This window comes from Callospermophilus lateralis, chromosome 1, assembly GCF_048772815.1.
Source record: "Callospermophilus lateralis isolate mCalLat2 chromosome 1, mCalLat2.hap1, whole genome shotgun sequence".
NCBI classification, from domain to species: domain Eukaryota; kingdom Metazoa; phylum Chordata; class Mammalia; order Rodentia; family Sciuridae; genus Callospermophilus; species Callospermophilus lateralis.
In genome coordinates this window covers 188505576-188643756 of record NC_135305.1, presented here as the reverse complement: position 1 = coordinate 188643756, position 138181 = coordinate 188505576, and the positions used below count along the sequence as shown (strand labels likewise).

The 138181-nt window shown below is 39.0% G+C and overlaps 3 protein-coding genes and 1 pseudogene across 5 annotated transcripts; 2 read left to right on the top strand and 2 right to left on the bottom strand.

Annotated features, from left to right (window-relative positions):
- The first annotated feature begins 5551 nt into the window (after positions 1–5551).
- On the top strand, positions 5552–15494 carry LOC143399588 (adenylosuccinate lyase pseudogene; annotated as a pseudogene).
- A 24445-nt stretch (positions 15495–39939) lies between these two features.
- Rpl15 (ribosomal protein L15) lies at positions 39940–42431 on the bottom strand. The gene is made up of 4 exons (XM_076842874.1): positions 42371–42431; positions 41509–41690; positions 41069–41205; positions 39940–40298 (listed from the first exon to the last, which is right to left on the bottom strand). Exons 2-4 carry the CDS (start codon positions 41678–41680, stop codon positions 39993–39995), a joined length of 615 nt encoding a protein of 204 aa, XP_076698989.1. The 5' UTR covers positions 41681–41690; positions 42371–42431; the 3' UTR covers positions 39940–39992.
- A 146-nt stretch (positions 42432–42577) lies between these two features.
- Positions 42578–55024, top strand: Nkiras1 (NFKB inhibitor interacting Ras like 1). Of its 2 annotated transcripts, XM_076868582.1 has the most exons (4): positions 42578–42768; positions 49236–49346; positions 53746–53987; positions 54581–55024. In XM_076868582.1, exons 2-4 carry the CDS (start codon positions 49253–49255, stop codon positions 54821–54823), a joined length of 579 nt encoding a protein of 192 aa, XP_076724697.1. In that variant the 5' UTR covers positions 42578–42768; positions 49236–49252; the 3' UTR covers positions 54824–55024. The 2 variants fall into 2 exon arrangements, with proteins under 2 accessions (XP_076724697.1, XP_076724702.1); XM_076868587.1 differs by lacking the exons at positions 42578–42768; positions 49236–49346 and adding an exon at positions 50431–50517.
- A 1549-nt stretch (positions 55025–56573) lies between these two features.
- Ube2e1 (ubiquitin conjugating enzyme E2 E1) lies at positions 56574–125330 on the bottom strand. 2 transcript variants are annotated; one of them, XM_076868569.1, is made up of 6 exons: positions 125167–125330; positions 123875–124059; positions 119540–119590; positions 59149–59281; positions 57880–58027; positions 56574–57336 (listed from the first exon to the last, which is right to left on the bottom strand). In XM_076868569.1, the coding sequence occupies exons 2-6, from the start codon at positions 124024–124026 to the stop codon at positions 57239–57241; spliced, it is 582 nt and encodes a 193-aa protein (XP_076724684.1). In that variant the 5' UTR covers positions 124027–124059; positions 125167–125330; the 3' UTR covers positions 56574–57238. The 2 variants fall into 2 exon arrangements, with proteins under 2 accessions (XP_076724684.1, XP_076724686.1); XM_076868571.1 differs by lacking the exon at positions 119540–119590.
- Positions 125331–138181: the final 12851 nt, after the last annotated feature.

Sequence of the window (138181 nt, the reverse complement as noted above, 5' to 3'; positions counted from 1 at the left end):
TTCTGTATTTTGTTTCTGCTACCCTATTTTTAATGTCTATGAACCAGTTTATGGTCTGATACTTCTTTGTTCCACAGATATAACATATTTGGTTATTTTCTTAAGGATATTAATGATATTTGTATATTTAAAGAATTATCACTATATTTTTATTATGTCCTATATACTTTTTTATTTGTTTCTATTTCTAAAAAATAAATTTTCCTCTTATGTCTAGTCACTATTGATTATCTGTTTATATTTCAAGTTGACAGAATAAAAAAGTGATTGGAATATGTGTGTGTGTGTGTGTGTGTGTAGTTATCACCAGATAAATTTGAAAAGAACTTCTATAATAATGTCTGTAAAATAAAATGTGTCTATGAGTCTCAGGATCTTTAAAAACTGCCTTCTTGTCAGGCTTTTCAAATAATCATCAGAGGATATAGAGCTATGACCCAGGTCAGTGGCCAGTCACACCACTGGCCCCTGGAAACTGGTGGGCTCTTCAATACCAGAGGAGAAGGCTGAGTGACAACCAGATTGGATTGGCCCCAGAGTGCTGCAGTGGAAATTGCCTTTTGCTGTTGTCATTCCAAGGAGCGTCATTTATTAATTCTGCATTGTCTCAGGGTTACTCTGTTGAGATTTTCAAACTATGCATGGAGGGCTCCTACTCCATCCATCTTCCTCATTCCTCAGACCAAAATAACTGTGGAATGAAGTGACTATGTCTTCAAACATTAATCTGTTTTAAAAATGCAAATTATTTCCTTGAAAACTGTCTCCATTGGCCTTTACATGCAACTAACAAGGTCCTGTAAAGTGCAACTCAAGACAGGACAATCTGAACGTGGATAAAGGAGGGAAAACCCTAATTAGAGTCTTCTAGCTCCAAACTCAAGTACAATGGGTCAGTACAATAAGAGGACCTTGATGAAGGAAGGATATTAGGGGAGAAAAGAAAGTAAAAAAGGGAGATGGGATTTCCTTAAACATGAGGCCAGTTTCTCATTTTAAAAGTCCTTATTTTTTAAACGTTCCAGTGAATCCCACTAGTTCATAATGCCACAACAACATTCCACTTAAACTTTACCTTTTCTATGCCCTAGATTAGCAGTTCTCAAACATTTTGACCTCAGAACTCCTCTACACTGTTAGAATTATTGAAGAGCATAAAGTGTTTTTCTTTTGTGTGTGTGTGTGTGTGTGTGTGTGTGTGTGTTTAAGAGCAACATGAATCAATAACTACTGAAAAGAAAAACAGAAATGTTTAATACACAAGAATTCACAACCCCCGGGTACAGTGGCACATGCCTGTATCCCAGCAGTTTAGGAGGCTAAGGCAAGAGGATCAAGAGTTCAAAGCCAGCTTCAGCAACTTAGCCAAGCAACTCAGTGAGACTCTATCTCTAAATAAAATACAAAATAGGGCTCAGGATGTGGCTCAATGGTCAAGTGCCCCTAAGATCAATCCCCTGTTACCCCCGCCCCTCAAAAAGAAGAATTCACAACCATAAATCTCAGAGCACTAACAACATCACATGTTGACAAACAACTTTGGCCATTTCCTCTGCCATCTGAAATTATAGTTGCTATTCCTGGTGACATTTGTGGCTTATCTTCTTCAGGTTTCCTTTTTCTTTACTGTTCTGATCATTATAGCAGCTTCTATATAGCACCCAAATTCTTCATCAATCATATGCCTTTATTTTAAATTCAAAATTTTATCTATTCTTATTTTTTAATTAGAAAAACTGTCATAACTAAGTAATAAATGTTTCAATTTAATTACCAGTTATGAGTTACAAACGAATTACTATGTAAATCTTGCCTTCTTGTTTTATGTCTTCATAAAATATTCAAATAAACACATTCCAATATTACATCTGCTCATAGAAAAAAAATCCATTCAGTCTGAATCAATCCATTAACACCAACAAGATCCGTGAAATATTTATGGAGAATACTACAAACTTTACACCCCCCGACACACACACACACACACACACACACCGCCATGCACAGATGATATCTTCTGAGATGCAGTGGTTAGAGTGAAGTAGAGTCCTATCAGAACAGCGTGTTTAATGGAAAAGTAGTCTACAAGTTATCAGTTTCAAATTTAATTTTAAGTTATTCACAAATAAAAAGTAAACTTTTGTCCCTCAGTTATGGTAGCCCTGTTTCAAGCATCAGTAGCCACATGTAGCTGGTTTCAGCTGTTTCAGATTTACAGACTTATTTTCTCTTCCTCTCTTCAGTTCCTCTTTTTTTTTTTTTTTTTTTAACTGGAGACTGACCCCACATATGCTTTACCTCTGAGCCACATCCCCGGCCTTTTTAAATTTTGAGACAGGGTCTCTCTGAGGTCCTTGCTGAGTTGCTAAGGCTGGCTTTGAACTCTCAATCCTCCTGCCTCAGCCTCCCCAGCTGCTGGAATTACAGGCATGGGCCACCTCTCCCTCTTCTAAATTTGTCAGCTTACCATATAAATCTGCTTCGTTAGTCAGAGTCAGTTTCTCCTATGTGTAACTAAGGAAACTTCACTGATACAATTGCTTTCACTCATTCTCACTTATTTTAGGAAATGTTCCAGTAGCTACAGCAGTACCACAAATCACTGGATAAACTTAGTGGTTTAAAGTAACAACCATCAGGGCTGGGGATGTAGCTCAGTAGTGAAGCACCTGCCTAGCATGCACAGGAGGCTTTGGATTTGATCCCCAGCATTAGGGGTGTTGGGGGAAAGAGGAGGAAATAGTAGTAATTGCTTTACTATCCAGTGATTTTTGTGCGTCAGGAACCTTGAGAGTTCCTGACTGGACATTTCTGACTCAGGGTCTCCCAGCAATCAGTAGGTGGAGCTGGAGCAGCAGGGGCGGAAGCAGCTAGGTACCCACGGGGCATTTCTCTCTTTGGCAACTTGCAGGGCTTCTCCACAAGGACTCTAAATTGGGGGCTACTTTGGGCTTCCTCTCAAATCCTTCAGAGCAGTCAGAATGCTTTCAGAGCAGCTCAGGGCTCCAGTGCAAGTAGCCAGGGGACCAGGCAGAAGTTTCATCACCTTTTCTAATCAAGCCTCCAAAGTGACGCAGTATCCATTTGTCACATTATTGGTTAAACGGAATTCACAAGCACTCCCGGATTTAAAGCATAAGGATTATAGTCCTCTTCCATAAAAGGAATACCAAGGTTATATTTTGACTACCATGTGAGACAGAATATATTCTTGCAGCTGTCACTGTTCCAACAGAAGACAATTTTGAAGATTTATACAAAGATGCAGTCCACCTTGACGTGAGGACCACACTTCAGTGTTAAAGCTTTAAGAGGTTGTACTTCTCTGGGGCTGGGATTGTGGCTCAGTGGTAGCATGCTCGCCTAGCACAGGCGGGACATGGGTTTGATCCTCAGCACTGCATAAAAATAAAGGCATTGTGTTGTGTCCATCTACACCTAAAAAATAAATATTAAGAAAAAGAGTTTTTTTTTTTTTAAAAAAAAAAAAAAGGAGGCTGTACTTCTCAAGGTAAGCACTTTCACTCCCTCCATCTGGCAATATTCCCTAAGAATATAAGGAGGAAGGATGCTACAGAGAAAGGAACAAGAGTCAGAGAAGAAGTGGATACCTAGAAAGGCCTCCACTCCCCACTCCACAAGAGGGTTCCATTACATTTTTTATCTACTTATTTTTGCAGTGTTGGGGATCAAACCCACAGTCTCATGCATGCTAGGCAAGCACACTCTAGTACTGAGCCACATCCCCAGCCCCTCCATTCTATTTTTGAGATACTCCTTCTTTCTGAGGAACTAAAGGCCAGCAGTGACATTTCAGATACAGACTCAGTCTTTTGTCGATTTGGAGTCATTTATTATCCAATCTCAATATCTTATGATTTTAAATGGGACTATTTATTCAGATAAGAATCTAGTAAGAAAAAGTGTTCTGTCCACATGTAATGAGTGCAATCTGTACAACATTGCATAAAAATCCAAGACAACAGAAACCATTTGGGTGAGATGCCTCATTAAATACAGTAGAAAAATATCTACTGCCATTCAGAAACTGGCTGAATTGTTTAAGTGCTCTGTTGATTTAATAACATCCCAAACAGGAATTTGAAAAACTAATAAAGAAGAAATGTTACATGAGAGTTCATTAAATAAACATACTACAAGGAATGCATGATCATCTTTATTACTCTCCATCACAGTTAAAAAAAAAAAAAAAAATCTGCAATTCCTTCCACCACCACCCCCGCCCCACCGGGAGTGATGAACAAAACAAAAATTAACACCAAACACAAAACTAGCTCTAACAACAGGGCATACTGCTGAGCTAAAAGAACTGTACACATTGCTGACTTTCTCAACTCCTAATTTTCCCATGTTCCTATTTATTATTTTGAAAACCTCTCTAATTGAGAATCCATCCTATGAGTATAACTTATCCTGATATAGTGTAATCAACTGATTCTCTTTTTTTAATTTTTTTTTTTTTTAGTTGTCAATGGACCTTTATTTTATTTATTTATATGTGGTGCTGAGAATGGAACCCAGTGTCTCACACATGCTAAGCAAGCTCTCTACCATTGAGCCACCACCACCTCACCCCTCTGATTATTCTCAATTTTTTTTTCTGTGTTTTGGGTACTGGAAATTTAACTTGGAATGAGGTTTAACACCAAGCTCTATTCCCAGTCCTTTTTTCCATTTTTATTTTGAGACAGGGTCTCACTAAGTTGCTGAGGGGGCTTGTTAAATGGCTAAGGCCGGCCTCAAACTTGCAATTCTTCTGCCTTAGCCTCTCCACTCTCAGGGAGTACAGGAGAGTGCCACCATGCCCTGTTGTCTTAAGTCTTGTTTTTCTTTTTAATTTGTTCTAATTAGTTATACGGGTCAGCAGAATGCATTGTGACACATTGTACACAAATGGAGCACAACTCTCCCTCCTCTGGCTATACATGGTGCAGAGTCACACCAGTACATGTATTTAGGGTAATAATGTCTGTCTCATTCTACCGTCTTTCCCATCCCCACCGCCCCACCCCTCCCCTCACTCCCCTCTGCACAATCCAAAGTTCCTTCATTCTTCTCTACCCCCATCCCCACTGTGGATCAGTTTATCAGAGAAAACATTTGGCTTTTGGTTTCTTGGGATTGGCTTATTTCACTTAGCATGATATTCTCTAGTTCCATCCATTTGCTTGCAAATGCCATAATTTCATTCTTCTTTAAAGCTGAGTAATATTCCATGGTCTATATATATCACATTTACTTTATCCATTCATCTATTGAAGGACATCTAGGTTGGTTCCATAGTTTAGCTATTGTGAACTGAGCTGCTATAAACATTGACGTGCCTATGTTACTATATGCTGATTTTAAGTCCTTTGGGTATATACCGAGGAGTGGGATAGCTGGGTCAAATGGTAGTTCCATTCCAAGTTTTCTAAAGTATCTCCATACTGCTTTCCAGATTGGTTGCACCAATTTGCAGTCCCACCAGCAATATATGAATGTACCTTTTCTACCACATCCTCACCAACATTTGTTATTGCTTGTATTCATGATAATTGACATTAAGTTTTTTATCACAAATGATCACCAACATTCAGAAGGCGCTGAAGACCCAGGTGAGTTCCTTTTCAGCCATCAATTCCTCATTCCTCTACTTCAGCTTATCAGCAACTGTCATCAGCTGGTTAATTCTTCCCTGTGTCCTTTGTCCTTCCTCTGTTGGTAAGTTAACCTAGACCAATGGTCTCAAGTGTGGTTGCTGAATCAGCAGCATCTGGGAACTTGGTAGAAGTTCCACCTTGCGGCTCCACAGAAGATCTAATGAATCAGACAACTCTCTCGGGATGGGCCCAGCAATTTGTATTTCACAAGTCCTCCAAGGTAATTCTGATGCACCCAAGTTAGAGATTGCCAGCTTGGATATTGAACCGGCAATTTGGTCAGCCCCAAGAACCAGATAATAGATATTCCAGGAATATAGGCCCAGCGCAATTCAAGAAAAGATTAATGATTGCTTTCCTCCAGACTTTCCACATCATGTCTCCAAGTGACCAGGATTTCTGCCCTGTAACATAACAGAATAAAATTCTAGATACAAGCCTGGCATGGTAACACATGCCTGTAATTCCAACAACTCGGGGGGCTGAGACACGAAGATCAAAAGTTCGAGTCCAGCCTCAGCAAATTAGTGAGGCCCTCAGCAGTTTAGAAAGAACTTGTCTAAAAATTAAAATAAAAAGTTCTGAAGATGAAACTCAACAGTAAAGCACTCCTGTGTTCAATCCCTAGTACCACACATACAAAAAAAAAAAAAAAAAAGAATTCTAAATGCAAAAAGATAGAAAGCACATTGCCTGGGGTTCTGATTCTATTTCCTCCTCCAGGTCTGGATGCATTTCTACCCATAGACTCTAGGAGAAACGTGCTTATGCTCATAATAAACTCTTCTGCTGTGCTTATTACCAGTAAGCCTTTACTAATTATCTATAGATTTTTATATCTACACTCTAGAAGATGAATTTGTTTCCGATGCTTACACCCTTCTTTATGGATGTGCACAAAAAAAAAATAAATAAAACATTTTAATAGTAGTAAGAATAGGATAACCATTTAAATCTCAGTCAGGCCAGCCGGGTGGCACATGCCTGTACTCCAAGGAGGGAGGATTTCAAGTCTGAGGCCAGCATCAGCAATTTAGTGAGACCCTGTCTCAAAATAGAAAATTTTTAAAAATATTGGGGCTTGTAGCTCAGGGGTAGAGCACCCTTAGGTTAAATCCTCAGTTAAAAAAAAAAAAAAAACAAAAAAACAACTCAGTCAATATCCAAGACTATCTCTCTTAGCCTCTTAATTCATATAAAAGCTACTGCTTCTCTTTCATGATGCAGTTTTCTAAAAGAAAATTGGAAGAATTCTGGGTGCAGCATCACCTGGGTAACAGCAAAGATACAGATTGTCAGGCCCCATTCTGAACTTCATGAATCTGAACCTGCACATGATCCCAGATCATGGGTCCAGGTTGTGTGTGCACAATGGAGTGGAGAAGCACAGCTCTACTGTAGCAGAGACGCAGAAGCTCTCCAGGGGGAGTGCTCCCTGCAGGGGTGTAGCACTTGGCCCTCTCAGATGCGCTCCAATGATCCGTGACTCCCAGGATTCACCTTCTGAGAATAATCCCTGTGCTTAAATGTGACCTGGACCAAGTGAGGTGCTTCTAACAATAAAATAGGCAAAGGTGATGGGTATCACTTCCGAGATTATGTTGTAAAAGAATGAAACTCTAAACTTGCTCATACCTTCTCTTTCTGGTTCTTTTCATCTACTTGCCCATCAAAGCAAGTTGCAGTGTTGTGACCTTCCCTATGGAGAAACTCAAGTGGTAAAGGATTGAGGGTGGCCTCCAGCCAACAGCCAACCAGGAGCTGGATCCTGCCAAGAGAGGACTTGGAAGCAGATCTTTCCCCAGTTGAGCCTTGAGATAACATTAGCCACAGCCAACGGCCTCTTGATTGCAGCCCGTGAGAAATCCTGAAGCAGAGACCCAGCTGAACTGAGCCACATGGAGCTTCTGATCCACAAAACTACGTGATAATAAATGCTGTTGTTTTAAGTCATTACATTTTGGGTAATAGATAAGTAAGTGATAGATGACTAATACAAAGGGCAATCAACAGACCAAAGATACTGGAATCTCTGGAAGCATCCAGGCTCCCCTGAAGTCACTGGGCCCTTAGGAGATAGATGGGAGAAAGAAACATCACTTATCAAAGTCAACTCCTGGGAAAAAGTAGGCTTTCTTTGAATCCAGGGTGATTCATGAGGCTGAGAACAGTAAGGATGACTGAACGTTTTGCATAAGAATCTCCTCTGGATAAAAAAAAAAAAAGATTCTGCCTGTGCTCCCCTCACTGAAGTTTATCTCCTGAAGAAATTCCATCTTTGAAACCGCAGCTCCTGGGACAACAGGCACTGTGGAAGACAGGATAATAGGTTAGAAGGTCTACCTATTCAATTATGAAACCCTCAGTCTACTTTCCTTCAAGCAAAAGAGGGGAGGATTTCCCACCTGGAGCACATGGGTAGCCTCAGACATGAGACTTACAGATGACAACCTTTGAGAATCTGCAGTGATGTGGCAGGTCCCACCTCTTGCCAGTCAACAGGGCTCCTTAGAGCCCCCCAACACACACACATGCAGGCACACGCACACATACAGTGGCCAGGCCACTTCTCAAGGTTTCTCTCAAACATAAACAGATAATAACAGATTCCTCCACTATTGAAAGAAGATTCCACCATGACAGAAAGAAACTCAGAAGCATACAAGGAACAAGAGAGACTCTTTATCCCTTGAAGGAGGTAAGAGATGATGACAGCCATCCTTGAAACCAGGATGCTACAAAAAAAGGAACCCAGAACAAGTAAGAGTTCTTGAAAATTAAAGATAAAATCTAAAATAAATATATTAGAAAAGTTGGAAGATAAAGCCAAGATAAAGAGATCATTATCAAGCAGAACAAAAAGACAGATGAACATTACAAGAAATTTTTTTAACAGACCTAAAGATTAATCCAGGAGGGCTGGGGGGATATAGCTCAGTTGGTGAAGTGCTTGCCTTGCATGCACAAGGCCCTGGGTTCCATCCCCAGCATTATTTAAAAAAAAAAAAAAAAAGATTAATCCAGGAAATATAAAAGGAGTTCCTGGGGCTAAAGTTGTGGCTCAGTGGTAGAGCTGTGTCATCTCTTACCTCTTACCTAGCATGTGTGAGGCACTGGGTTCGATTCTCAGCACCACATATAACTAAAAGTACATTCAGTATTTTATTAATATATATATGTGTGTGTTTATTGTTCCAGGAAAAAAATGATCAAAAATATGATTCAAGATAATTTTCTTGAAATTAAATGAAATGAGTTTTCAGGGCCTGGGGTTGTGGCTCAGTGGTAAAGCACACACCTAGCATGCATGAGGCACTGGGTTTGATTCTCAGCACCACATATAAATAAATAAAATAATGATCCATTGACAACTAAAAAAAATTAGGAAAAAAAATTGATTTTCAGATTTAAATACTCATAGATTCTTACACAATTAATTTTTTAAAAGGTATCTTCAGATGAAAGTTTGGGTCATTTCCAACCCTTGGCTAGTACAAATAAAGCTGCAATGAACATTTTTTTTAAAGTATCTTTGAAATTTCAAAACATTAAGGGACAAAGAGAAGATCATAAAAACATCCATAAAGAAAGATCAGATCACATATGCTATGGTTTGTTTTATTTTTTTAATTTTTTATTTGTTCTTTTTAGTTATACATGATAGTAGAATATATTTTGACATAAAATATATACATGGAATATAACTTACCATTTTTGTGGTTGTACATGATGTGGAATTACATTAGTTGTATATTCATATATGAACATAGGAAAGTTATGTCTGATGAATCCTACTGTCTTTTTTATTCCCTTCCCCCACTATCTCCTGTCCAATCCAGTGAACCTCCACTTCCCACCTCCCCCACAACATGAGTCAGCATTCACATATCAGAGAGAACATTTGGCCTTTGGTTTTTTGGAATTTAATTTGATAATCTCCAGATCCATTAATTTAAATGCCATAATTTCATTCTTTTTATGGCTGAGTAATATTCCTGTGTGTGTGTGTGTGTGTATCACATTTTCTTTATCCATTCATCTGTTGAAGAGCACCTAGTTTGGTTCCATAGTTTAGCTATTGTGAATAGAGCTGCTATAAACATTGATGTGGCCGAGTCACTACTGTATGCTGATTTTCAGTCCTTTGGGAATATGCCAAGGAGTGGGATACATGCTATGGTTTCAGTGTATCTCCCAAAGGCTTTTTTAGAAACTGAATCCTCAGTGCAACATTATTGAGAGGTGGAGCTTCATGGGAGGTGTTTAGGTTATGGGGCTCCACCTTCATGAATTAATTACAATTTTAAAAGGCTTGGAGGCTTTCTCACATATGTGCAAGCCCTTTGGCTTTCCACATTCTACCACAGAATGACCTAGTAAGAAGACCCTTACCAGATGTTAAGCAGTTGCCAACACTACGCCCTTGGACTTGCCAGTTTCTAGAACTGTGAGTCAAATAAATGTCTTTACTTTAAACTACCTGGTCTGTGCAGTTCTGTCATAGCAAGACAAAACAGACTAAAACAGAATATCATTCAACTTCCCAAAAGCAACTTTGAATACTTGAAGAATGCCTTCAAAATTCTAAGAATAAGATTTTGGGGCTGGGCTGTAGCTCAATGGCAGAGCACTTGCCTAGCATGTGTGAGGCACTGGGTTTGATCCTTAGCACTACGTAAAAAATAAACAAATAAAATAAAGCCATGCTGTCCAAAAAAAAGAAAAAGATGACCTTATTTCAAATATCAAATTTCAGCCAAACTATCAGTCAAGTATAAGAGTGGACTAAAGATATTTTGAGACAGGTAAACTTTCCAGAATCTCACCTTCTAGGGCTGGGGTTGTGGCTCAGTGGAAGAGCACTTGCCTAGCATGTGCAAGGCACTGGGTTTGATTCTCAACACCACCTAGAAATATAAAATAAATAAAATAAAGGTCCATTGACAACTAAAAAAAATATTAAAAAATAAAAATGCATTAAAAAAAATAAAGAAACTCACCTCTAGACACCCCTGCTAGGAACTGGAGAATATGTCCCACCAAAGAAAAATTGATGTGAGATACATTAAGTGGAAAAAGAGAAGTATGTGTGCATTCACATACATGTGACTGTGTGCCAATATGCCCACATCTATGAGAGGAGGAATGTAACATTAAAATTCTCATTTAGGGCTGGGTATGTGGTCCAGGGGCAGAGCAGTTGCCTTGTATGCATAATGCCCTGGATTCTATTTCCAGCACTATGAAAAAAAATTCTTATTTTCTTTTAGTCAAAGGATATAAAATTTCAGACAGGAAGAATAAGTTCAAAACATCTATTTTGAGCTGGTTTGCAAGGTCAAGGTCAGCCTCAGCAACTTAACAAGTCCCAAAGCAATTTTGTAAGACCCTGTCTCAAAATAAAAAATGAAAAAAGGGCTGGGGATGTGGCTCATCAAAAAAAGATCTATTGTACAATATAGTGACTACATTAATAACTGTGTTATATGTATTATATATTTGGAAATTGATAAAAAAATAGCTTTTTTTAAAAAAGAATAACTTTTATGTGTTCTGACCGCACACCAAAAAAAGTATGTGAAGTAATGTGTATGCTTTAACTTAATTTAGCCATTCTGGATTTAATTTTTATGGGAACATAAAAATTAACCACTGAGGCACTTAACCACTGAGCCACATCCCCAGCTCCCTCTTTTTTTAATATATATTTTTAGTTGTAGATGGACACAATACCTTTATTTTATTTTTTTATGTGGTACTGATTATGTCTCACACATGCCAGGTGAATGCTCCATCAATGAGTCACAGCAACAGCCTCCCCCCAACTCAACTCTTTGTATTTTATTTAGAGACAGGGTCTCACTAAGTTGCTTAGGGCCTCACTAACTTGCAGAGGCTGGCTTTGAACTTGCTATCCTCTTGCCCTAGCCTCCCAAGCCACTGGGATTACAGGTGTGCATTTCTATTCATTCTAAATGTAGGTATATTCCAAAACACCAGGTTATCCAACATAAAGTATTTTTATTTGTCAACTAAAAAAATTAATTATTTAAAAATGTTCATCTTCCATAATAGAAAGCCTAAAAATTACTTTAAAACCCAAACTCTTTGATCCTCCTCAAATACCGCAAACTTCCAATCAAAGAGGGAATATGTAAATGAATTACAGAGAGTCTGTCATTAATTATTCGAGTTGCTTTTTTATTTGTCTCATTTATGGTCAGGATTCTTCTGATGAGGCTCAATCTGTTTCTCTCTTCCTTATTTAAGGGGGAAAAAAAAGGTCTTTGATTCTGTATCATTTCTGAGAACCTGTCGTAATAAAATAATTCTAAATATAGGAAAATCTTTGTGTGAAATGATATATAGCATTATTTCTATAGACTACAAAACTGGGCAAATCCCTATATGCCCAGCCAAAAGGAAACAGGAGTAAATTCTCCTCAGCTTTTGAAAAGAATACTTGCAAAAATAAGGGAATAAAGTGATAATGCTAAAAACCTAAAGTTAATTTTTCTTAAATCAATATGAATATTACATATGAAGTATTATCACAATTATGTCTAAAATTCCATACACCAAAAAGAAAAGTAAAATGTTATACCAAAGGGTTTAACAGAGGTTTTATTTCAATGGTGATATTATAGATGATTATTTTCTTCATTTAACTTTTTTGTTATTTTTACAATAAAGATACTTTCAAATACAAGTTAAAATAATTTTTTTAATATTTATTTTTTAGTTCTTGGCGGACACAACATCTTTGTTTTTGTATGTGGTGCTGAGGATCGAACCCAGGCCACACGCATGCCAGGCAAGCGCGCTACCGCTTGAGCCACATCCCCAGCCCGTTAAAATAATTTTTATGTTAAAAACTTTGTATTGGGAATTGAACCCAGGCATACTCTAGCACTAAGCTACATCTGCAGCACTTATTTTTAATTGCTAATTTTTTTTTTTTTTGGTACTAAAGATTGAACTCAGGGGCACTCAACCACTGACCACATCCCCAGTCCTATTTTGTATTTTATTTAGATATGGTCTTGCTGAGCTGCTTAGTGCTTCACTTTTGCTGAGGCTGGCTTTGAACCTCCTGCCTCAGCCTCCTGAGTTGCTGGGATTACAGGTGTTCTCCACAGTGCCTGGCTTTAAATTTTTATTACTACTATTATTATTAATTTGGGGGGTATACCAGAGATTGAACCCAAGGGTGCTTAACTTCTGACCAAATCCCCATCCCTTTTCATATTTTTATTTTGAGGTAGGGTGTCACCAAGTTGCTTAGGGCCTCACTAAATTGCTGAGGCTGGCTTTGAACTTGTGATCCTCCTGCCTCAGTCTCCTGATTCACTGGGATTACAGACATGCAGCTGTAGAGACTTCTGATCCTACCATTTTAATTTTGGCAAGTTGGCCTTAATGTTTTCACCCAGTGGATCTTTTTTAATGAAAGTCATTTCAATCCCAGAAGTAATTGACTCTGAAAAGTTTATGAACACAAACATTTTAGTCAAAATTATCTCAACATTGATATATTTCCAGCAAGTAAGTATCAAAAGAAATTCAGTAGTCCAATTTGACTTAAATAAGAAGTTGTTGAGCAAATCCATAAATGGTCAATTTTGCATATGTTGAGGTCAAACTATTTCAAGTAGTTTTCATTTTTACTTTATTTTCCTGGAATCATTCCTATAAAAATCAAATTTTCCCCTCAAAAAAATTCTAAAGAAAGAACTCATTTCTCTATCAGGATTTTGTTTATTTCTGTTTTTTAGCTAATCAGAGCTGCCAGCATGAGCAACTTTCTCTCATAGACTTATTTCTGAGTCCATCTGCCTTAAAGAATTTTGCAGATTTTCCTTCTGCCAATATTTAATTCTATCATTCTCAAGTCAGCAACAAAACTGACAATGTTTAGTTTTAGCTATTATCTGTTTTATTTTTACCATAATAGTCATTGTGTACTTGATTTAAAAAATAAAGACTGCCGGGCATGGTGGCGCATGCTAATAATCCCAGCAGCTTGGGAGGCTGAGGTAGGAGGATCGCAAGTTCAAAGTCAGCCTCAGCAAAAGCAGGGCACTAAGCAATTCAGTGAGACCCTGCCTCTAAATAAAGAATACAATAGAGCTGGGGATGTGGCTCAGTGGTCAAGTGCCCCCCAAGTTCAATTCCCAGTACCAAAAAAAAAAAAAGAAAGAAAGAAAATAAAGACTGGCTCGTGGTGTCGCTTGTTGGGGGTGGTGCCACGAGGCGACCATGGGGCACCTGACAGCTACCACTCACTGCTTGCTTCCCGCTACACCATCCTCGAGATGTGCTTCTTGTTTAGCAACAGGTACAAATTCCATGGCGGCAGCTCTGGCTGTGGCTGGCAGAGGCCGAGTAGACATTGGGTTTGCCTATAAGAAATGAACAAATCCAGGAGATGAAATCAAATTTGGACAACATCAACTTCAGGATGACAGTTGAAGAAGAGAAGCAGTTGCAACATGATGTTATGGCTCATGTACATACATTTGGCCACTGCTATCCAAAAGCTACAGGCATTATTCTCCTGGGTGCCACCTCCTGCTATGTTGGAGATTTGATTATTGTGTTTTTTTGTTTGTTTGAATTTTTTAGTATTTATTTTTGAGTTTTCAACGGACACAACATCTTTATTTGTATGTGGTGCTGAGGATCGAACCCAGCGCCGCGCGCATGCCGAGCAAGCACGCTACCGCTTGAGCCACATCCCCAGCCTGAGATTTGATTATTCTTAGAAATGCTTTTGACCTGCTTTTGCCAAGCTTGCCAGAATGATCTCTCGGCTTGCCGACTTTGCTAAGGAACATGCCCATCTGCCTACCTTAGGTTTTACACATTTCCAGCCTGCCCAACTGACCACAGTTGGAAAATGTTGTTGTCTTTGGATTCAAGCTCTTTGCATGGATCTCCAGAACTTGTGCTTCCGTGGAGTGAAAGGCACCACTGGGCACTCAGGCTAGCTTCTTGCAGCTCTTCGAGGGAGATCACCAAAAGGTGGAGCAGCTGGACAAGATGATGACAGAAAAGGCAGGGTTCAAGAGGTTTTTTATCATCACAGGACGGACATACTCACGACAAGTAGACATGGAGGTGTTGGCTAGCTTGGGAGCATCAGGGCACAAGATTTGCCCTGACATAGGCCTTCTGGCAAATCCCAAGGAGATGGAGGAGCCCTTTGAAAAACAGCAGATTGGCTCGAGTGCAAAGCCATACAAGAGGAACCCCATGCGCTCAGAACGTTGCTGCAGCCTTGCCCTTCACCTGATGACCCTTCTCATGGATCCACTGCAAACAACTTCTGTGCAGTGGTTTGACCGCACACTGGATGATAGTGCCAACCGACAGATCTGCTTGGCTGAGGCATTTCTTATGGCAGATACTATATTGAACACACTACAAAACATTTCTGAAGGACTGGTGGTGTACCCCAAAGTCATTGAACAGCACATTAGGCAGGAACTGCCTTTCATGGCTACAGAGAACATCATCATGGCCCTGGTCAAAGCTGGGGGTAGTCGCCAGGATTGCCATGAGAAAATTAGAGTGCTTTCCCAGCCAGCAGCTGATGTTGTGAAGCAGGAAGGGGATGACAATGACCTCATAGAACGAATCCAGTCTGATGCCTACTTCAGTCCCATTCACTCCCAGTTGCAGCATTTACTGGATCCTTCTTCTTCCATTGGCCGTGCCCCCCAGCAGGTTCAGAGATTCTTAGAAGAGGAGGTTTATCCCCTGTTAAAACCATATTATGTCTGTAGAGTTGGAAGAGAATTAAATGAAAAATCATTGCTGGTTTGTTAACTTTATTGCTGACACATGGAAGTAATGTTACTGTAGTGCCTTGTTTTACAACAAGAATTGTTACCTTAAATTGATACAGTCCTTTCTTCTTTCTAAGGTTTAACACTGCACAACAAAGTGAACTGTACTTAACTCTGTGTGGTTTTTTTGTTTTGTTTTGTTTTGTTTTGTTTTGTTTTGTTTTTCTGTTGTGGTTGTACTGGGATTGAACTCAGGGCTTTCTGCCACTGAGTTACAATCCCTGGCCTTTTTTTTCTTTTTTTTCCAAACCTGGTGTCATTAAGTTGCTGAGTCTGGCCTCAAACTTTTGACTTTCTGGCCTCTGCCTCCTGAGTTGTTGGGATTACAGGTGCGCCATGGTCCCTGGCTGAAAAAAAAAAAAAACTTGTTGTTTAGAAAATTTACATATGACCCAGAATTAGGAGAATAAGATTTCATCTAACAAGGATAAATTTAAATCAGCTTTTAACTCAGTATGAGCCAGGACTCAGAAGACAGTTCCTGATCTAAGGGTAACCCAGAGCACCAACATCCAAAGAAGATTTTGTTGTAAAGTAATAGAGGGCTCTTCTGTTCTAGACAGGAGAAAACACGTCAACAATACTGATTTTGTATGGAGGAAGAGTGGCTTGATTATCTTTTGTCATAAGAGTTTAAACCAAGATCAGCGGCTGGGGTTATGGCTCAGTGGTAGAGTGCTCACCTAGTACATGTGAGACCCTGGGTTTGATCCTCAGTACCACATAAAAATAAATAAAGGTATTGTGTCCAACTACATATATATATTAACCAACGAGAAAAAAAGAAAAAGACTGATGGTTTCTGTTCCTTTCTTCTTCTTTTTTTAATGTAAAAAATGAAAATGTGATAAATATCCCTTAGATCTACATGGATTAGTACAAAGTGCATGAGTGTGCTACCGCACATTGAGCCAGAAAAAAAAAAAAAAAAAGACCAAATATCTAGCCATGGCCAGGTTACATACATCATTCAGCCTTTCTGGTACCTGCTCCATGTCGGGCACTGTATTAAGCCCTAGGAATGAAGAGCTGTCAATCTCTGGCCTAGGGATTCAAGGTCTTGTAATAAGGGGAAGGACCATCATGTGGTAGTCTTCCCGCTGGGCTTGTTAGTGGTTGAGTTGGTTAATTTTCTCCCAAGGAAGACATCTAAGATTTTGCTTGTATAAAATTATTTTTCTCCATTCCAACAATGACAACAGCCTCTTCATTGGTCTCTGCTAGTACTCATGCCCCCCAACAATCTGTTGTAGGGGTCTTTCTGAAATTTAAATAAAATTATGTCACTTCTAGGCTTGAGACCCTCCAACAGCTCTTCATTTCACACAGCATGAAATCCCAGGTCTTTACTGCGGCTTAGAACATTCATGTGGCTGGTCCTTTGTCATCCCCAACATTGTCTCCTTTCACTCTCCTGATGACACTTCCACTGCTGCTTCACTTTCAGGATAGCTGATGCAAATATCCATGAGAGACACACCTCTAAATTCAAGCAAAGGTTTATTGACAGAATATCTGCAGGCTGCCCTTCTGCAAGTCGCAGCAGCCTGCTGGCGGGGCGGGCGGGGGGTGGGGGACTTCTTAACTATATAGTCACATAAAATGAAATAGTTAAAAAATAACCCATCTGGCCCTGTGATTGTTATTGGGGGTCTTTCCTACAGTTTCAGTACTTAGGGAGTCTTTGGGGGTGGGCCTAACAGGAAGGTCATGCCTGGGTGGGCAGATACTGATTCGACCTACTTTGGCCTAAGGACCTAACACTAACCTTAAAGAGATTATCCTGTATTAGCAAAGAGGGCCCCATGTAATCACAAACCTTCTCTAGTTGTAGAAGAGGGAAGCGGGTCAGAATCAGCATGAAGCATCCTGAGAAAGGCTAAATCAGCCATCACTGGCTTTCAAAAGGAAGGGGGCATGAGCCAAGGAATGTGGGCTCCTCTAGAAGCTGGAGAAGACAAGACAGAAATTCTCCCCTGTGGCCTCTCTTAGGGATGAAGCCCTGCCCACGTCATTTTAGCCCAGTGAGACCTCCTTCAGGACTTCTGTCCTCCAGGACTGTAAAATCATAAATTCGAGTTGCATGATGCCACTTACTTTTTGGTAACTTGTTATGGCAGCGATAGAGAACAAATAGACACCAAAGTCACTCAAGTAAAATGAGGAAAGGAAAAGCAAGACTCATAGCTAGATTATGGACTCACCTATGGAAAAGATCTGGTAATCGGTAGAAGGGCTAAATTCCAACCTCTTGGAATGCCAATTCCACAGAGGTCATGGTCATTATGTAACATGTTGGGGACAGCCTGAAGAACTGAGCAATCCTTAGATCATTTTCAAGGAACAAAGGGAAAGAGGGAATGAATGAGATTAGAGGGGGGTGGGTCCTGGTGATCCATCTCTACAGCTAAACCTTGTCATTCTTTTAGGATGTAAAAAAATAAGTTATTGCATGGATCCCTCGAACAATCGTCTACAAATTTTTAAAAATTGAATAAGAAGTCTTCTGATATTCTGTAAAAAGTATTTTTTTTTAATTTTTACAATAAACCAAGAATGGATTCTTTCATTTAGAGGAAGGGGAAAGTCCCTGAAGAAGGTTTTATTTTTCTCAGGAAGATGGGCAAGCTGTGAATAATCACCATTGTGGTGAACAATCATTCTTGCAGAGTTGGCGCTTGTAGGTCAACCAGATCCCTTTCTTTTGCTTTCTAAATTGAGCTGAAATAGTTCCTGCTGACCCAGGAGTGCTGGCTGCATGCCCAGAAGTGCCACCCCTGCAGGCACTGTATAATGAGGCAATCCACAGGGCTGAGCTCAGCATAAATAAAAGTTCAAGCTGGGACTTAAATTTTTAACACATTTGCAGTATAAAAGCAAAATAGCCAGAGGAACAGAGCAACAGAGTGACATCATTCAAATAGCCGAAGAATCATTTTAATCATTCAAAGACCCAGTATCACAAGGGACATGTCATTATGACAGCATGTCCCACAGCTGCCTAAAATGCATGCTTCTTTCTTCATACCTCTGACAAAACATAAGGAAACGATTTTTCTGAATGTTTGGCTTTGGTTTATTGGAAGGGTTTGTTTGAGGGTAAGGAAAGGTGAGATGTTCAAGTTTTCTTTGTGAGAAGAGAAAGAAATGTTCTGCATATGTGTGATGAAGGAAGGGAAGAACAAATCATAAACACATACCTTTATATTGTAGACTAATGTAAAGTTCAGTTTATAACCATGTCATTCTGTAATGAGCTACATTGAGAAAAATCTCCTAAGCATTGATAACATTTATTATATGCAATTTATAGTTTAGTACATTTGGGGGTTAGGCTTGAGGCTCAGTGGTACAATATGTGCTTTGTGTGTTCAAATCCCTGGGTTTGAGCCTCAGCACCATAAACAAATAATGTTAATTTTATTTATTGTTTTTATTTATTTTTAACAGTGCCAGAGCTTGAATCCAGAGCCTCACAATGCTGAGCAAATACTCTGCCACTGAGCTATAATCTCAGCAAATTCTCAAAGGCCCAAAAATTTCATTCTCAAAGAAATATTGATTAGGTTATTGATATGTACCAAGGTACTAGGATTGAACCCAGGGCATTTAACCACTAAGCCACATCTCCATTCCTTTTTTTTTTTTTTTTTTTTTGTTATTTGATTTAGAGAGACAGGGTCTTGTTGAGTTGCTTATGGCCTCCATAAATGGCTGAGGTTGGCTTTGAACTTGTGCTCCTCCTGCCTCAGCCTCCCGAGTTGTTGGGATTACAGGCATGTGCAATGGAGCCTGGCTACATAAACCTTTTATATGTATTGCTTAGCAGAAAAAGGAAGCATTATTTGAGTAAAACTAAAAGTGTTCTGTTAGAATTTCTAGCATTAGTGATTATATGTTCACGACTACAGCCTACTATTGGATCCCTTCTGACAAGAGCCATCTGTAGACTATATGTGGACCAATTCAGCATGGAAGCCCTTTGAATAGGAAAATCTGGTATTTGGAAACTTCCAGTGGCAATCCTGTTCGCAAGATCACCTAGATACATCAGTCCTTTTCAGCTCTGTCAGGTCCCACAGAGTGCCAGAGATAGGGTGACCTGCTGCAGCCACCTAGCCATACAACCTCTCAGAGATGGGTGTAGCCCGTCAAGATGCCAATCAACCTGGTGACTAAAAGACACCATGAAGCAAGACTCCACCCGGGAAACCTTATCCCTGCCTTTGATATATCCCCCTTAAATAAAACCACGGGAGCCATTTTCTAGTTGTTCAGCTCAGTTCCTGTGCGGGCTGCATCTATCAGGTGCTCTGCTTTAAAACCTACTTTGTGTACAACTAGAGATACAAAAACTTGTGCTCTGTATGTGTAATATGAATTGAAATGCATTCTGCTGTCATATGTAACAGATTAGAATAAATAAAAAATAAAATAAAATTATTTAATTAATCAATTTTTAAAAAAGGAAAACTGGGAGTGGAACCACCATTTGACCCAGCTATCCCACTCTTTGCTTTATACTCAAAGGACCTAAAAACAGCATACTACTGGGACACAGCCACATCAATGTTTATAACAGCACAATTCACAATAGCTAAATTGTGGAACCAACTTAAATGCCCCTCAACAGATGAATGGATAAAGAAACTGTGGTATATATTCACAATAGAATATTACTCAGCATTAAAAGAAAATAAAATCATGGTGTTTGCAGGTAAATGGATAGAGTTGGAGAATGTCATGCTAAGTAAAGTAAGCCAATACCAAAAAACCAAAGGCCGAATGTATTCTCTGATAGGTGATGCTGATCTATAATGGGAGTTGAGGGGAGTATGGGAGGAATGGAGGACCTTTATATAGGGTAAAGGGAAGGAAGGGGAAGTGAGGGAGCATGGGGGTAGGAAAGATGGTGCAATGAGATGGACGTCATTACCCTAGGTACATGTATGAAGACACGAATGGCGTGACTCTACTTTGTGTACAACCAGAGAAATGAAAAATTATGCTCCATTTGTGTACTATGAATTGAAATGCATTCTGCTGTCATGTATAACAAATTTGAACAAATGAATAAATTAATTTAAAAAAATAAAATCTATTCTTTGACTCTGTCTTTTATTTCTTCACTAATTACTTCAGACTCTATTTTCTCAGGTGACTTATCCCCTCCTGGGCAGAAGAAATTACCCCTGTGTGATGCTGGCCATCTCATGATACCCTTCTTCAAATTTATGACCTTCTTCAAATTTATGACTTAAGAAACGTGAAGGAAGAACTCAAAAAGCTAAACAACAAAAAAACAAATAACCCAATCAATAAATGGGCCAAGGACATGAACAGACACTTCTCAGAAGAGGACATTCAATCAATCAACAGATATATGAAAAAATGTTCATCATCTCTAGCAATTAGAGAAACGCAAATCAAAACCACTCTAAGATTTCATCCCACTCCAGTTTGTTGAAGACAAACAACAATAAGTGTTGGCGAGCATGTGGGGAAAAAGGCACACTCATACATTGCTGGTGGGACTGCAAATTGGTGCAGCCAATATGGAAAGCAGTATGGAGACTCCTTAGAAAATTTGGAATGGAACCACCATTTGACCCAGCTATCCCTCTCCTCGGTCTATACCCAAAAGACTTAAAAACAGCATACTACAGGGACACAGCCACATCAATGTTTATAGCAGCATAATTCGCAATAGCTAAACTGTGGAACCAACCTAAATGCCCTTCAGTAAATGAATGGATTAAAAAAACTGTGGTATATATACACAATGGAATATTACTCAGCAATAAAAGAGAATAAAATCATGGCATTTGCAAGTAAATGGATGCAGTTGGAGAAGATAATGCTAAGTGAAGTTAGCCAATCCCAATAAAACAAATGGCAAATATTTTCTTTGATATAAGGAGGCTGATTCATAGTGGGGTAGGGAGAGGGAACATGGGAGGAATTTACAAACTCTAAATAGGGCAGAGGGGTGGGAGGGGAAGGGAGGGGACAGGGGTTAGCAATGATGGAGGAATCCAAAGTACATATATGAAGACATGAATTGGTGTGAACATACTTTATATACAAACAGAGATATGAAAAATTGTGTTCTATATGTGTAATAAGAATTGTGATTCATTCTGCTGAAAAAAACTAAAATAAATGCATTCTGTATTTAAAAAATAAAAGCAATTAAAAATTTTTTAAAAATAAGAAACATGAAGGAAGAGTTAAAGACAGAACCAAATGTCTTCAACTAGATGTTAGCAGTTGAACAGCAATTTTGTACATCTGTCTTTATGTTCATTTTAAAAAATTCATAAGCATGCAAATTTAAAATGAATTTACACATTAATGCTCTTTGTTTGTCACTTAACTAAACAACACAAACATTCTTACAGATTCTAGGTAAATTCCCCTTAAAGAAAAAGTTCAGAAAGGGGCTGGGGATGTGGCTCAGCAATATAATGCTCGCCTAGCATGTGCAAGGCCCTGGGTTCAATCCTCAGCACCACATAAAAATAAATAAATAAAATAAAGGTATTGTGTCCAACTAAAAAATAAATATTAGAAAAAAAGAAAAAGGTCAGAAGAAAATAATCACCTTTGGAAGGGATTAATTTCACACTTTGGTGAAAGCAGTACTTCTTTTTTTTTTTTTTTTCTTTCTTAAAGAGAGAGTGTGAGAGAGAGAGAATTTTTTAAATATTTATTTTTTTTTTTTAAGTTTTCGGCGGACACAGCATCTTTGTTTGTATGTGGTGCTGAGGATCGAACCCGGGCCACACGCATGCCAGGCGAGCGCGCTACCGCTTGAGCCACATCCCCAGCCCAGCAGTACTTCTTAACCTTTTAAAAAATTGTCATTGTCATTCACCTAAGGAAAAAATAAATATAATATAAAGAAATTTAAAGGGAGAAATAATTAATACTGAGGAATAAGATTTCATCAGGGTGAGGAGCCAGGTGCAGTGGTGCATACCTGTAATCTCAGTGACTCAAGAGGCTGAGGCAGGAGGATCACAAGTTCAAAACCAGTCTCAGCAACTTAGCAAGGCCCTGTCTCAAAATAAAAAATAAAAAGGGGCTGTGGATGTGGCTAGTGGTTAAGGGCCCCTGAGTTCAATCCCCAGTAGTACTGGGAAGAAAAAAAAAAGAGTTCCTCAGGTGAAGATGAACTTTAGAGGGCCACAAACCATTGTAATATCTAAGTTTTTTACCCCTGCCTTGCTACGGAGTAAATTTTTGTGTCCCTCCCTAAAATGCATACATTCAAATCCTCATGCCCCCATATCACGGGTGGGGACTTTGGGGAGTAATGAGGTCATGACTTGAATGAGTGCTCTTAAAGGAGACTTAAGTATCTGTTCTCTGCCTTGTGAGGAAATAGCTAGAAGATGTTATCTGCAAAAGCAGGGATTGGGCTCTCACCAGACACTTAGATCTTGGACGTCCCAGCTGCAAGGGACTGTGAAAATAAACCTTCTTTAAGGTACCCAGTCTACGGTAAATTTTCACAGGAGCTGAACTAAGACACTCCCCAAGAACCAATTTTTGCCTCCTCAGGGGATATACTCCCTTCTGTTCTAGTCATCTTTTTTGCTGTTGTGACTAGAAGATCTAACCAGAACAATTTTAAAGGGAGCAAAAGTGTATTTGAGGGCTCACAGTTTCAGAGGTCTTAGTCCAAGACACAGCAGGCTCCATTCCTCAGGGCTCCAGGTGAGGCAGAACATCATGGCTGAAAAGTGTGGTAGAGGGAACCAGCTCACAGGAGGTTCAGGAAGGGGGAGGGGGAGGGGGACGGGGAGGGAGCAGGGAGAGGGAGAAAGACTCCACTCTCCAGATACAAATATATATCCCAAAGCCACGCCCCCAATTAACCACTTCTTCCAGACACATCCACCTGCCTCCAGTTACACTCAGTTAATCCCATCAGGGATTGATTCACTGGTTATGTTAAGGCTATCACCCAATCATTTCTCTTCCAAACCTTCTTGCATTGTCTCACCCCATGAGCTTTTGGGTGACACCACATCTAAACCATAACACCTCCTTTGAGAATTCATAGTAGGAAGAAAGCAGGACCAAAAAAAAAGCGAGGGTGGGGCAGAGGGAGCAGGTGCAGGAATTCCTTGCATACAGGCCCTCAACCTCTAACCCAGGTGTTACCTAAGCTGGTATTTGAGTAAATGGGGTTTCTCCATCACTGATGCTATTGCCATTTGGGGCTAGAAAATTCTTTGCTTTGGGGAGCTGACATGTACCTTGTAGAATGCTTATCAGCGTTCCCAGCCTCTACCCACCAGATGTCAACAGCAAACTCACACCTCCCAGTTATGACAAACAAAATTCTCCAGACCTGGCCAAAAATGTCCCCTAAGAGCCCAAACCCTCCCTCCCCCTGCATTGAGAACCACCAGCATAGAATGATTCAGAAGAAACTGGCCACAGGGAGAAGTTCTGGGGGTGTGGGGTGAAACGGAGAATAACTTCTCGGTGTCAGATGGTGACTAATGCAAACAGCAGAATGATATTGAATTTGTCTCCTATTGTTGTCTTAGCACACTTAGTGATTGATTGCAGTGTGGATTTATGACCTCAGAGTTGTGTAGGTCAGAAGTCCCACCCAGGTCTCCCTGGACAGGAATCCAGGTGTCAGCAGATGTGTTCCTTCCTGGAGACCGTGGGGAGAGCCTGTTTTCTCACCTTTGCCCACATTTATGGCTGGGCTGCGCATGCTCCTGGTCCCCTCCCTGCTTCAAAGCTAGCAATGTCAGGCTGAGGCCACCTCACCTTGCTGTCTCTCTGGCTCTCATGGTCTTCTGTTTTCTTTTCTATATTTAAAGGACATTGCAATTATGTTGGGCCCATGAGAAATCTCCCCATCTACAAGACAGCTGATAGCAACCTTAATGCCATTCCTTAATTTTTTCTTTTTTCTTTTTTTTTCTTTTTCTTTTTCCTTTTTTGTAGTTGTAGATGGACAGAATGCCTTCATTTGTTTATTTTTATGTGGTGCTAAGAATCAAACTCAGTGCCTCACACGTGCTAGGCAAGTGCTCTGCCACTGAGCTACAGCCCCATCCCCTTAACGCCATCTCTAACTTGTGTTTCCATTTGTTCTGTAACCTAGTAGTGGTTTCAGGTATTAACATATGGACGTAATTGGGGCTAATATCTGCCTACCACAGATATTCAGGGTGTGATGATACTAACATTCACATTACTGAATTCCAGCATAAATTTTGGAAGAAGAGGGCTGGGGATGTGGCTCAAGCGGTAGCACGCTTGCCTGGCATGCGTGCAGCCCGGGTTCGATCCTCAGCACCACATACAAAGATGTTGTGTCCGCCAAATACTAAAAAATAAATATTAAAATTCTCCCTCTCTCTCACTCTTTCTTTAAAAAAAAAAAAAAAAATTTTGGAAGAAGAGATCTTCTCCACTAGCTTTCTTTCTAAAACTATAAAAGTTGTTTGTGGCAGGTAATAATTTGCAGTCTTTATGTGGATTTTTTTTTTTTTTTAAGGAACTACACTTCAAGTCATGAAATTTTAGGTTAAGACAGGAACCGCTATACCTCATTTATGCAACTTATGCAAATGACTGGAATTTCATAGTGTATTATCTTGGTTGAATCTCCTTTTATTGAGCCCTATTTTCTAGGCACTGTTCCAATAACTATGGTTTAAAGGCTGCCTTCTGAAAAAAATAAAGACTGCCCTCTGTCGGGCACAGTAGCACATGACTGTAATCCCATGAGGATCACAGGTTTGAGGCCAGCCTCAGCAACTTAGAAAGACCCTGTCTCAAAAGAAAAATAAAAAGGGTTGGGGATGTAGCTTAGTGGTAGAGCACTCCTGGGTTCAATCCCTAGTACTGTAAAAAATAAAAATTAAATAAAGGCTACCTCCTGTGACTCACTCAAAACATTCCTGGCAGATTCCACCATGTCTATAATTGCTTCTGACCCTGACGTTCAGTTGCAATTTTCTAGGGTCATAAATGCATCTTATTAGAAAGAGAGTCCAGAGTTCTAAGCTCTGCTACTCTGTAGTCAATTGACTTTGGGGTAACATCGTTTACAGAGGTTCTTGCCTACCCTGCTTTTCAAAATTAACCTCTCCATTCATGAAGACTTCAAAAGCCATGGGCAGATCCTGGTACCATAAGCATCATCACCTGATTGAACACCCTGACCCTGCCCAGTAACCAGAAAGGAAAGGGGGACACTCTTTGGGGCAAAGAACTGACAATCAATGTGCAACCCATCAGATGGTTTAATGATGGAAGATGAATTTGGGTCTGAAGACCCTTTGCTACTTCCTGAAACCCTCCTTCCCCTTTCCTTTCTTCTGCTGAGATTTATGGAGCTTTGCAGTCAAGACAGGAAACCTTATCATATGACATCTGAAGCCTCTAGAGGTGGAGGTGGTTAGAAAAAATAAGTAAAACAGAGAATGTCAGATGTGATGCCAAGGAGAAAAATTAAGCCGGGAAGGGGGAGGAGGAAATGCCAATGAGGAATGTGAAATTTCAAATAAAGGGCCTGGGAAGTTCTCACCGAGGTGGCAATGTTTGAGCAAGGACCTGGAGGAGGTGAGGAGTGAACTGTAGCCACATGTGGGAGAAGAGCATTCAGGTGGAACAGCCGTGGCAGAGATCCTAAAGCAGGCTTGATCAGATCTGAGCAACCACGAGGGTGCACAGGCAAAAGCCAGGAGAAATGCAGCTGGAGATGAGATCCAGGAGGGAACAACTCCCTACATCCCCAAAGGAGTGATTCTCAAAGGCAGCGTGTGACTCCTCCATGTCAGGGGCACTTGGCAGATTGATGGGAGTGTGTTTTTTATTTTTTTGGCAGGGGGATGGTGGGTACTGGGAATTGAACTCAGGGACACTCAACCACTGAGCCACATCCCCAGCCCTATTTTGTATTTTATTTAGAGACAAGGTCTCACTGAGTTGCTTAGCGCCTCACTGTTGCTGAGGCTGGCCTTGAACTTGAGATCCTCCTGCCTCCTGCCTTGATCTCCTGAGCCGCTAGGTGTGCACCACCAAGCACCCGCTGATGGAAGTGTCTTTGATTGCCACAATGACACGAGGGAGAGTTATAGCATTTTGTGGGTAGGGCCCAGGGACACCAGAAGTACTACATGTATATGGGGTAGTCTCACTCGATGGGGAATTGTCCTGGGTTCAGCAAGACTTAAATGTCTTGCCAGAAAATTCTATTATCTGAGGCTCGAACATAGCTTCATTACACATAGAAATACAATGTGCTTGTTGCACAGTTATAATACAGCCTGTATTAATTATATAGAAGTGCAATTACCTTGATATTAAAGGAAAATTGTTTTGTTTGAAACCTTCCTAAGAGTTTTTAACCATATCAGATACCAGGTCACTGATGGGAACCCTGCTTATGGCAGCGAGTTACTGGTGGCACCCGCAGCTCTATTAGACTGGGTTCACAGCCGTTCTGCCTACAGGTATAAACACCATCTTATAACACATTACATGCTCTGATCTCATCTTTTTTTGGGGGGAGTACTGGGAATTGAACTCAGAGACACATCCCCAGCTTATATATATATATATATTAGAGACAGGAGATATACATATAATTTAGAGACATATAGATATACATATAATTTAGAATATATATATATATTCTTTCTAAATTGCTAGGGCCTTGCTAAATTGCTGAAGCTGGCTTTGCTTCTGCCTCAACCTCTCAGCTGCTGGGATTACAGACAGGCCCGATCTTTGATCTCATTGATCTCATTGTATCCAGAAATACATATTGTTTTATTACAGATTACTTTTCTTCTTCCTTAGATTAGTTTGAACATCACATTAGCTTTTCCACCATTTTATTTGTAGATTAGTTATTATCTATAAATTTCATTTTGCAATAAGGACATCATATATTTCTATTATGAAAAGGGGATGTTGGGATCGTTCACCCCCCTAAAAAAAAAAAAAATACTGATAGGACAGGAATTTTGTAAGCTGTCTTCTTTTTTCCCCCCTTACTTTATCTTTTACTATGAAGTTGAAAGTCACTGCAGGGTTTTGAGCAGGAGTACCTGGTCTGCCAATTTCAGAAAACTTCCTCTTGCTGCTTTACTAATAGATGGCAGGGGAGCTGACTCAAAGCACAGAGGGTCTGTCCCTGTGCACTGCTTGGTGACCTGCACTCTGTGTTTTACTCATTGAACCCTTGAGGCTGTCAGGGTTGCTCAGCCTTCTCAGCCTTTCAAAATCAGCAAACAACCGCCAGGATGAAGCAGCCCTGAAGGCACGCCCTGTCAAGATTCCCGTGTTCCTCCTGACGTGGCTTCTGCAAACCTTCACTGCTCATTAGCTCCCCCATGCCTTCAAGCCAACTTGACATACATGACATATGCACGTATCATTTGATCTCCTGTCTCGTTGTCTTCAGAGGGAATTTGTCAGATTACCTGTTTCACAAATTACTCATTCCACCATTATGAAAAATGAAAGGATCTTATACCTTTTTCTTTCTTTTTTTGGGGGGGTGGGAGTGATACTGGGGATTGAAGGATTGAACTCAGGGGTACTTGACCACTGAGCAACATCCCCAGCCCTATTTTGTATTTTATTTAGAGACAGAGTCTCACTGAGTTGCTTAGTGCCTCACTTTTATTGAGGCTAGCTTTGAACTTACGATCCTCCTGCCTCAACCTCCTGAGCCACTGGGATTACAGGCATGTGCCACCACACTGGCTCATCTCTACCTTTTATACTTAAAAATATCCGTGTGTATGTGTGTGTGTGGCCAGAAGTGGTGGCATGCACAACTCAGGAGTCTGAGGCTGAACGATCAAGTTTGAGGCCAGTCTCAGCAATTTAATGAGCCCTTGTCTTAGCATAAAATAAAATGGGTTGGGGAAGTAGTTTATTGGTAGGGAGACCCTTGGTTCAATTCCCAGTACAAGGAAAAAAAGAAAAGAGAGCAAGAAATAAAGAGAATGGAAGAAGGGCTGGGGATGTGGCTCAAGCAGTAGCGCGCTCGCCTGGCATGCGTGCGGCCCGGGTTCGATTCTCAGCACCACATACAAACAAAGATGTTGTGTCTGCCGAAAACTAAAAAATAAATATTAAAAAAATTCTCTGTCTCTCTCTTAAAAAAAAAAAAAAAGAGAGAGAGAGAGAATGGAAGAAGCTGAGATGGTGGCACACATCTGTAATCCCTGTAGTTGAAGCAGGAGGATCACGAGTTCAAAGTCAACCTCAGCAACTTAGTGAGCCCCTAAGCAACTTCGTGAGACCCTGTCTCAAAATAAAAAATAAAAAAGGCTGGGGATGTGGCTCAGTGATTAAGGGCCCTGGGTTTAACCTCCAGTATCACAAAAAAAAAGAAAGAAAAAAAAAAAGAAAGAAAGAAAAAAGAAAAATAAGTAAAAGAAAGAGAATGGAAGAAAATAAACCAAAATGAAAACATGGTTCTCTCCAAATGATGGAATTCAGATAACTTTTGATTCTCTGTATTTTCCAAATGTTTGGTAATTAAAAAAAAAAAAAACTTATATATTAGCATTATGTTTAAGATGTTTGAGAGTCGCACACATTGTTAGCACATTTAAATAAAAAATGATTTTACAGGTAATCTAAGACATAGCTTTAATTTTAATTTTTGTATTAAATATCCCTTAAATAATTTTATGAGAAATTCAAGTAACTGCCATGTGTGGAATCCCAGCCACTTGGGAGGCTTAGGCAAGAGGATTGAAAGATGAAGGGCAGCCTGGGCAACTTAGAGAGACTATCTCAAAATTAAAAAGAAAAAGGGCTGGTGACAAAACGGGCTCAGTGGGAAAGCACTCCTGGGTTCCATTCCCAGTGCCCAAAACAAACAAAACCATATTCGTTTATTTTAAGATAGGTGAGAAGACTATTTGTAACATCCATGGCCTAGAAATGATACTATTTAATTATTTAAAAATCATTGTATAGAAGAGAAAAATCACATGTAAAAAATTACGTCCCCACGGTAGTCCCAAATCTATTTTGAAACGTTACATTGTCTTATGATGTCACAATGAAACATTCAATTTAAATATTTACCCTGAAGCTGGCCCAGTTTTAAGAACAGGTCCCAAACACAGGAGACGAGATGGTGCAGTCGTTCACTGGTTTTATTGTGCTTCAAATGGTGACCCAAGAAAGTAGTGACAATGAAAATGCTTTCAAAAGAAAGTCCCAAGTAAGGAAGGACAATTCCATGACATTACATGGACCTTTTACTGCTCCTGTCTTGCCTTGTGTGCAATCTCTGTGTGTTTTTGTTCCTGATGGCCTGTGCTGGGGACAGTCCTTCAGCAACTGGAGTCTTTGCTCCTGGAGCAGGTGCATTATCCCAGGGCAGGCGTCACCCATGACCGAAGGACACAATGACATGAAAAACCAGTTTTCTTGCCATGATTTAGTACAAACTTGGAAGTGTCTCTTCGGCTCCAGTTTCCCTGTGGGATCAGGCAGAAACAGTTCTGTGCAGGACTTGGACTGAAATCACACTTAGACTTGGCCTCTTTCTTGTCCAGCCTGCGCCTTCCCTTGTTAGTTTCCCCTGAGAGTCCTAGGGTGACAAACCCCTACCTTGTAAATGCTTGACTGGGAGTTTGCTTCCATATATGGCATTAGTTCCAATTCTCACTTTTCTAGGGAAAAAATATCGGTATGAACATCTTTTTTGGAGTGATGTTCAAGATGAAACAGGTTTTATTGTTCTGTATAAGTCAAATATAACATATATCAGAATTAAATACAATTTCCATATTTAGAAACTTAATGCTATCAGTTAATTAGGGTCTGGGGTAGGGGCTGAGGGTAATGAGAGTTAATGGGAGTTAGATAAAGACTATTTTATGTCAACAGTATATAAACTGGGAGTCCAGACCGATGGTCTGCAGAAAAAGAGCTATTCCTGGTTCAGTTGGGAGATCAAATAATTAAGCGGTCACTTAGAGAAGCCCAGCATTAGAGTAAAGGGAATCGACAAGTGAAATTTCATTCATACCATCAAACAGATCCCATTTGTTCCACTATAGAAATATTTCTCTCAAAGAAGTCTGAGCGTGACATCCAGACTCTCGAGAGTATTTTCCCTCCCCAGGTAGGTCTGGAAAAATACTGACAAAACCTTGGTTCATTGTATTCATTTTACAAATGAGAGAATCTAGGGGCTGGGGATGTGGCTCAAGCGGTAGCGCGCTCGCCTGGCATGCGTACGGCCGGGGTTCGATCCTCAGCACCACATACATACAAAGATGTGACCGCCAAATACTAAAAAAATAAATAAATATTAAAAAAAAAAAAAAAAATGAGAGAATCTAAATTTAAAAACTGGAAGCCACTAGTCCAAGACAATTCCTGCTAGGAAATGGCAGTGCGGGAATTTGAACTCAGGTGGTCTGACTCCAGAATCCTTGCCTAGCATAGCATCCTGTCCTTTTAAGAGGGGAAACAGGTATAAACAGAGTAAGAAATTTGCCTAATGCCTTAGAGATTCCCCAGGAGCCTTTATCTTGTTATCTGTATGGAAGAATGACTAGTTTTATCTTTCCTGTTGTCCTCTAGATCCTAGCAGGATTCTACTAATCCCTTTCAAAGGATTTTTCCAGGTCCCAGCTTCAATACAGAGTCTTCAAGGAAGATTATGTGGTGGTGGTATCGACCACTAAAGGACCAGAAAGTCAGGAAAGTCCTGACTAGTTCAGCTGACACTTGGCAACTGTCTACCTCCACGGAACTTGAGATAAAATTTTTATTAAAAAAAAAAAAAAAAAAGCAATGACTAACCCATTCATAAATGACTAACACATTCATTAAGTGTAATGATAGGAAGAGTACCAGTCTGAAATAATTGTAATGTTGTTGCTCAAAATATTGAAAAGCGAGTGGCACACACCTATAATCTCAGTGGCTCAGGAGGCAGAGGCAGGAGGATCGCGAGTTCAAAGCCAGCCTCAGCAAAATCGAGGTGCTAAACAACTCAGTGAGACCATGTCTCTAAATAAAATACAAAATAGGGCTGGGGATGTGGCTCAGTGGTCATGTGCCCCTGAGTTTAATCCCTGGTACCAAAAAAAAAAAAAAAAAAAAAATTTTTTTTTAAAAACTTCAGAAGGATTTTATAAATCATATAAAAACAATCAATGATATCTTGAGGAGGGGTTATATTAGGAACATATAACCAGGGATTGAACACCAGGGACACTTAACCAATGGGTCACATCCCCAGCCCTTTTTATCTTTTATTTTGAGACAGTGTCTCACTAAGTCATTTAAGGGCCTCACTAAATTGCTGAGGCTGGCTTTGAACTTGCAATTCTCCTCCCTCAGCCTCCAGAGTCACTGGGATTACAGGCATGCACCATGGCACCCAGCTATTGGGAACATTTTTAAGTGGCAGTCAACATCTTCATTGGTGGTTTCTGTCTTTGGGATTGGCACTTCTTGGTCTTTTTCCTAGTTATTGATTTGCTTTAAGGGTGTGGGGTGGGGGTAAGGCTCCAATTCTCTTCTTACAAACTGACTTTAAGAAAGGGTAAGAAGGGCTGGGGGTGCAGTTCAGTGGTAGAGGGCTTTCCTAGCCTGGGCAAGGCCCTACTTGTTCAGTCCCTAGGAAAACACACACACACACACACACACACACACACACACACATACACACACACACACGGAAGAAAAAAGTTTGAATGAGGACTTAAAGGAGAAAATATACATAGTAAGTATATTTTTGCATGATGCAAAAACTAAGCATTAATAAATTAAAGAACTGCTACATTGAAAAGTGGAGGGGACATTGAAAAATTTTTCATTCTAATCACAGTATTAATACTGGATGTGTTGATTGCATTAGATTGTAACGACCCCACCCACAGAATCCAGCTCAGGGCCAATGAACAGAGTTCTTAATGTAAATCTTTTTTTTTTTTTTTTTTTTTTTTTTTTTTTTTTTGTATTTTCCTTTTGGATAAGTGAAATTTCCTAGTTTAGTTAGTCACCAATCTCTAGAACCTGAATACTATGTTTACATTCTAATATGAAGTTTAGTGACAAAGCCAGAGGCGTTCCAGCTACTAGGGAGGCTGAGGCAGGAGGATTGCAAGTTTGAGGCCAGACTGAACAGCTTAGGGAGAACCTGTCTCAAAATAAAAAGTCCTGGAGAGGTAAAAGTGCCCAGTGGTAAAGTACCCCAAGTTCAATTCCCAGTACCCAAAAAGCAAAAACAAACAAACAAACAAACAAACAAAAAAACTTAGTGATTAGATGACTGATAATTACATTACCCCTCCATTATTCCTTCTAAAACTAACCAGGACTGCCAAATAAATAATGAATCTCTCTCTAAATGACAATGAGATTTGCAAGCAAATGAGTTCAGGCACTCATGGCATGTAATTAAATGATTTAATCAATTTTGGAGGTTTAAGTTCCCATTTACCAGGATTTGGAAGTGAGTTGCAAAGTGTGTGTGCCAGTTACTTCATTCAAAAGTATGTTTTTGAATGCTTTATGAGGCAAAGACTAACTGTTATAACTTTGTAGCAGAATTTTTAAAAGAAACTTGATCAACGTTTCCACTGAAAATAGCCACTATTTTCAGTCTGTATTTCCTATGTAAGCATAGGTTGGTTAGCTGGGTGTGGTAGTGCATGCCTATATTCCCAGTGGCTTGGGAGGCTGAAGCAGGAGAATCAAGAGTTCAAAGTCAGCCTCAACAAAAGCGAGGCACTAAGCAACTCAGTGAGACCCTATATATAAATAAAATACAAAATAGGGCTGGGGATGTGGCTCAGTGGTTGAGCACCCCTGAGTTTAATCCCTGGCACAAAAAAAAAAAAAAAAAAAAAAGAATATGTTGGAAAGTGTATGTTCCCTGCAGCATAAATATAATTAAAATCTATGCTGGGCATAGTGGTGCACACCTGTAATCCCATTGACTCAGGAGGCCAAGGCAGCAGGTTTGAAAGTTCAAGGCCAGCCTTGACAATTTAGTGAGACCCTCTCTCAAAAAAATTTAAAAAGGACTGGGGATGTAGCTGTGTTAGAGCACCCCTGGGTTCAATACCAAGGACTGCCAAACAAACAAAAATAGCTAAAGCCTATGAACAAGAATCACGTTTAACAAACTTCCTGAAGCTGAACTTGAGGAAGGGCCTAGGGAGAGAGGGTTGCTGGGTATAAGTTGCCACTTAGGATCATTCTCTGTGGGGTAGCTGGTGGTCAGAGTAGAGCTTGTGACAGCATGTCACCTTACTACTGGTATGGCAGGCCAGCTTGGCTCTTTCAGGACAATTCTGAAGAACTGTTTCTTCTCTGAATAAGAAATATTTATAAAATTGATTTCAAGGATCCAACAATTTGGCAAAAGATGCAGGCCAAATTGGAGCCAATGGAAAACTAAAGTTGTTGTTGTTTTTTTTTTTTTTTAAGAAAACTAAAACCTTTGTTATTGGAAAGGTGTTATAGTGGTTCCTCCTCTTGTAATTTGTATTGTTTGTATAGTTTGTACTATTGTCAAAGACTTCTAGAAATCCAATTATCAACCAGAAAAAAAGGGGAAAAAATTTATAGCAAGAAATACAAATTTGATATGAAATCTACACATGGTAAAACCAGATTTCAGATGCTTCATCTCTATCTCCTGGCAAAATAAAGGAGAAAAAATTTCAAGGTTGTAAATCAACAATAGAACTTTCTGTAGTGGTCCAGAAGTTTTCTGTGCTGACCAATATGGTAGCCAATATAATCATTAAGCTCTTGAAATATAGTGTGACAGTACTGAAGTTGTAGCTCAGTGGTGGAGCGCTTGCCTAGCGTGTGTAAAACCCTGTTTTGAGACCTAAAACTGCTATTAAAAACAAAACAAAACAAAAAAACCCCTTGAGTTTACAATCCTCCTGCCTCAGCCTCCTGAGTTGCTGGAATTACAGGCATGCACCACCATGTCTGGCCTGACTCTCCTTATGTTAAAAAATGACTCAAAATTGGATAGAGTTAGGGGGGAAAAAAAAAAAAGCCTGTGTGCAATGGCACATCCCTATAATCCCAGTAGCTTGGGAGGCTGAGGCAAGAGAATTGCTAATTCCAAGCCAGCCTCACCAATTTAGGAGGCCCTAATGAGCCCCTAAGCAACTTAGTGAGATTCTGTCTCAAAATAAAAAATAAAAAAGAGCTAGGGATGTATCTCAGTGGTTAAGCACCCCTGGGTTTAATCCTTAGCACCCCCCCCCCAAAAAAAAGGAATGTATTTGTATCTGAAGAACTGACATTTCAATTCTAAATCATTACTAGTGGCTATCATACTGTGCAATGAGAATCTAAAGTATTTTTTAGTGAACATTTATGCAGTTCTCAGGAAAGGAACCAGGTCACATAAAAAAGTGTCACATGAATTTTTTACAGAGTCATGTGTAGATAGTGTGCAGATGACCGTATTTTGCCAAATGAAGCAATTAAATAAGGTGTTGAATGATCTTTAGAGAATTTAAGAACAACAAAAACCATCAATGTGTATTTGTTCTTACCACACCATAGCTAGCAAGTCTAAGCAATGTTAGTAATAAAATACTTCTTTCTTCTAATATGGAGTATACTAGCTCCTTCTGCACCTTCATGTACCAGCTGTTCTTCATAATTCCTCAAGTTTGTGCAAAATCAAAAAGAGCTGGGCGTGGTGGTGTACGCCTGTAACCCCAGCGGCTTGGTTTGTGAATTCAAAGTCAATTTCATCAATTTAGCAAGGCCCTAAGCAACTTAAACTTAGTGAGACCCTCTCTTTAAATAAAATATTAAAAGGGCTAGGAATGTAGCTCATAGACCCTGGATTCAATCCCTGGTACAAAAAAAAAAAAAAAAAAAAAAAGAAAGAAAAGAAAAGAAAAAGAAAATCAAATGGGTTACTTTGTGTCAGTTATTGGAGTCATTCACAAACATTTGATTGTCTTCTCCCAGGTACTTGGTAAAGATTTCACTTCTCCACCCTTAGGTATAACCATAGGACTTGCTTTAGACAATCTTCTAAAGTGAATTGCACCAGGCTTTCTTTGCCTTTTGCCCTAGACATCTGGCAATATCCCAGATGATAGCTTCCCAAAACAGCTTGGTTTCTGGAGTAAGGACAATGACCAACCCTCAATAAACATGTAATATGAACAAGAAACAAACCTTTATTAATTTAAGCCACTAAGATTTGAGAGTTGTAGCCAGATCTAGTCAGTCTGACTGATGCAATAGACCTACTAATTTGGTTTAGGAATTTCAAAGTTAGAGATAGAATCAGGGATTAGAATTAAAAAGATAACCTGAGATTGGGGATGTAGCTCAGAGACAGAGCACTTGCCTAGCCTATTCAAGGCCCTGGGTTCAATTTTCAGCACTGGGAGCAAAAAAAAAAGACTAACATGAACAGCTGAAATTTTGTTATTTTAAGAATCTTTTTTTTTCTTTTTTTTTCTAAGAATCTTTTAAGCAGAAAAATGATGACACATAGCAGAAATGAGCTAGCAGTTAGAATATAGCATGATGCTTAAGGGGAGAAGAATTCATTCACTGATGGAAAATAGAGATAACAAAAGGTCCCTGTAAACAGATTCATAAAAAAGACTAATAAATTCTTTTAAGATGTTAATTGATGCCCAACTTTATCAATCAGGATTGAGCTAGGCAATGCTGCCATATGAACAAACAGCTAACACAATAGCTTAGCACAGTCATATCTTCTCATTCGTGCATTTGATAGGGATTAAGTAGCTTTCTTCACCTATACTGTCTGGATCACTGGCCTCCTCCAAAGTTGTGGGAAGTGTGAAGATATACCAACTCTTGAGAGCTTTGGAGGGGAAGTAATATGCTACTTCGGCTCCCATTTTATTGGCAAGAATGTGATATGACCCCTATCTAAACGTATGAGACCTTGGAAAACAAAGCTGTTATGTCCAGGGGAAAAAAAAAAATCTATGCTATGCATATAGTTTTGTCTCTGCCACACTCAGAAGTGCAAAACAAAAGTAGGTATCATATCATTTTTCTCTAATAGACTGGCAGAGATTCAAAAATTTGATAATGTGTTGACAAGGATAGGAGTAAAAAAAAAAATCCTCTCCTACATTGCTCATGGGGATATAAATTAGTACAACCTCTATAGAAGACGATTTGGCAAGATCTATCAACATTTAAATACATCTGTCAGGTAAGGTGGCACATGCCTTATGTGGCTCAGAGGCTGAGACAGGAGGATTGCAAGTTCAAAGCCAGCCTCAATAACTTGGCAAGACCCTAAGTATCTTAAGGAAACCCTGTCTCAAAATAAAAATATTTTAAAAAATTTTTACATACACCTAAAATTTTTAACTCCTGGGGCTGGGATATAGCTCAGTTGGTAAAGTGCTTACCTTGAATGCATAAGACCCTGGGTTCAATCCCCAGCACAACCAAAAAAGAAAAAAGAAAAAAAAAGGAAAAATTTAAAACTCTTTTTTGTAATAACACGTTGGAAAAAAATCTTAAATGGTCATCAGTAGGAATCACATTAAATTGTTATATCCATATGATGGAATATCATGCAGTCATAGAAAGAAGTTCTTTATGAACTAATACAGAATAAGCTCAGAGATATCTAATTTTGTACATTTGTGAAAGTATCTCCAATTAAAAATCCAAGAAACTCACCCCATCAGTTGCCTTCAGGGAAAGTAACTGGGACTTTCTTCTATAGAGTCTATTGTATATTTTGAATTTTTAATTTAATGCATTATCTAATCGATTTCTTTTGGTTTTTGGAACTGGGGATTAAACTTAGGGGCACTCTGCCACTGACCTACATCTCCAGCCCTGTTTTTTTTTTTTTTTTTTTAAATCTTGAGACAGGTCTCCCTAAATTGCTTAGGATCTTGCTAATTTGCTGTGGCTGGCCTTGAAATTGTGATCCTTTCAGACTACCCAGTCATAGACTACAGGTGTATACCACTACACTGGGCTTTGTTTATAGAATTTGAATTCAGACTACTACTGTGTAACATTGAGCAAGTTGCTTAATATTTGTGTGCTTCCTCCTTGGTAAAAAAAATCAATCCCAGCTACGTGGGAGGCTGAGACAGGATTGCAAATTTGAAGCCAGCTTCTGCAATTTAGTGAAACCCTAAGCAACTTAGCAAGTCTCAAAAAAATAAAGAGTTGAGAATGTAGTTCAGTGGCAGTGCCGCTTGTTTCAATCCCTAGTACTGCAAGAAAAAAATTAGTACTTACATATTGTGGGGTTGTGAGAAACAAAAGTATTTATTATTTTTGATGGTTACCAGGGATTGAACCCAGGAGCACTTAATCACTGCACCACATGCCCAGCCCATTTTATTTTTTGAGACAGGGTCTTGCCAAGTTGCTAAGGCTGGCTCTGAACTCGAAATCCTCCGGCTGCTCCTGCTACCCAGAGAAGCACCAAGAACCGTTATTTTAAAATACCTGGAATTGTCAACTTTGCTTATATGCAAATATTAAAGCAAATCAGAAGAGCTCATGGGGCAATCAGGAAGTAATTAATAAAATAACATTTAATGTCTTTGAGTTTTCCCATCAAAGACATTATAGTGAATTTTAAGAAACAGGCTGGAATGACATCCAATGACAACAGGCTGTGATCATATAGAATGGTGTAAAGGACATGGGAGCCATTGAAAGGACTTGGTTTCCAGCACAGGTGTCATGATTAACAGGATTCATTTAACTACTGTGGAGATAAAATCATCAACAAGGCTAAGAGATTTTTGTAGACAGGGGACACTGACCTTTAACCTACCAGAACCCTTCTCCTTTCTAAATTAGCATAAAGAATAGTTTTTCATTTTTCTAATTTACAGTTAATTGAAGAATCAAGAGAACTCAAGCATCAAGCATTACATATTCTCCCTCAAAATGTTATTCCTACCATTATTCACCACTATTTTTGTAGGTTATTTGGTTTACCTTAAAGCACATTTGTACTAGATGACAAAAGATAACAGAAGGTCCACTTGTTTAATAGTCATTTATTCCTTTAGTTGAACAACTTCTACACACAATCAGAATGTATGGGCTTTTTGTTTTGTTGGGTAGAAAGGAATCTGATTCTCAAGGCTTTATGAGCCTGCTTCAGATTATTTCCTGGAAATCAATTGACTTGAAATTGCTGAAGAAAAATCAGTTCAAGAAGGGCATCAATTAGATTTTAAAATTGAAATACCTATAATGTCAGCAAACCCAGAATTTGAAGACTAAGGGGCAATTCCTCCTCCACATTCAATTTCACCCTAGGAAAGAGCAGCCTAATCTACAGGAAAAGATTAGCAGAAATGAAACAATATGGTAATATACTTAATTGATGGACCAACTCAAAGAAAGATTTGGGGGATTGCTTCACCAGGAATGAGAAAAATAGCCACAACATAAAGTCACGCAGGTAACAACTTTTTAAGTACCCTTGTGTGAGTTCCTGGTGACTTGACTGAGCAAATAAGTGCTTTTAAATAGCCAGACATATATTTGCACATATGGCTTGAGGATTCAATATGGTTTCAAACTGGCATTATGTACTTTAAAAGATCAGGACTTTTTTCTAATCTTGCAAATACTTAGCAAAAGCCACCGATTCATCAGCTACCCACCTAGCCTACAAATCTTAAGTTAAACAATGAATACTCAAACCTGTTTCAAAAATACACTGATGTCACAGAAAACTGCTGCAACAAGTTCTAAATTCTGTGTCCACCAAGCCACATTATTAAATCAGCTTTTACTCTTTATGTGAACTTATAGGACATGGTGAAGACTTTTGCAATTTTGTTTAGCCTAGATTTTTTTTAATTTCTAAGATTCTTTTAATTTTCTCACAATAGATTTATTCCTCTGAAAGTTTGACTGTATTTGGGAAGCTTTTCCCCTTTCAGAAGCAGCAATTACACAAATGAAACAGAGTTAAATTTTAAAATGTGGGCTTTAAAATTGAATGCACATAACCATGTTATAGGATTAGGATATCCTCTCCCATCTAATCAAAATCTAAAGTTTGAACTGCCACACTCCAAAAAGCCCAACCACTAGTGCAGCATTACATCATCCCAATGAAGTTGTAGGTTTTGTCACATGCACCAAAACAAATCTACAGGGCTAGTTCCAGCACCCCTCTTTTTAAAGAATTTGACACCTATTATACCACATAGCATATTTTAAACACTGACATATTAACTCCCTAATAAGATAAAGCAAGACAGAAAGTTTATCTTATTAGAAACAAGATACACCATCACTTATTGTCTTCAAACATTATTGCACTTTAACTTCCATAATTTGACAAAGCATTCATGAAATAATCTGCAGACTAGTTTTAACAGACAAATAACACCTTTAAGCAGACATGACTGTCCTAAATTGTTTATTAGGTATGAACTTTACAAACATCATACTTATATTAGCGATAACGGTGGAGCTGGAGAGTATTGCGCCTTCTCCAAGCTGCACGGCGAGAACCACCAATAGTGTGGTGGAACTTGTGGCCCTTTCCAAGGCCACGACTCTTCCGGCCTGCAGATGTTAGGCCGCGCATCTCCCTGTGCTTGTGGACTGGTTTAGTGATCCACTGGGTGTCAGGATTTCTTCTGATAGCTTTATGGAATGGATCAATGAGGATAACTTCAAAGAATTTGTATGTGGAATCTTCACCAACCCAATAAGAATTCAGGACTCTCAGAGCCCCACAGTGGCGTCCAGCTCTCTCCTATAATAGGAAAAAAGGCCCAAGGTAAGCCTCCTGCTTTGCTTAGGGTAGCAAGTTAGAATTCCAACTCTTACCTCTAGGTTACTAGACAAATGACTGAAGCTTTTTATGTAACTAATCAATTACTTACTAGGCATCTCCCCCCAAGAGGCTGGCACCATGAGCATGAAATAAAGTAGACTTGCTAAAACACAAATACACTTTTGCTATTACTCTCTGTTTAAGGCACTAACATTAATACTTAGATAACAAATATAAGTTTAGGATGTTTGAATCTTTTTTTTTTTTGCAGTGTTGGGGATCAAACTTACTTTTCACACATGCTGGACAAACTTTCTACCACTGAGCTATACCCACCAGCCTCAATTCAGCAATATTTCTACAAGTCTTGAATTTCTTCTGCATATTACCTCTTCTTTAAAAAAATTTAACCTTATGGAGAAAGGCTTACAATTTTCAAACCCCTACAAGAGTATAAATCTGAAGAAAAACAGTAACAGACCAGATGATTAGCAACATAAATGCAACCCCCTCAGTAAACAAAGTTTACTGACCTTTTGAAAGCTTAAGTTTCACAAATTCATTAATCATGTAAGCATAGATTATTAACAAAAACTGACAGTTTTTGACAGTAACTCCTAATTTCCAAGATTGGTAAAGACCTCATCTTATACACAATAGAATCCCTAGGTACAATCAGAAAAGTTGCTCAAATATTTCTTGCCTACCATCTCTAATAGAAAAAAAAGTGTCAACTCCAATCCATTTACCTCAGCAACAGACTGAAGGCTTCGCGCAAACTTTAGCTGGTTAACACCATGATGGACAGGCTTGCCATAGGTGGCACCCTTAGGAACTGGGCGTTTGCGGCCACCACGGCGCACACGAATCCTGTATATGACATAACCTATACACACAAAAAGAGCAGGTTATTAAAAAAAAAAAAAAAACCAACCCTCCAGTGTTATAAAACACTGTTAATTACACAAAAGATTTTTAATCCTATATACAGATTTGTCTTCTTCAGCACAGTTGCCACTCCATTCAAAGTGCGCCATAACTTAACCAGTTTAATTGCGGAAGGTGCTAGCAAATTGATTTCGCCAAAGCACTCCGAAGACAATGGGGCAACAGTATGTTCCTAACCACCGGTTTCTAACTGTTCCGAGTAGCAATTTTAACGAAGCTTTCAAGCCAAGAAAACACGCACCTTGCTTGGCCTTGTATCCCAGTCTGCGCGCTTTATCCGGCCGAGTGGGGCGGGGAGCCCTGTGGAGCGCCGAGAGCTGGCGGTACTGCCAGCAGCGGACCCGCAGAAGAAAGCGCATCACATCCGACTGCTTCTTCCTCCATAGCTCCTGGATATATTTGTACGCGCCCATCTTGGCTTACCTTCGAGATGGAACTGGGCATTAAAAGACAGCAGCCGCTCAAAGTACAATGACATCTCGCCCGTCCATCTTAGTTCCCCACCAACACAAGGGAACCCCTGGGAATGAAAATGGCTCTGCACCATCTGCAGGCGACAGCTAGCCTAAACCCCACCTCTAAGGCGGCGTTCAGTCACCTCTGCAAGCTCGGCACGAAAAGCGCGGGTGAGCACTCGGCTTTATTTTCGTTGGATGAATGGACAGACTTGGTTGGGCACCGAGGGGCAACTAGCTACTGCAGGCGGCGTGTCCCCAAGGGCCCAGCCCGCAATGTGATGTCGCTGACACCACAGTAAATAAAAGGTTCTACTGACGCCGAAAGTTAACTCTTAAGGAAAATGCACTTGCCCTCCCCAATCAGTCGGCCTCCCTCAAGAACGCTCGAGGCCGAGCCTCCCTCCCCTCAGCCCCACGCCTTCTTCAGGCTCCCGGCCCAGCTCGAATTTGCGCCGCCATCGCGTCTTCACCCATCTCGCTCAGGGGAACACCTCTCCATGCCCTCGCAGCCCAGCATCCTAATTGGACTCTCGCCGCACAAGAGGCAGGAGGAGCTCCGAGGGCGCAAGGTCTTCAAGCCCGGATGGCTGAGGCAGAGGGCGATTAGCCGCGGATAGAAAACCTAAGATCTCTCACCCAGCTTACCTGATGGCTGCCGCCAAACCGAAAGGAAGAAGCCTTTCTCCCACAATCCTTTTTAGGCTCCTCCCCCTCTTCTGAGAGCCCCTTTCCGGTGGAGCATTGAGGCCGCCTACAGCCTCATGGGATATGTAGTTCCGGTTTCGAGCCGGTGGGCGGAGTTCGGCCGCTATTGGGCACCGCCTCCTGTTGTCCCGCCCCCTGCTCTGAAGGATTCCAGCCTGCAGAGGCAGGGGCTGCGGGAGGCTGAGAGAATTGGAGTCTTGGGGGGACTGCTAGCGTCAGTCTCCATCAGCCGGCCCCGCTAGGCGGCTAGTTGGAGGCGGTGCTATAGAGCCGGTGGCTGCGAACAGCCGAGGAGCCGAGGAGCCTCGCTGCTGCCTTCAGGGTCTGCTGGAGGACAGGTTTGTTTCGCGCGCCGCGGGTTCTTGAGTTGCGGCCGATCCCCCCAAACGGCGCTGGCTCCCCGCCCCACTACCCAGAACGGGCGCAGAAATTTGGGCCCCGACTCTTCTCCACCCCAAAAAAAGGCCTTCCTAGAGCTGGATCTTCGCAGGTTGGGCCGCTACTACGTCCCTTCTTCTCAATTCTGCTGGAAGCTTCTGCAGGGGTGCGGAGGCAGTGGATGCTGGCGGCTTGACCCTTTTCATTTCCGTGCTTTTCCTGGATTAGATCCCAGGTTTGCTAACGTCAGAACCCCAGTTTTTTAGAAAAGCAAAATATTTATTTGCCAAGACTTGTTTAGCAGGTGCGAGTGTTTTGGGAAGAAATGTCTAGAAAAATGCTGGCATTTTGAGTTGCGGTTTTTTTTTTTTTAAAAATTTCCAATATATTTTTAGTTTTAGGTGGACACAATACCTTTATTTTTATGTGGTGCTGAGGATCGAACCCAGTGTCCCACGCGTTCCAGGCGAGCACTCTATCACTGAGCCCCAGCCCCTGTGTTGCATTCTTTATTGAGAAATACAGTTTGCTGGCTTTTTTGCGTCTCCAGAATATTTTAATTTTTGATAAAACTCTTGTGGTTTCAAATCCTTTCCAACTATCATGTTTATGTGTGGCTAGAAAACCATCTTTACCTTGTAAATAGTGATTTTTGGTTATCTCTTTTACCTACTTCATGTTTTTCTTTAGAAACAAACAAAAACAACAACAACAACAAAAACATAGCTTTACCATTGTAAGAGCGCTCCCCTGGTATGTTGATTCATTCAACAAATAATTATTGAATGCCTAATATATATCCAGGCAGTGCCCCATCTGTTGAGATACAGCAGTGAACAATGCAAAAATTCTAGTCTTCTTGGAAACAAATGAACGTAAATAAGCTATGCATTATGTTTGATGTTTTATAAATACTAAGGAAGAACATCAAGGAAAGTGGAAGGGGTGTTGAGGTGAAGGTTAATGCCACAACAGCATGAGATCTAGGCTGTCTTCTGTCAGCACCTTCCACCTATGGGCCTGAGCACTGATTACCATGGAGAAAGGGCAGCCTGCCTAGTAGGCTTCAGGTCTGGGCTGATTGTGCTAGGGACTCCCTGGGGCTTAGAGGGAGATGCTGTCTTCCAGTTAAAGGCCTCACCAGATTATCCTTTTAGCATACTTGGTGGAGGTTGCAATTTTGGATGGAATGTTCAGGGTAAGTTTTCTTGAAGGTTAACATTTAAGAATACACCTCAAGTCTGGGGCCATAACCCAGGTGGTAGTGTGAGCTTAGCATGTAGCATGAGGTGGGGTCAGTCCACAGCATCTAAAGTAACATCACCACTACCACCCTCAAGATAAAGAGCTGAGTAGGCGGCACTGATTCAGGTAGAGGGAAAAGTGATAAGGCTAAAATGAAGCATGCCAGGACTAAGAGAGGAATAGCAAGGAAGCAATGTAGCTGGAATCAGCCCTAGGAGAAAGAGGGATAGGATGTCAGAGAGGTGGTTTTTATATGAACCTTAGATTCCACATAGCTGTAGATTGGAACATCTACATTAAAATGTAAACCATGTGGTTTACATTTTAAAAGAATAACTTGGATTGCTGCTTTGAGGCTAAAAGGAAAGAGACAATGGAAGCAGACTAATTAGGAGGTTGTATTTCCCAATGTTACTGTAACCAGTTAGAACAAATTTCCTGACTCAATAACAAATTTATCATTATGTAGTTAATTTTATAGTCAGAAATTTGACTAGGTTAACATCAGGGATCTGTAGGGCTGTGTTCTTTCTGGAGGCACAGCATCTGGAGAATTCAGTTTCTAGAGAGCTGCCTTCTTTACTTGGCACCTGACTGCTTCCTGAACCTTTCAATCACTCCTCCTCCTCCCTTCTAGGACACTCCCGTTAATAATGATGGTCTCAAAGTTTTGATGGTCTCAAAGTTTTGATTCAATCCGACCTGCAAAATTCCTTTTACTAGATAAAATAAAGTACTTATAGGTTTGAGGGATGAGATTAGAGACATCCTTAGTAGTCCAAGTGAGAAAGATGGTGCCACTTTGGTAGTAATGGAGGTGGTCATAAATGTAACTCCGGCTGTATTTCTAAGGAAAAAGGTAGGATTTACTGATGAATCAGATATGGAGTATGAAAGAAATGAGTTGAGAATGGTTCACTACCAGGTTGGATGAATCATTTGAAAAGATGAATCAGACAATGTGAATAATCTCTGCTAATTTATCAATTGATTTTGTAATTTTGTTTTTCAATTTGCAATTCCTCAATTATCAGTTTAATAGGATTTGTATTTCCAATTGATTTCAAGATTCCTAACCACAGTGATCTTTTCTGGTTTTGCCCTTTCGTTCATCCCTAATGTTTGGTATTATGGAAGGCCCTTAGTAAGTATTTGTTAACTGAATTGAGAATGGTAAGTTGGAATCTGTTTATATATTTTATAAGTAAATATTATTTATAAAACCCTTTGAATATGTATGTTAAACACATGAATAAAAGTATTACATGCCATACATAATGTTTAAACAAGAATATACACAGTGTAGAAGTTTTACCCTTTTATGCTTTTTTAAAGATTTATAACATCTCTACTATGATACTGTGCTTCAGTATTATTTTTCTAGTTGCATAGAAAAGTTGTGTTTTACTTATAAAAATAGAAAGATCCCTTCATGCAGAAGAACAAACATTGGTAATTTGAAGGAGCTGTTTCTGATGGCTCTTCAAAGAGAATGAATGTTGACAAAGCTCAGTGTTTTCCATAGGAATGGACTGGGTCATGTGTTTATTCTCTAGCAACATTATTGATTTGTCTGGAAAGCAATATGCATTAAAGATGTCATTGGATTTTGCCTGTAAAGCATGTACTCTTAGTCATATTTGTCAGATAAAGTTTAATGGTCACAGATTGAATTTTATGTTCAGCAGTTTTTTTAGGTAAGGACTGTACTAAGTAGTTAAAACTTCTGGTATTTTTTTTTCTGTATTAACTTTAGTGTTGATGCACATTCTGAATAAGCAGTTTCCCCTATTATAGCATCACAACACTGAAGGGAACCTAATGGTCTTCCATCTACTCTAGAACCTCCAAACTCTTGAAACTACATTTAAGAGGCTTGGCCACTCTCAGTATCTATCCCACTCATTACCCATTCAGGGTACTCAGGTGATCTTTTTTGTATTTGGGAGGAAATGATATACATATTGTTTATGAAATATACTTATTTATCTATATTTTAATGTTATTTATTTATAATGTTATATTAGCTCTTTAATAATTCATACTTTTTTGGATATTTAGAAAATCATCTTTATTTCCATGTAGAGAAATTCACAAATTTTGAATTAGAACCCCTTCACATACACACACCCACCCACCCACTTGAAAATTTAAGGTTTTTTTCCTGGGGAGATTTTCCATGCCATAGATAGTTAAGGAGGTGGTTGCCTTTTCTAGCCCTTGAGACGTTTTGAAAATAATGAAAATGGTACAGATTTTCAAACATTTTTTGTTATAGGTTATACCATAACACCTTAAAAATACATAATGTATAAGAATTTCATTCATTTTAATTGATGTAATAGGTCACTAATTATCTGCTTTTTTGGTAGTTTTTTTTTTTTTTTCTCATTTGGAAGATAACTAGGGACCTAGGATATTACAACCATATTTGATTGATCACACTTATTTCTTTATCTGCTTTCCTTTTGATAGTATAAAATATTTAAATACATCTCTTCTGTTTTATTCATTTTTCTTTCCTTCCTTAAAAAAAAAAATCTTAAATGAACCTTGTTTAGGGCTGGGGTTGTGGCTCCGAGGTAGAGCGCTCGTCTAGCATGTGCCGGCCATTCAATCCTCAGCACCACATAAAAATAAATAAATAAAATTAAGGTATTGTGTCCAACTACTTCTAAAAAAATCAAAATTATTTTTTAAAAAAACTTGTTTATTTTTGTTATTGTTTTTTTGAGATGGAGTCTCTCTTTGTTGCCCAGGGTGATCTAAAACTCTTGGGCTCAAGTGATCCTCTGGCCTGTCTCCCATGTAGCTGGCACAGTAGATACATATCATCACACCTGTGTCATAGCTGGTGTTTAGAGCCACCTCCTTTTAGTTGCTTTTACTATTTACCCTTGATGAAATCTTCTCTAGTAGTAGCAAAGTAAACACTAATTTATTATACTTAAATGCATCAATACAATATATATTTTTAACAAAAACCACATTTTTTTTTTTTTTTTTAAGAGAGAGAGAATCTCTTTTTTTGTAGATGGACACAACAAAATGCCTTTATTTTTATGTGGTGCTGAGAATCAAACCCGGGTCCTGCCCATGCTAGGGGAGCGCTCTACCACCGAGCCACAATCCCAGCCCCCAAAAACACATTTTTAACAAGCTTTATCTGTTAATCCTAGTATCAGTGAGCAATCTAAAATATAATTGTGTACTACTCTTTTTTTCTTTTGTACTGGGATTGAACCCCAGGGGTGCTTTACCACTGACCTAAGTCTCCAGTCCTTTTTCTCATTTTCATTTATTAACTTTCTGAGGCTAGCCTTAAATTTGAAATCCTCCTGCCTCAGCCTCCAAAATCACTGGGATTACCTGAGTGTTCAACTATGCCCAACATAGTATAATACTTTTAAAACATTTTAAGACCACGTTCTAAAATGACTCTTAGAAATACAGTATTTGATTTCCAAATTTCTTAGAATTCTGTTGCTTTCAACATTTTTCAGTTGGCTATAGTTCCCATTGCTTGTATTTACCCCACTTTAACAGATGGCTTGTTCCTATTAATCTTTGGGTGTTTTTACTTATAGCTAAGCATACCTCTCTTTTTTAAACCACTTGAGTATTTTGGAATAGTATAACATGGTAAAGGGGCATTTTTTTCCCCAAAAAATTAAACAAAGAGGAGGGAGGTAGAGATTGGTATTTAGAAATTCTACTGGTTCCAACATTTTCAGAGGAATATAAAATCTAGAATTTAGATTCCAGCAACAACCTTTTCTTATAGAATTGTATTATACTGCCATTATTTTTTTATCCTCTGGTACATTAATTTCTTTTTTAAATTCTTCTTACATGGCTAGATGGCAGCTTCCTTTAAATTTTAGCTATTAAAAAGCTGTTTAAGGGGCTGGGATTGTGGCTCAGTGGTAGAGCGCTCGCCTAGCATGTGTGAGGTCCTGGGTTCGATCCTCATCACCACATAAAAATAAATAAAATAACAAAGATATTATGTCCAACTACAGCTAAAAAATATTTTTTAAAAAAGCTGTTTAAAAGAAAGGCTCAGTGGTATCATATCTTAGAGAAATCACAATATGCTGAAAGAGTAGAATCCTATGATAAATAAGGTGACATTAATTATAAATTCAGAATTATGTGTAGAAGACTCTAAAATAGGCCATAGTTGCAGACATGAGAGATAACATTATAGATGATCAATGGTACAGGTATCAATGCCTTGGTGTCTAGTCCTTTGCCTTCTGGAAAACAAAGCCCTGAGGGAATTTGACCTTGCTCTTCCTTGCAAATAAGTTGGGAAGCTAGAAGAGAGGAATTTTTCTTTTTAAAAATGCCTTGGCAATTTTTCTCTCATGGTCTATTCCTCAAAAAGAAGTATGACTATACTTGGCTACAAAAATCCAATTTTTCACATTCTTGAAAAAAGACCATGGTAACATTAATAGTCTTAAGTCCATCCATTTTCTATTGAAAATTTTGTCTTCATGCTTTCTTAAATTTTTACTTAAATGTTTATTTTCTCAGGTAAATATTGAGGAGTAAATAGTCTTTTTTATAATTGATTTGATGCATTATTATACACAATTGAATTCATAATTCCTTTTCAGGTATTTGTATATGTGTACTATGTAATAATATAACTTGGCTAGTTTTGTTTCAGCCTCCCAAATCACTGGGATTATAGGCATGTACCACCACATACAATTTTATCTATTCTTACAGTATTTCTAGATTATCTCTGTGAAGACATGTTAGAAACTTGTAAAACTAATTGCCCTAAGAGGACAAATAGGAGACTAAGGGAATGGGGTTTGGAAGGATATACCTTATTTTATCCTTTTTTTATATTTGAAATTTCCCCTATGTATACAAAACTTATATAATAAAAACTTATATAATAAAACTTAATAATATCAACCTTTAAAGAAAAGTATACTGGATTCTAAAGTATGCTTTTTTTTTTTTTTTTTGTACCAGGGATTGAACCTAGGAGCGCTTAACCACTGAGCAACACCCCTAGCCCTTTTTATTTTTTTATTTTGAGCAAGGTCTCCCTGAGTTGGTTAGGGCCTCAGCCTCCTAAGTCACTGGGATCACAGGCATGTGCCATGGTGCCCAGCTCTTCAACAGTATACAATTTTAAGAGCTTTCATTCTCTTCACAGTGATATCCTGAGAGAAGATGGGAAAGGGATGCAAGGTTGTAGTTTGTGGATTGTTGTCTGTGGGAAAAACCGCAATCTTGGAGCAGCTCCTTTATGGGAATCATACTATTGGTAAGATTATTTTTCTCTAGTTTTTCTATGGAGGGTTTTTGTTGGTTATGCTAAACTAAAGATGGATGATGGTACACCAAAGTGAAGTAGAGAATAGAGGAGAGGAAAAATATTGATTTTATTGAAATTTAGCAGTGGTTGTTAAAACAGGTAAGAAATGGTTGATGGATATGAATATATATATTCTTTTGTACGTATGTGGTTTTCTATGCTTATTAAAAAAAAATGATGGTCTAGAGAAAGAATACATTGGAATGATCCATACTGGAAATATGGCTTTCCAAGAGTATTCTGTAGATTTTTAAAAATGGAAGATATAGCTGTTTGCTGTACTATGACTTAATTTTGAGAGTTGGATTATTCATTCAGTGAGTTACAGAGGTGAAGTATCATTTTTGGTTTTAAGGAGGTCAGGGTAAGGCAGACATTACAAAAGAGGTTTATGTAAGAGATAAGTAAATATGGATCAACAAAGTATTAAAGTATTTATTTTTGGCAAGTAGCTTAGAGCACATTTCTTTTATTAACCATTTCGACAAAATATAAACGATACCGTTTTTGAGGCTTTGCATGCTTGAAAATATCTGTATTTTACCCTCACATATGAATTATAATTCTGATGGGTATGGAATTCTAGGTTGAAAATACTCTTTCAGAATTTTCAAAGCTTTACTGGTCTAGTGTCATCTTTTCTCCTCTTACTAAAATGAATACTTTTAAAATGCACACTTATAAGCCATATGTTTGGATAATCACCATGTGAGTCAAAAAGTAGAATGTTGTGCTGCTTCTGAGAACCTGGGAACTGTTAGGATTCTTGTATGTGGAAGCTTCTGAAACCTTACTGTGTCCCCACTTGCTGTGGTTTGAATGATAGTGACCCTCCAAAATTCACGTTGAATCTTAATCCCTTTCCAACAGTATTAAGAGGTGTGGTCTTCAAGAGGTGATTGAACTATGAAAGCTCTGCCCTTGAGTGAGATTTAGCAACTGTATAAAAAAAAGTTGGGCTTGAAGGAAGTGCTGTCTTCCCCTTCTCAAGTAAGCACACAGTGTTTGACCCCTCTGTAGGGTGCAGCAATGAGGAACCACCTTGGAAGAGGAGACTGGGCCCTTCCTAGGCACCAAACCTGCTAGTGCCTTGATCTTGGATGTCCCAGCCTCCAGAACTGTGAGAAATATATTTATGTTGTTTATAAATTACCTAGTCTGTGGGATCTAGTTGTAATGGCACAAATGGATCAAGACACCACTGTTGCGAAATTTTACAGTGATGTGTCATAAAACTGGTCTGTTTTCATCCATTGTACTAGGCATTGTGGCTTCTTTCAATATGCTGTGTATATTCTTCAGTTCTGAATTATTTTGTGGATGCGCTTCTGTTCTCTTTATGGAACTCTTTATTGATGTTGGACCTTCTAGATTAATCCTCTGGTTTTTTTTTCTGCATTTTAGGTGATATTTCCTCATATTTTCCAGTCCTTTCATTGAATTTTTATTTCTTATTTCTTAGTGCATCTGTGAAATAAGAACTGTTAATACTATCTAGTTTCCCTATTGTTAGGTAGTATTTTGGTTCTTTTGCATAGTCCATTTCCTCCAAAGTGCTCTTTTCTCTTTTTTTTAAATATTTATTTTTTAGTTGTAGTTGGACACAATACCTTTACTTTATTGATTTATATGTGGTGCTGAGGATTGAACCCAGGACCCTGCATGTGCTAGGCAAGCGCTCTACCACTGAGTCACAACCCTTCTTTTCTGACTTTTGAGTCTATTTTCCTCAGTTGTCTGGTAAACTTTGGTTTTCTGCTAATAAAGAATGGAGGACAACAGAGCTAACTGGGAGCTCTAACCAAATGGACAGGGTTCATGACTTTGAGTTTCACAAAAGGGATCTGACTGAGCATTTGTTGGGAAACCCTAGATATCAATACATTTAGAATTTTTCCTTTTTTACTGGTCACATTCTTCGGCATTGGAGTAAAGGCCTGACTGCCAAAGTTTTAGGAGCAGAGAAAGGGAAGAGAGTGGAGGTAGGAGGAGTTCAACATTTACTATGTGTGCCCTGTATGTGCTGGTATGTCACTTGATTGCCTCCGCTAGTGTTCACTGTGCAACTCCTCTCCTCTTGTCTTAGTCTAAGCATCTACCCTAACCCTAACCCTCTGTTATACCTTCTCCGGAGATTGCATCCTTAGTCTTGTGTTGGTGGGAAGGGGTAGTTCCTCAGCAGCCTGAAGCAGTGAAGAGATCTAGAGAGCTAATGGCAGGGTCAAGACTTCAGTTAATCTGTAGAGTAGCAGAATATGAGGTTTTAAGCTTAATGAGGGGAATATGAGTGGGACCACCAAACTCCTGTTGGTGGATAAAAGTTTTGCTTTTAAATTTCCTTGTAATCAAAGCCCAATAACTTTGTCTTAATAGCTCCTTAGCAATCCAGTTAAAATTATTAACTTAATCTATGACAGTTTAATTTATGAGAGGATGACACAGACACAAGTTCATATAATCAAACTTAGAATATTCCCTTCTTAAACACCAGCCATGTCCCTTAAAAAGTTAGGCTGATGAAAGTAAATTCTTGTATTCTCATGATCTAATCATTAGATGATTATTCCTTTTAAAATGGGGATTTTATTTACAGCTGATGAACATTTCATATAATGCATCTGGAATAAGTCATTCTATAGTATTAGGTTGTTTAGGAAAACCATAACCGAATTCAAATGTGACAGTTTGTGTGGGTGTATAGTGTGTTAGTCCACGAGTTCTCCTCTGGATATAGCTCATATTTAAACATGAAATCTAAATATGAAGGTGGTTATTGGGACCATAATCATACCTATCTTATGTCTCTGCTCTACTCATAAAAATTCTAAGTGTTAATTTTCTTCCCTTAATTCCTATATGAACAAAAGATTATTAACTATTTACAGCATACACAGAATGGGTCCTTTCACTTAAGCAACTTGTAGACTCACTGAAGAGACAAATCCTGCAAAAATGGAACAACCTGCAATCATGGAACAAAGTGGTAAAATGCATTTTTAAAAGATCATAGGCAAGAGGAGAACTGAAATTGGCTTATCAGTTATGAGGCCATTCATTCAGCAAACATGTATTAAGGACCTTCTATGAATGTAAGTTTGTTCATCCTCAGAGCTATAAAGATAAACCTAGATTCTCAAGGTATTTACAGTCCACTTGGAGGGGATGGATATGGAAAGACTGAAGTATAAAATGGTATTACCTGTTCAAGGCCCAGTAGTAGCAGGAGGAAAATGGGATAATTAAGAGAAGGTTCACATGACTGACATTTCAGCATCATCTTCAAAGGGTCTGAGGTATTTACTAGGTGTTCACTGATCTATCGTAGTAGTTCAGGTGGAAGGTACTAGGTGGTCACTGATCTATCGCAGTACTTCAGGTGAAGGTAGCAATCCAGTTGAAATAGGAGGCAGGAATCAAGCAGGTATTTCAGCAGCAGAGTGGATGGTTTGAGGTAACCTTCTGATTTTGCTCATAAAAAACCGAGGACATCCTGGTAAGTAGTGATCAAGGGAAGAAAGCAAGGAGGAGGAACAGGTATGGAGGGATGATGACAAAAATATTAGTTGAAGTGCTTGAGGGACATTCACATAAAAGTGACCAGTAGGTACTTGTGGATTAAAGGCCCAGTACTGGGACACAGACTGGACACGTGTAGTTTTGAGTTCTACAGAAAAGACCTGGGAGTTCTATAGAAAATAGCAAATTTGGGCTGAGTCTGTGGTTGTGGCTCAGTGGTAGCACACTTGCCTGGCTTTGTGTGAGGCACTGGGTTCGAGTCTCAACACCGCATATAAATAAATAAAATAAAGGTCTATCAACAAATTTAAAAAAAGAAAATGGCAAATTTCATTCCAGATCCTGTCATTAATTCTGATGGAGAAGAAAAAGTGACACTTAGTAGTTGAAGCTTTTTTAAATCAACCTGAACTTTCCAATCTAGGTAGTAAATGCTTTGATTTTTACAATTGATACTTATAAGACACATATTGAGGACTTAACCCAGGGGTGCTTTACCTCTAAACTACATCCCCAGCACCTATTTGAGTTAGGGTCTAAGTTGCTTAGGGCTTTGCTAAATCACTAAGGCTGGCTTCAAACATGTGACCCTCTTGTCTAAGCCTCCTGAGCTGTTGGGATTATAGACATGCACCACTGCACCAAGCCAGAAGAAATATTTTCAAAAGTCATGTTGTCAATTTACTATGAAGAGCTACTTATTCAAGAAGTCATTTAATAAAGTAGAAATGTGATTATTATATATCAAAAATAAGAAACCTTTAAAGGACAACAAAATACTGAATAACTGACACTGGTTTATCTAAAAACGGCAATTTCTTTTTAATCCCAGGAATGGAAGACTGTGAAACAATGGAAGATGTATACATGGCTTCTGTGGAAACAGATCGGGGAGTAAAAGAACAGTTACATCTTTATGACACCAGAGGCCTACAGGAAGGCGTGGAGCTCCCAAAGCATTATTTTTCATTTGCTGATGGCTTTGTTCTAGTGTACAGTGTGAATAACCTGGAATCCTTTCAAAGAGTGGAGCTTCTGAAGAAAGAAATTGATAAGTTCAAAGACAAAAAAGAGGTTAAGTATAAATTACCATTTAAATCATAACATGAGGGGCTGGGGTTGTGCCTCAGTGGTAGAGCACTTGCCTAGCATGTGAGGCCCTGGGTTTGATGCCCAGCACATGACTTCTTGGGTCATTTACATATTTAAAACCCACTAAATTGTATTGTAACTCATGTTTTTCTATAGGACTAAGTTCATCCAGTACTAGGATTTTACTTTCTGCTTCTTATTTGTTTTACCATGGACAAATTGGATTTTAATGGCACCATATCTTGAGCACTACATGGTTCATTTTATGTTGGCTGGGACCAGTGTTTTCTCCAACTTCTTATCATCTCCTTAGCAAAAAGCACTCGTGTTTCGTCCTTACCAAATAATAATAGTTATCTTTTAAAAAAAAGAAAAGAAATAAAGCTTTTAAGTAACTATTGGCTTCTACTTATTTACACTTAAAAATAAGATCCATTTGCCTTACTATGGTTTATAAAGACTCATATAAGAAGTGCCTATCCTGGGACTGGGGTTGTGGCTCAGTGGTAGAGTGCTCTTTATTATAAACTGAGGTTGGCAAAGTATAATCTCTTTAATCCATTTTTTCCATCCAGGTAGCAATTGTTGTATTAGGAAACAAAATCGACCTTTCTGAGCAGAGACAAGTGGATGCCGAGGTGGCACAGCAGTGGGCAAAAAGCGAGAAAGTAAGACTGTGGGAGGTGACTGTCACAGACCGGAAAACTCTGATTGAGCCCTTCACTTTATTAGCCAGTAAACTATCCCAACCCCAGAGCAAATCCAGCTTTCCTTTGCCTGGGAGGAAAAACAAAGGAAACTCTAGCTCTGAGAACTAAAAATTAGTAATTCCACAATTGTTTTTGAATAATGACTGCTTTTATGTGTCTATGTATGTGAAGACTGATATTTAAAATAGACCATTTGTATATATCTTGGTTGGTATTGAAACCTCTAAGGAAGTAATGTAATGCACTTTATGTTACTGGACTAAGTTTATTAGTATTGCCTGATATGAAATATATTCTCTTTCCTTGAAATATGTTCCTGAAATTAGTGTGTTTTGTTTTTATGAATGTTCCACCTATCAAAGTAGTAACATACAGTTTGGATAGTGTGCAAATGAACCCATGTATAAATCCCCCCAACCTATTTCAAAAGTTGTCATACTCATTCTATATAACTTCACACAAATTCAGTTCAAACATTACTAATAATCTAATGACTAGGGTTAGAAAATATTTTCTTGATATACCCAAACAATTTGGACACAAGATAAGCTAAAATTTTGTGTTATGGAGATTTTTACTGAATAGGACAGAAATCATGGTTTAGGTGTCTGTGTATTTTATGTGTGGGTGGTATTAACGATCAAACTTGGGGCCTCAACATGCCAGGCAAGTGCTTTACCATAGAGCTGCTTCCCCAGCCTTGTGATTTCGTATGCTCCATTTTTACTTTTAAGATGACTTTAGGTGATAGGGATTGGCACTGTGAGCTGTGAGAAGGTTTATCACATTCAGGCCTTTGTTTTCTTCTTGAGCCAGGTTCCTGTCAAGAAGCCAAATATAGAGGGTCTTCTTTCTTTTGAAATGTACTTACATTTTTACAGTAGTACTGTATCTTTAGGAATCGTTGGCTAGATGTAATAAATACATCCTGCAAATACTGGATTATTGGTGGTCTAAAAGATCAACAGGACTGACTGTTCTATGGTTTGCTGGAGATTTTGGCAAGAATTGAGCAATGTGGCTATATTTAGCAAGTTGACAGCATTATAACTAATATATGAAGTAGGAAATGAGCTATTTGGTGGTTAGTGGTTAACTGACTTTAAAATATGAAATGAGCTATTCAGCAAAGAATATAATTAACATTTAAAATGAGATACTTTCATTAAACTTGGGTGGCTCAGGTCGGTGAGATCAAGCCAAGGACTACCACACATAAATACATATGAGAGGGGACTGAAAAGTTATTCAGGTATTCTATCTTTCCTTGTCTTCTCTCAGTTACTTACCTTCTGGCTTTCTTCCCTGTGTATTCTACATACACCCCTGTAATAGTTTTTCCTATTGAATGCAATGTAGATCTATATTAATACCCATCAAGTTAAGAGTTAACCATATTTTTAAATCCTCAAATGAACTTGGGCCCCTGGGTGATTTTACTGGAGTAAACTCTAAGGTGGCTGTACTAATTTACCCAAAACAGAATCCACAGCATCTCCAAATTAGAAATGCTTTTAGAAAGATGCAGTAGAGTTAGTTCATTGGAAATGTAGACGGGTTAGATTATTTAATTTTTTTCTAAGACATCTCTAACTCTGTTACCAGTCCTAACATAAACGATATTGATTCACTGAGTAGACTGTTTTAGAAGCAAAGAATCTACCAAAACGGGGCTGGGATTGTGGCTCAGCAATAGAGTGCTTGTCTAGCATGTGCGAGGCCCTGGGTTCGATCCTCAGCACCAAATAAAAATAAACAAAATAAAGGTATTGTGTCCAACTACTTCTAAATATTAAAAAAAAAAAAATCTACAACCAAAAGGCAAAACAAAGTAAATCAACACAGCAGTGGCGGGTGGTTGTTTTTAATATTGTTTATTAGCACAGTAACAAATGCAGACATAAGAAGTCTACAACATATAACCAATCCACTGAGTGACTCCTATTTCACACCTTAACAGCTTAAGGTATTTCACTACAGGTTTTCACAAGTCCTGATTTAAACCTTTAAAGTAGATTTGCATATAAAATAAAATACATTAACTACTGATTTCCTACATGGTGTCTTATATATATGAGATGACAATGTCTAAAAACTGTTAAATAGCAATGTTCCCTTTCAAGAAGGGAAAAAAATTTCAATTTTTTTTTTAAAACAAAAAGTATGTAGAGTCTTAGGACTTTTACATAAATGGCCATATGTGTAACCTGTACAAAATTAAGCTGTTTTAAAATTAGGCTATAAGCAATTGAACCCAAAAGTCTAAATGTACATTCTTTTTTGTACTACATTTCAGCTAATATTGCAGAACTAATGACAGTTTTAAAAGATGCTATTACCAATTTTGTCTACTGTAGCAAGATACCTTAAGTTACAACAAAATCTTAGGAAATAAGACTGAATAATATCTGTTATAGAAATACCCTACTCTTTACCAGCTCCCACCCTCCCCCACCCCTTGAAAATCATAAGCAGCTCTTCTTCTGTGACAGACAAATAATGTAAGAATTGTGAAAACCCAATTTATGTAGCGTATCTCTTGGTCCACTGTCTGGCCATTCTGTCATGTTCTGCTCTGTTGGTCATATACTGAGTGGCAATACTTCCCACCAAAGGGTCAGCTGGAAGAAGAAAATGTAGAACATTTTAAATTAATAGCACCTTAGTGTAGATAGAAGTTTACAACGTACTCATGATCAACCCACCCTAAAACACAATTTTGACATTCTAGATGTTTTTTGGCACTCATCATAGCACCCTGAATACGGTGAAGTCCCCATGGCTACTGCAGTATAACACCATTTATTTCTACACTGCTATTTGCCTAGAAAGAGCCAGGTCAAAACCTGGACTTAAAAAATGAAGTCTCAACAAAAAATCACAATTCAGCAATCATTAAGTAACAAAATTGAGAGGCAATACTCAGTATGGCCAGAGTTCAGGGTGGGCACTTTGTGTGTAAAGTCAGTTCAAATACCTTGTTTCTAGGAGGTATCAATGCTGCAGTTGCTGCATTTTTTTTAACAAGAGGATTGAACTTTACTGATTAAAGCTTCCTTTGATAGTTCTTAGAAAAACAAAACCCACATTTAAAAAATCTTGGTTTATGTGGAAAACAAGTATTTTTCACATGAGGAAGAATAAAACAATTATATTAACCTTACCAGGATTACAGTCTGTAAGAAGTGAGCAGATAGAAAGGAGAACTTTAGAAATAGTTAGTGCTGGACTCCAATTATCTTTCAATATATCCAAGCAAATAACTCCTTGACTATTAATATTACAGTGATAGATTCTTGTTCGAAATGTAACCTAAAAAAAAAAAAAAAACCGAAGTATCAAACAGTATTCAAAACAGTAAGACAAAAAATCTTCTAGATTTCCAGTTAATAAAGTGAATCATAGTTTAAAGCTGACAAGATAGGTAAGACTTTTAATAAATCTGAGGCTAGAAAATGTTCATTTGATCCCACCTTGAATTATGAATTTCCTTTTAAAGATTTCTGACCAAAGCAAAGGAGATGTAATACTTCCTCAAATAATCTAGCAATTTTAACCTTTTAAATATTAATATTTCCAAGTCTGAACAGCTATTTGCTGACCTCTTGTGTTAGAAGGTAGTACTACACTAGTTCAAAGCAAGCATCAGAATCAAATATTGAGAATCTTATGTCATCATAAATGCTTTAAAAACTAGCAAACAATGGCTACACACCAAAAAAAAAAAGTGGAAATATACTTCAAATTACCTCTTTTGACCTGCATATCAGATCTGAAAATTTACCTAAATGACAGAATTTATTAATATTTCCACAACTGAACAGTCAGTAATGAGTTACTTTGGTTTCCTAATTTTTGTAATGTACCCTGAAACGGTAAAAATTCTCTGTGACCACCATTAAAAAAAAAAAAGACCCAACTTTTCTTGCATTCATTCTACCCAATCCCCAACATGTTCTCCTGAGAGTTCAGGTGAGAACCAGAGACTATTGGGTAGTTATAATAGACATGAGGGAGTTGAGCAGTCTTTCATCATACTAGTGTAAAAAGTAAGGCCTAGAGATAAGGATGTGAATGAGACCGAAGATGACAGAAAAACAGAATCCAAAACTCTGGTAGAAGATTAAGTGTTTCAGTTTTTGACTATGTAAGTATCATCATACTATTTTAAATTGTTCAGGAATGTTTCTGTGGGGTGGAAAATAAGGGATCAATTATTGAATGCTAACAAAGTTACCAGAAATGGCATAATTTTAAACACTCCTAGAAATGGTCTCTGGCAAATGAGGCAAACCCAAGTGGTATTTGGTATGCTCAAATATTCTTAAGATTCATTAGGACATAATAAAAATCTATAGTTTTTGTCAGTAATTAAATTTTATTCTCATAGGAATTATGAGAGATATTGAGCATAAATCAGGGCCATTTCTTACCTTTGGAGGCTTGAAGGGATATTCTGGTGTAAAAGTGATATCGAGGAAAAATACACCACCTTCGTACACAGATCCTGGAGGCCCTAGAATGGTTGATCTCCATTCATAGATGTTATCACCTTTGGGACCAGCACTGTGAAGTAATATACACCAGATAAGTAGGTGGTGACATTATCCCAATTTTACACTATATCTCTTCCCTTTTAAATATTTTCATTCTCTTCACAAAATTGTGCCTTTCAGGAACAATCTGATAAAATTGAAACAAAACCATCAGCCATTAGTCAAAAAATTGGATATAAAATAATATTAAATCCATTCTAAGTTCACTTAGCTGTCACCAAGCAAGAAACATTCCTCAACCCTCACACCTCTCCTTGTCACACAAGAAAATGAAAAGAGCCAGGCATGGTGGGGCATGCCTATAATGCAGCAACTCGGCAGGCTGAAGCTGGAGGATTTCCAAGTTCAATGCCAGCCTGGGCAACTAAGCAAGACCCTGTCTCAAAAATTAAACGGTTGGGGTGGAGCCCAGAGGTAAAGTGCCCCGGGTTCAAACCTAGTACTCCTCCCCACAAAAAAGGTACTTAAAACAAACACAAGAAAGACATGTTTACATAGAAGCTAAATTAGTGCCAAATGACTGAAGATTTTCCTCTGAGCTACATCATTACTTGTGACCATTTTCAACACATTTTCATTTTATGACCCAATAACTGGTGCAGCTGTGCGTCCTTGCTCTTTATCTCAATTATCTTAACTTTAAAAAAGAATCTACACATATCACACACACAATTAAAACAAAAGAATCTAATAAACTATTATAATTACATTTTAAAGTTTGCCAGATGGGAGGAAAATGACAATATCCAATAATACATTAATTTCTGCTACTGAGTTTCCCTATTATAGTTGCAACATTAATTCAACCTATTAAATACACTCAGCCTTACCAGAGTTTCACCATAATACACTTCCAAAGCATTGTATTGGCTTCCAGCGGGCTTTGTATCAAGTACATTAAAAAATACAATTTTTAAAAACTTTACCCTCCAATTCTAACACCGACAAAGAGCTTAACATTCCTCTCCAAATCATGAAATGAAGTATTGTGGTGTTGAGATAAAAAGACAAAACAACTGGGAATTGCTATTGCATGGCTGTAGCACGGTTAATGGTGTAGAGTGACTAGTTACAACTAGTTACAACCTTCACCATAACAGCTGCCTGAAGAATGATGTGTGTCAGGTAAACAAGGTCTGTGCTTAGACTTGAAAACTAAGGCAAACTGCTTTTCTAAGTGTGTGGCACAAACTGGATTTATTCACTCAGTTATTGAATGCTCATGTACTAGCCTACCTGTTAGTCTATGTTTTTTTTTTTTTTCCCCTCCTTCTTTTTCTTTCAGTCTGAAATTTAGGGTGGGAGAAGCAACAGAAACATGAGAAAATGACATTTTGATCTTGAGGGAGAATGGGGCCCAAACTGAGCTGGCCACAGGCAGAAAGAGCTTAGAAACTGACTGGAGCACTTACCATGGGACCTTGAGCAAGTTACTAAATCTAAACCTAGTTTTACACCACCTGCTTCAAGGCATGAGAGAGAATGAGAGCAAGAGACTCACAGTGATCACAGATATTAATATCCCCACTGGCTCCAACAGTATGGTCTTAAAAAATCTTAGGGATAATGGTATGCCCAGGAACTATTAAATATATATCCAAACTAAAACAAGTTTTTATCTTTGTGTGTTTTTTTTAAAGTGACTTCCTGCTTTTACATTACATCTGACCATAATTTTCAACACTGAGGCTCTTAATCATCCCTCTCCTTCTAGGAACATGCTGTAACCTCTCCAGTGAGATTAAAACTGGTCCTCTGTCATCAGAAGCTTGCTTTCATGTTTGTGTCCCCTCCCTCCAATATGTTGAGATCCTAACCTACAATGAGATGTTATTAAGAGGTGGGGGGGGGCTCTTGGAGATTAGGTCATGAAAGTAGGTCATGAGTCGGGGTGGTTTCAGTCTACACACATACACACCCCTAACTCTCCCTGTCCTGTGAGAGACAGCCACCTGGAAACTAACTTTACCAGACACTGAAGCTCCCAGTGCCTTGATCTTAGATTTCTATCCTCCAGAAACTGAGAATTACATTTCTGTTTCTAATCTCTTATATATTTCATGATATAGTCTTAAAGGCAAAGGTACAGAAAAGCTCTCTAAAATCCACTAACTATATTCCAAGATGACCCCTACTATTTTCTTCATATCCAACTTGATGATGCTAAGAAGTCAGCGTAGAAAAAAAGATCAGCCTAACCCTAGGTGACATGTTAGCTTAGGCCAAATTCTGCTGGCCCCTTAGTATTTAGGGGGAGGGGGAAGTTTAACAATGCCATTATAAGCAGATTTTATAAACTATACAGAAAAATGGATGTCCCAAAATTTCTCTGAGCATCAAAATAAAGATTTTGAAATAAAGATTTTGAAATAAAGATTCCTTGGATCCCGCCCAGCCTAGAATCTGAATTTAAAAAGCTTCCTCTAGTGCTTTTTTTGAGATAGTGGTTTGCATTTGGGAATAGATAACTCAAAATAGGGCAGTTAGGAATGCTTATGAGCCTTAACTCCAAATCAAGATCATTACTTTGCAATTTACCCTGCTTTCAGTTTGTGTATAAAATTACCTGAAAGTTTTTTTTTTTTTTTTTAAAGTGTCTAGAAAGGGAGTTAAGGAATCAAGTACACCACATAACTATATAACAAGGAAAAAACTTTAAGCTTCAAGGGCTGGGGTTGTGGCTCAGCGGTAGATCGCTTGGCTCACATGTGAGGCCCTGGGTTTGATCCTCAGCACCACATAAAAATAAAGATACCACGAGCTCATCTACAACTAAATAAACATTAAAAAAAACAAAAGTTAAGCTTCAAAAAGATAAAAAAGATTGGTTATAAGAAATACAAACACTATGTGAAACAGTATCAAATGTAGTTGAAATCATAAATGCCTAACAGAAGCCCTGAAGAAGATTCAGTAATTGGGAATTGCTAACCTATGGGCCCCTGAGTAGTTCCTGTGAAAGAGCTGAGAATCCACTGAAAAGACCAAGCATTGTTATAAGAACAAAAAAATCTTTAGGCATTTACCACTACTAGATGAATTCAGGTACCTTTTTGTCATATGCTTTTTTTTTTTTTAAATCAGGAGAACAAAAAAATCAAAAACTTACAGTAAAGGGGCTGTACATTTTTGGCTTCCCCCTTTAAAGTTCTCACTGAAAGAGTTAGGAGGCACTTGTCTAGAAAGTGAGCGATGACCTATGGAGCAGGGCATGTGTAACATGCTATCAGGTGGCCAGTGTCAGAACAGGGAACAAGAGAATCTATGTAAGGCTGTTCGGACAAAATGTCTGTTCAAGTACCCCGCCCATTTAAAAAAAAATTGTTATATATGACAGCAGAATGTGTTACAGTTCATACTACACATACAGAGCACAGTTTTTCATATCCTTGGTTGTATACCATCCATTTCTTAATAAGATGAGGCGGCTCATGTTTGGGTCCGGAAAGTATACTTTTAACAGCCTTCTACGCCTTCTTTTAACAGAAGATACTTTTGGTTCCACAATAAGAAATTCAACTTCAATTTCAAACACTGATTGAAGGAAGTACACTTTGGAGAAACATAAATTTAGTTAATCAATCTGCAGTTTGAACTCCAAACATAAAACAAAACAAATGACAACAACAAAAACATTTCACATAATTTTGTCTGAAATCTACCCTGGCAGCTTATGCCTGGGCACTTAAGACTGGGATGCTCTAAATTAGGTCTTCTCAGTTTTGCATAATATGAATTTTAAAAAATAGCCAACTACTTTAACTATCATTGGTATTATATCAATTAGTATAATTTTTAACCCACTTGTCCCAGTTTGAAGATGCTAAAATTTAACTGTGATTAGTTTGTGCAAAGCTGTGGATGAGAAGGTGAAGAGAGACTGGTCATGCCTGTCAAATTTTCTTCAACAGATTTAAGGTTTATAACCAGAACACTTTATAGAGGCTGGGGGTGTGGTTCAGAGGTAGAGCGCCTGCCTCGCATGGGTGAAGCACTGGGTTCGATCCTCAGCACTACATAAAAATAAAAACAAATACAATAAAATAAAGGTATTGTGTCCATCTACAACTAAAAATATATTTAAAAAAAAAATGAAAGTACACAGGGCTGGGGTCGTGGCTCAGCAGTAGAGCACTCGCCTAGCACGTACAAGGCCTTGGATTCGATCCTCAGCACCACATAAAAATAAATACATAAAATAAAGGTATTGTGTCTACAACTAAAAATAATTAAAAAAAAAATCAAAGTACAATATATTAAGCTCTTATACTAGGCAAAAAGACAAATAAATAAAACGACCAGTTATTTCTTTTTTCTTCTAGTCAAAACAAATACTGCTATGGCATACATTTTAGAAAAATGGTCATTTCTATTTCTGACATGGTATTTTATTTATATGATGGCTTCTGACTTCAGAGAGGCATGTAAACATGAGGGGCAGGGACTGTCACAAGTTACAACATAGTTCTTCCTGGACAGGAAAGTCTGTTGACTGATAGGTTTCCATTTGAGGAACCTCAACAAGGACTCTCATCTCTGACAGTTCTGACGCGAGAGACCTATTTTCTTTCCAATTACCACTGGACAAGAGCTGTATACATTTTGAGCTTCATTACAGAACAGTCTTACTAGAATTTGATGTGCTCCCTAGACTGGCTTAAAATTTTCCAATACAAAAGTTTCCAAAGTAACATTTAAACTTCATTCTGGTTTGTCTTAAAATGTTTGTGAGTCCTCACCCATTTCCATCCTCAGTACTAATTTACTACAGCAAACTCTGCTGTTGTTCCATTTAAATAGAAATCAAAGTTCAATTTCAATTTTCAAATGGTATCACTGATTTCTTTTAAAGAACATTCTGAGGCAGAGAAACAATAGTAAAATTTGGGTTTCTGGGCTAGGGTTGTGGCTTAGTGATAGAGTGCTCGCCTAGCATGTGTGAGGCACTGGGTTTGATCCTCAACACCACATAAACAAGTAAATATTTAACAAATTAAAGGTATTGTGTCCATCTACAACTAAAAAAGAATTTTTTTTTTCCCAAATTTGTTTCTAACCTAGGTGCAGTGGTGCGCCCCTGTAATCCCAGTGGTCTGGGAGGCTGAGGCAGGAGGATAGAAGAGTTCAAGGCCAGTCTCAGCCCTAAATAACTTGGCAAGACCCTGACTCTAAATATAAAGGACTGAGGCTCAGTTAAGTGTCCCTGGGTTCAATCCCTTGTACCCACGCCCCCCCATGTATTTTTCTATTGAATCAATTTAAACATTTTTATTAGAAGAGAGGACTTTTGCTTACACACACATAAGCCCCTAATTTAGATTTCTTTTTTTTAAAAAAAATGTAATTTTAAAGGCTTAGTTTTCTGCTCTCACAGTTATATGCCCATACATTATAAGACCACCCCACCAACATCTTTTTTTTTTTTTTTTTTTTTTTGTACTGGGGATTGGATGCAGGGGCACTCTATCACTGAGCTACATCCCCACCCCCTTTTATTTTTAGATATCGTCTCAGTAAGTTGCTGAAGCTGGCCTTAAACTTGTGCTCCTCCTGCCTCAGCCACAGGATTGCAGGTTTGAGCCACCACACCTAGCACCAATCCATTCTTAAGTTAGTTTTGAGAAGTCAGCTATGAAGGATATTAAGTGGCAATAAAGATCAATTCTTTTCTAATTTTATAGATTTAAATTAACATTTGTATTATGTCTAACGCTCTTCCCTTTTCTGTAACTCTGCAATAAGAAATTTGTCAACCCTAGAAATGTTCAGTTCTATTAAGACTGCAAAAATTAGTATCATACAGAATTTAGAAAATGCTATAGGAAGAGATTCACAATCAAATCTATATTCCCTATGATGAACACTACTCAAAAATGCATTTTTAAAAAATTCTTCTTTTGCTAAGAAATTCGTACACAAAATGATAAACTATGAAGGTAGCCAACAACCAAAATCCTCTTCCCCAACAGTGATCTCCAAATCTACAGGGGGTGAAAGCTGTTGCTCCATGAGATCTTCTATATTTGGCATATCCAGAAGACTTTTATAATAAATAGAGGGGCTGGGCTGCAGCTCAGTGACAGAGCACTTGCCTAACATATGTGAGGCACTGGGTTCTATCCTTAACACCACATAAAAATGAAAAAAATAAAGGCATGCATGCTGTCCATGTACAACTACAAAAATTTAAAAAAAAAATTTAACTTCTTTCCCTCAGCATCCCTTCTTCATTAAACAGTAACCACTTATAACCTAGAAGTGAGTGCCAGAAAGAACAAATATCAGAAAACCTCACTAAGGAGACTAATAGGCTAGAGATGTGGTTTTGCAAGTGCCATAGTCCTAATTAACTAAGAGGCACCCTCATATACGGTGGAGAAAAAGGAAGACAGACTCTCTGTACTGCTGGGAATGTACCATTCAGATTACTATCCCTTGCAAAGAATTTCCAAACCAAGGGTCAACCTATAGGCCCCAGAAAAGCTGGTATTCACAGAAAAATTTACAGCAACAGGACCCAGTGTATCTAGGGCAGTTATGATAGAACACAGTGGGCCCAAACAAATGGTACAAGCGCCCTAAACAATGGGAAAAATATAATCCAGGACTTGCACCACACCCACTGAGCCCTACACCTCAGTCCCTCCACAAGAATTTTTTATATAACTTTTTGTAAAAGATACAAGGCTGACTTCTGGCCTAAGAAAGCTGTAGAGTTCACTTTTAAAATCTGTTCCAAACCAGAAAGAAAACAAATTTGCATCCACTACAATGTCATAGTCATTTGGGTACACATACTCTATTACACCAGATTTTAAGTTTCTGGAGAGGAGTAATTTCCCACAGATACTATAGAGCCTGCTATTAACAACAGTTAACAATATTAAATCAGGGCTGGGGTTGTGGCTCAGTGGTCGTGTCCTCGCCTAGCATGCATGAGGCACTGGGTTCAAACCTCAGCACCACATAAAAATAAAGACAATAAAGTCCGTCAACAATAAAAAATATTAAAAAAAAAACAATATTAAATCAAACAATCAAATACGTACCACTGTTTAGGATTATGCAACAATGTTTTAAAATCGGGTAAAATAACTATAACAACATAATGGCTTGATCTTGCTCAGCTAGTCATTCAACTGTAGTTTTACTGTATGTGCGGCTCCTTTAGAAAGTAGTGATAATCCACTTTGGAAATTTACATTACAATATTGGGGAGAAAAAGGTATTCATAGAATACGGACGGGATTTTAAAAATAAAACTACTTTCAAGATCATTTATGAGTAAGCAAAGAGTCAAGACACTTCATGTCAAAGATGGCAAAGAGCAGATCTAAACATCATGAACATTAGGGGGTCATTACATACGGCTATATTGTCTGAGTTTTGGGTAAACTGAGCTTTAACACGCTTTAACTTCTGGCCTATCAGTACAGTGGTGTGGGTAGGTAGCAAGCAATGAAAAGACTAATTCCACTTCAAGGGCCTGAAAGAAGAGGAAGGAATAGGAATAATTATAGAGAATGAGATGATCAGCATTCCTTCTGTCTTGGAAACCATTTGAATATAGGATAAACTGGGTCCAACGACAGCTCTCTGTAGCAGAAACTATACAAGCCTGACTTAGAACTATTCTAATTTGGTAGGAAAATAGTGTCAGTGCATAATCAAGTGTGACAATGACTTCCACTCCCACTAAACAATCCAGAGCCGGGTATCTACCCTAGTCTGAAATGAGTCCAGCTTCTTCTTAAGATGCATGCTTCCATTGGTATATATAAACTGCTATCCAAATGAGTAAAGGGAAATAGATTACTAGTCTCTGGTTCTTAAGAGTTACCAGTTCACAGGACATAACCAATTCTTCTATTAGAGCTGAACCCCCAAAGCAACTATGTCACAAGGAAAGCATTTAAGACACAAAGTCTTATAAAGGAACTTACCAAGTTTTACTCAATTCTGAGACAAAATTTTAGAATGTATCTTTATGAAATGTGCTTCATTGGCTAAGGTTTCTCATTCACACCTCCTAGCCAGTTTCCATACTACATTGTTGCCAACTCAGACTGGGGGTGGGGAGGGTAAACAAAGGGGGGGGGGCTACAAGGTCAGTGGGAAACATGGGACATGACACAAGTGTTAGTGTACAAGAATCAGACTTTAGCAGTGTTGTTTTTTGCTTGTTTCTGCGGGGATTGCCAGGGATTTATCCTAGGGTGCTTAATTACTGAGCCACATCCTGGGCTCTTTTTATTTTTTGAAGACACCGTCTTGCTGAGTTGCTTAGGGCCTCCCTTAAGTTGTTGAGGCTGGCTTTTGGCTTTTAACTTTTGATCTTCCTGCCTCAGCCTCCCAAACTGCTGAGATTATCTGTGCCCAGCTTGCACAGTGACTTCTGTTCACTTATTGTGTGATGTGAACTTCTGATTATTATATTTTTTGGTAAAACCTTCAGTAATAGTTTTTTATTGCCCTTTTGCTTTCAAAGAATTCTAATTTGGATTCCTTGTGGTTAATTACCCTAATTATGAGTGGATCTCAGAACGATTTCCTACACCACCCAATCTGCCTGGAACTTCTTTCCTGCTTTTGGCAATCTTGCTGTTTCCTGGACCTCACTCAGCATCCTCCTTCTTAAGGCATCCTAGGTCCAGGCCCTGTACCTTCCTTCAGTACATGCCTTGCTGGATGTCGAGGTTGAAGATACTTTTAGCTGAAGCTGGAATTTCCATCATCAGGAAAGGGTGAGGCGGCTCTCCCAAGGCCCTCTCAGGGAGCCCACAAGGCCCAAACTACCAATCTAAAACACTATTTGCCATTTTTACCCCCATTTTCTCATAATTGTATGAGGTTTTTAGAGGTTACACCAGATGTGATGTGGCAACAGACTGGACGCAGAAGCAGAGATGAAAATCCAGCTGTTCTCTATTAAGTCAGACATTAAATCAATTTGCAAATATGTAAAACAGTGCTATTCTAAGTTTTTAATTTTAAAAAAGTTATTTTTATTAAAAATGCTATTTATTTTCTGTTTACTATTTTTAAATTATAGATATTTTAATGTTTAATTTTTAATTCAGTAAAAATCAATAATTATTAACCATACAATCAAAATCTCCTGGGGTCTGCAATAAGTTATTAAGAGTGTAATGGGATCTTTTCTTTTTTAACCTGGGCTGGGGAAGGAACCCAGGGTCTTATGCATGCTAGGCAAGTGCTCTATCATTGAGCCACATACCCAGTCCTGTAACAAAGTCTCGAAACCAAAGTCTAAGAACCATTTACTAGACTATTTTAATTATTAGTATAGTTTATAAACCATTAAAATTTTTAAATAGAAATTAGAAGAAATTTAAATGAACAGTTTTACAGTTTGGGGCTGGGGAGCCATTCCTATACTGACAACCTATAGCAGAGGCCAACACAGTGCCTTGCCACATCCCTTATCACCCAAGGCTCCTTTGCTCATGGCAACAGGCATAACTCCCTGAGGTGGAGTAACAACATAGATTCTTTGAAATCGCCCCCACCTCGGGGTAGTCTAATCCCCCCCTACACTCTAGGCTAGTAGTAATTGCATTTAAAGTGATGAAGCATGTGACTTCCCAAGCTGGAAAAAGTAGAGATGGTTTTCTCCTGGCATGTGCAGCTGTCTCTTTTTCTATGTGCCTTGGAAACCCTCACCAGCACATTCATCACATAAGAAGTCTAGCTTCTCCAAAGGCTTCCATTACAGCAGACACCTCGTGGCTAGACCCTATGGAGATTGAGAATTTAACCTAAGCAGCCAGGGGTTTTCTGCCCCTCAGCTCTTTGGTGTGCCCAGCCCAGACAGGTGAGTGTGAGAGCATTCAGATGATCATCAGAGACCCACTCAGCTGAGCCCAGCCCCAGTCTGCCTCTAGATCTAAGAAAAGTTCTAACAACAAATGGTGGTTGTTATTTTATACCACACAGCAATAAACAACTGGCACCACTCTTTCAAGAGCAGTCTCAATAACAGTTATCTGGGTAGGACAATTTTTAAAAAATTTTTTTAAAAATTTGAGACAGCGGAATGCATTACAATTCTTACTTCACACATAGAGCACAATTTTTCATATCTCTGGTTGTATACAAAGTATGTTCACACAAATTCATGTCTTCTTCCAACATGTACTTTGGATAATGGTGTCTATGACATTCCACCATCATTTCTAACCCCATACCCCGCCTCCCTTCCCCCCGCCCCTCTGCCCTATCTAGAGTTCATCTATTCTTCCCACACTCCCTCTCCCTACCCCACTATGAATCAGCCTCCTTTTATCATAGAAAACATTCGGCATTTGGGTTTTTGGGATTGGCTACATGAAGCAAGTGCTTTACCCAATTCCCCAGTTTCCCTGTCAGCATCTTTCATTGTGGGAGCTGGCTTGATTTTGGTAAGGCACCCTTTATTGACTTTTCTTCTTTCACTTCTCAACTCTTTCCCTCTTGCACCTTGAAATAAATTACAGCACTTGTATTAGAGATCTCATCTCAATAACCTTCTAGGAGAGCCAAAATTTGAGTCATACTGAAGTTAAAGCACACAAGAAAAGATGAACAGAAAGACACCATCGGCAAAGTTTATAAAGGCGGTAGGAGGAGATGATATTTGCAGTACATCATTTAGACTTAATATAGTGATTAAAATTTTTAAATAATATCAGTGGATAAAGCACACAGGCATTTCTCAAAGTTGGAAACCCATATGGCCGGCCAATAAATAATAGATTCTCAATCTTAGACTCAAATGCCAATGAAACACTGGTATCATTTTACCTGTCAGAATGGCAAGTCTTTAGAAGACCCTTTGATACAGAAAGTCTGTTTCTCTGACAGTTCTCTGAAATGCCCCCAAATAACTGGACATATGCAATGGATGTTATTTATAAGGTTCTTATGATTTGGAGAGAAATTTGGAATGTGCTAAATTATTGATAGGATATACGTTAAGTAGATGGTGGTACACCACAAAATGGTACACTGTGCTGCTCTCATTCATCTCATTTGAGATGAAGTATGCTGACTAGAAAGGAAAATAAGTTCATAATGTATTAACTGGAAAAGGGGCGCGAGATGTGTGTGTGGGGGGGAGTTTCAGAACAGTATGCAAACAATCTTCTTTTTTTGGTACCAGGGAATGAATTCAGGTATACTCAACCACTGAAACCACATCCCCAGACCTACTGTGTATTTTATTTAGAGACAGGGTCTCACTAAGTTATTTAATTTATTAATAATTTATTAACAGTGTAAATCAAAGGGCTCAAGTTTGCTGAAATAGCAGGATGCAAATCCACCTTCAAAAGGAGGCAGGGAGTTAGCTTGTGAAGGCCCTGAAGTCCCAGTTACTCAGGAGTTTGGGGGGGGGGGGGGGGCGCCGCACACCTAGGGCAGCCTAGGCAGCTAAGTAGACCCTGTCTCAAAAAGGGTTTTGCGGGGAGAGCTCAGTGGCAGAATGTTTATCAACCATGTGCAAGACCCTGGGCTTAATCTCCAGGGTGTGTGTGTTCAGCAGATGGGGCACACAAGCAGACAGCACACACAGGAGACCCTTTTACCAAGAGGGTGTTCCTCTTCCCTTTTTAAATGAAGAAAAACCAACTATTAGCTAGTCAGTAGCTGTTCATCATCACAGTCAAAATAATTATACATCCAAAAAGTTGAAAATAATTTATCCAAATACATGAAAAATTAAGTTTGAATTCAGTTCTCCAGAATTTAAAGCCAACATAAGATGAAGATAGAAAAACCCTAACATTTGTAGAAAAACATATAACTTAAAAACTCTTTACTAGGTATCTTTTTTTTGGGGGGGGGGTAACTGGGGATTGAACTCAGGAGCCACTGAGACCCATCCCCAGCCCTATTTCGTATTTTATTTAGAGACAAGGTCTCACTGAGTTGCTTAGCACCTCATTTTTGCTGAGGCAGGCTTTGAACTCACAATCCTCCTGCCTCAGCCTCCGGAGCCACTGGGATTACAAACTTGAGCCACCTCCACCAGGTCCTAGATTTTGACAGTTTTTGAACTGAATCAGGAAAGGAAACATGATACCCATTTTAAAGACAGGAAAACACAACGCAAGTGACTGTTTGTACAGTCAGAAAAGCTTGGAATGCAGTTCTTGCCAAGCACTCCCGATTCCCTGCAATGCTATTCTTTTCCACTACATCATGGAGCTTCCAATAAAATCATATTTTTGGACTCACCATACAAATTATTTAATTACATTTCCAGGTCCTCATCTCCTTCCTTACTTTATTTCTCTTTCACATTTGAATGGAAGTTGGGATTAAAAGAAAGAAGGAAATCTTGTTATCTGCTAAAAGACATGATTAAATTCTTAAAAATTAATTCACTTTGTAGAAATATATTAGTTGATAATAAACACATACCACACAGTACTTAATGTAGAGAATATTTCAAAAATAACTTGACAACTCAAAAATGCTCAGAATCCCCACCTTAACGGAAACTAAAGACAGCTTTGTAGAAAACAAATATCAATTCAACAGTCAAAATATTATGTTCCTAAATTGCAAAGACCAAGAAATAAGTACATTTCTTTTAATCTTCCCCCTAATGCTACAAGACAATAAAGAAAATGACACCTACTTTCCCCAGCTTAGAAGTTAGTTCAGTCCCAAATACCATCCCAAACACTATTTTGTTCTAGTTCACAGAGGCACTAGGAAGTCCAGCAGTCACTGGAATGCCCTCCACTGACAAGTGAGGTCAACCCCTGCCTGAGGATACAGTTATCACCAGGCTCTGTGAAGCTGAGGCCTCTGCTACCTCTTTGTTTCTCCTTCCCTCTCCAATGCAGGACTTGCAACTCAGAACTACCAGGAAATAACAGGGTGGGGAGGTGAGGCAAGCTATTGTACTTAGGGAGTCACTGATGTCCTTCTTGGTCCCAGATAGTGTGGAGAAGAAAGCGGAAGGCTGTTTATATTTGCAGAGGGCTGAGAAACCGAATGACTGAGGTTATACCTTGTATGTGAAATACAGAGAAAGGCTTGGAGGGGAAGGACCTGGCTATATTTTCACCACCAATTCTGTTACCTAAGTAACTCTCCATCCTGTAGTGTCTACATGCCCTTCTAGCTGAGCACTAAATGCCTGTTTTCACAAAGCTAGCTGTTACAGTTGATAGAAACACTTAAGTGACATTTCATAGCTGCATGTGTAACAAATCTAGTATTGGGGCTAGCAAGCACATATGTAGAACTTTCACCACTGGTTAGCCAAACTGACTTGTAAATTAACACATGACAGTGCATGTTGCTATCACCTGCTTCCTATAATGACTATAATAGTGATTTAATCGTTAATACTAAGGGAATACAAGCAGTATTCCCAGAGAAGGGTCATATTCTATGACTTTCTGATCTTACATGAAGCACACTCTCAGAGAACTAACTGCCAAGAGTCTGTGCCTATTCTAGATAGGTCTCCTAGAAAAGGCCCAAAGCCAACAAAAGTTATGGTTAAAAGGAAAGGAGGCAATTGTTCCAAGCCCAAAGTGAGTTGTTTGGTTTCAAGGTCACGAATGGGGCTATGAACCCAAATGTATTGACTGGAAAATAAAGTTTAAAGAATAGAAGGATGTGGAGAATAAAGAAGTGGGAATTTTAGCCTCTTATTTCTTTCCTTCTCAAAAAGAAAATGTAACCCTAACATACTGGAAAAAATACAGATACCACAGGACACATGCATAAAGATGGGAGAAAGACAGCATTTATCAACTTCTTACTCTTTTTCCAAAATCCACCCACATTACAGTAAGGGGGTTATTTAAAAGGTCTATGCCTCCAAAGATAAGGAGGAATGGTAAGGAAACATCAGCAAAAAAAGCTTAGAAACAAGAAGGCTTAGTAATTAGTGGCAAAAGGTCTGAATATTCAAGCAAAGAAAATTCTTACCTGGATGTCAAGAAAGCCAAGATTATATCTGTATATTCCATATAATCCCTTAAAGACTTGGCGATCTGTGGTACCTTGGAAGTTGGGATGAGGCAGGAGGAGGTTTTGTTCAAGGGTAAGGATTGGCGAAGAGTATGTTAAGGGAACAAATTCCAAGACCCTCTGGTAGGTAGAATTCTAAGATGGGCTGCTGGATCTCCTCTCCTTGAGTGTGGTCTTGTGACTTGCTTCTAACCACTAGAATACGGCAAAGTCAATGGGATGACACTCCCTAGACCAGGTTGTGTTTAATTTATATGAAGACTCAAGTCTTTACTGGCTGGAGAGTTTCCTTTTGGTTTTGAAACACAAGTTGCCAAGAGAAACTGCCTCTGGAAAGACAAAGACAGTGGACCCAGTCTTATAGCTGCAAGGAACGGAGTTCTACCAACAAGAATGAGCCTGGAAGGGCTTCAGATGAAGACACAGGCTGCCAACTCCTTCACTGCAAGCTCAAGAGACCCTGAGCAGAGGACTCAGCTAAGCTGGGCCTACACTACTGATCCATGTTAACTGGGAGATAATAAATTCATGTTGTTTGGAACTTCTAAGTTTACAGGAAATTGATAAGCAGCAAAAGAAATCCTGCTAGACTGAGGTTTATTTGCTGGAGAGGGTAAAACAGAGGGTCTCTGCACCAGGGTCATTAATATGGATGAGGGCAGAGGTGCTGTGCTGAACAAGGGCTTATGCATACAGGACAATAAGACCCCTTCCTCTACTGAGCTCCCCCAAAACAGCCTGGCTTCACTTTCCAGGAAGTCCCTTTTGGGGAATGAGCAGCCCAGAGGAAAATTTCAATATATTGATATTAAAGACTCACAAAATAAAAGAAAAGCAAGGAACATGGTTCCTTCCTAACATGAAAAACAAAGAACAGAGCAAACTAGATGGCCAACTACAGAAAACAGAGAAAAGGGAATTGCAAAATAAATTCATCATTAATATTCTGAGGGAAAGAAAACATTGCATTGATGAAACAAGAATAAGGTTAAACAAAACAAGATTCAGGAGAAAAATTAGTAGTTTTGGGAAATTAAAAATGAAAGCAAAAAATTTTCAAACTTGTTATAAAAGGTAGAGATGAAATCTCCTAAGTAAAAGACAGGTAGAAAACAGGGTAAAAAAGTTACAAAACAAAGGACAAGAAGGTCCAAATTTTAAGGGCTGGGAGGTAGTTCACTAGCATGTATGAGGCCCTGTGGGGGGGCGGGACAGGAGTGGAGTGGAGGTTAGGGTTGTCCAATTCTTGAACAGCAAGAGTGATCCAGAGAGGCAGAAGTCAAACTGGAACCTAAGAAAATTTTCTAGGCCACAGGTTTCCAGACTGAAAAGGCATAGTACTTGAAGGAAAATATACCCACATAGGGCACACAGGTTTCCAGGGAGAGAAAAAGAGATAATGTACAAGGAATAGACAATCAGCTGGCTTTGGATTTCAACACCAGTAGGATGGGTTGGCTCTGGGGCAATGTCTTCAAAATGATTTCCAAAACAAATTCTATACCCAAACCATCAATCAAGTATGATGGGAGAACAGAAATCTTTTCAGATATTTGAGGTCTTTTTATCTCCCAAAAGATAAGTGAAGTTAACCAATCCCAAAAGACCAAATGCCCAATGTTTTCTCTTATAAGAAATGTTATCTTTATAAGAATGTTGATTCATAGTGGGGCAGGGAGAAGGAGCAAGGGAGGAATAGATGAATTCTAGATAGGGAAGAAGGGTGGGAGGGAAAAGGAGGGGGCAGGGGATTAGCAAAGGTGGTGGAATGTGATGGACATCATTATCCAAAGTTCATGTATGGAGACATGAATTGGTGTGAATACACTTTGTATAAAACCAGACATATGAAAAATGGTGCTCTGTGTGTAATGTGAATTGTAACACATTCAGCTGTCATATATAAATTTTAAAAATTTATTTCCCAAGAATCCTTTTTCAGGAAGTTACTAGAGGATATACTCTACAAAGGCACAAGCAAGAAATGCACAAAGATAAAGGAAACAAAAATCAAGTGGATATTAATGAAGCGCCGATCCCCCCAACAGTGACAATAAAGCCTGATATGACAGCTATATTTAGATTTAGCAGGTCCAAACTGGGAACAGGTTACAAAGCTCCAGGAGAAAGGCTGGGCGCCATGGTGATACACACCTGAAATCCCAGCGGCTTGGGAGGCTGAGGCAGGAGAATCGGTAGTTCAAAGCCAGCCTCAGCAAAAAGTGAGGCACAAAACAACTCAGTGAGGCCCTGTTTATATACAAAATACAAAATAGGGCTGGGGATGTGGCTCCTTGGTCGAGTGCCCCTGAGTTCAATCCCTAGAAAATCCTCCTACTCCCCAAAAAAGCAAGCTCCAGGACAGATTTCTTCAAAATAGATAAACTTCATATAAAGCCCAATGCTTCTGAATTTCTTCTGTGAAGTTTTAGACAAGTATGAAAGCGTCTCAGGTTGAATTAATGACAAGTATATAGACAACTATAAGGTGAGAAAGGAGAGAGCTGGGAAGGATAAGAGAATAATTAATTCCAGGGGAAAAGGTTTCACAGGGAAGGAAAAGTAATCAGGCTGCTATATATGAACAATGTTTATATAGTATAAACAGTGACTACTGATCTTCACAAGAATAGAGGGAGTACTAGGGAGAAAATAACTAAATGTTCATCATGTACTATCATGAATCAAGAGTTACTGGCAAAAAAGAAAAAGGGAAGAAACATCAAGTAATATGGACACATTACCTAAAAACAGGAAGAAAAGGGCAAAGTAACCAGTTCCAAGAGGACCAAGTAATTGCCTCTGCAGAGCAAAATGTAGGCAAGGCTACTGAACAGTTGTTTTTTTATAAAAAAAAACAAAAACAAAAAAAAAACAAAGAAACCTAAAGAGCTATTTGCACCTGCAAACTATGTTAGTGTATAATTTTATTACAAATAAAAATTAAAAGATAAAATGGAAAAGATCAAGATAATATCTTAGAACCTACAACCATGTGCACAGTTAGTTCTTCTTTCCCCAATTCAGATTCCCTACAACACAGAGCTGTTTTTCCAAATGATCATCCACTTGGTTTTCAGAGGTCAAACAAAAAAGATTAGCTTAGTATTATGTATTCACTATATGGGGTTCAATGCACATTGTACAATGGAAACTAAATATAAAAAAGGAACAGACAGGGGGCTGGGGATGTGGCTCAAGTGGTAGCGCGCTCGCCTGGCATGCGTGCTTCCTGAGTTCGATCCTCTCAGCACCACATACAAAGATGTTGTGTCCGCCAAATACTAAAAAATAAATATTAAAAAAATTCTCTCTCTCTCCCCCCCCTCTCTCTCCCTCTCTCTTTAAAAAAAAAAAAAAGGAACAGACATTTATTCTAAGGAGAACTGGGAAGGTTAGCCAATAGGTGTTTAGCCTAACAGACTCCCCACCCCCCCACTCCCCTAGGGGAGAGATAAATAGAATGGAAAACTTTTAGTACAGAGATGTGTGTCTCCTACAGAAATGTAGCTGAAGATGGAATTGCAAAGAGTAATTGCGAACACATCACAGAAGACCTTAAATGTCGGGGAAAGCGATTTAGACTATCTGCTTTGCATGTGCATAGGAGTGAAGTGACCCAAAACAGTCACTATCTTAAGAAATGAAAAACCCAAACAAGAAAAACATCAACCTATTCAGAAATAAAAAGTTACATGCAACCTTCAATGAATGCAACAGAGAATTTAACTAATTAGAAGATACAGAGATCTAACAACCAGGACTACAGCAGTCTCTGGGAAATCCTAAGTACTTCACGGTAATATAGATCCTAAAGAGTTATCAATAAACCACAGGTCCTATTAGCACATTAAGATGTACCCAGGGCTGGGGCTATAGCTCAATGGTAGAGTGCTTGCCTAACGTGTGAGGCACTGGGTTCGATCCTTGGCACCACATAAAAATAAAACAAATAAAATAAAGGCATCTGTCCATCTACAACTACAATAAAAAATTAAAAAAAAAAAAAGATGTACCCAATAAGAAGTCTACCTTCATTCAGTACACAAAGAGCAGAAAAGGAACCCTGCCTGTCTCTTCCTGGACTGCCCAGCCTCCCAGCAGTACTGTTCACCACACATCCCAGCATCATCTCAAGTACTCGAGACATTATTTACTAATTAAAAAGTGGCTTCATGTATATAACACAATGTTCAAAAATGATCCAATCTATACTGATTTTAATTCAAAAATCACAAAATGTTTTTTGCCATTAGTTATGCAATTGCTTCAAAATACACTGTACATGTTAGTTTAGGTATTACCTGGCTTTATTTCAAATTATTAAAAATAAGGTTCAATATTCTTTCAAACACTATTTCAATGGGTTTATAGCATATAAAAAAAAAAAAAGCAAAATCAATACTTTTAATTCACCTGCCAGCTTGGTTGGGTGGTTCTTTTAAAAACCAGAGCTCATGAGTTTAAAGACTCACAAACAGGCACACTCAACACCACATAAGAATGAGGTAAGATGAATACCAAAATAAACTCGTAGGACAACCACTAAAATGCAGTGCATTTCTGACCAATAATCTCACCTCTCCACAAATTTTTTTGACTAAAGGCATTGTCAATATTAGGCCACTTTAGTGTTTTGTTAATGGGCACTTAGCACTGACATTGAGCCCTGCACATCACAAGGAGGCACACCAGCTAAGACACTGCTAAGAGGATAAAATTAGTATACTAAAGATTCGCTTGGCAAAACCACTAAGTGAGGTCAATCACCAGTGCTGGAGCAGCAGCAGCTGCAGCACTAGTCCCAAGCTCACAGAAACCTGAGCAGGGGACAGAACGTTCATCTTCACCCAGCCAAGGTGAAAGCACTCAGAAGCCAAGAAGCAGACAGCTGTGGGAGCAGGCTGGCAAAGGAAGGAGCCTCCGCATTCAGCCCAGCAGAGTAAGACCGCCTTCTCCTGCAGCAACGGTAGCCATCAGAGCCATCCCTCACACCAACATACCTTTTACACATCTGCTGTGCAAAATGTAGATGCAGGACAGGGTTCTGAATGGTGGTCTCAAAAGAAAAGAAGGAGAATTTCAGTGGCTAGTAGTTGAGGCTACTATGCAGAGAGCTTGAGATGGAAAATAATTCCTAATGTGTTTTATGACAGTATTACAAACCAATAAAAAAATCCATTTACACCATGCCCATTTGTTCAATATCATGCCAGGTATAAAATAAGTTTGCCTACTGGTGGTCAGACTGAAGTCAAATCATTAAAGGTCCTTAAAACCCCAGAAAGTGGAGCTGGTGATGTGGTTCAAGTGGTAGCGCGCTCACCTAGCATGCATGAGGCACTGGGTTCAATTCTCAGCACCACATAAAAATAAGTAGGTGTCAACCTAAAACTAAAAAATAAATATTTTTTAAAAATACAGGAAAAAATGTTTACACTCAACACACTGGATAAAGCAAAGCCACAGGGGGGTTGGTTCTTTAACCTTTTAAGCATGCAGGAAACTGAGGATCAGAGTCTTAATTAAGCTTAACCTAAGGTCACTCAGTTACTAGCTGGCAAAGGTTGGACTCAAACTTTTGCATTTCCAAGGTCATTCTCTATAGAATGATCTACTTGTTGCTCCAAGGTGAGTGAAGCTTCATATAAGTTAGGGTTTGGGGGCGAGGAACCTGGCAATCACAAGCAGCATGAATCATGGATACAGGTGTTATAGTCAGGATGAGGGGGTCAGGTAATACAAGGAAACAAGAAAGTATGTGCTACAAGGAAACAAGAAAGTATGTGCTCAGGTGAAGAGCAGTTATGGTAGTGTTGGAGGGGAGTGGAAATTCCCGGGCTGTTTTAGTCAGCTTTTTCACTACTGTGACCAAAAGACCTGATAAATAGAGGAAAAAAAGTTTATTTTAGGACTCACAGTTTCAGAGGTCTCAGTTCACAGACAGCCAACTCCATTCTTTGAGATGAGGCAGAACATCGTGACAGCAGAGTGTGGTAGAGAACACACCGCACCAGGAAGCAGAGAGAGGGAGTATTTTCCTCCCCATAAAAAAATATATAAACCCAAGGGCACAATCCCCCATGACGCACCTCCTCCAGCCACATCCTACCTGCCTACAGTTACGGCTCAGTTAATGCCCATCAGGGGATTAATTCACTGATTGAGTTAAGGTTCCAATAACACAATCATTTCACCTCTAATTCTTCCTGCACCATCTCATACACAAACTACATACCTAAACTATAACACATGCCTTTTCCTTCCCTTAAGGAGTGAAGGAAAGCAAGCATTTAACAAGAGAAGGCACAGCTGCAGTCACATTACCATCTGGGAAAAGATGAGAAGTAGGCCAACATCATTTCCTCTCCACCAACCAGACTTTCCAGGCAGAGCAGAAGGCTCTGGCTGCCGAGAAAGGCAAGGCTGAGTGAGCACTGGCACAGGTATTATTTGACCAGGAGTGTTGAGCGAGGTAACTGGAATAAGTTTAGACTAGGAATGAGTTTCACTTCCACTTAACACCTATGGCAAAACTTTAAGAAAATACATAAAAATGGTAAAAAGCTAATGCCTACTCTCATAAAGCTAGGAGCTAAGAGGGGGATCTAATAGCAAATCATTAAAATGCCAGAGTAAAGGGTCAGAGGACAGGTAAAAAGAAGGTGGAGTGGTTGTGAACTCAAGTTTGAGAAGCTTAAAAACCGGCCAATCTAAAAATTTCACATAGGAAACCCTCTCTCCCTTAAATGTGTGTGTGCGTGTGTGTGTGTGTGTGCGCGCGCAAGCGCGCGCGCGCGCGCGCGCGCACACACACACACACACACACATACACACACAGCAGTCAGCATGAGAAAAGCTCCCCTCCTCTCACCTGTGAGAACTAAGAGGGAGGACAAGTATTCAGAACAAGTTTCCCAAAATGAACAGCCTCAGTGCTCTTAAGTCAGTGGTTCTTATACAACAATGTTAAGAAAAAGAAGGATACAATATTACATTTTTTCCATAAATTTTAACTGATGCAAATATAGATTTTTCCTTTATCTGGTATCAAGTTTTTATTTTGTAATAAAAAACTCTTTTCCCTTTTATAAAATTTTGGTGTTTTTTTTTTTCAATATCTTTGCAAGACAATATTAATAATCCTATATCACCCTGCTGTGAGTTAAACCCACATTTTACTGTTGGTAACAATTCCTGTAGCCCTGAGTGGATGTGCTATATGGGAAGGGACTAAGTGAGGTCCCAAGCCTGGGGCTTAAATGGTCCAGAGCCCTAGGTCAGGCCAATGCTACCCTCTCAAGCCCAATGGCATCTTTATAGAGGAACACTAATGGAAATGGTTTTCATGAGCATCTAGATTTTATCAAAAGGTAGGGCACAGCAGCTCTTGGAGCTGCCCAATGAGTGCTTCCAGAGCACATGCCAAGTCCCGGCTCTCACCAGACCCAGCGGACAAGTCTCTACAAGCAGCAGGTGAAGTGAAACCTCTGTATGCCAAACTATTTTCTAAATAAATTCAGTGTAACTTGACTTGGCAGGAACATGTCTCCAGTTTGATAGGCAACCCCAAAACACAGGTTTTAGAAGTAACATCTTTAAGTACAAAATGTGTTGTGTTGTTTATAAGGACTTCTAATTTATCTTGATATCCCTTGCTCTATCAAACCTTAATTCTCTACACATGGAAATGTCTTTACTCCTGTCTACTTTTCCCCTTTCATTTCTTAGTATGTGTAAGTCTCTCTAATATAACATGTGGTCTTTATCAAGTTTATCTTTTTTACTTTACTGATGGATTGAACACTTAGCTATAAAAAGTTCAAACTTTCCCATTGGGGGGAATAAATAAATAAACAAACGAATAAATAAATAAATAAACAAATAAATCTTAAAACATATTCCTAAACACCTCTATCCCTTCAAGCCACTAGGACAGCCGTCTCCAGCCCTTTAATGCCAACCTTCTGCCCTTCTCCCAACAGCACACACACATACCCTTCTATAAGCAATTCAATTCAACTTTAAACAGTAAACTAGCCTCTTAAAAAAAGTCACCTATGACCTTCACCCTGAAAGCTAAATGACATTCCCCATTTTCTTCATTAGCCGTTTTTATCAAGGACCCACTAGACTTGTCTTCATGAAACTTTTTTGACATCATGACTTTAATTTTCTAGTTATCCTCTTACCTCTGAACTCTCCCTTTCACTTTTCACCCTTCACCTGCTAATCTGTCAGAAACAAATTCAAAAGACACTCCCATTGGAGTGGCGTAAAAAGAGAAGCACTTTAGGAAGATTTTGGGTGAAGGCCAGAGTGACTTTACTGGGCATTAATGGAAGGAGAAAAGGAGAAAGCAAGCTCAGGATCTGATACAAATTTAGTAGAAAATCTCAGCTTGCTGGTGTTATAGCTGCTGGGCTTTGGCAACACACTAGGAAAATAATGCCTTACTATAATACAATGCCTTTCAAACCATATTCCAGATGGGCAGACTAGGCTTAATGTCTTAAATATCTGAGGTCTTTTTCTTTTTTTTAAATACTTTTCAGTTGTTGATAGATCTTTATTTTATTTATTTATATGTAGTGCTGAGAATCTAATCTGGCCTCACACATGCCAGGCAAGTGCTCTACCACTGAGCCCCAGCCGCTGTGTCTGTTTTAAGAAAGAATAAAACTGCTTTTTAAAACTTTAAAAGTACAGTTAAGATTGAGGCTGAAGCTCAGTGTAGAGCACTGGCCTCACATGTGTGAGGCACTGGGTTTGATTCTCAGCACAACATAAAAATAAATATATTGTGTCCATCAACAACTAAAAAAAAATTTTTAAGGACACTTAATAGTATAACTAATCTCCTACAGAATGTGAAAATCAGAAAAGTGTGCAAATTCAAAATCAGCCTTCAGTTTCCTTATCTGGCAAACATGGCTAATGATAATGATATCCTACTTCTCTGAACAGAACCTTTAGAGATTTAAAGTATGATGTAAAGTGCCTTTGAATCCTGAAGCACTAGCTCTATACACAAATTATTTTTAAAGCAATAACGGATAACGCCATAAAAATAAATGCTTACTCATTAAGTGCTTAACTGAGTACGGATAACATCTGTCACAAAAATCTAAAGCTACATTTTCACTTTCCAGTAACCGTCAGCTAATCTTTTGACATTAAAGGTCAGAGTTAATATAGTACAATTCCCATGTAATTAATGAGAGTATTATAAATGATCAGACAATACAAAAAGTAACATCTCAATTAAGAAGTATTAATTTAATAAAATTTAAACATAAACTATTAAGAATGATGGAAGTGCTTCCTATAGAAGGTTGTCCTTAGTTAACCAAATAAGGTTTAAAAAAAAGATGCTGGGGGTGGTGGCACATGCCTGTAATCCCAGCAATTTGGGAGGCTGAGACAGGAGGAGCGAAAGTTTGAAAACAGCCTGGGCAACTTAGTGAGACCTGGATTCAAAATTAAAAAATAAAATAAAGGGGCTGGGGTTGTGGCTCAGAGGTAGAGTGCTCACCTAGCACATGTGAGGCACTGGGTTCGATCCTCAGCACCACATAAAGATGAAATATATTGTGTCTACCTACAACTAAAAAAACGAATATTTTTAAAATAAATAAATAAAAAGGGCTGGGATTTAGCTCCGTGGTAAAGTGCTCCTTGGTTTAATCCCCAAGGATTACCTTAAATACTTTAATTTTCCACAGCACAGTGAGTTCTATTTTTTGTTAGATACGTATTTGAAATAACTGCCCTGTGAAACTTTATAATCTCACAAAATTATTACAACCCTAAATAAAAATTAACTTGAAAATCCTAACAATTACCCTACATAAAAGTGAAGCCTCTATATGCATTTAATTCTCCCATAAAATACTATCAAGAAGTTTGTCAAATGAATAATTAATCCATATAGTCATTAAAGGCAGACATTTAATTCAGTTATGTCTCATTAACTTTAAAACTTAAAATGTAGTCTCCCATAAAAATAGTGTGACTGGGCCAGGCACGGTACCGAAAGCCTTTAATCTCAGTGACTCTGGAGGCTGAGACAGGAGAATTTCGAGTTCAAAGCCAGCCTCAGCAGTGGCAAGGCACTATGCAACTCAGTGAGACCCCGTCTGTAAATAAAATACGAAATAGGGCTGGGGATGTGGTTCAGTGGTTAAGTGCCCCTGAATTTAATCCCCAGTACCAAAAAAAAAAAAAAGAAAGAAAGAAAAAGAAAAGAAAAGAAAAAAAATAGTGTGACTGGGGCTGGGGCGGCAGCTCAGTGGTAGAGCACATGCCTAGCACATGTGAGACCCAGGGTTCAATCCTCAGCACCACATAAAGATAAATAAATAAAAAATAAAGGTACTGTGTCCATCTACAACTACAAAAAAATAAAAACAGTATGACAATCCCTGGTATTTAACAAAATTTCCTATCTTTTATTAAAAACCACATGGAATTACTTCTTCCCATAGCACACACAGAAGTGGCTGTTCCTTTACTATCCATCTATTAATAAAATCCTAACATATTTGAAACTCCTATAACCAGACCTTTATTTGAGAAAAATAATAGCTTATCAGTAAGTAAGTACTTTTCATTTAGAAGCACAGATACCTAACACTAAGAGCCTGAAACAAGAGAGGAATTGATTGGTTCACATAATTAGAAGGTTATAAGAGGGCTTCAGGACCCAAAGGGATAAACAGTCATTATGGGCTCTTCACCAACCCCCTCAGCTTTGGGTTAACTTCATTTTGAGAAAGGCAGTCTATATGTGATGGCTTGGAAAAAGTAGTATCAGAAACTAGATACTACTGACACCCAGCTGACTCAACCTCAGGGAAAGGGACAGCCTTCAAAAAAGAGCCCTCTCCAATACTATTCCATGGCTCTAATCAGTTCACATCAGGTCAGATCCCTTACTCTGAACCCCTCACTGTGGGCTAAAGATGAAATGCTCTGGTGAGCTGGGCTTAGGTCATGAGCCTTTCCTGAGAAGAAAAGAAGAACATTTAAACCCATTTGGAACAGAAAGATTATTATAAAATGAGTAGTATTGGTACTCCAAAGGAACATTAATTAGATGGATAAATAATATGACCACTGTAGAGGGTTATAAGGCTGGTTGTTGCAAAAGCAGGTTTACACATAGTTACCTTCACTAATATACTCATTACCAAGAAACAAGATAACAAGTGCCTCTTCTCTCCACCAACTCTCTCCTATATGCATTTAAAGTTGACCGAATCGTGAACAGAAATGAATAGTGAACTTTAAGAGCTAAAACTATAAACTTCTTTTAAAAAAGGCAAAAATCTTTGTATTAAGGTAGGCAGATTTCTTAGGACACAGAAAGCATGAACCACAGAAGAAAAAAAAACTGATAAGTTGGGCTTTTTCAAAATTAAAAAGCTTAGCTCTGAAAAAGAAACTATTAAAAAACTAGCACTAATATAATACTGGTGAAAGACTGAATGCTTTTCCATCTAAGATTAAAAATAATAATAATAAAAAAAAACAAGACAAACATGTCCACCCCTACTTCTACTTTGTTTTTTAAGCCCACCTTTGATACTGGAGATTGAATCCAGGAGCATTCTACCTACCCCAGACCTTTTAAAAATCTTATTTTCAAGCTGGGCATAGGGGCACACACCTGTAATCCCAGCAGCTTGGGAGGCTGAGGCAGGAAGATCCAAGTTCAAAGCCAGCCTCAGCAATTTAGCGAGGCCCTAAGCAACTAAGCAAGACCCAGTTTCTAAATGTAAAAAAAAGGGTTGGGAATGTGACTCAGTGGTTAAACACCCCTTGATACAATCCCTGGTACATATACATACATAAGAAATAATTAATTTTTAAAAAGAAGTCGCGCAAGCCAGGGCAATTAGGTAAGAAAAGGGAATAAGAAGTATCCAAACAGGAAAAGATGATATGATCTTGTACATAGAAAATCCTATAGACTCTACTAAGAAACTATTAGAACTATGTGCTGAGCAAGAGTACAAAAATCGATATACCAAAAAAAAAAAAAAAAAAAAAAATCAATATACAAAAAAGTAACTATATACACACTACTGAGGAATAACCAGAAAATTCAATTTTTAAAAAATCCACTTATTAATAATACCTTCACAAAGAACAAAACATCTAGGAATAAATTTAATGAAAGAAGTGTAAAATGTACACACTGGAGACCATAAAACATCATCAAAAGAAATTTAAGATGATCTAGACAAGTGGAAGGACATTTCATGTGCATATACCAGTAATTTAATATCGTAAAGATGGAACTATTTCCCAAAATGGTTTACAGATTCAACATAATCCCTATAAAAATCCCAGTTGGACCTTTTAAAAAAAAAAAAAAAACAGAAATTGACAAACTGAATCTAAAATTCACATAGAAATGCAAGTGACCCAGAAGAGCCAAAACAATACTGAAAAAGAACAAAGTTGGGGGGATTATAATTCTCAATTCCAAAACTTATTACAGAACAAATTTATTATAGAAATGAGAACAGTGTGGTACTGGTATAAGGATTAACGTATAGATCAATGGAATAAAATTCAGATCCCAGAAATAAATCATTAGATTTATGGTCAAGTGAATTTTGACAGACAGGAGTGCCAAGGCCACTTAATGGGGAAAGAACAGCAGTTTTTATATGCCAAATGATGCTGGGACAAGGGGAGAGCCACAGCAAAAGAAAGAAGCTGGACCCCTTCTTCCCACCACAAATACAAATCAACTCAAAACAGATCACTGACCTCTAATTCAGAACCAAAACTATAAAACTTAGAAGAAACCAGAGTTAGTAAATCTTTGAGTTTGAGTTAGATAATGATTTCTTAGATACAATTCCATATCACATGCAAAAGAAGAAAAAACAGATATATTGGACTTTATCAAACCACCAACTTAGGCACAGTGAAACACCTATAATACCACTGACACAGGGGGTTGAGGCAGGATGATAGCAACTTCGAGGCCAGCTTCAGCAATTTAACAAGTTCCTAAGCAACTTAGTGAGACCCTACCTCAAGAAATAAATAAATAGGCTGGAGGGCTGGGTATTTAGCTCAAAAAAAGCACCTTTGTGTTCAATCTCTGGTACAAAAAAAAAAAAAAGACTCACCCAGAGATCTTTAAGATGAAACAAACACCTGGGGTCAGGTGGGGCACTGCTCTCTGATGGAGAAGCAGGTTTAAAGAATTACACCAGCAATCTTTACAATGTATGTTTCATTAATCAGATTAAAGACTATGCAAGCATCGTTCATGAAAGTTACAGAGTTAGCAACAGCATGCAGCTATTTCCTCGGTTACATTCTACAGTTACAATGTGCAATATTAGGAGCACTGTGCTGCTCTCAAAAGAAAGTCCACTGTTTAAAGTAACTAATTCACAGGCAGATTCAGGAGCAGTGGAACTGGTGAAACATTGTGGTTATCTTAGCAAAGAAGTTCCTTTTTTTCCAGGAGTTGTGTGCTTGAGAATAAGGTCAAAGCTGATAAGACTCTCACAACAAGAGCCTCCCCATGGACAGCACTGCCATAGCAACCAGGCATCCTACACCTTTGCAGAGAAACTTTCCCAGTCACCAAGATGCCACAGCCATAAAGTCATCAGGGACCCCAACCTCAGACAGTGGTCTCCCAATCATTGTCACCGCTTTCCACAGCTGGGGATGTGGCCCAGTGGTTGACTACCCCCGAGTTGAATCCCAGGTACCAAAACAAGTTATAAGATCAAGTTATAAGAGCCTTAACTCAACAAGTGAATTAATCCTTTGGAAGAGATTAACTAAGTGGTAACTGTAGTGTGGCTGGTGGCAGTAGGTCACTGGAGGTGTGCCTTTGTGTATTCATACTTTGTATCTGGCGAATGGAGTTTTTCTCTCTCTGCTTCCTTGCATGATATCTTGAGCCACTTCACTCCACCATACTCTTTTCCCCTGAAGTTCTTTCTGCCTCACTTCAAACTCCTAGGAATGGAGCCAGCTGTCTATGGACTGCAACCTCTGAAACTGTGAGCCAAAAATAAACTTTTCCTCCTCTAATTGTCCTTGTCAGGTCTTTTGGTGACAAAACGTTCATGGGTATGGGGTGCATGTACTCTTACGGATCATACCTGAAGTAACCCATACATGATACCCAGAAAAGTGGCATAGCAAGTGCCTTTGAAGCTGGAAATAGAAAATTTTGTTGTTTGTTTTTGGGTAGTTTTTTTGTTTGTTTGTTTTGTTTTGTTTTGTTTTGTTTTTGGTAGTGGGGACTAAATTCAGGGGCACTCAACCACTGAGCCACATCCCCAAACCTATTTTTTATTTCATTTAGTGTTGCTAAGTGCCTCTCCATTGCTGAGATTGGCTTTAAACTCACATCCTCCTTGTCTAGCCTCCTGAGATGCTGGGATTACAGGCATGTGCCACCACTATTGGCTGGAAAATTTTGTTTATATATGCTTTTCTATTGTCTAAATTGTCTGCCATGTGCGTTACCTCCAAAATAAAAACTATATTAATTATTAGTATGTACAAATACAGATACACGAAAAAAGTTTAAAATATTTAAACCAGAATATATCTATTCTTTTAAAATATTTTTATTAGTTGTTGATGGACCTTTCTTTCTTTCCATTCAGTGCTGAGGCTAGAACCCAGAGCCTCACACTTGCTAGGAAAGCACTCCACCACTGAGCCACAACCCCAGTCCCAGCATTTCTATTCTTGGCATAAAACTAAACTTCATTTCAGTTATAGTTATCTTACAATATTTACCGTCATCTTTTTTTTTTCTTTAAAAAACCCTTTTGACAAAATGTTTTACTGAGATATGACATTAGTGAATATCTTTTTTTCTATTTACAAAGTTCAAAGAGTGATCCACCCTTTATTTCAAAGTACTATACTTGACTACTAAACAGATCACTATATAGCCTGATTTGCTCAAAAAATTCTGGTTTCTGCCTGCTGCCCTGGTGTAATTATTAATTATATGGTTACCTAATTAATGAAATCAAAGAAAAGAAGTTTATTTTTCGTATAATATCAATCAAAAAGACCACTCCATCAACTTAAGGAAGAAATTATGACTATTTGTTTAATAAATTCCCTGTCTGAGAAGTTTAAAGAATTGGCTTATTATTTTCTTAAAGTATATAATAACATGATTAACATCATTTTTATCTCACACAGAATATCTGGCCCCTACCCTTAGCTATTGTTTTGGTTAGCAAAAAAAAAAAAGGGAGGGGGCTCTATTTCTCTCTCTAAAAATACCATCTCAAATGACATACTCTAGGACTGGGAGCTCACTCACCTAGCATGCATGAGGCCCTGGGTTCAGTCCCTAATAAGAGGTGGAAGGCAAATCCTTCCTACCCTATATATTAAATGGGGGGAACCGCAATGGACAAAATAAGAAATATCTATTTACAACAATGACCCCAAATAATTCTGATGTGGACAATATATTCAGAAAATACTGATCCATACTTCTCTTTATATACAGGAAAAAAGGGGAATTGTCCTGTGGAGGCTTCCAATTTCATAGCTGAGTAAAATGGTTAACAGTAAACTTAAGACTGCTTGCCTTTTGCCATGTACACAAGTGCAATTCAGCCATTCAGCCTCCCTTCTCCTGGAGAGTATGCAATTTATACCGATACATGATTCCTAAGGTAAAAATTAAGGAGAAGCAGAGGGGCTTGTGGCTCAGTGGTAGAGCACTCACCTAGTACATGTGAGGCACTGGGTTCCATCCTCAGTGCCACATAAAAAAAAAAAAAAAAAAACTATAGAGGTGTTGTATCCACCTACAAGTAAAAAATAGTTTAAAAAACAAAAAGCAAAAAAAAAAAAAAAAAAAAATTAAGGAAAATGGGATGGGATTGTGGCTCAGTGGCAGAGTGCTTGCCTTGCACATGTGAGGTTCTGGGTTCGATCCTCAGCACCACATAAAAATGATTAAACAAAATAAAGATATTTTAAAAATTAAGGAGAAAATATCCTGTCCCTTAAGCCTGAAACTTTAATTTCATGTGACAAAATTGGTTTCTGTTATCCTTAATATTTGTGTTTTGGAAGATATGCCCCAGACTAGGTCACATTTTCTTTTTTAACTTGATATCAGCTTTTATTCTTCATATATAGGCCTTTATGCATGGTATTGGGTAGAAATCCAGTTTTATTTGTCTCAATATGGTTAGTAAGTTTTTAACTACAGCCATTCTGGAGACCTATCTGGCACACTAAAATCAGCAACAGTGATTACCCAGGGGTGCTTAATACTGAGCCATATCCCCAGATAAATTGCTGAGGCTGGCTTTAAACTTGCGATCCTCCTGTCTCAGATTCCTGAGCCACTGGGATTATAGGCCACACTAAAAGGATCTCTGTGCCCATAAGGAATGAAGGAAGGAAATATAGGCTGAAATTAAAATTTAAGCAAACCCCTACCATCTGCAAATCAGCTAAATTCTTACAGAAATCCCACAAAAAAGACATATACTAGAATTGTATTGTATATCTAAAAAAGAATTTAGGGGGGGAAAAAAGATACATACTAGAAATGCTCACTAGCTCTGCGAGTGGTGATGGAGAACTGAAAGCAACCTGGGATTCTGCAGACAATAACTGGTACATTCCTTGTAAATACCATGTGGCAGTTCAAAGCAATGAATTAGACCTTTTTATAACATTAGGGAGAAAGATTAAGGCACTGGGCTGGTTACTAATATATATGAAAAAAATAAGATAATATTTATGTAAGCTAAAAATATAAACACACTAAAAACATTTTGCAAGAACAGAGACAATATTTTGAAACACATCAGAATGGGTGCTTTAGGGGGTAGCGTTAATAGAAGTAGAAGGAAGAAGGAAGAAAAAAAGCAACAAACCTTTACTGGAGGGAAAAGAGGACTAATAAACACTGTAGCCAGCACCTTGGACAGACCATCCCTATCTCAACACACACACACACACACACACACACACACACACACACACAGCTCTACCACTAATTATTTTTATATACTACAACTTTACACAAAACAGGTATTTATTTCCAGGAGCCCTAGTAGCATCAAAAATTATAAATGGTGAAAGAAAGAGAAGAGAAGAGAAGAGAAGAGAAGGGAAGGGAAGGGAAGGGAAGGGAAGGGAAGGGAAGGGAAGGGAAGGGAAGGGAAGGGAAGGGAAGGGAAGGGAAGGGAAGGGAAGGGAAGGGAAGGGAAGGGAAGGGAAGGGAAGGGAAGGGAAGGGAAGGGAAGGGAAGGGAAGGGAAGGGAAGGGAAGGGAAGGGAAGGGAAGGGAAGGGAAGGGAAGGGAAGGGAAGGGAAGGGAAGGGAAGGGAAGGGAAGGGAAGGGAAGGGAAGGGAAGGGAAGGGAAGGGAAGGGAAGGGAAGGGAAGGGAAGGGAAGGGAAGGGAAGGGAAGGGAAGGGAAGGGAAGGGAAGGGAAGGGAAGGGAAGGGAAGGGAAGGGAAGGGAAGGGAAGGGAAGGGAAGGGAAGGGAAGGGAAGGGAAGGGAAGGGAAGGGAAGGGAAGGGAAGAGAAGAGAAGAGAAGAGAAGAGAAGAGAAGAGAGCTTGAACTGGTACAACTATAACGAAGGGTAAAGAGCAATATGTTAACATAGGCAATCATTAGAGATAAAGGAACCCAGGAAAAGCATTCAGATGAAAGAATTTTAGGCACGGTATGTTTTTAAGTTCCACTGTTTGCAAACTTTGACTTCAGAAGGTAGTCATGAATGGCTGGAGATACTTAAAAGTCAACTAGAGTGCCAAAAGTCCTAAATGCCACAGTTGTTAAAGAAGTTTAAGTCAGAGAAGACCCTTGCAGAATTAATGATGTGGAATGCTCTGGGGGAGGTGATGGAAAGGTGCTGGTTTGAAACGAAATAAACCAATAGGAAGCAGAGAGCAATAATTGTGGATGGTGAGAGTGGAGAAGGTAAATTATTGTAAGTTCATATTTTTAATAAATGAGAACATGTATAGTAGAAATTAAACACATAATAATTTATGTTGAAACATCATTATATTCTACTCTGATAGCAGCAGGCACAAAAGGTTTAAAACAGATTTATGCAGCAAGCAAATTTGGAACTGAGAAGATCTATACTGTCATTATGTGAATTGTATCACGTAGAGTTGTACAATTCAATGGACCTGATTCAATTTTGTTGTTGTTGTTGTTGTTGTTGGGGGAAGCGGGGGAGTAGCTGTAGGTTAAACTCAAGGGCACTCTACTACTAAACCACATCTCCAGATCTGTTTTGTAATTTATTTTAGAAACAAGGTCTCACTGAGATGCTTAGTGCCTTGCTAAATTACTGAGGTTGGCTTTGAACTTGCGATCCTCCTGCCTCAGTCTCCCAAGTCCCTGGGATTACAGGTGTGCACCACCACATGTGGCCAGATTCAATTTTTATTAATAGCAAATACTATACACAGTTTGCCATGTCAATTAACAAATATTTAACACTTACACATACTAGGCAATGTTAGGAATTGTATATCCTGGGGTAAACAAGGCTGGTATAATTACACAAAGTAAATATATTATGGCAACCTGACAAACTACCCTCTGTCCTCCTTTGTACCCCAACAAAATCCTGTCTGGAAGACAGGCACTTTCCCAAAGAAAACCAATTTTAATCTAGAAAATCTGAAAAAGGTTGTTCTCAAATTATATTCCTGTTTTTTTAAAAAATAGCTCTATACCAAATAATCATATTATAAACTGTAACATGTTTATATGTAAATATATAGCATACCAAGGCTATAGCAGGGTTACTTTGTGGTATAAACCTATACCATTAACTTCAAAAATCATACTACTACAGGGTTCTTTACTTAAATAAAGTAAGCCACTGCCCTCCTCAAGTCACAGATATAAAAATGTGAAAAATTCAATGTTCTGAGTATTTCCTCTATAAAAATCTAAATTGTTACTGTTTTATTTAGTGCTCTACAATGAGGAATCTTTATTCCTTCAAAAAGTATAAAATCTTATTACTAACTTAAGGATCAAAATTAAATACAAAAAAAAAATCTAAAAACACACTTGTAACCTGTGGAAGGTTTTATATCACAAAAAAAATGCCAAGTTTCCACACAGAAACAGTTTTGTTTCCTTGGGCTCTAAATTTAATCTAATATCTTAATTTAAAACAAATGTTGAAATAAAAGAGATATATTCTTTTAAAAGGTAGTGGTAGAGTGATTGCTTTGCATGAACAAGGGCCTGGGTTCAATTCCTAGCACGACCAAAAAAAACAAAACCAAAAAACTACAAACAAACCACTAGCTGGGTGCAGTGGTGCACACCTTTAATTCCAGTGACTAGAGGCTGAGGCAGGATGATCCCAAGTTCAAAGCCAACCTCAGCTACTTTGCAAGACGCTATCTCAAAACACAAAGGGCTGGGGATGTAGTTCAGTGATAAAGCACCCCTGGGTTTAATCCCTAGTACAGCAAAAACAAAATCAAACTCACTCAGTGTGTCTCATCAAATCTACCTTCTTACCTGATCCTAACATAGAGCATGTTAAATCCAAGATTTACTATCCATTACAATTGTTTTTAAGGTAAATGCTTTCCTGATCCAGTGTAACAATCACTACAACAATCAAAGTACTAAATCATCACGTTTAAGGAGACTTCTATTTTGCCCTCCAAGTGAGTCCTTCGCTTACATACACCTCTCTCCTAAAAGAACTACAAATTTTCTACCTCCAAACATACTTCCACAAAACAAAAATATCTAAGAGAAAGTCATAGGAAAACTCAGATCCACAGCTTCATGTTGCTCTGTCACTCACCAATCCATAGTCAAATTTCTATGTCTGTGCTGTACAATACCAAATTTAAAGGAGCAGTTGTTGAGTTGTTTTGTTTTCCTTCTCTCATTTGGTTAATGTTGGCTATAAATGTGGCTCTCACTCCTAGAACGGTCAGTGGCACTGATATGTGAAAATATATAAATGATGAATATATGACAATTTCTCCCTTAAAGACCCAAAACATTTCATTTGCTGATCCAACAGAATATACAGAAAGGAGAAATGTAATCTCTAACAATGTGGCCATTAAACATCCTATTATAGCCAGATGTGGTTAGCACACCTATAGTCCTAACTATCTGGGATGTTGACAAAAGGATGATTACAAGTTTGAAGCCAGTCTTGGCAACTTAAGACTCTGTCTAAAAAAATAAAATTGAATGGAGAAGTACCTCAGTAGTAAAATGCTCCCGGTTTCAATCACTAGTACCACAAACACACTTACAAATAAAAATAAATACATAGAATAAAAAACCTACCATAATCAACACATAAATATTCTGTGATATGGCTTGCTCTGTGATAGTACTAGAATTAGTATGTACTCAAGCACACCTAATCCTAAGAAGAATAGAGAAAAACATCAGTCTAGTCTAGAGAAATAATGTAAAACAATTAAAAATTTGAATTGCAAAGTACAGTTGACATGGCCAAACACCAAGTCTCTAAATATCAAAATGAATTTCAAATAAAATCTTTTACACATTTATAGCAGATAAAATTTGAAATAAGCCATTTAGAATGAGCTTAATTTTTTCCCTAACTCATTATGGAAAGAATCCAATTACTCTTTACATCTTTTTCTATATTTTCAAACAGTTTACCCACATTTCTAAAAGTAAACATTATCACTATAAATATATAAAAGCTGGAATGGCATGAAAGTAATGTTTGTAACGACTAATCTTTATTTATAAAAAGAAATGTCATGGGATACAAAGTCATTTCAGCTTCTAGCCAAGATGGAGCAACAGGGACCAAATTAACCCTCCCATCTTAAGCCACCAAAAAATGCATGAAATAACACTTTCCAGAAACCAACATCTGGCAGTTTGGGGCAGTGATCCCTGAAAAGGGGAAAATATGGTAAGGACTACACAGAGTCTGTTAAATCTGAGATTTCCTATCAAACTCAGAACAAAAGTTACACCCTATTTACTTTTATCTAGTCATCATAAAAGTTTTAAGGTAAAGCGTTTTCTGATCCAGAGCAACTGTCACTACCATAATCAAAGTACTAAATCATTACCTAAAGGTTTTGAAGAGACTTGTTTTGTCCCCCAACAGTTATGAGTCCCTCTCTACCCAATCAGAACACTTCAAACTCTCTATCTGCTGCAGGAAGGGAAAACAAGTGGCAGAATTAACAAGTACCCAGAAAAGAAAGGACTGCAGAGAGAATTCCGGTTTCTTTCTTGGAACGTACTTCCCAATATCTTGAGAAATCAGAGGGTCTCGCTCACATTTTTGGCTGCATACTGATTGTCACATGCATACCCAATGCCAGGGAAGGAACCACACACAAAAACAGAGGGACGATCCCTCTCACACAGGGCTGAGAATAGCTTGAGTTCCCACTAATCAGATGGAAAAACCACATAATTCATAGGGCATCAGGTAGATATTCAAAATAGCACTGCCTCAGGGTAGAGGGGAAGCTTAGCAGGACCCTGTCCCAACATGAAATAAAAATGACAAGAGGTGTAATTTAGAGTTAGAACACTTATGTAGCACTATGAGGCCCGGGGTTTAACTCCCAGTACCGAGAAATGAGAACGACAAGAGAAAAACAGTCAACCTAGAAATCTTATAGCCAGCAAAAGTGTTTTGAAAACAAAAAAGAAATGGCATACAAAAACTGAAAAAATAACAATGAATGTGTCTAAATATCAAGAAATATTAGTTTCTCAGATGGAACTACACAAAGAAAAAAGTCAGAAGTGGAAATAAATTCGTGAAAAATACAAATTTTTTCTCATTTCTTAAATTTCTTTATATGATCCAGCCCAGTGTAGTGATGTACACCAGTTACTTAGGAGGCTGAGGCAGGAGGATTGCAAGATCAAGACCAGGCTGGGTACCTTAGTACGACTCTTCTCTCAAAATAAAACTAAAAGGGCTGGGAATGTAATTCAGTGGGTAGAATACCTGGGATCAATTTCCAGTACCCTTTAAGAAAGAAATGAATTTTGGTAAACAGTGTAAACACACTCCACTTTTAAAACAAATATTGTCAGGTAAATAAAAAAATCAAGTCCCAATTATATGATGCTTTTAAAACAAATCCATGTTAAATATTTAAAAAGTCATAGTACCAGGTATCACTTATAGATATTTGTAAATCAATATGCAGATTTTCCTTGCAGGGACTTATCAACTTTAAGTAAGCTACACAGATTAGCAGAAAAGTGGAAGTTAAGGGAAATTTTCAACAGCATCATAAAGACTCTTAATTCTCCATATTACCTGACTCAGTCTTCTATTCCAAGTTTATACTGCACAATATTCAATTCTCCAAGTGTCAGCAGTTCCTCAAAGGGGGGTAAAAAAGCTACTTTTTAAACAAATTGTTTTTATTCAATTCAGATGTAAGTTGCTCCTCTAATTAAAAAACAAAAGCCAAAACCTAAACCAATCCAAAGAACAAAACACTATGTCCAATGCTTCAAGAAGCTTATAATTTTTAACATACCAAATGATTTATCACAAATCCGTTGAATTTCAAATTGAGATGAGCCAACAGCTAAAAATTAAAAAAATATCAAGTTGGACCTGGATGAAGCAGGCAACATCCCCCAATTCAGTCCCCCCTCCTTCAGAAAAAAAGCAACTATATTATCAAATAGTTCATTAACACATTATGGACTTTTTGAGGTGCAATATTCTGGCATGCTTAGAATTTTGAGAGTTTCTCTAATAGCAGTGTTAGGTTTTACAACACAGTCTGGCTCAGCCCCTAGGTCTAAATGCAGAGTGGGTTAGACTACCTGTGTTTAAATTCTGTTTCCCATTCATTCTAGTTGTGTGATCCTTGGCAAGTTAACTCAACTTCCTTATGCTTAACTTCCTCGTCTGTGAAACTTCAGAAAATGAACAGTAAAATTTTTTTTAAAAATGATTTTACAGATAAGAAAACTAAGATTTATTTTCCTCTCAAAATTTCACAGTTATTAAATGGGGTCCCGGTATTTCAATTCAGAACCTGCCATCTTAATCAATATCTAAACATACTTGTTTATACATTTCCTAAATTATATGTCTTTTTGTATTAGACTGAACTACTTAACAGTAAGAGCTTCATCCTCATCATTTTGATTAAGCCCAGAATCTAACAGAGAGCACAAAGCAGAAGATCAATGAAAAGTCTGCTGAATTAATAAAATTCTGAGCATCATCCTGTTTGTCATGTCACTTTCACACATTATTGGGGGCAGGGTAGAGACTGTACATGGTTAAAAATCAGAAGACTGGTGTTCTTTTTTTTTTTTAATATTTATTTATTTATTAGTTATCAGCAGACACAACATCTTTGTATGTGGTGCTGAGGATCGAACCTGGGCCGAACGCATGCCAGACGAGCGCGCTACCACTTGAGCCACATCCCCAGCCCCAGAAGACTGGTGTTCTATCCCAACCATATCAGTCCTCAGATGTGCCATTTCAGGAAAGTCACATTGCTTCCCTTCATCTGAATGTTCTCATTTGTAAAATGAGGAACTGAACTAGATCTAAGTTTCTTTTCAGCTCTAAAATTTCCAAGAAAAGCTAATATCATTCTTGTGGAGAAAGGACAAAAGAGTTACCTTACTGAAGCATCTTGCAGGTTTTTTCTGAGGAACAATTAAAGTTTTTAATTTGTTAGACTCTCTTCTTCCCCAGACGAAGAGTTGCAACAAGGCCTGAACCTAGTGCTTTTGGTCTTGTCTTTTCTCTCCCATCACTGCACATAGTGTGTGGGAGAGTTCTGGTGTTCAGTGAATGGGTGCAACATAGGTGAAAACTTTGTGCAATAAGTGAAATGAGAATATATATATACATATTTATTTATTTATTTTTACATAAACTATTAGCTGGATACTCATTTTAGGTATCAGTATTTATTTACAAAACTCCGCTTAAAAGATTTATTCACTGTGGGCTGGGGTTGTAACTTGCCTAGCATGTGTGAGGCACTGGGTTCGATTCTCAGCACCACATATAAATAAATAAAGGTTCATCGACAACTAAAAAAAAATTTTAAAAAACAAAAAAAGATTTACAAGTCTCTTAAAATGCTTTAACTTCCTGATGTTTCAATGAATTTCATCTCCATCCCAGATGTTTTTTGTTCCAAATGTCCTATTTAACATAAATAAACAAATAAATACCACACACACACACACACACAAATAATAATAATAATTTGGTGAGCTGAGGATAAGATCAGTGGTAAAGTGCATGTTTGGCATGCAGTTGGGTTCAATTCCCAGTATACAAACACCTATGCCAAAAGTAATCTTACCCTAAATATACAAATTTTTTTCTAAAATATCTTATCAATGCTACAACTAAACCATAAAAACAGCAGGAGAAAAGAGCTTATTAGAAATAGCTTAAACCAGGTACAGTGGCACATGCTTGTAATCCCAGGGTCTCAGGAGAATAAGACAGGAGAATCACATATTCAAAGCCAGCCTCAGCACTGGTGAGGCACTAAGCAACTCAGTGAGACCCTGTCTCTAAAAATACAAAATAGGGCTGGGGATGTGGCTCAGTAATTGAGTGCCCCCAAGTTCAACCCTCGGTACCAAAAAATATATATATATATATAGCTTAAAACTCAAAGCTAACCTCCCTTCTTTTTTTCTTAATGTCTTTAAGTGTGAAGCTATGAAATGATTCTTTTATTTCAAGGATTATTTATGTAGATTATTCACATAACTGCACACTGAAATCTAATAGTCTCAATTCACATGAGTTCTTCACAATAATCCACAAATTGAGGCAGCTATACTCATCTTTACCCATTGTTTTCATTCTAAAGTCTAAAAGGAAAAAAAAATTCTAAAATTTAATGGCTTTTTATTATAAATATTATGATAGGGCTGGGGATGTAGCAGTAGCACGCTCGCCTGGCATGCATGCGGCCCGGGTTCGATCCTCAGCACCACATACAAACAAAGATGTTGTGTTCGCCGAAAACTAAAAAATATTAAAAAATTCTCTCTCTCACTCTCTCTTAAAAAAAATATAAATATTATGATACTTCATAAATAGAGATTAGAAACCAGAGGTATACTATATGTAAAATATGCATTGTTTCCTTGATTTATTGTAATGCAGATGAATAAACTTCCCTGGAAAGGATTCCAGTGGGGCAGGGACCCCATTTGTATTTTTAAAAACACTTGAGAATTACTACAATAAACATATAACACTCAATGCTAGATTACTTCAGGTAAGTGATCCGGCTAACTCTCTATATAAAACTGGAAAATATGAAAAAAAATGTTATTTTTTATATTTTTTCTCAATTTTAAACACTATTAATTATGGTAGTAATTATTTATACTGATTTTTTTGTTTGTTTTTGCATTTCAGGGAATACCCCTAAGTTATAAAAACAAAATTCAGCATAAATTCACTTTAATTTTTAAAATAGTGGTACATATACACAATGGAGTAAGTTATTACATCCATAAAGACTGAAATTATGGCATTTGCCAGTAAATGGATGGAAGTGGAAACCATCACACTAAGTCAATCCCAAAGAACCAAAGGTCAAATGTTCTCTTTGAAATGTGGATTGTGACTCACAATGAGTGGTGGTGGTGAAGGTTCACCAAATTGGTCAGCGGGGGAATGGGGGGGGGGGGGCGCCCTCGGAGAGGGAGATGTGAATGAGAAAGACAGTAGAATGAATTGACTTAACTTTCCTATGGAATTCCCAACCAGTGTTAAGTCCACATCATATACAACCACAAGAACAGGAAGTTATACTCCTTGTATGTATGTCAAAATATATTCTACTGGCATGTAGAACTAAAAAGAATTTTTAAAAAAATCAAAAATTTTTTTAAAACTAAATTCCTTAACTTTTAAAAGAAAGGCAATTGTGGTTTTTGTTTGATTTGGGGTTTTTCTGGGGTTTTTTTGGGTACTGGTTATTGAACTCGTGGCCTTGTGCATGCGAGGCAAGCACTCTACCAGCTGAGCTATATCTCCATCCCCAATTTTTAAAAATAAATTCCTTAACTTTTAAAGGAAATGGCACGTTTTTTAAATAACTTTTTATTTTATTTATTTTAACATGGTGCTGAGGATTGAACCCAATGCCTTGCATGAACTAGGCAAGCATTCTACCACCAATGGCCACAGCCACAGCTCTGTGCATCTCTCTCTCTCTCTCTCTTTTTTTTTTTTTTTTTTTTTTTGTGGTGCTGGGGATTGAATCCAGGGCCTGGGCACGCAACACAAGCACTCTACCAACTGGGCTATATCCCCAGCCCTCAGTGCATCTCTTCTTGAAAAGCTTTTAAGGAATGGATGGAAGTTAGCCAGGCACTGTGGCACATGCCTATAAACCCGGCAACTCAGGAGGTTGAGGCAAGAGGATCACAAGTTAGAGGCCAGCCTGAGTAACTTAATGAGAGCCTGTCTCAAAATAAAAAATAAAAAGGACTGGGGATGTAGCTCCATGGTATAACCCCCTAGTTAGGGGGAAAAAAAAAAAAGAGAGAGAGAAAAAAAAAAAAGGAGGGCCGGAGTTGTGGTTCAGTGGTACAGCACTTGCCTAGCATGTATGAGGCACCACATAAAAATAAAAACAAATAAAATAAAGGTATTGTGTCCAATTATAAGATACACACACACATATATATATACACACACATATATATATATGAGCTATATCTCTATCTCATATATATATGGGAATGGGTATAAATTATTTACCAGTTCACCCCAGCCCACAGCTACCCCCAAAAAACTGATTGGGAATTGAACCCAGAGGCACTTTACCACTGAGCTACATTCTCAGCCCTTTTGAGACAGGGTCTTACTAAATTACTGAGGCTGGCCTTGAACTTGAGATCCTTCTGCTTTAGCCTCTTGAGTCACTAAAATTATAGGAATGCACCACCATGCTCATTTCCAAAACTGAATACTTGAAATGTCTTCCTCATGCAATACAAAATCTGAAAAGAAACAGGTACTATTCCAGGACTGATTTTCTGCTTACTTATCAGACAAAGATATGTTGATTGACACCTAAAACTTATGGATATTTTTAATGAGCTTCCAGATGATATTTTTTTAAAAAGCTTAAATATAAAATATTAAGGGGCAGGAGTTGTGGCTCAGTTGGTAGAGTGCTTGCCTAGTACATTCGAGGTCCTGAATTAGATCCTCAGCACCACATAAAAATAAATAAAATAAAGGTATTGGGTCCAACTACAACTAAAAACTAAATATTAAAAAATTTTTAAAAAGATATTGTGTCCATCTATAATTAAAAAAAAAATTTTTTTTAATATATTAAAGGGCTGGGAATGTGGCTCAGTAATAGAATGCCTCTTTGAATGTGTGAGGCCCTGCGCTCCATCCCGGTACCACAAAAGGGAGGGCTGGGGGTGACAGTAAATGTTTGCCAGGCGCCGTGGCATACACCTACAATCCCAGGCTTGGGAGATTGAGGCTGGAGGATCACAAGTTCAAAGCCAGCCTCAGCAACTTAGTGAAATTCTAAGCAACTTAGTGAGATCCTATCTCAAAATAAAAAAAAAAATAAAACAAAACGGGCTGGAGATGTGGCTCAGTGATTGAGTGCCCCTTGGTTCAATTCAATCCCTGATATCAAAAACATATTTAAAATTGAATATAATATTTAAATAAATTTCCTCCCCAGCAGATTTTCCCCTTTACATAAGTATTCCAAACAAATATTTTTGTTAAAATTTATAAAACAAAACTTTAAGAAAAAAATTATTCAATTTCTAATCTCAAAGAGCTTTCCTAATATTGAAGAGAACAAAGGGAAATTTTTTTATTTTCTTTTTCTTTCCTTTAAATAGTTGCCAGATGTTAGCAAGGGCTGTTCAGGGCACAGGTGAACTTCAAGGAAACCAAGGAGGAAGGGAGGTTAGAGGTGTGTGAAACAGATAGAAAGGCTTATAACTAGACATGGTTTAGAAAAATCATCCTAGGGGATGGGGTGGTAGCTCAGTGGTAGAGCACTTGCCTAGCATTTGTGAGGCACTGGGTTTGATTCTCAGCACCACATGTAAATAAATAAAATGAAGGTCCATTGACAACTAAAAAATATTAAAAAAAAAGAAAAGAAAGAAAAATCATCCTAAATAGGGGCATATGTTTGCCCTCTGATGGAGAATATGCTGGGAATTAAAAGTCCCCATTTGTGTATAAGAGGTTAAGTAGAGGTTAAGTGATCTACCCAAGATGACAGTGCTAATAAAAGTCAGAATTGAGATTTAAACTCAATTCTGACTTGTGGGATCCCAAGCCAAGCTTTGGTTATAGCAAAGAAAATCATGTGACCATACAATAATGGGGCCCATATATGGCTCATAAGTGGGCTATAAAACTCCTTACCCAGAGACATTCCAAAAAATGTTGTGAACAATGGAACAAGAGTACGCCTGTGAACACATTACCAAGTTTTCTGTTATAAAACTTTTGGCATCTTAAATCAATCTGATTTCTCCAGTTATGCCTATAATTTTCTCTACACTGACAATAAATTTTCCATAAAATGCAAGAAATCTTCCTCCTGGCTTTTAACTGACATTGCTTTCTAACACTCTCCTCTTCCCTGTAAAGATGTAATTCTTTGCTGCTACTATATGGCTTTCAAACCTTCTGTGGCTTTCTACATCTAGCAATTATTGTTATCTCCCAACCGGAGTCTGGGGGAAAACTATTTATCTAAAATAAACCAAATTTAATTCATTAATATAACTACTTCCAAAAGTGTCTTTGAAACAAATGCTTCCCCAAGTGACGAAATCTATTAAATTTTTCTTTTGTAGTATATGACTATCCCTATCACACAATTCACTTTCAAGGAAGGCATACACCATATTATCACTCATTTTTAAGGTTAGGAACAAGCAACTCAAAACACGTATTCAGAAAATAAAGTCAATCAAGTGCAGTGGTGCACACCTAGCGTTTAGGGGTGTTGAAGCAGGAGGATCTCAAGTCCAAGACCAACCTGGGCAATTCAGCAGGACACTGTCTCAAAATAAGCCAGGCACGGTGGCTCACAGCTTTAATCCCAGCAGTCTCAGGAGGTTGAGACAGGAGGATCGCAGGTTCAAAGCCAGCTTCAAAGGCTCAATGGTTCACTGTCCCTGGATTCAATCCCTTGTACCAAAAAATAAAATAAAAAGGGGTGGACATATAGTTCATTGGTACAGTGCTCCTGGGTTCAAGTGAGTCATTTTTAATTTAAGCTCTCAAGAATAATAAGGATAGTAACTGGAAGGCAGAAACATAGAAAGAGCAGATTGAATAAAGTTGGGGAGTGGGGTAATAACAGGATGGAGATCAGGTTGTAGGGAATTTGTATATTATGTAAAGAATTCTGAGCACTTAATTCTAAGGACATCTGGGGCCTTAGGTTTTTAAACAAAAGGATAAGATAATTAAACCTACAGTGGAGAACATGTAGAAGTAGATGGCTCCTCTGATGAAAAACTATCAGTGGCTAAGCTGTTAAATATGTTAACTACAGGACTGGATGAGTAAAATTTAATAGGCAATAACTTGAAGCGAAATCTACAATTCATAGAGCCATTGCAAGAGGTAGGAGAACATAATGGTTAGGCATAAGGCTTTGAAGACTAGGGACTAAATACCGGCTTCACCACTTAAAAGCCAAGTGACCTTGGGCAAGCCACTTAACCATTTTAAGATGCTCTTTTATAAAATGGAATAACAATCATATTGACATACTTCATAAGTTAGCTGCTATCATTATTAAATTTTATTCTAGTTTTTAAATCTCCACAGCACAGACTATGAAGCAAAAAAGAAATCTAAAATTTATCTAAATCTAAAGAGTGACCCAGAGGGCTGAGGTAGTGATGCATTGGTAGAGCATTTGCCTGGCAAGTGTGAGGCACAGCACCATATAAAAATACAGAAATAAAAAATGAAGGTATTGGGTTAAAACAAACAAACAAACAAAAAAAGAGTGATCCAGAATATTTTACATAAATTAGGCTTTCTAGTGCTCCTTCGTATGTTTGTACACAGTGAATACCCAGAATATTGGCACATTCAAATTGTTCATCTTTACAAAAATTAATTTCAAAATATAAATTACATATTTTTTAATTTGTTTTTTTATTATTGATATTGTTTCCCTTTGAGCAAATAATCATGTTATTTCTTCACTGAAATTTTGTCCCCTTAAGAATTTTGAATGAGTTGGACACAGTGGTACATGCCCATAATCCCAGAAATCTGGGAATCTGAGGCAGGAGGGTCCCAAATTCAAGGCCAGCCTAAGCAATTTAGCAAGATGCTGTCTCAAAAGAGAAAATAAAAAACATCTGAGGATATAGCTCAGTGGTAGAGTACTCCTGGGTTCCAAAAAAAAAAAAAAAAGACACGTAAACTTTCTATAATGAGTAAATGAAAAAATTTTTCTCAGGGCCTTTTTCCTAGTTGTTAATTAGCTCGAGGAAGGTGGGGACATACAAGAAACTGGTACTTCAGTAAGGAAAACGACTGTTCTGCAAAAAATGATATAATTTAAGAAATAAAATCAGTGCAACTCACAAACCTTGTGGCAACAGATTACTATAATATGTTTGCAGAAGCTGGGTGCCATATGCACACCTGTAATGCCAGCAACTTGGGAACTGAAGCAAGAGGATCCCAAGTTTGAGGACAGCCTCAGAAACTTACTGAGACCCTGTCTCAAAAAAAAAAAAATAATAATAATAATAATAATGATAATACTAATAAAAAAGAAAAACTAGGGATGTGACTCGGTGATTAAGTACCTATGAGTTCAATTCCTGGTACCAAAAAAAAAAAAAAAATTACACTGAAGTTACTTAACAATGGCACAACAATTTGTGTTGTAAGTCATTTTCTATAGCATAACAGAAGTTTTAGTGCCCGAAGTTTCAAATACACACCCCAGAATGATTACATCACTACTCTAATCTTTATTAGCCTTATCACCTGTGTTCACAACTCTGCAGCCAAATATCACAATTATCTCTACTAAAAACCATGGAAAAATTATTACTCGAGAAAATCATCAATCAAATCATGAAAACTAGAAAGCTACAGTCATAGCATACAGATTTGAGGCTTCACAGAGCACTGAGAAATCTTTCAGGTATCATGTGTAACCAAGCAGGAACTGGTGGGGGTCAGGCAAGCTGACCCCTGACTGCTGCTGAGCTGCCCAGCTCTCCTAATTTCCCTGCTGTCTCATTTGTTGTTCCTGCTCCGAAGAGGTAGAAGGCCAAGCTCTTGATGCTTCCTTACTGCCAGACTTTGGCTGCATTCACTTTAGGTGGACAGCCAGGAAATTGCTTTTGTTGGCCTGGAACACTATATATGCATTACTAAGCATTCACACATTCGTCCAACCATCTTGTTAAGCCATGCTAAGGAGTGCCACACTGGCTGAGACACAAATTTTTGGTAGCATGACTTCAATTTTCGTAAAATTTGTAGATATATTACACATACAGCCATAAATATAGTAACTCCTACATGAAGATGTGTCACTAAAACCGTTCATAACACAAAAAAAAATTTACAGAGTATCTACATAATCTATTATCATGAATTAAAAATTTTACGTGAGGTATTCTTCAAATATAAGCCAAATGTGATGGTACATCCTCCTCTATTTAAAGCTCTCCCATGGCTTTCTAATAAAACTGAAAATATGACCCTTGCCTACCTCGTCTCCTGTACTCTTCTCTATGCCCAGCCACAATGGCCTTCCCCATTCAGCACCTTTCTATTTGTTGTCATCTGGTCTAACATGCCCTTCTCATGGTTGGGTCATTGTCATAAATCAGGGCCATCTACCCCACAGTAACAGTCACCAATGTCCCAAACTGCCTAGTCATGCCCTATGCCATCACTCCATTTTAATTTCTCAGGACTATTATCTGAAGTTACCTTTGCACATTTGTTTCCTTTAACTTTTCTTTTTTTTTCTCCCAGTGCTGGGTACAGAAGCCAGTTCCTTGTGCATGCTAAGCAGGCACTCTACCTCTCCCATCCCTATAGCTGTATCTTAAATCAAAGGGCCACACAATAGTGTAAGTCAGGGCAAAACAGATCAAAATATTGGCAGTGTTGTCACCGATTTGTATTGCTCCGGTCACAGTAAAACATGCAGGGGGCGGGGGGGGGGGGGGGGGACTGCCCTGGCCCACCCCAGCTGAGTCACTGATAACCATGCCAAGGCTCAATGTGCTCACAAAACTAGTAATGAGGCTTAACAAACAAAAATCTGGTGTTAGTACAGACAATTCTCATGATGCAAATTATGTGTTATTTGGTATGTTATATATATTTTAAAAACTCATCCAAAGAATAAAATTACTAATCCTTCTGGGCTTGGTACTATTACCTGTTGGGGAATAAATAATACCTTCAAAGTTTAGGGTCTTAAGAATTCATATACAGTCTGGGAACACAAAATTTTATTGCTCCTCAAAAACTCAAGTGTCAGGCTGGGGCTATAGCTTAGTGGCAGAGCACTTGTCTAGCTTGAGCGAAGGCTGGGTTTGATCCTCAGAACCACATAAAAATGGACAAATAAAATAAAGGCATGCTGTTCATCAACAATTAGAAAAAAAAAAAAAAAAAACAACTCTAGTGTAACAAACCAGCTCAAATGAATATGTCCATAGGAAATTTCTAGGAAAACTGGTCAGCCATCTTTTTCTTAAAGGAGCAGGAAGGGGAGGAAGCATATCAGGTTGAAAGAAAGCCAGAAATACACAACAGAACTAATATTTCAAGCAGAGAAGAAAATGCAAATGAGGCCTGTAGTGATGTTATTAGGTATGCTAAGACCGGTCTCAGGCCATCAAACAGCAAGATAGTATTTCTTTTTATGAATAAATGTTATCATCCTCAAACCTAGTGCTCCTTTAGAGGGATTAGAGTGTATCAGAGAAGCTTCAGGATTAAAGACAAGGAATCTCCAAATTATGTACAACCACAAGACTGGGATCCCAATTAGAAATAAGATATGCTCCATGATTGTATAAATATGTCAAAATACATTCTATTGTCATATATATCTAAAAAGAACAAATTAAAAAAAGAGACAATTGCTGGGAGTGAAGTGGGGGTTCTTACTATTAGGCTGGGACGGTTACACCTTTGGAAAGCAATGGAAGTTGGATTATATATAACAAACCACTATAGAAAGGTTTTAAAAGTGGCTCTGGAAAAATAAAAAAATAAAAGAAAAAGTACAACACTCTATGAGTTACCTGGATAAAAAAAATGAATAAAATTATACTGTTAAATTTCTTTGTGCTAAGTGACCACTTTAAAGAATGTGTTTCTTCACAAACTCATTATCAATACACAGCTCACCAAGATGTCACAGAGAAACAAAAAAGGAGAGCACTCTGTCCTTGTAGCCAGAAAAATCTAGGCTCCAAGATCTTCAGAGCTTTTTGATTTTTTTCCAATCATGTATTTTAATTCACAGGTACTACAATACAGAATTTCCTCCCCATTTATATAAATATGAATCATTAATAGTAAAACTCATAGAAATCCCTGTATCTAATACATAGAATCCAGTGGTATGGATAGACAGGATTAAAAGCAACTTCAAATTTTAGTTCTAACAAAAACTGTGTTCAACATGTCATTTTTTTAGGACTGGCCCATATCAACTGACAATATTTACTTTTTTTAAGTGAGACATATCAGGATCCTAAGCTGCAAAGAAGAAATGTCTTCTGGGGATCTACCATTCTCACTGAGGAGTGAAGTTAAGCAATCAAGACTGACAGAGAGGGTTATTCCGAAAAAGATCCAGGAACAAAGCAGTCTCATTTACCAGCAAGTAGTAGTATACAGCCAGTCTACGCACACAGACTATAACCACTTAACATACATTTATTTTGAAATACTTACTTAGATGATAAATGTTTTCTTTTAGGGTGTTTTATATATACCAATTCAGTGATCTTTTATTTAGAATAAATGTGTTCTGGTAAAGATTCCCAAGAAATAAATTTTTATAATGCCAATTCCAGTAAATTACCTTAAAAAACTGAGATGTATTCTCACAGAAGTGGAAAGGTTATAAGTGGGAGAAATTTAAATTATTTGTGAAGCAAAACTGCTTGTGATTCTATGTGCTATTTTTTTGTTTTGTTTTCCTATGTCAGTATCTAATTGGTTTGTGATCCCAATTACTCTTGGAATAGAAGAATAACTCCTAATCCTATAAATTTCTGAATTCTACCTTCAATTATTCAGATTAAGCAGGATGAACAGTACCCGGCCTAATCCAAAACAAATCGATGACCCAATTAGTAGACAATTAGATAGATGATGCTTATAAGGTGTTGTAAGAGTTCTAGATATGGGGCTGGGGATGTGGCTCAAGTGGTAGCGCGCTCGCCTGGCATGCGTGCTTCCTGAGTTCGATCCTCTCAGCACCACATACAAAGATGTTGTGTCCGCCAAAAACTAAAAAATAAATATTAAAAAAAAAAAGTTCTAGATATATCCAATACAAAGCATTCATTACAAAAGTCAATCCTAAAAGAATGAAAAAAACTGAATATGAATAACTTATTCTCTTTATTTTAAAATACAATAACTTTGTTTATTTTTTTAATGTGGTACTGAGGATTCAACTCAGTGCCTCACATATGCTAGGTGAGTGCTCTACCACTAAGCCACAACCCCAGCCCCATAACTTACTGTTTGCTAAAAGTAAACACAAGCACCCACTCATTTTGGTACATTCTTAAGTTTGAATAGAATACAAAAGTTGAATGTAAATCAAAGCATATAAAACATTTTTAAGGATGGAAAAATTTATAGATTTTCTAATTCATGCACTGCTGGCTATTTTCAAATTAGAAATTCATCAAGATATATATGATCCAACACTATTTATAATATCTATACTACAATGTCACTTATAACGATCACAAAGGGCTTGGATCTCATAAAATGTTAGCTTTTCTTTGATAAGGGAGAAGGAAACAAACAAAAAAGATTTTGAGAATCCACAAAAATGACACACCCTGTCCCCAGAAAGAAAATATATACAATATTAAGAAATTCTTTCCTCAAGAGTATTAATGAGTCAGGTGTAGTGACACATGCCTGGGATCCCAGTGACTGGGGAGGCCAACGCAAGAGGATTACAAGTTTGAGCCCAGCCTCGGCAACTTAGTGAGGTCCTGTGGATAAAATAAAAAATAAAAAGGGCTGGGAGTATGAAAAAATACCCTGGGTTCAATCCCAGTAGCCAAAAAAAGAGTATGAATGAGATAATACCCAATCTCCTTTACAGAAAAATACAACGAAATATTCTAACCATGAAGAGTAACACCAATAACATCTTTTTCTTAAAAATCATCCCCTCCTTTTAGTCATCTCTAAATTAGAGGTCTGTCATCCCTAAATTAGGTCTGTCTTGCAAAGGTCAGTAACAAACTTTCAGATGTAAAATGCAATGGCTATTTGCTGGTCTTCGGTCTCACAGCCTCACTTCAAAATTGATAATTGCTCTTACCCCAAAACACTTTCCACTGACTGCCTTCTAACACCATACTCTTGATTTTCCTTCTCTAACGTCTACCTTTGTTGGGTTTCCCTAATAAAAATCTCTAAATGCTAGGTGCCTAAGCCTCCATCTGAGACATCCTGTGTTTCCAAGTGAGCTACATTTCCCAGCCCTTCAAGATTCTCCACCCAGAGAGGTCTCCTGAATGTTATCTCAACATCAAAATATCCCTCTGCACTTCAATTACCTATATCAACTTCTATCTGACACCTTCATCTGGGTGCCTCATGGCAATCCATGTCTGAAAAGGAGTCATTTCCACCTTACCTTCCTTCTAACACATTCTATTTCATGGGTTTCCCAACCAATAAAACATCACCATCCTCTAGACAATAGCAAACCCCACAAACCTAGAGTCACTCCTGCTCCTTTCCCATAACTCCTATATGTAATTCATCAACACCTGAACAGGTCACAGTGTTCTAATCCCATCTCCACGGCCACCACCTTAATCCTAGCAACCACTACCAGTTAAACATAGCAGAGGTCTCCCTTCTCCCATTAGTGCCATATTCCTAGCTATTTTCCATAAGCAGGGAGGTGGATAAAGCCTTTTAAGTCACTGCAGAGATAATGTCACTTCCTAGCTTCAAAATCTTCAATGGCTTCCGACTGTTCTTCAAATAAAATCCCAACTCTTTACCATAGTTTATATAATCTGCATCACTTGGCTCCCCATACCGCAGGGCCTCTGTGTTTATGCTTCCCTCTGTCTGGGAGGTTCTTCCTGGACTTTGCACAAGGCCATTTCCTTTCTTCTCATCTTTCAGGTCTTTGCTTAAATGTCTTCTTAAGGCTTTTCCAGGTAACCTCCTTGCACTCCCCAATTATTCTCTATCACTGTGTTCCATTAGTTTCTTTCCTACTACTCTTCATTCAAATTTGTACTGATCCTTTTAATTGGTTGTTGCCTATAGTTCCTACTAAAATTCAAGTTTCACAAGCCAGAGGCTAGCTTTGTTTTTAGTCACCTATACAGCAACCCCTAGCACACACTCTATTATTTTAGATGACTAGGATCTTATCTACTTATGCTGCTGTCACTTTTTGATAGCCCTGCTTCCTGATCATAATTCTGACTTTTTGAGTTGCATCATATCTAAAACTTTCCTCCAAGAAAGATCACCCCAACCTCCTCTACTGCTATTTGAAAAATGTGTTTCAGTGTCTCTATAGAATTTACTAGGGGTCTGTCCACATCAATTTTCCATCTATCAATTAAAATAGATGTAAATGCCCAAGGTCCTAAAAGTACATATAATGATCATTGTTTTAACACTAGAAGACCCTCCTGAGAGCTCTCCATTGACTAATACTATTATTTAAAATGTAGTAGTGACACAGGTCCTTTGAGACACCTCAGAGGTGATACCTGTGGCAAATCTGCTTTTGAAGGCTATGTAAGAGATAATACCAGTTCCTTTACTTTGGCCTATTTCACTTTGTCACATTCAGGTCAGCACATTCTTTGAAAAGCAGACAGAACTTCGTTTTTAAACAACTCTGTTAAAGTATGAGCGAACAGTAGGCATGCCTCCCCGAGCAGCAAAACCTAGTAACAACTTTAAATTATTCTCTTCATATGAAAATCTCTAGTACTGCAGGACTTTCCCAGCTGGAATGGGACATTACCTTGGCATCCCAAAGATTTATCTATGTGGTGTGGCATAGATTCTGGAAGGCAATCCATGATCACTTGCACGTGTGTTTCAAAAAAAGAGTCATTAGCATACAGCCGTTCCTCGGTTCCGGTTCTCAAGCAGGGGCTTTGATGAGCTTTTAGCCTACAGAGTAGGAGGTTTCCCAGAGGATTAGAAGCATATTCTAACACCAGTTACCAGGTCTTTTGTTTCACTTCAGAGTGTGGCTGCATAAGAGAGGCTGAGTAAGAATGGGCTTATTATGAAACCCTGTTTCACTTCACTGGTGATAGGGAATGTGTCAGATGTCTCAAGCCGGTGCCAGCATCTCTAACATAACCAACTATCTGGGATAGCTTTAGGATTTGGGGGAACATCTCTGGAAACCCAACTTACTTAGTACCCCCCACATCCATGCTCACTTGTGGGCAAACAGTAACCTTATAAAGCCAAAATATGTGAATCAGAGCTATTATATTTTCTTTAAGACCTAAATTAGGTTTCTGTGTTTTTGTGTTTTAATTTAACAAATATGTACTCTTTACTCTTCCTTGGACATTGTAGAGATGCAAAAATAATAACCCCTGTTCTTAAGCAACTTAAAAGTTCCCTGGGAGAGAACAAACTGGAGACAGGAGTAGTTCAGTTGGTAAAGCACTTCCTCAAACCCATGAAGCACTGAGTTCAATCCTCAACACCACATAAAAATAAACAGATAAAAATAAGAATCGTGTGCATCTACAGCTAAAAGAAAAAAATTAAAAAATAAAAAACTGGAGACAGATGCTGCTGTTTCAAATTCTACATGAGCTGGAGTGCTACCAAGCACCAAAAAGGCTTCTAATCCGGTAGGAAACTGTCACTTCATCAAAATTCCAGGATACCATCCCTTCTCAGCATCCACTCTCCACTTAAGGCCTCTGTTGCATACTTTACCATCTTCTCTAATTGTGTTTACAACACTGTGTCGCCTTTGCTTGCAATTTCATCCCTTTCCTATTTGCTTCTTTCTTTCAGCCTACAAAGCGTACTCATAAATTTTTATATTTTAAAGCCCTTGGAGAAAATTTCCTTGACCTCCCCTAGACTTTTGCAAACCTCCACTCATCATCTTCCTTCTTCTTTGCTGCTTCTTTCTCCCAGTTCTGTTTACCAATCCTGCATTTGCAGACATCTCTCAGAACACAATTCTTAACTCTCCTATTCCCCTTGGCAATCTTAAGTACTTTACTATCACCAAAACTTTCAAGTCAAATGTGGACTTCCAAAGCCAGCTCCACTTAGCACCAGTGCCAGGCCATCTCAGGTTACATGTGTGCAAACTTAAACACACAGAAGCATCATGATGCCTACAGCTTACTCATGTGATGTCTCAAAATAAACAGAAACAATGCATACATGGTAAATTTTTAACACCTGAATAGTCAAGGTGAAGGGTGGGTACTTGCTGTATTATTCTTCTGCAGCTCTGAAAACTTTCAAACTAAAAACGTTTTGACAAACATGTAAGGTCTGAATCAAAGTCAGAAATCACTGTCCTTGCCTTTTAGGGGATTTATAATCTACTTGTCTAATCTCATCTAAAAGTGGGTAGATCTGAGAGTTCCACACGATTAATAATAAACTCATATATATAATCAAATTGCAAATATTTACTAATGGCCTACTAACTGTAACATGCTAACAAAAATTGTGTATGATCAACAAAGCAAATAATTAAACTATTTTAACCTTGGAGAGAGGACCTCTACCTCCCCCAAGTCAGTTCATTTTTCTGCCTTATCTATTTGTATTAATGATGGCACCAGCATCTTCCCCAGTACCCAAAGGGACCGTGTATTCCTTTTAAAGTTCTCCATATCTAAACCAGCAGCCAAGTTCCTTGGATTCTACTGCCGCCTTCTCTTCTCCACTTTAAAGGCCACCACCTGTTAACTCTGACCTACCACTGACTACTGAAGCAATCTCCAAGTCTCCTGCCTCCCACCCAGATCTACTCAATCCTTATTTGTCTCTATCCAGATGCTCAGCTCTAAATGAATTACAGCTCCTACTTAAAACAATGATACTGCTCCCTCAGTCTTTATAAAATGAAATTCAAAGCCTTAGCCCGATAGTGAGAAACACCACAAGATTGCTCTTATTTTATCCTCCCACTTGTTTCTTACTATCCAAAGCTTTATTCCCTCCCGTGCAAGAGTACCCTCTCTCTGCCATCTCTGCTTACATGTTTCCTCCACCAAGGAGACCCCTTATTCTTCACCCTATTTCTCATGTCCTCTGTGAAGTCTTCTCAGATTACTAAGTTCCCCAGGTCAAAGTTAGCTCTCATTCCACTGAACCTTTATAACATGTCAGTTTCATCTATTACTTTGATACTGTTCCCCCAGTCTCTATAAAATGAAGTTCAAAGACAATATTCAATATTTCCAAGTACTATTCAAAATCTGTATATGCCTTTCTTACCACCGGTACAGATTATGAACTCCTTGAGGGCAGTGCCTTTTCATGTAGAACAGGCACTCAAGGTTTGCCACAGGAATTTAACATCAGCATAGCATGCTTTACAAGAATCTACAAAGACTGGTATCTTCTAAGTTATAAGAATTTTCCTCAAAATACTACTTTAACAGTGATAGTTTTTATTCACACATGCACCTCATAAAATTTTCCCTTTTCATCATGTTTAAGTGTACAATTCTGTGGCACTAATTACATTCACAATATTGTACAATAACTGCCACTATTTCCACAATTTCCACCACACTATATAGAAACTCTGTACCCATTAGAAATAACTCCTATTCTCTCCTTCAAATAGCCCCTGGAAACCTCTAATCTAATTTCTGTTCCTCGGGGTTTGCCTATTTTAGGTATTTCATATAAGTGGAATCACACTCTGTCCTTTTGCATCCAGCTCATTTCACTTAGTGTAACATTTTCGAGGTTCGTACACATTGTTACCATGTATCAGAAATTTGTTCCTTTTCATGGCTGAATATTCCACTGTATACACATATGACATCTCATTTATCCACCTCAATGATATGAGTTATTTCCACTTTCTGGCCATTATGAATAATGCTGCTGTGATTATTGACATACATTTATCTGTTTTGAGTCCATTTTCAATTAACATGGGTACAAAAGTTAAAATGCTGAGTCATATGGTAATTCTGTTGAGCTACTTTGTGTGTGGGGAGGGGGGAGATACACACACAACTGGAGTTTGAATTCAAGGACTCACACATGCAAGCAAGCAAGCAAGCACTCTACCACTGAGCTACATCTCCAATCCTTTTACTTTATTTATTACTAAAGATTGAAGCCAAGGGAACTTAACCACAGAGTAGCATGCTGAGTCCTTTCTATTTTTTATTTTGAGACAGGAACTCACTAACTTGCTCAGGGCCTCGCTAAATTGCTGAAGCTGGTAAGTTGTCATACTCCTGCCTCAGCCTCCTGAGTCAGTGGAATTATAAGCATGTACCACTATGCCCAGCCTTTTATTTTGAGACAGGGTCTCCCTAAAATTTCCAAGGTGACCCCCCCTTGCAATTTTCTTGCTTCAACCTCCCCAGGAGCTGGGATTACAGGTGAGCACAACAGCAACAATAGGGTTTTATAATTCAGATACAGCTTTTTGGTAAACACAACAGCCACAAGAGTTACCTACTCATTTGGAAAACTATTCACTTCTGGACAGGTTTCCTTCCAACCCTTTCAGGACCCAGATGATGATCTAATTTCAGGAGCTTAACCCTTGTTTGGGTGCTAACTTGAGTGTGTTGCCATTCCAGTCTCCTGGTTCTCTCTATTTTCAACATTGCTTTTACATATGTAAAGATATAGATACTGCAATGGTAACATCCCAAGTGAAAAGTTATGAAACTAACCATTGTTCAGATGTTTAAGTCATATTTTCATCGTTAATGCATTTAGCAACATTAGATAAAGGCATTAAAAGGATGTTTTTCAGTACATACATGGATTTTTGAAAAGGATGACTTTTGTTAATCCCACTCTTAACTCAACAACCATTTAAAACATGCTGAACTTGGACAACTGTTTAAGACTGTATTATTGCAAGAAACAGACTTCTTTTCATTCCCAAGGTTAGCAGCCTCTCACTATCACTACCACCAATTATAGATTTTATTAAATGAGAAAAATACAAGTATATAAATTCAAATAAACTATGTAGAAAACTATGCACAAAGTGCAAATCTGAAGCATCTCTGCAAAGAGAACAGAAGACGTCATGGAGATCTTTCACTATTTAATAAACAAACTTGCACATTTGAATTTTTCAAAAATACACGTTCTTATACTATCGTGTAATGGTTTTAAATTAAATGTATTTACAATACATATTAAATAAATTTTATGATAAAAAAGGCAATGTTAGCTAAAAAGATGAACTATCAAAAAGAGGCTAGCTGGGATCCGTGGTGCATATCTATAATCCTAGCGGCTCAGGAAGCTGAGGCAGGAGGATTCTGAGTTAAAAGCCATCTTCAGCAATATAATAAGGCCAACTAAGCAACTCAGTGAGACCCTGTCTCTAAAAAAAATACAAAATAGGGATGGGGATGTGGATCAGTGGTTGAGTGCCTCCAAGTTCGATCCCTGGTACCCCCACCACAATAAAAGCTCAACAGGCAATTCTAATATCACCATATCACAAACAGAAAACTTCAATCTCAATTGAACTTTACAGCAATTGAACATTTATAAGCCCGGCAAGCCAGGTATTTTAGACCATTCTAATAGATGAGGAAAAAGAGGCTGAGAAAATTTAGAAGCTTTTTAGACAAATGCACTGATTTTTTTTTAAAGATGGTCTTCTCTTTCACCTTTAAATCATATGATTTACAGCTGAACACAGGCAATGCATGCTCATAATCCCAACTACTCAGGAGGGGGAAATGGGAAGATTACAAATTCAAGGACAGCCTTGGCAACTTAATGAGACCCTATCTCAGAATTTAAAAATGTAGCTCAGATAGAGCACCCCATGGTTCAATCCCCAATACACACACACACACACACAAACACACACACACAGAGTAAATATGATTTAGTTGTAAAACTTTAAAACCAAACGTATGTAATTACATAATACAGTTATCCAAGAAAAACAAAAAGCACTGAGTTCAGGAAAAAGAAAACTACTGGTCAAAATATAATGAATTAAATAAAAGGAAATTTATGTTTATTATTTTCTCCCCATGACTGAAATGTTTAATGATTTCTCAAAAACAGTTTATCTTAAAATGGCAGCCAACCAAAATCTCAGTTTTTAGGTTTCAAGTCACTATATGAGAAGGTTGTTCACAATATAAATGTGTCCATTAAAAAAAATCTGAAGTTTAAAGGACTTAGACAAAATATGCCGATCACGATGCGTGGACATACCATCTACGTTTAAGTCTAAGGGCTAGTTATATAGCTGTAACTAGTCAATTTAGCAAAGTTTCAGCTGTGGGCTATAAATAACAGCTGCAAAACTGACTCTAGTGGCCCAGAGTTCACCAGCTATTTAAAAGGCATAATTTTACAATCCAAGATAGGACAAGCGATAGAGAGTCATTACAGCAGTCAAGACAATATTTTTTTCCTAAAAGAACTGAGCTAAACGATAAAGAAAAAAAGCCTTACCAAATACACAGTAAATTGAAAGATACTGAATACCCACTGAAGGAAGTAAGTTCTGGAAAAGGTTAAAATGTATCTGAGATACATTAATTGAAAGCCAGGTATTTAGCTCTTTCAAAATATAATTTATGGTTGACGAAATCACAATTCAATAGGAACCAAACTATTTAGCTTTCATGCTGAGGGTTGCTTTGGGAAAAAATACTTTTTAAAATGCGTGCATTTAAAATAATTAAATTCATACATTTTAACTGGAAGCTAACTTCAAAAATTATCCCCAAACTGAATCATTCCTTTTCATCTCCACATTAAGCAATTACATCCTCTAAGATACAAGAACGAAGCATAAAACCAAACACATGTAAGAGACCTGAATATCGGGACTACTAACATTAAAACCATAACACTAGTAAAGGCAACTGAAAGTTAAAAAACAAACTCGGGGGTGGAGTACAGGTTACTGAATCCAGGGATATTCTACCACTAAACTGCATCCCCAGCATTTCTTAGTTATTTTGAAACAGGGTCTTGCTAAATTGCCCCAGCTGGCTTTCAACTTGCAATTTTCCTGCCTCAGCCTCTCAAATCATTGGGATTACAGCCATGTGTCACTGAACTTGGCTTAAAAGTAGAAATTTTAATTCATATTACTTAAAATTTTAATTTATATTACTTAAAAGATCCCACTGAAAGATGTCTTGAGAAAATAAAGCAGTCACTATTTGAAAAGGACAACATAATAGACATTCTCTTGCAAAATAAAGATGACTGGTATTTTCTCTGAATTTACACATTTTTCTCCACATCTTTAAGTGCATTGAGATTTGTCTGTCCACTATCAATCAACCAATAGCCATGCAGCTTACAGCTTCTCCTGACATCAGCACAGTTAATGCCCAGTTTCACCTTAATTAGGTGGATATTCCAAAGATAAAAAGTTCTACATGCCACAGAAACATAACTCTCTCATACATGAACTCAACTGAAATAATGCAAAACTGAAATGTACTTATCCTATTTTTAAAATGATTCATACCATCAAAATCTTCAAATTGTTTATAATTTAAAATTCGTCAGCACTTATTCATAAGAAAGCCATTACATGTTCTAATAAAATATTAGTTTTGAAACTATGCTTTAAAAACTTTTTGGGCTGGGATGTGGCTCAAGCGGTAGCACGCTCGCCTGACATGCGTGCGGCCCGGGTTCGATCCTCAGCACCATATAAAAACAAAGATGTTGTGTCCGCCGAGAACTAAAATATTAAAAAAAAAAAAAAAAAACACTTTATAATCCCATCAGCTTGAGCTGTGTGAACATGAGAGACATGATATAAAACCGAGCAATAACTACAAAATACAGATCTTCCAGGGGAATGTCCACAGACTCCACACAACCAACCCCAGGAAGCGGTGTACTTCCATTTGAACACCAGTTTCTCTGTCTCCAGTTTCTCAACATATTGAAAAGATCTTTTTTTTTCTTTTTTTGTGGTGTTAGGGATTGAACCCAGGGCCCTATGCATGGGAGGCAAGCACTTTGCCAACGGAGCTATATCCCCAGCCCCCTGAAAAGATTCTTATTGGCCATGAAAGAAATCCTCAAGAACAACAAAGTGATTCAGTTTTGAACTAAAGAGCATTTCAAACTAAAAATGACTTTTCTCACAGAACAGGACAAAAATTCAATAAGCATCTCACACCTGGTCAACATTAAGAAAAAATGCATCCAAACTGTGTATGATGGTGCATGCCAATAACCCAAGATACTCCACAGGCTAGGCCAGGGGATCACAAACTGGAGGCCAGTTGGGGCAACTTGGTGAGACTCTGTTTCCAATTTTAAAAAGGGGGTTGGGAAATATAGCTCAGTGGTCAAGTGCCTGGGCTCAACCCCATTTCAGGTGGGGAAAAAAGTATCCTATAAAATAGAAATACTGAAGTTTGCATTTAATCCAGTAATCACAGTTTAGAAAGTTCAATGATAATAAGCAAAATACTGCATTTAGTTTTCTTTTTTTTTAATATTTTTTTAGTTATAGTTGGGCACAATATCTTTATTTTATTTTTATGTGGTGCTGAAGATGGAACCCAATGCCTCACACATGCTAGGCGAGCGCTCTACCACTGAGCCCTACATTTAGTTTTCAACCTGAACACTCCCACATATTCATCTTAAATTCTGCATATGGCCAATGAATATTTTGCCAGTAACTTCTACTCCTATCTCCAAGTTAGAACATTAATGAAATCTGACATCCCATTCCATTGCCAATCCCAAGAACTGGGAATATGGTAAATGCTATACTTCATTTTTTTTTCCTTTTCTTTTTTTTAATTGATTAAAAATAATAATAAATGACAGCAGAATGCATTACAAATCTTATTACATGTATACAGCACAATTTTTCACATCTCTGATTGTACATAAAGTATGTTGACACCAATTTGTGTCTTCATACATGTACTTTGGATGATGATGTCTATAACATTCAACCGCTATACTTCATTTTTGAACTACAGGAATTATAGGATCTAAGAATGATTCTGCATGAAATACAGTCTTATTACAGAGTTCGAAATCTTTCCTTGCACCTTGACTCAACAGTAGCAAATGGCTATTCTAAATAAAGTTAAGTGACCAACAAACCCTTTGAAAACTGGTTTCAAATTGTTTTGAAACTTAAACACACACAACACACACACACACACACACACACATATATATGGACTGAATGAACATTATCAAGGGAAAACACCACCTTGTAGGAATTTAAATCTATAATTACAAACAAAATCCTTTTATCAAAGCCACAAATTATTTCCTGAAGTGCTCTGCCAAAAGTTCAATACAAAATAAGTTTGAGGATCCAGTGTTTTAACTCTACACTTTTATATTGGCTTCATAGCCTTGAATAAGAGATTACTGTACCAACGCAAGTTTTCTAAGCCAAAATGTACCTCAGCAACTGAAGTGTTTTGCATCATCTTTAAATAATATAAAAATCCATTAGGCAAAGAAAGGTACACCTTTAAATTTACTTTGCAGTTTTGTTTCATGTATGTAAAAGTGTCTACTACAAATAAATCCATTACTTGGCTTCTACAAAGTACTGAGATAGTCAAAGTTTCAAAGACATTACACTCTGGTTAATACATTTCAGCGTACTTGATGCTAGCGCCAAAACAAGGAATTAACCGAAGTAAAGCAAAAATCTACAATATTACAAAGAAAAACCCAAGACAGAGATTAGAAGAATTTTAAAAGAAAATAATCTGAAAGGCAGCTCACCTGCAGTTAGGTGGAGGGTCTAAAGTGATGTCTGCCAGTTCCTTCTGAATCCTGGAGTCAGGGAAATGAGAAAGAGAAACACAAGACGCATTAAGGCCTTGCAAGCCTCCCACCTGTAACTACAGGTCTGGCAGACAGACCTAGCAGCGATAATTGGATTCCACTGGGGAATGAGGAAAAGACACATCAAAAACTCAGGTCTGGGACTGGGAATGTAGGTAAGTGATAGAGCACCTGCACAGATGCGTGAGGCACCGGGTTCAGTGAGGGGTGGGGGTGGGGTGGAGGGCAGATCTGTAATTTAGGAAAAAAACTTTCCCCCCCAGAAGCAGTGAAGCGGCAATCTGAGGTCTCCTGCCATCACCTACAATGTGTGGGTTCCAAATTCGCCTCCCACATTTATTTTCCATTTGGGAATCATTTTAAAGATTCCCACTTGTGAGCCGGGCTGGTGGCGCACGCGGTAACTAAGAAGTTGGAGGCAGGAGGATGGCAAGTTCGAGGCCAACCGGGGCAGCAAGGCGAGACTGAGGTCTCAAAATTTAAAAAGGGAAAAGAAAAAAATATGAGGCGGGCTGTACCCTTCGTGATCGAGTGCTGGCCTAGGAGGCACAAGGTCCAGCATTCAATTCCCCGCACCGCAAAAACAAACAGCCCCACTAGCAGAGCAGTTCCCTGATTCCTCCTTCCCCTGCTCCTCCTCTCCCCTAGGGCAGAGATCAGAGCCTCCGTGGGTGGGAAGGTCGCGACCCTCTGGCCTCCCCGCCCCGGGAACGCGCCGCTCCAGCGCTAGCCTGGCCCGACGCCCTCACGTCCGGCCCGCCCCGGCAGGGCGCCCCCAGCAGGCCGAGGATCCCAGGACCCGCCCGGCACCGGCCCGAGTCCTCGGTGACGAAGCCAACATGGCGGCTCCCCGCGAGGCCCCTCGGGCCCTGACTGACCTGCCAGGCGTCGCGCACCCTCGGGGCTGGCCGCTCGGCAGCCGCCCCCGCGGCCGGTCCCTCCCACCCCTACTTGCGCACGGACGGCTCGCGCTGCGCGGGTGAAGTTGCCAGCCGGAGGGGATGGGGTGCCCGCGCGGGGGACGCTCCGGGTGCTCAGCGCCGCCCGGAACCTCGGCCCCGACGCCACGCGTCGGCCCGCAGCACCCGCCCGGGCCGCACAGGTGCACTCGCGCCGGCCTCCGCACGCTCGCTCAGCCCACCTCTCCAGACCTGCCTTTTCCCGACGTCCTAACTTCCCTTGGAAGGCCTGCCCTTTCCTTCCCTGTGGACGCGGACCCCGGACTCCAGTTTTCTGCCCAGGCACCAACCCTCGATTTCACAAAGAGTCCCATCCCCCACTCCTAGGCCGAAGCCACCAGGCAGTTCACACCAAGCCCTGGCCTTTGTCTTCTGCTTACCTAGGCGCTCAGAGCATCCATGAATAGGACAAACTTGGGGCCTAAGAGCCTCTGCCACTTCTAATACGCCGCCTAATTTTTATAATCTTTTCTCCTATCATATAAAGCCCTCGGGGCTGTTTTACAACTTAAAAAATCTCACCATGGCAGGATGGTAGTAAAAACAAGAACAAACATACACGCTAGGCAATTTGAATAACAATGATGCTTTTCTCTTTCCAAAGGTTTTCGGAGGGTAGGAAGAGGCCGCTATATGCATGAGGTTTTAAAAGGCGCTATTTCTTTCCACGTTAAAAAAAAAAAAAAAAATTAAGGGCGACGACTAGGGAAGTTCTTTCAACTTTCCTATTGAAGGATATTTCCTGCCTCCTACAAATCTGGTCAGTTTAAGAAAGGGGTTTTTTCAGTCTCTACTGTCATCTATTTACCAGTGTCCTGCTAAATTCCCCTGCTACCAATAAGCATTTCAATTCAAAGACAGTGGCATCCCTGTTGTTTAACTCATTGGATGTTAGATTTAAGAGTTCCAAATCCTGGCTTCCTGAAGATTCCCTACTTGCAGCTTTTAGAATTGGCTGTAATTGGTTTTGTTTGTTTTGCAGTACTGGGGATTGAACCCAAGGGGGCTTTACCGCTGAGCTATAACCCCCTTTTTAATTTTTATTTTAAGACAGGATCTCTCTAAATTGCCTGGAATTTGCAATTCTGCCTCAACCTCCCTAGTTGCTGGGATTACAGGCATGCATCACCGCAGCCAGCTGAACTGACTACATTTTTAAGACCTAGGTATGAAAAAATGCCCTCTCCCTCGGGTCAAATAAGGCAATCGCTTCCTTAATACCTAAAAAGTGTATTACCAGACAGCTTTATGCACTTCATCTTGACAGCCAGCATTTGCACCATTTCCAGAGTGCTGGCCAAAGATTTGCAAGAGGAATACATGCATAGGAGTGAATCTTGTTCAGAACACTCTCCATAGGGGCTTTCCTCTCCCAGCCAGCCCCCCATAGTTTAGAAACCACTTTCCAATGTGCAATGAGTAACCCATTAAGTCTGCCAATTCAGTCTTGTTTTCACACCAACTCTTGGTAAATTTGTCTCTTCCAATTCTATGGCCAATAACTATCTTCCAAATCAATATATTTCACAAAGCACCATCTATAGGATCTCACTAACATCAATTTTCCTCTTTCACTCTTTCTTGGATATACTGTCCCTCTCCACCTTCTGCCTTTTGATATTAACCTTAGCTCTGCTTTAATACAAATAGTCACTCTTCAGCAAGTTCTCCAGGCAACTAAATTCACTGTATAAAAACAAAACTGGTGTTAACTTATAGGTAAAATCACTATTTGAAGCTTCTCATCTCTTTCCCAGCCATTCCAAATAACTTTTTAACCTCCTTTGCCTAAATGAGCAAATTGAGTCTAGGGAAAAATCCTCCTCTTTGTGAATGCTAACAAAAAGCACACTATATTTTATTTGGTACCTATGCCTTTCCCCCAAATATATTCATGTACACCAGGGATACCCAGCAAAATATAGAAAAAAAAAACCACTAATGACCTAAAGCAGATATCCTACATTGGGGCAGGTCAGGCCAAAAGCAGCCTGAGGATAGGGAGCTTAGAGGCTTGGGGGAGGGGTAATAGTTAAGAAAAGGACCCAGCCAGAGTGGATAGGGTAGATGCCAGATTCCAGGAGAACCCACTCAGAGCTAATCAAAAAGGGCCAGTTAGGACTCCTGGGAAGATGAGATATAATCAAATTAACCTCCCTAAAATGACAGCAATCTTCCAAGTCATGCCATTTCACCCAAGAACTTCACACTGTTTAAAATAAGCTACACATTGGCCAACAACTAGGTCACCAAAACAGTTTACTAAATTTTCCAAAACTTCAAGTCAGGGGAAATGACAGAACTCAAACTCTCAGGCTCACTACTCTTCTGAAAAATCCCTTTAAGAATGGAATCCTATCTAACCCAGCATTTGGATTCCTTACGGTCTTCACAGCTTGCCACTTTAAGGTTTAACAACTATTTAACTGAGAACAGAAGGATTTATGAAAGGGTGTCTGGGGGTTCCTAGAAATCTGCTATAGATTATTTTAAGGGTCATAGGGATCAGAGGATGTTACTTAAGGATGATGGTGGTAAAAAAGTAGCTAACAGGAGAGAAGAGAAAAGGAATAAAAAAGCCACTACCTTGAATTCATTTGAAAAAAAAGGGAAGGGGGTGAAAACTTCAGTTTTACAGCATGAGAGCCAATGGCACCAGGAGGAAAAGTCTCCCTGAAATTTGGCAAGTAGAAATTCTTAGAAAAGAGTCACAAAAACAACGTGGAACAACCATTTTACAATCATTTACTGGTTGATTCATTTGCATCAACTCCCCAAGTCAGAAAAATCTCTTAAAATTCCATCAGAAAACATCACCTACTAAATTTTTTGCCTGCTCATGTGAGCTATTTATTCCTTTTGCAATTTGTGGAGAAAGCACTATGAAAAAAGATCATCCCTGCAACAGGTGATGAGGAAGTAAGACGGTCATAGAATTCATTTAGACACGACTTGTCTGGGAATGTGTTAGTAATTAAGAAGTGGGATGACAGCCTTGGAGAGGGTAACAGATCAGTGACCCGAAATCAAATTTGAGGGTCACTAACAAAAGTAACGCGGATTCTTACAAACTTCAGCAAGAAACTCAAGCAGCAAGCCACAACAGCTGCATGTGGACAATGATTAAAAGTAAAACAGAAGAGGCAACAGAGAAAATAATTAGGGCTTCCATGGCCCCATTTTCATTTTTGAGAACACATAAACTATGAGGAGCACTGAAGCTACCCTCACTGGGAGGCAGATCAAATGCAGTACGAGGCAGTTCGGAAGACAGGAAGCCTGTGGGGGGGAGGGTGGGGAGGGGATACGGTACCTCTTGGCGCTGGTGGAAAGGAGCTTGGAGTTTTTGCTCATGCTGACTTTACTCTCCTTCTTCTTGGGGGTGTTTGTTTCTTTCTCGGTTTGCTGGTTGGAGGACGAAGATGAGGAGGAGCTGGTGCTGGCCCTCGAATCGTCATCCGACATAGCGAACCCCCCACCCCACCCCGCAAACGGCCCCTGCAGGGGGAGGGAAACAAAACAGAAACACACAAACCATGCAGGCGGTGTAAATAAGGAACTCGAGTGCTGTCAGGAGGGCACAGACCCTGGCTGCACCCGGCCGCCCACTACCCGCTTTTCAAAGTCTCCAGGCCCATTAAAGCTTTTGCAAATCGGTCGTGGCTTGTTTATTTTTGGCCCCAAGTGAAGGACACGGTGGGAAAACGGTCTGGAGCCCTGCAAGCAGCCCCTCCCTCGCCCCCCGGGGCTCCCCACCAGGCCGGGAGGGAAAGCCGAGGTGGTGGAGGAGGACAGGGGCGCGGGGTGCCTCGGTGGGGACAGGAGGGAAGGTCCCGGCGGCCGGCCGGCCTTGGAGCTGTTTTTGTCCGCTTTCCGGGGGTCGCGGGGGGCCGGTGGCCCGGGCGAGACTGCGGGGGCCACGAGCGGAGTTTGGCTAGGTCGGGAGGCGAGGAGGGGCGGGAAGGAGTAAGAGAGGAAGCCGAAACGGGGGGACGGAGGCGGGGAGCGGGTGCCCGGTGGGGGAAGGGAGAGGCCGCCGGGGGGGCAGGGGCGACGAGGCCCGAGGCCCCGCGCCGCGCCCCGACGCCCCTCCCGCCGGCCTGCCCCAGGGCGGCCCAGCTCGGGACTGCGCGGTCGGGGCGGGGGTCCGGAGCACACGCCCGATCGCACCTCGCGGAGGGGTGGGGGAAGCGGGGGGCTCGGCCTCCGCAGTAGCGGAATAACAATGAGCCCGTCGGCCCGGGAGGGATTAATCCCCGCGGCCCCCGCCCGGGAGGAAAGCGGGGCTCCCCCAACTCCCCCTCCCCCGCTCCCGGCCCCCTCAGCGGCCAGTGGGGGGCTCCCGGGCAGCGCTGACAGTTCGAGCCACAATGCCCCCCCACCCGGCCCCGACGCGGGCGGCCCCGGCACCCCACGCGGCCGGGGGTCCCTGCCCATCCCCCGCGGGCGGGCCCCGGACCCCTGGGGCTCCCCGGCCCCTCTCCACCACCACCCGGCCCCGTGCCTGGCGGCCCGGGCGGCGCGGGTCCGGGAGGCGGCGAGGGGTGTCCCCGAGGCCCGGCGGCGCGGCCGGGGGGCGGCGGGCGGCGGGGGGGATCCCCGTACCTCTCTTTGTGTCTGGCTCCTCCGTGCCGCCGCCGCGGCTGCTGCTGCGGCTGCGGCTGGGCCTGGCCACTCGTGTCTCTCTCTCGCTGGGAGAGAAGCGGAAGTGCAGCAACAGCAACTATTAAACAGGCAATGGCTTCCCCCAGCCACACACGCTCGCACACACACCACTCCTCCTCCTCCTCCTCCTCCTCCTCCTCCTCCTCCTCCTCCTCCTCCTCCTCCTCCTCCTCCTCCTCCTCCTCGCCCTCACCCCTCCCCCACCCGGCCCGGTCCCACCCACCCGCGCTCCCCTCCCCCTGCAACACCTCGGGGGTGGGGGTGGCGCGAGGAGGACACCGGGGACCCCGGAAAACCCTGTCGCCTTCCCCACCCACACCCCGACCCCAGCGCCGCCTCCGGACTCCCGGGAAGGGGGCGAGGGGTGTGAATTTTTTCTCAAGTGGTTTGGGGGACCTGGATTCTGGGCGCGACCGGGGAAGCGGGTGAGCGACGGGGGGCGATTGAAACTAGATGGAATAGAGAGAGGAAGTTCTTTCCAATGAAGGCTTCTGGAAAAGGGGGGGGGGCGGGAGTGGCAAATTAGTGAAAAAGATGGTCATCTGGCGACAAGGACTTTGGACTAGAAAATGCAGCGGGAACTCCTCCTAAAAAAAAGTGATCAGTTTAAAGAGGGGGGGGGGGATCCCTCAACAGGGTTTCCTTTGGGTTGACACTTGCTTCTTCCTCTAGCAATTTACCTGCCTGGAGCAGAGGTCACGCCTGTGAGAAAATCCCAAGCTTGGAGTTCTCTGTTCAGGGCACGAGGCACGTGCAATTCTACAATATTAGAGTCTTCAATTCACTTTTTACAGAAAGTGGTGTGGTTTTATAAAAGTGATAGAGAGGATTTCGTGACAGGTAGAAACCAACGTGAGTCCGGGTTTGCAAATGTGAGAGTCACTGGGAATACACAATATTCCACTGAGTTAGACGGGGTTTAGGATTTTTAGTGTCCCTTGACATTAGATGTAAAGTTTGATTTTTTAGAAATCGGATGGAAAGTTATACGGGTTTTTTTTTTTTTCTCTTTAACCTTTTGCCACAATAAAAACGCTATTCGAATAATATTTTTAGAATAATCATAGCAATTCTGCTGAGTTGTTCCTTATTTAGCATTTTAACAAAATTGATTTTTAGAAATATTAAGTCATCAAATTACAACTTAGTTTCTTACCTATTTGTCATTTAAATTAAAGGGAACTGAAATAATGTGTGCCATCCAAATACAACAGTGCACACACACAAGGTCTTGACATGGAGAAGACAATCCCAAATCAGATTTCCACAGCCCACTTAAAATATTTCATTCAGGTTACCATCATTTTCTACAGTAATAATGGCTTCAATCATCATTGAACAAAAGATATAGAGACCATGGCATATCTATAACCAGGAAAACAGGCCTTCCCAATACCCAGCTAAGTCCCTTCTAATAATCAAACTGAAATCCCAACTTTATGAAGATTCAAAGTAGCTGGGCATGATGGTATGTGACTGTAATCCCAGTGACTCAGGAGGTTGAAGCTGGAGGATAGCAAGTTCAAGGCCAGCCTAGTCAATTTTGTAAGACCCTGTCTCAAAATAGAAAGGAGTAGTAAAGCTCAGTGGTAAAGAGCCTCTGGATTCCATCTCTACTACTGGAGGAATGAAAAATGATTCATAAAGTAATGATATACACGTCTTGCTCAGTGCTTATGAGGCAACCTTTATCTACCAGAAGTTGTCAATAAGGTCAAGAAATGTAAAACTGGAAGAATATAGATCATCATTTCAGTTTCCTGCCTCCAGACAAAGCTCTCCCTCCACTACCCAAAAGAATTAGGATTTTGAAAAGATCTCCAGACATACCCTTTCTTAGAGTTTGGTTTCAGGAGTCCTGGTAGAGCATATAAAAATTATGACATTTCTTTATGTATGATATTTGAAAACAAAATAATAATAATAATAATTCCTTTTAAAAAAAACTCTTATACTTTTGTACTTTTTGTACTTGTGTACTTTTTGTACTTCTGATGAAAATGGTATATTTTACAATAAGTAAATAAAAAAAACTCAGGATTAGGAAAATAATTAAAAGACAGTTATGAAAATTAGCATTTTCTCTTATTAAAATTTGAATTTCTGGTATTTAAAATATGCATTTATTTTATGAGTACCAATAGTGGGGTGGGAATCATACATGTATAAAGACAAGAGCTGGCAGAGATCACAGGAAAATAAATTATTTGATTTGTTAAAGTAACCAGGACAGCTAGGCACTCCTGAGGCTGAGGCAGGAGGATCACAAGTTCAAAGCCAGTCTCAGCAATTTAGCGAAACCGTGTCTCAAAATAAAATATAAAAAGGGCTGGGGATGTGACTCAATGGTTAAGCACCCCTGGTTTCAATCCTCAGTACCAAAAAATAATAATAATTTAAACATAAAGTAACTAGGACACTGGGTGAATGTTTCTTTAATATTGGTTTTCATAAATTATATACTTGAATACTAAGTATAATAATAATTTTAATTTTTTTAGAAAATCGAATTTGATTTTTTATGTTTCATTGTTGATGATTGGTTCAGATTGGTCCCTGGGGAAATTAATCATTAACTCTAAGAGTTCATCCTATGTAGGGAAGCGCTTTCCCAGGTATCTGTCTAGAAGCCTCCTAACCCTCTTCTGTCCTCCTCTAATCTCTAATACACACTAGTTTAAGTTAGTGCTTTATGGTTTTAGAATGACCTGCCGAGGGGGAATAAAGACCTCAAAATGTTTAGAGAATAATCCACTGCTTTCAAAAGACTAATCTGTATGTATTTTGAATGTACAGTTGCCTTAGGAAAAAGATTCATTTGAAGCCTTCTAGTTCTTCTACTTAATAACTACAAGGCCTAAGGAAGTAAATTGATATTCCTGAAGCCAGGTGTGGTAATTTATGCCTGTGATTCCAGCCACTTTATCCAGGCCAGCCTGAACAACTACTAAGACCCTGTCTCAAAAAATATAAAAGGGATGGGGATGTAGTTTGGGGTAGAGTGCTCCTGGGTTCAATCCTCAGGGGAAAGTGGAGAGACTAGGAGGAAGGAATTCTCAGGGAATAAGGATTTCATTACTAGAAGGGCCCTAAGAATGGTTCACATTCATGTTATAAGTGAAGAAATTAAGACAAAGAAAGCTGGTACCAATATCTTATCCAAGTTCATGCAGTAAATTGGTGGCAAAAGAGCAATTCTGACCCACACTGTTCACAGATGATCCTGTCAGTTCTGGCAATATTGGGGTGGAAGAAGAGCCTCAATTACAATTGGAGAAAACTATATTAAATATAAAAGAACACTGATAATATTTTCAAGACTGCATTAAAAATCAAGACATACTTGGAAAAGTGGGCAAGCTAAGGAAATCACTGAATTTGTAACATTTACTTGAATAAACTAATGACCACTGTGGAAGGCCCCTACCCCTCATCCTGAGAACAATCCTCCCTCTTTATTTATTTCATATTTACAGATACGTATTTTTCTTTCTTTTTTTCTTCTCTCTCTCTCTCCTCTCTTTTTTTTTTCTCTCTCTCTTCCTTTTGTACTAAGGATTGAATCCAGGCACACTCTACTATTGAGCTACATTCCCAGCCCTTTTTGGTTTTTGAGTCAGGATCTCACTAAATTGCAGAGACTGGCCTCAAATTTGCTATCCTCCTGCCTCAGTCTCCTGAGTTACTAGAATTACAGGCACGCACCGCTGCCACTATGCCCTGCTTATGGATAAATTTTAAGTAGGTAATACATTTTCATGCAGTATTTTTCTTTTCTTTTTATCCTACCAGGAATTGAACCCAGGGACTCTTAACCACTGAACCACATCCCCAGCCTTTTTTATTTTTTATTTTGAGATGGGTGGGGTCCCCCTGAATTGCTTAGATCCTCAATAAATTGCTGAGTCTGACTTTGAACTTGTGATCCTCTTGCTTCAGCCTCCTAAGTTGCCTGGATTACAGGCATGGGCCACTACACCAAATCCATGCAGTATTTTTCTAAAGAAACCAGAATATGTGCTAGGAAAATATCCTGCTCCCCCAACACCACCACTCCCAGTTTCCCTCAGAGGAAGCAGTTTTCTGTTGTAGTCTATGCATGTGCAAGCAAATGCATGCTTACACATTGAATGCTTTGATAGGACTGATTCATTTACATTTTTGAAAATGCATCCAGGGGCTGGGGATGTGGCTCAAGTGGTAGCGCGCTTGCCTGGCATGCCTGAGGCCCGGGTTCAATCCTCAGCACCACATACAGACAAAGATGTTGTGTCCGCCGAAAACTAAAAAGTGAATATTAAAAAATTCTCTCTCTCTCTCTCTCTCTCTCTCTCTCTCTCTCTCTCTCTCTCTCTCTTTAAAAACAAACAAATAAAAATGCATCTAGTCAGGGTGGTGACCACAACTCTAATCCCAGGGACTCCAGAGGTTGAGGCAAGAGAATGCAGGTTCAAGGCCAGCCTCAACAATTTAGTGAGGCCCTAAGTATCTTAGTATAACAGGGTTAACTTGCTGCTTTTACTATATCCCTTGTTGCTTTGAAATTTACATTTTTTTTTTTCTGTTTCCCAATCTTCTCCTCCCTAATCTTCTTTTCTCTAACCTTTTCCTTCCTGATCTTCTCCTCCCCATCTTCTTTTCCCTAACCTTCCTGATCTTCTGTTCCCTGATCTTCTCCTTCCTGACCACTCCTCCCTAATCTCATTTTTCCTCAAGCAATTAAAAGCCCCCTGTTCCTGCCTGTGGGCAGAATCTTAGCCTTCGGGTCAGGAGTGCCCTGTGTTTCTCCTTTGCTAGGAAAGCAATAAGCTGCTTTGGGGACAAGGACTGAGCTGTTGGCAACCCTCTCTGAAAAAAAAGGCTGGGGTCGTAGTTAAGTGTAAAGCTTTAAGCTCCTGGGTTCCATCCCTGGTACAAAAAAAAAAAAAAAAAGAAAGAAAGAAAGAAATTCAGTAACAGAAACCCAAACAGAGGTGCACTGTGACATCTCCTGGGCTTTGAGAAAGTAGGCTCCAGTTTTCACTAGTATCTGTTCCTGGTTCTCAAAATGATCCAACTCTCTTCTTCAAGTCATCTTTAGAATATCAAGTACTTTAAAGTAGAAGCACTTGAAGATCAAGGGGCTAGCTGATCCCTAGAAGGTGAAAAAAAAAAACAAAAAACAGTTGATTCGAAAGAAAGAGACCCAGTCTTAACTTTTTTGAGCACTCCTATTTTGACTTGTTGCTTATACTGAAATTCCAGTATTTCACAAAAATAACCCCTCTCATTTGGTCAAATTCATGTTAAACAAATTAACATTTGTTTAACGTACCTATGGCTAAATTGAAAGCATTTGCTTTCTCTGTTAAACAAACAAAAATATCTTATGCTTGGAATTTAGAAAGAATTTCTTCAAAGCCTTTCCTGAAAAGATGGTCTCAGTATAGATTTCAGTCTACTTATTTCACTGTATAATGCTCCTTTGGCTGAAAAATCTGTTCCTTATACAGAAAGATAAGGAAGAGTCACAAAAAGGGTCAATTCCATGAAGGCTATCTTTAATTTGGGTCATTTTTCCATAAGCCTTAAAAAAACCCCAAAAAACAATAAAGCTGATCTCAGATCCTAAGCATCCTCAGACTATTAGTCCACAGTGTTGCTATCACAGGAAGCTAGGACAGAGCTAAATTATTTTTTCTACCACACGGAGGCATTGAACAACCATGTGATTTTCAAATTTTACCAAGGCTTGATAAGAGTCTAATACTGTCTCAGGCAAGGGCAAAGGGGTTTATTTGATGTCTACAAATGGGTAGTGCTTAATATGAGAACACTCTTCTCAATTTATAATTGAGCATTTCCCCTATCAGACTTGTTTTCTAAAAAATTAACCTTCAACCTTCTATACGTTGATCACAGGAGGACTGACAACGTTGGAATATACTAGAATGCAGTTTGAGTAGTTTGGTTCATCAATCTCTGAAATTTTCCTGAATTTAACAATTTTTCAGTTTACCAAAATTTGGAGGAGCAAAATAATAGGGAATAATTACATTCATTTCACATTCTTAATTATCTATGGTGAAAGTTTTTAAATTATATCAACCTCCCTACAGTTATATGGTGTGGCAAATCTACAGCCAAGGATCCAGTTTTTTTTTAGAGGGGGTCTGGGGAAGGTATACCAGGGATTGAACTCAGGGGCACTCAGCCACTGAGTCACATCCCCAGCCCTGTTGTTTATTTTATTTAGAGAGAGGGTCTCACTGAGTTGCTTAGTACCTCGCTTTTGCTGAAGCTGGCTTTGAACTCCGGATCCTCCAGTCTCAGCCTCCTGAGCCGCTGGGATTATAGGCGTGCACCACTGCACTGGGCTAAGGATCCAGTTTTGAATCCAAAATTTACTTTAATAATTGTAAACCCCAGAAGCAATTGGCAACCATTCTTGACTTGCTAAGTCTACATGATATGTCTTTGTCACAGATAATACTTATATCTGAGAATCTCAATCGATTAATGAACAAATATTTATTAATTAGCTTGTGTGGACTAAGCACAGTGCTGAGTTCTGTGGCAAACGTGAAGTCTAAGAGGTACATCCTGGCTTCTGGCAAGGGCCAAGGGAGAAAAGATTAGAACTGAGTCTACAAGGAAAAGCAAGACTTTGGAAAGAGAGATGCAATCTCCAAAGATTGAAAGGACATTAAAAAGATAAGGAAGATATCAGATGGAACAAATATATTGTTATTAAAATATAAAATTACAGTCAGCTGCAGTGACATGTGCCTGTAGTCCCAGCTGCTCCAAGGCTGAGGCAGGAGGATTACTTGAGACAAGATCAGGGCCAGTCTTCAGCAAAAACCTTGTCTTTTTAAAAAAGAAAATTTGAGCTGGGCATGGTGACCCAGGCCTATAATCCCAGCAGTTTGGGAGGCTGAGACAGGAGAATTGCAAATTCAAAGCCAGCCTCAGCAAAAGCAAGGCGCTAAACAACTCAGTGAGACCCTGTCTCTAAATAAAATACAAAATAGGGAGCTGGGACAGGGGCTCAGCTGTAGCGCACTTGCCTAGCATGTGTGAGACACTGGGTTCAATTCTCAGCACCAGGAGTAAATAAATAAATAAAGATCCATCAACAACTAATAAAAGTATTTTTTAAAAAATACAAAATAGGGCTGAGGATGTGGCTCCTTGGTTGAGCGCCCCTGAGTTCAATCCCCAGTACCAAAAAAAAAAAAAAAAGAAAAAGAAAGAAAGAAAAAAGAAAAGTTGTGTATGTATTAACATAATATTTTATTATTAAAAACAACAACAATTAAACAAAGGTCCTTATTCTTCAAAAATGTCACTGGCATGGAAGAAAAAAAAAAAACAGATTCCTGATTAAAAGAGACTAAAGAGGCACAAAAACTAAACATAACATGTGATCAAGGACCAGATCCTATACTGGATGGGGAAAAACAAAATCATGGAGGACAGAATTAGGTCAATTGAAAAAAACTAGAGTATCCAAGTTAGATTAGATAAAACTATTGTCTCAATGTTTAATTTCCTGAAGTAGATAACGATATTGAGGATATTTTTCTTTTTAGGAAAAACACACTGAAATATTAGAGGGTAAAGGGGCATGATGTCTACAAACTATTTCAAATAGTTAAAAAATAAATAAATAAATAACAGTGTGTGTGGAGAGAGAGAAAGAGAATGATAAAAACTAATGTACCAAAATGTTACAACTTGATGAATTTGGGTACAGGGAGTATAGATATCCTCCGTAAAATTCTTATGCTTTTCTTTTCATATTTCATATTTCTGTATTGTTTTAGTTTTTTTTTTTTTTTTTTTTTGTACCCGAGATTGAACCCAAAGGTATAATCACTGAGTCATATCCCCAGCCCTTTTCATGTTTTTATTTTGAGACAGAATCCCACTAAGTTGCTTAGGGCCTCACTAAATTTCTGAGGGTTGTCATGCCTTTTCTTGGGGCGGGGGGTGTTGGGGTACTAGGAATTTAACTTAGGAACATTCCACCACTGAGCCACATCCCCAGCCCTCTTTTGTATTTTATTTAAGGACAGGGTCTCATTGAGTTGCTTAGCCCTTCAATTTTGCTGAGGCTGGCTTTGAACTCGTGATCCTCCTGCCTCAGCCTCCTGAGCCGCTGGGATTACAGACAGGTATGCACCGCTGGCTGCCTATAAGTCTTTTAAGATTAGATTGATAGAAAAATCAGAAAGGAGTCAGTCAAGGAAGTCATGGAAGAAGCCATCAAGGAAGTCTGGGTTTAGGGAAGCAGCTCTTAATTTCTAATTTTCTGGGTTTATTTTAATTAATCACTGTTATATGTGGAAGCTCTGGGAATCTAGGTTCTATGATAGGGAATTTGTCTGCTTAGAAGTATCTTAGAGGCTGGGCATGTTGGTGCATATCTGCAATCCCAGCAACTCAGGATGCTGAGGCAGGAGGATCTTGAGTTCAAAGCCAGCCTCAGTAATGGCAAGGCACTAAGCAACTCAGTGAGACCCTATCTCTAAATAAAATACAAAATAGGGCTGGGGATGTGACCCAGTGGTGGAGTGACCCTGAGTTCAATCAAAAAAGAAAAAAGAAAAGAAAAGAAATAGAGTAGTGCTTGGCACTTAGTAGGCATGCAGTGAAAATAATAATAACAAAGATAGAGAATGAAAATTCAAACTCATCTTCAGTTAGTTCTAGTTCCTTCCTTCCCTGCCTCCTCTCACTTCCATCATTCACACATAAATGATGACACCATCAAGCACCTGCCAAGGAACATGTGGAGTGCAAGTTGTTGTTTCCTGTGGGGGCATGAGTGACCCCAGGATGAGGCTTGAAGGGGCCCCCCAGCCTGGGAAGGAATCCCAGCCTTCACATCAGAGTTATAGAATTCCAAATTGGAAGAGCTGGAGGGATCACCTACTGCCTCCTGTTCTAGTCACAGATGAGGAAGCCGAGGTGCAGAGGGGAAGAATGAGCTTTCTGAGGTCAGGCAACTAGTTTGCAGCAAAACCAAGACCTTTCCCTTGGGGGAATCAGTGCACTAAGGGAACTTGTGGAATCCACATTTCTACACCTCAGGTGGGGAGCGGTGGCTGGGGACTGCAGAAGCAAGAGGTAACCTCTGTGCATGCAAGCGTGCTCTTGTTCTCTGTGGCAAGACGGGCTGCCACACACAACTGCCATCATCTCAACAGTGGCCCCTGGGTGGGTGCAGATTCACTTTTCTCTCTCTCACACGCACACATACACTCCCACCCTGCTTCCTTAATTATACTCACTGAATTGGAAGCTGTCCTAAATCTCACAGTGAAGCAGAGACAGATATTTGCCCAATGTGACTGAGAGGACAGAAGCGAAAATTCCTTTATTCTTTTTTTTTTTTTTTTCATCCATTTTGAGAGATCTTTCTAGATCTTGATGAAAGAAGAGGAAAACAGGAAAATGGTGAGCATAATCAACGTGGTCTCTGTGGCTGAAATTATACTTATCCCTTTGGATTCCCCACAGGTTGTCAGGGACTGAAAGTTGGGGAGCATCCTTGTTCCCTTTTCCCACGGCTCCCCCTTTGTCTCCCTGGGATGGAGCACAGTTCAAGGAGCTAAGAGAATAACCATCCCTGTGTTTCCCACCTGCCCTGCCTCTCACTGGCTGCACATCAGGGAAGTTTTGTTTTGTTGCTATTATTTATTTGAAGTACTGAGGATTGAGCCAGGGGGCACTCTACCACTGAGCTACATCCCCAGCCCTTTTTATTTTATTTTATTTTTTAATTTTGAGACAGGGTCTTGCCCTGTAGCCCAAGATGGTCTTGAACTTGTGACCCTTCTGCCTCAGCCTCCTGGGCAGCTGGGATGACTGGTAAAGCCACTGCACCTGGATCTCAAGAAAGTTTTTAAATCTGCTAAATGTTTGTTGCTGTATGAACTGGGATAATAATACTCACTTCATAAGGTTTTTTGAAGGTTAAATGAGAAGCATCTGTGAAATGCTTAGTCTAATGATTGGCTTGTCCTAAGTGCCCAATAAATAGCTGTTATCGTCCATCGAGTTTAACACACATCCTGGCCCAACATATTTTTTCAAGGCTCAATTCAGTGACCATGGGCTTTCTTTGGCTGTTCCAGAGTTAATAAATTAGAAGAGCACATGCAGGCAAACTTCACTTATATATATATTATTTTGTGTTGTTTCCTGTGGGTCAAGAAATTAGAAAGGAAGGGAGGGGAGGACCCTAGCCCTACTCCAGCTCCTCCCAGTGCCAAGCTCATGCCAGGAGCTGAGTAACCACCTGTTGATTGATTGTTACAGAGTCAAGAGCCTCTGAAAGAGCATCGACAAACACGTAAGTCAGAAAACATCTGGATTTGGCTCCAAAATGCCGTTCTTAAATGAATGACTCAGAATGGCCGGAGTTTGTGCCACTTGTGCTTTAATTGTTTGGAAAACTGTTAGGTAAAGAATCTTGGGCTGGGGATATAGCTCAGTTAATAGAGTGCTTGCCTCACATGCACAAGGCCCTGGGTTCAATCCCTAGCACCAAAAAAAAAAAAAGAGAGAGAGAGAGAGAGAGAAAGAAAAATAAATAAATAAAGAAAGAATCTTTGTGAAGGATTTGTGCCCATTGCCTGAAATTAATTCTCTTTCTCTTTACATGGAAAGATAGCCTCACTTCTTACAAGTATTAAATCAAGAGATCTAAAACAAAACTGGGGTCTGGGGATATAGCTGGTTGGTAGAGTGCTTGCTTCATATGCACAAGGCCCTGGGTTCAATCCCCAGCACCACACACACAAAAAAAAAGCATCCTAAAAGAAAACTTGTTGTGGACAAGTTGAAATTTTACAAAGAAAGGTGAAACACAAGGAACTTCTCTGGGAAGTTTGTGAAACACAATATGGGCAAGTGTGGAAAATGTTGGTGAAAATTTTAGGCTCCTAAAGCATGCGTTTTCCTCCCCCCATGAGATTTGCATATTAGATTCTTGAAAGCAATGAATCCCTCATAATCAGCACTTTTTGTTTGATATGACTGTTTTCTACATCTATGAGCTGTACAAGTTCTTATATCTAATCTAGGAGAGAAATTTGGAACCTGGTAATTTGGGGAAATATTTGTCTTCTTCCAAGAGTTTTTTTTTTTTTTTTTTTTGGTGCTGGGGATTGAACTCAGGGGCACTCCATCACTGAGCTACATCCCCAGCCCAATTTTTGTATTTTATTTAGAGACAGGGTCTCACAGAGCTGCTTAGTGCCTCTCTCAATTGCTGAGACTGGCTTTGAACTTGTGATCCTCCTGCCTCTACCTCCCAGGCAGCTGGGATTATAATGTGTGCACAACTGCACCTGCCTTTTTCCTAGAGTTCTAAATGTTTATTGTGTTGAGGGGTAGAGAGCCACAGCTTCTCTCTGAAAACAGATTTGGTTTCTCCTATAATTATAAGATGTAAAGATTTATATCCAGAAACCCTCAAATAGTGGTGGTGGTGGTGGTGGGGAAACAGTTTTCCATAGCTCTTGGCCACTCTTTGGCACCATATAGGCATATAGGCAGATAGATTAGAAGGATCCTTTCTACTCTGAGACTTATATTCCAATACTCAGAGTTTGTTTAGTTCCAGTTGTGTCTTTGCTTAAAATAAATCCTTAGGGCGGTGGGTTGGTTTAAGAGGTATATATTTAGATGTTATTTTTGGAAACGACTAGAGAATGAAATGAAAACTTGTGATTTTCTTTGAACTGGGCTTGAAAGTAAAAATAAAGATTTTATGAACTTAAAGGTGAATCCATTTCCTCTCAAGCATTCTTACTTGTAAATGAGTGACTTAGTGTAGATCTGGGAGTTGGGAATTCAAATTCTATAGATTTTTCTTAGCTCTGTCCTTGCTCCTGGATCAATCTTTACCAAAATCATCAACTATCGTCCTATTAAAAAAAAGTACTTACAGTTCCAATGTGTTTACATTACAAACACATACCATTATTGATTTTATCCCATAATTTATTTGTTACACATCTAAATGCTACACAGTCTCCAAACTAGAGAGAGAGAGAGAGAGAGAGAGAGAGAGAGAGAGAGAGGGTTTCTTTATTTTTTTATTTTTATGTGGTGCTGAGGATCCAACCCAGCACCCCACCCAAGTGCCCTACTGCTTGAGCCACATACCCAGCCTCTCCTGCTTTTCTTTTAATTGTGGCGTTGACTTGTTGAAAAGACAATGGTGTTGTATTGTAAAATGTCCAGATCTGCATGATTGTCTTGTAAAGTGACACTTCTGTTCCTTCTAGGTCCTGTAAATTGGAAGTTTCCTAGGAAGGCAGGATTTAATTGCAGGTAAACATTTTTTTTTTTTTTTTTTTTAAAGAGAGAGAGAGAGAGAGAGAGAGAGAGAGAGAGAGGTTTATTTATTTATTTATTTATTTAGTTCTTGGCGGACACAACATCTTTGTTTGTATGTGGTGCTGAGGATCGAACCCGGGCCGCACACATGCCAGGCGAGCGCGCTACCGCGTGAGCCACATCCCCAGCCCGAGGTAAACATTTTTTTGGTAAGACAGTGGAGCCATAAGTGACAGAACATATCATCAGGAGATGATAACTGCCTGCTCCTACAAAGCCACCTTTTGAGAAGCAGAAATGTCTACCATTTTATATGTTTTTAGGAAAGAAAAAAAAACACCTCTCTGACTTGAAGCCAGAAATGTGAACATCATTGAACCTCTCCTATCCTCAGTTTTCTTGTAACAGACAAAACCAATCCCAGAATTGAAGTCCTAAGGACTAAAGTAGGAAAGAATACTAGTGTCAGCTTAAGTATCTCATACTGAGCAATTGCAATGCCAAGTGCTACATGCAAGAGCTTTTCATTCACCATTTCAGTTAATCCTCACAATAACATGAGAGATAGGTACAGGTTTCCCTTCTCCATTGTACAGGTGAGGAAATGGCACAGAGAGAT

Excerpts from the sequence above, each read along its gene's own strand:
- Rpl15 (XM_076842874.1), bottom strand. The coding sequence starts at position 41,680 with ATGGGCGCGTACAAATATATCCAGGAGCTATGGAGGAAGAAGCAGTCG. Across the intron at positions 41,206-41,508 it reads GGGATACAAGGCCAAGCAAG|GTTATGTCATATACAGGATT; the intron begins GTGCGTGTTTTC and ends TTGTGTGTATAG. Across the intron at positions 40,299-41,068 it reads GCCTTCAGTCTGTTGCTGAG|GAGAGAGCTGGACGCCACTG; the intron begins GTAAATGGATTG and ends TTCCTATTATAG.
- Nkiras1 (XM_076868582.1), top strand. The coding sequence starts at position 49,253 with ATGGGAAAGGGATGCAAGGTTGTAGTTTGTGGATTGTTGTCTGTGGGA. Across the intron at positions 49,347-53,745 it reads TTATGGGAATCATACTATTG|GAATGGAAGACTGTGAAACA; the intron begins GTAAGATTATTT and ends TTTTAATCCCAG. Across the intron at positions 53,988-54,580 it reads AGTTCAAAGACAAAAAAGAG|GTAGCAATTGTTGTATTAGG; the intron begins GTTAAGTATAAA and ends TTTTCCATCCAG.
- Ube2e1 (XM_076868569.1), bottom strand. The coding sequence starts at position 124,026 with ATGTCGGATGACGATTCGAGGGCCAGCACCAGCTCCTCCTCATCTTCG. Across the intron at positions 119,591-123,874 it reads CTTTCCACCAGCGCCAAGAG|GATTCAGAAGGAACTGGCAG; the intron begins GTACCGTATCCC and ends CCCTGACTCCAG. Across the intron at positions 59,282-119,539 it reads GACCCTCCACCTAACTGCAG|TGCTGGTCCCAAAGGTGATA; the intron begins GTGAGCTGCCTT and ends ATTACTTCACAG.